The sequence below is a fragment of the Siphateles boraxobius genome, unplaced genomic scaffold (genome assembly GCF_051911475.1).
Source record: "Siphateles boraxobius isolate OS27281-9 unplaced genomic scaffold, OSU_SipBor_1 68, whole genome shotgun sequence".
Lineage (NCBI taxonomy): Eukaryota > Metazoa > Chordata > Actinopteri > Cypriniformes > Leuciscidae > Siphateles > Siphateles boraxobius.
Genome location: NW_027509195.1, coordinates 13640021 through 13778250, shown reverse-complemented (window position 1 = coordinate 13778250; position 138230 = coordinate 13640021). Strand labels below are relative to the sequence as shown.

At 37.2% G+C, this 138230-nt stretch overlaps 8 protein-coding genes and 1 non-coding gene across 22 annotated transcripts; 6 read left to right on the top strand and 3 right to left on the bottom strand.

Moving 5' to 3' along the window:
- The first annotated feature begins 7144 nt into the window (after positions 1-7144).
- On the top strand, positions 7145-7226 carry trnas-aga (transfer RNA serine (anticodon AGA)). Its single transcript has one exon. It is a non-coding gene; the product is annotated as a tRNA-Ser (tRNA).
- Positions 7227-7305: 79 nt separating this feature from the next.
- On the top strand, positions 7306-11115 carry cfap418 (cilia and flagella associated protein 418). Its single transcript, XM_077215000.1, has 6 exons — positions 7306-7572; positions 7864-7963; positions 8086-8144; positions 8278-8343; positions 8570-8665; positions 10261-11115. The coding sequence occupies exons 1-6, from the start codon at positions 7433-7435 to the stop codon at positions 10418-10420; spliced, it is 621 nt and encodes a 206-aa protein (XP_077071115.1). The 5' UTR covers positions 7306-7432; the 3' UTR covers positions 10421-11115.
- LOC143723026 (uncharacterized) lies at positions 10518-24096 on the bottom strand. Of its 5 annotated transcripts, none has more exons than XM_077214993.1 (20): positions 23902-24096; positions 22080-22148; positions 19571-19861; positions 19165-19470; positions 17552-17614; positions 17320-17457; positions 16781-16897; positions 15810-15953; positions 14033-14119; positions 13874-13930; positions 13697-13783; positions 13431-13517; positions 13240-13326; positions 13053-13142; positions 12870-12938; positions 12330-12446; positions 12165-12245; positions 11234-11347; positions 10933-11091; positions 10518-10843 (listed from the first exon to the last, which is right to left on the bottom strand). In XM_077214993.1, the coding sequence occupies exons 1-19, from the start codon at positions 23951-23953 to the stop codon at positions 10970-10972; spliced, it is 2178 nt and encodes a 725-aa protein (XP_077071108.1). In that variant the 5' UTR covers positions 23954-24096; the 3' UTR covers positions 10518-10843; positions 10933-10969. The 5 variants fall into 5 exon arrangements, with proteins under 5 accessions (XP_077071108.1, XP_077071107.1, XP_077071110.1 ...); XM_077214992.1 differs by having other exon boundaries at positions 12870-12941; positions 13240-13323; XM_077214995.1 differs by having other exon boundaries at positions 13240-13323.
- Positions 24097-50673: 26577 nt separating this feature from the next.
- Positions 50674-78841, bottom strand: plekhf2 (pleckstrin homology domain containing, family F (with FYVE domain) member 2). The gene is made up of 2 exons (XM_077214988.1): positions 78616-78841; positions 50674-53675 (listed from the first exon to the last, which is right to left on the bottom strand). Exon 2 carries the CDS (start codon positions 53662-53664, stop codon positions 52927-52929), a length of 738 nt encoding a protein of 245 aa, XP_077071103.1. The 5' UTR covers positions 53665-53675; positions 78616-78841; the 3' UTR covers positions 50674-52926.
- Positions 78842-78905: 64 nt separating this feature from the next.
- LOC143722704 (RYamide receptor) lies at positions 78906-83140 on the top strand. Of its 2 annotated transcripts, none has more exons than XM_077214203.1 (2): positions 78906-79160; positions 81291-83140. In XM_077214203.1, exon 2 carries the CDS (start codon positions 81409-81411, stop codon positions 82453-82455), a length of 1047 nt encoding a protein of 348 aa, XP_077070318.1. In that variant the 5' UTR covers positions 78906-79160; positions 81291-81408; the 3' UTR covers positions 82456-83140. The 2 variants fall into 2 exon arrangements, with proteins under 2 accessions (XP_077070318.1, XP_077070317.1); XM_077214202.1 differs by lacking the exon at positions 78906-79160 and adding an exon at positions 80591-80797.
- A 4930-nt stretch (positions 83141-88070) lies between these two features.
- Positions 88071-100024, bottom strand: ndufaf6 (NADH:ubiquinone oxidoreductase complex assembly factor 6). 4 transcript variants are annotated; one of them, XM_077214949.1, is made up of 9 exons: positions 99777-100022; positions 98717-98816; positions 98409-98531; positions 97728-97784; positions 97436-97538; positions 95679-95812; positions 92741-92842; positions 91674-91730; positions 88071-88283 (listed from the first exon to the last, which is right to left on the bottom strand). In XM_077214949.1, exons 1-9 carry the CDS (start codon positions 99992-99994, stop codon positions 88155-88157), a joined length of 1023 nt encoding a protein of 340 aa, XP_077071064.1. In that variant the 5' UTR covers positions 99995-100022; the 3' UTR covers positions 88071-88154. The 4 variants fall into 4 exon arrangements, with proteins under 4 accessions (XP_077071064.1, XP_077071067.1, XP_077071065.1 ...); XM_077214952.1 differs by having other exon boundaries at positions 98713-98816; positions 99777-99989; XM_077214950.1 differs by lacking the exon at positions 88071-88283 and adding an exon at positions 91202-91246 and having other exon boundaries at positions 99777-100023.
- Positions 100025-100228: 204 nt separating this feature from the next.
- nagpa (N-acetylglucosamine-1-phosphodiester alpha-N-acetylglucosaminidase) lies at positions 100229-124065 on the top strand. 2 transcript variants are annotated; one of them, XM_077214946.1, is made up of 11 exons: positions 100229-100427; positions 102351-102833; positions 104373-104512; positions 104715-104823; positions 105876-106004; positions 106091-106290; positions 107313-107360; positions 107576-107704; positions 108513-108644; positions 110189-110270; positions 111314-112985. In XM_077214946.1, exons 1-11 carry the CDS (start codon positions 100342-100344, stop codon positions 111543-111545), a joined length of 1770 nt encoding a protein of 589 aa, XP_077071061.1. In that variant the 5' UTR covers positions 100229-100341; the 3' UTR covers positions 111546-112985. The 2 variants fall into 2 exon arrangements, with proteins under 2 accessions (XP_077071061.1, XP_077071062.1); XM_077214947.1 differs by lacking the exon at positions 111314-112985 and adding an exon at positions 123948-124065 and having other exon boundaries at positions 100251-100427.
- Positions 124066-124125: 60 nt separating this feature from the next.
- On the top strand, positions 124126-129094 carry tp53inp1 (tumor protein p53 inducible nuclear protein 1). The gene is made up of 3 exons (XM_077214948.1): positions 124126-124270; positions 126484-126835; positions 126913-129094. The coding sequence occupies exons 1-3, from the start codon at positions 124147-124149 to the stop codon at positions 127163-127165; spliced, it is 729 nt and encodes a 242-aa protein (XP_077071063.1). The 5' UTR covers positions 124126-124146; the 3' UTR covers positions 127166-129094.
- Positions 129095-129944: 850 nt separating this feature from the next.
- On the top strand, positions 129945-136987 carry ccne2 (cyclin E2). Of its 5 annotated transcripts, none has more exons than XM_077214943.1 (11): positions 129945-130231; positions 131867-131899; positions 132001-132076; positions 132177-132230; positions 132828-132976; positions 133305-133440; positions 133532-133678; positions 133805-134035; positions 135445-135556; positions 135642-135799; positions 135883-136987. In XM_077214943.1, the coding sequence occupies exons 2-11, from the start codon at positions 131886-131888 to the stop codon at positions 135985-135987; spliced, it is 1182 nt and encodes a 393-aa protein (XP_077071058.1). In that variant the 5' UTR covers positions 129945-130231; positions 131867-131885; the 3' UTR covers positions 135988-136987. The 5 variants fall into 5 exon arrangements, with proteins under 5 accessions (XP_077071058.1, XP_077071055.1, XP_077071060.1 ...); XM_077214940.1 differs by lacking the exon at positions 129945-130231 and adding an exon at positions 130507-130931 and having other exon boundaries at positions 131859-131899; XM_077214945.1 differs by lacking the exon at positions 129945-130231 and adding an exon at positions 130846-130931 and having other exon boundaries at positions 131859-131899; positions 132180-132230.
- The last annotated feature ends 1243 nt before the right edge of the window (positions 136988-138230 follow it).

Below are 138230 nucleotides of genomic sequence, written 5' to 3'. Positions count from 1 at the left end.
TCTAACACTGCACGTTTTCTCAGTCTCCCTAATTAAACACACCTGATTCAACTCATCAGCTCATTAACCCATGTGATTATGAGCTGATGAGTTGAATCAGGTGTGTTTGATTAGGGAGACAGAGAAAACGTGCAGTGTTGGTGGGTCGCCAGGACAGGTTTGGAAACCACTGCTTTAATAGGTAGGTTGACAATCTCTGCGCAATAATGCTGAAGAAAATCTTACCTTCGACGTTTAATAGTGAAATAGGACGAAACTGACTGATGCTTGTAGCATCTTTTTCTTTAGGTATAAAGACTCCAGCTAGTGATGGCAAAATGAGGCTTCCTGAACCACTGAGACCTCGCAGCCCATTGCTTCACCCAAAGGTTCATTACTCGAAGCTTCATTCAGCATTGCTCACTAGTGACACCTAGCGACTGTGCAAAGAAGTAGCAGACAAATTAATTAATTCTGGACCAATGACCTGAGCAGACTTATGATGTCCGTATAAAGCCACTACCCACCCCGTTCTGTTTATTTATTTATTTATTTATTTTCTTCTCACTGTTAATGTCTGTAACCTTTCATTTGCAATAATAAAAAGACCTGAGCAGACATTTGTCCATTGCCTGGGTATAAAATAAAAGATGTAGCCTATCTTTCTCTGTCAGAATTTACTTGTGCAGAGACAACTGTCACACACACAGTTAATTAATTATTCATAAATTGTTTGGATAGTGAACAACAAAAGTGACACTGTGTTGTGTGCAGTCAGAGCCGATCCGCCCTATACGCTCACTACGCAAGCTGCGTAGGGCCCCGCAAATTACTCAAGGCCCCGCCTCCCCCTCGTGCCATGGCGCGTCAATTAATGTTTACAACATCCATGACAAAATTAAGTGAAACTATTCTTCTGGTCACGAAAAGAGGGGGGAAAAAACATGAGAGTGAATTGCGGGGAAAACAATCAGGTAAACTTGTGTTCTCTCCTCTCCAAGTTTGATGTCAGCAAAGTTAAGTTTATGTGCATTTCTACTGTGTTTTTTCGGTCTTGCTAACCTAACTGGGCAGGCAGTCAGTGCATCTCTTGCATCACTTTGTGCCTGACAAAAGTGAGAGTAAAATACAATTATTTATGACGTTTGTTTTTGATGAACGACAAAGTGCAACGGTGTTTGTTTACTGCAGCTCGGAAAAGATAACCGCGTCGCGTGTGTTATCATGCGTTCATATGCGCGCGCACGAAATGAAACGCGCATTTTTCAAGCAGAAATATATGTGGAGACCACGACCAGACATACTGTACAATATATGGGGGTGAATGATGGCACTCCTCATCAAAGTACACATTATACAGTATACTTTTAAAACAAGACACTGATTATCTAGTCTAAGTCAATGTGTAGTTAAAAACTCTAAACAACTGCACTAATTATACAAGATGGAAAGCAATGTATTGACAATTTGACTACTGATTTATTGGCTATATTGAATTTTAAATGTTGAATAGCTAGCTGGACATACTGGTCAATATGGATGGACATCCCTCAGTAAATATTAATCATAAATCAAAAATTGCTTCAACATGCATAATAAAAAAAACCTTTAACACGCTATGGCAAGCCATTTTAGATTTTATTCATTTACAGTTCATGCATTTTTGATATCAATAATTTTTTTTTTACTATTTGCAATGTGAATTCTTGATTATTTTTACTATAGGGCCCCTTAGTTACATTTTTATTAACCAATGTCTATTTTTGATATCAGGAATTACATGTTCACTTGTACAAAAGTTAATTTTTTATATCAATGATGTCATCACTCACAGGGATTATTGATATCTGCATCACTAGTTCACTAGTTAAATATTACAAGAGCCAAGTCATAGTATTAATAGTATTTTATATTTGAAAATGAATAAAAGGAAATTGGGAGCCAGTTTGAATGGGTCTGATGCAGCTTATAAAATGAGTTATCTATAATTTGCAGGTGCTATGCTTAAATTTGTCAGTAGAGGAGATGCTGGATCATCAGCCAATATTCTATAGAAATACTCTATTCAATAAATATTGTTTGTTTGAACCTCATTCTGTTATATATTTTTGTACTTATTCTTTGACTGTTTTGTTTAAAGGAGGGAGGATTGTATTGGGAGCACTGAAGTGTCAGGTGTGACTGTGTGTAATGGCAATCGGTTTACATAGCTTTTGCCAAGTAAGACATGGTCCTGGATCAACATATTTTGTTGATCCTGGATCAACATTCCTGTCCCAAAATGTAGTCCTTACCCAATCCCTACCCTTAAACCTAACCCTACCCATAACTTTTCCCTAAAATCAGAGGGTAATGATCAGTGAATAACACTGATGTTTAAGGACTTCACCCTGATTCTAAGCCTAAACTTGACATAAACTGTAAACTTGTGCCTCAAATCTGATTGGTTGATTGGAAAGTTGATCCAGGATCAACAAAGATGTTGATCCAGGAACATGTGGTACTTGGTGAAATCACGTTCACCCACGGGGTCAGGTAGAGGGCCCCCTTAGCAGAATTTTGCTTAGGGCCCCAGGGAGGTCAGGATCGGCACTGTGTGCAGTGCTTATGGTGGAGGGAGTGTAATAAAGTAAACTGCAAAAGAATAGTCTGGGGTGGAAAAAAGTTAAGAATTGTTTCTGGTGTGTTTTGTGCAGTGAACTTTTACTAGATTTAGTGCAGTGTTGTGCTTATGGGACTAGGGATTTAGAGGAGCAAACTGCAACACTGCAGTTTGGGGTGGGTAAAGGAAGGATTACAATAGATTTTTATTGAGAAACAGAATTTTTTTAAGTGTGTTGGGGTTTAGACGATTCCTCTTCTTGGACAAAACCTCTCCAGCCTTGGAAAATATCCTTTCACAAGGAACAGATGCAGAGGAACATAAAAATGCCAGTGCCAGTTGGTATAAATGAGGATACTGATGCTTCTTTTGAGCCCAGACAGGGGAGGATTTCTTCTTTCTAGCTGGCTCCATTACCAGGAAAAAGGAAGAGACGCAAAAAGCAAACAAATCCAAACGGGCGATCCAAAACAAAAAGCAGTCCAGATCCAAAAATCCAAATAATCTTATCTCATAATATAAAAAGACTATAATATAGCTATAATTAAAAATAATAATATACGTATTCTAACCTGATATAATGTAATAATATACAGCCCTAACATATGACTCAATAACGACAATAACAATGAGAGTTCTTTGACTCTCTGACACTATTACTGCTTCTACTACTCCTAACAACACCCACAAGGTGGCGCGAGTTTCGAATCCCCTTTATCCGTAGCGACACTCTGACCGAACCGATGACGTATCCACACAAACCGAGGCCTCGTTTGCCATTGGTCACGTGATTTTCACGATAACAACACAAGCCTCCGACGCCTCGGTTCAAATGTCACATCACTAACTCCACCTGCTCGGCGCCATGCTCTAGGTACAACCTGCTTTTCCCATGCCACTTTTATCAATTTCCACAGAATTCGTAGAACTCCTGAAGCACTCTTGTACACTCTGTACGGAACTCCATTAGATCCTGGAGATGATGAAGCCCTTGCCTTTCTCACAACCTGCTCTATCTCTTTCCACTTAGGTGCACAGACCTCCATTCGGTATTCTGGTGGATTGATAGGTGGGATATCTGACAGAATTGACATAGGCTCATGCCTTTTTGCATCTGTATGCATTTCCTCCAAATATCTCTCTAGCTCAAACCTAGATGCTTTTAAAGTGCCATTCTTCTCACTGGTGAATAACTTCTTTACGAATTTGAATGGGTCTTTATAGAAATTAGCCCTCGCACGCTCCTTCTTTTTGTAGCATTTCCGTAGGCGCTGAGCTCTGCGTAATGTTGCAAGCTTAGCTTTTATGGCCCTTTGTAAGAGATTGAGTCCCTCCTTCTGACTTTGTTCGGCTTTTTTCCATTGCTTCCTCAGCTGTCTCCTTTCTCTAACTAACCCTTCAATTTCTGCTGCCGTCTAGATACAGCAGGAGTAGATTGTACATTTTCCTTCCTTTTTTCCACACCAAACCTCTCACTTCCACATGCGTAAATGATGTCCCCAAATTTATCCAGCTTCTTTTCAACTGTACCAGTTAATCCTTCCAATGCAAAGCATAGATCTGTGTTTACCGTGTCCCATGCAGTTTTCTCACAAGCTCTTGGCCATCTAGGCATATGCCCGTTGAGATATATATTAATTGTGGATGTAAGATATATATATATGAATGCATCTGTATTTATGTAGGCCTATATGTATTACACAAACACACATTTTGACAAAAATGCATGTATACACACATAACCCTAACCCGTTTAAATAAATGAATTGTGTGTGTGTATGTTTGTGTGTGTGTGTGTGTGTGTGTGTGTGTGTGTATATATATATATATATATATATATATATATATAAACTATTATTATTATTAATAGTATTATATATTATATACATCAGGTTATCGTAAGTTAGCTAACGTTAGTGTCACGCAAGCTATAGCTGCAATTAACCTATTATCTTCCAATAAACATTAAAGTGTGGTTTATGTCAGCTGAATGTGCGATCATTATCTTTTCAGAGAAGATAAGGTATTTTAGCACAATTCACCCAGCGGTATTCAGGAAAAAATATATCCGAATTCTCCACATGAAACTATGGTCTTCCGACCTTTTACCATTACATCGTGTCGACTTGTTTTGATTACTATGTGCCAGGGAGAGAGAGCAAGATAGCGCTTAGGAGACGGTGAAGCCTTTATACATTCGCCTGGCTCCGCAGAGAGAGAGAGTGCGCGCGCGCGCGCGACCGAGACGCTCTCTCTGCTCGTTCTTCTGATGCGCCGTCACACTCGCAGCAGATCGTCTACATTAACGTTACTCATCTATCAAATAAGACTATGGCGGGACAAAAATTCGCTTTGGAGCAGGAGCATCGATAAGAGGACTCGTTAACGTTAAGGCGATTCAATATCGATGGTTCATAAAACTTAGAACCGGTTCTCGAGTGGAACCGGTTTTCAATTCCTATCCCTATAAGTTACATTGTATAACGTTAGCTAATATTAACAAAATCTCTTTGTGTGAGGAGTAATTTTATTTGGTACGAGGCAGATTGCTAACGTTAGCTAGCCAGCTTTGCTAACATCACTTACACATAGCTTACCTTTCTTTGTGCTTCCTTTCTAAGTGACGATAAAAGTTTGACGTAGTCCCAGTGGCGTCATGCCCATTCAAAGTGAGGGGGCACGTGCCCCCTCAGATTTTTCCTCCCTGATAATTTTTTTGTCACAACTTTATTCCTATTATGCTCCATAATTACCAGAGCCTATAACGACTGAAATGTATTCTTCTGGATGTGTAATAAATCGATCAGCATCAGCCCGCCCCTTTTTCCTAATATGCTATCTGTGTATATCACATCTAGAGCGCTACGCGCGCAGTGCTCTATTATCTTTGCTGTGTATGTGCAAGCAACTCGCACGTTGAGCTGGCAATGTTTTACAGATGGTCTTGAAGTGGTAAGTGGGCAAAGCAACAAATCGGCATTGAATTAGTTATCGGATGATATTAAAAGGTAGTGGGATTATTTGTGGTTGACCTGGAAATTTTAACTTGATCAAAAAGTTATGGATTTGATATTAGCTGGGAATTCAGAGCATTAACTTAAGTTGTGTCAGTGTAGCGCTATCGATAGCTAGTCTAACCGTAAACTAGTTGTCTAACGTTACTGCCTGCCATAAAATTTGTACTCTTTACAAGTTCCTTATTTAAAATATAATAATGAGCAGTGTAACTACAGTATTTCAATGATTATACTAAAGTAATGTTACATATTACATTGGATTTGATTACTTTTTTACATTTCTGTCAAATATTAACCATTTTCAAATAAACGGGGTAGTGTTAACCTTATTCAGCACTGAAATCTGTCAAACTTCTTTCAAAGTCCTTCATCACATATTAATATTAAAATAACTTAATCTCAGACTACCACAAAGTCAGACTTCAGCACCTTTATGTACCTTTAATGTAAGATCGTTCTTAGGTCACATACCAATTTAAAATCACAACATAAAAACTGCAATGGTACTGTTTTTAAAATCATGTGTAGTAGGCCTGCAGTAAGTGTACAGTAGGTGTGTGTGTAAACATGCTTTAATGAAGTAGACTTCAAAAGCTTTTGAATTTGAGCTTACAGTTCTTTCATCAACCTGTCTTTTACATAAACTTACAAAATAGATACTTTAACTTAGTCCTCAAATAGAGGAGGGTTGCTGCTAGCTCCGTTAAGGTATTTATGTCCCTCCCAAACTGCATTAAAATGGTATGTTTAGCAGCCAGAATTTAAAAATGTTCAGGGGGAGAAACCCCCTGACCCCTCCTAACATGATCCATATCACCCGTCAGAAAACAATTGCAACGTCTCAGATTGTGCCCCCCCAGAATTTTGGCTTGCATGACGCCCCTGCGTAGTCCCCACCGTCTCTGAAAGCGAAGCACTGCAGAATTTACAAGAAGCTGTATGCCTTCTTCTGGGTGTTGTTTTGCATATATAGTCTTTATGATTTTTGTAGCCGAATTTTATTACTGAAGATTTTACAGACATCTTCTCCCGCTCCCAGACAACCACAGATCACTTTTTTGGGAGTGCGAGTGAAAGGGGGCGGGGATAGGTGACAGGCAGCAGTAACAAAAATACATAATTAGCATTGACCAATGAGTCACGTTATTGCTTGGATTTGAATCAGTACGTTTTACATACAATAAAAGCAAGGATGTTAACAAAAAAAAAAATAGTCAATATACTGGCAAATTAGTGATATTTTCACAGTCATGGTCTTGTCTGGTCTTAAAAAAAAATCCGGAGTCCTCAATGTCCGAGACCAAATGCGGTCGAGACCAAGACCGGTCTCGAGTACTACAACACTAACTGACACTGACATGACACCTGACTGACACCGAGTCACGGAACATGTAACTTGTGACACCTCCAGTGACTGACAGATTAATCGAGCACCTATACTGACTTAAATGTGACACAAAACCCTAAATAAATACCTTAATGTTGTGTTAATACCGCCTTTCCTCTGATTTGTAGTCACCAACCGCATACATACTACGTAATATGAGTTGTCGTGGCCGAGTGGTTAAGGCGATGGACTAGAAATCCATTGGGGTCTCCCCGCGCAGGTTCGAATCCTGCCGACAACGATACATTTTCCGTTCTACAACTTTTACACCAAACCAGCAAGTCGGAAGCGTCATGTCCTCATGGAGAACACGTGAATGGAATGTTTACTGGACAGTAAAGCTGATGTTGTGGAAAATATAACCAGTGAACCCTTTCTGAGCGGGTAACTAATAAATGATCCACACGTTTCTATGGTAACAAACGTGGCGTTCTCCACCGAGTAATCATGGCGGATGATTTGGACGATTTACTTGATGAAGTCGAATCAGAGTTTTGTTGTAGCACCTCGGCGTCCAAACAGTCAGGTTATGTTTCAAAACAAACGGACCAAAAGTGTGTGAATCCCAAGGACAAGAAACAGTCAAGGTGGTAAGCTAGCGGGATTAGCAGCCGAGCTAACGTAGCTAAGATTAATCCAAATAAAGTAAAACTAAAACCTTTATGAACATATAGCCATACACTTTTAATACGTTGTAGATGTGCGATATTTTATGTTAGCAATCGGACTAAAATGCTAAAATAATGTTTGCTAGGAGGCTAACAAAACAACGTCTGATCCATGCATTCTTGCCATTGATTGTCTTAAACATCTCAACAAAACCATATTCTTCCAAGTCAGATTTGTAACAGTTTGATTTTTATTTCCACGGTTTCCAGAAAACAAGGCGGTAAAAGAGCTGAACACGAGAATGATGATATTGACGCTATGCTGCAGGAAATTCTGGATGATGATTATCAACCCATCAGCACACATGACGTAAGTTAACAAAGCAATACTTTTAATTAGTCAAATAACACTGGATAGCATTGATATAGCTAGTTGTTGTTGTTGAGAGTGCACATTCATCATCTGAAAACAATCTCTTATGATCTGAACAGGAATCCATGTCAGGAAAGACATCCACAAGTGATTCCTTTTCTCAGACTGTGTCCAAGAAGTAAGTTTTTGGTTTCACATGCATGTAGAAGTTATACAGGAGAAATTGAGTATTTTAAATGCGAAACATACCTAGATTCAAGATGTAAGATGTGTTGTCAATGATGAACTCTTGTCACTTTTCCCTCAAACAGATGTTGCCCTGTGTTTCTTGGTGGAAGCTCTATACTACATGGTATTGGAACCAGCCTTACTCAAAGGTGGAAATTACATCAGAATCCATCTTGCCTGGACTTGAGGGCCCCATGCATATTTTAATGATATTTTAATGCACACATTAATAACAACAACCAGTATCACAATGCATATAGGCATTTTCCCCATTGAGAAAGCACTTCTGACCAAGTATTTCAGTCATGACAGATTTAGTTAGATGTGCAAATGTATTCTGACTGTAGTCTGTAACAAGGACTCTTGTTTTTGAAGGGCCTGCAACCGATTAAGATGCACCTCTTGTGACTTCAGCGTACTCATGTTTGACGATCACGATTGGGACTCTTCCTGCAACTATTTATTTTTCAGGTAAGATATCTGCAAAAATGTCAGGAGGGAACATAATTTCATCAGGAGGGGGCAGCATTGATTCATGTATCCCACTGCAGCAGATGAGGCATTCTTAGAGTGCCTCCCTTAGCCCTCGTTTTTGCACAGCATCAGCTTACCAGTTAATTATGCCTTTGTTGAAGTCATCATGTCACCCTTTTGCAGATAAGCTTCATGAAATGTTTGGACGGTCTGATAAAGAAATGCGTTTTAACAATGCAACACACCACCTTTTTTGTGCAAACCCTGTTTTCCGCCGGACACGTCATTTCCTTATTATCTTCAGCACAGTGTCTTGCAGCATCTCACTCAACTTTAGCATCAAACAGACAGTGAATCATTTACACCATGTCTTTTATGTAGTTATCTTCCATTTTTAGGCCACGATGCACTTTGCTGCGTGCTCAGACACAGTCGAGCTCTAAGGACCTTTGTGTTTTAATGATCTACTTTTTCGAGATGTTCAAGCTTGTATCTTTAATTAGGAGAGCATGTGGATGGAATTTGTCAATGAATCTTTAAAAACTTTAACTTCAGGCATCCCATTTTAAACAGGTAAAATAGGAGCTCATCAAGAGACCACTTTTTCAGGATCGTTGCTCTATTTTACAGTTTCCATTGCTTACATTACATGCTGTAGTTTAAAATAAAAGATAGAATAGGTTTAAAATAACCCTTTATACTTCTGAAGTATAGGCTACCAGACCATATCAGGAGTTTTTAACCACTTAAATAGTGGTTAATATCTGAGGATATTTAAATAGCTTGGAAAATTTACTTTAGCTTGGAACCTTATGTTTATAATTGTCATAATACGAATGGTTCTTGGGGTGTGGCTACTTGTAGTCATCACAGACACGGAGGCTTTCGTATGCTATTGAACATCGTCTTTAATGAACTATATGGAAAGAGACCGCATCACTCGTGCATGAACTTGTTTATCTGCGGGGAACCCCAGATGGAGCCAGTGTGGGAACATGGCTGGCCTTGCACAGGAAAAGACTTTCAGCTTCGGTTACAGAAGTGAAGCTAAAATTCGCTGCATTTAAACTTTCAAAGATTAAACAGGCCACGAACACGTCAAAAAAGAACATGGTCCATTGTTTTTGGTTTGGCTTTATTAATTCTCGCTGTTGTGCATTTTAACAGTGCAATATTTTTGAGATCTATTAGCAACATTTTAACTGGCGGAAATGAATATGCTTCATTTTTGTAATTCAGCTAGTGCCACTAGTGTCGCAGAAAAGCTTCCATTTTTTGTGCAATAAATAATAATAAAAACGTTTTGTTTTTTTTTTTGTTTTTTTTTTTATATTGCTTTTATTTTTCATTATGTTACTGGAGTGAAATGAGACCAGGACAAAAAGTCTGGGGTAACCATTCGACTTACTCGGGTCTTGGGTAGACCCACATACAAGATATTAGTTCTTAAAAGTCTGATAAAAGTTCCAAAGATAAGCCGAAGCAGTGAGACAATTGTGTAACTGAGCGCTCTTGGTTGAAATTGGAGATTTGGGAACTACAGACATATAATCAAATCCTCACAAAGCTTCTGCTCATTTCCCTTTCTTTAGGAACAACATGCCGGACTATAACAAACTAAAAGCCAAACTGAGGAGGAGAAAGGGTGTGCGTGCGTATGCCTGCCAGTGTAGCTGGCACTCTGCCCTGTCCCTCACAGACCTGAGGGAGCAACATCAGCTGAAGTGGGTATGCGGCAAACACAAAGCATGAACTTGAGTCCGCAACAGAAATCTCATCAGTGTCCCCCAGCAAGTGTTGTGTCCCCCTCCTCACAAAAGGGAATGCTGGCCATTTTCAAAAAAAAAAATGTATTTTGTGTGATGTAATTGTGAGTCTCTTTGTCTATACTACATTCTCCCTTAGAATGATGAAGCTCAGTGGATGGTTTATATTATAGACTTTTATATTATAAAGGAGGTAATGTGTTCAAATATTGTATATACACATGCTAATGACATTTTCACAATTAACAAATATTAGGATGCTTGATCATTGTTTAGAATTTTTATTATAATATAGGTGAATGATTTTGATTTATTTTTCTGTTCTTCCGGTATAAGAAGAAACACTCAGGTATTGCAAGGGCCCATTTGCGTTACATTCCACGTTTTTCAGGGATGTGTTGTCAATCATCTATCCAAAATATTAAATGCAAAACATTGTCCACAGAATAAAGAGAATAAAAATAATGTGTGCTTGTATACATTTTTTTTATACCTTACCTGCTGAGAAAAATCTCTAGCCGTTATCATGCTGATTTCACCAGGTTGCAATGTCATCGTAGTCACTACCGGAAGATGCAGCAGAATTGTCCTCCGTCTCTTTTATAGATGGTACATTCACGTACGATGCCTCTGATGTTGTACTACTATTATCTGTTTCTAAAATAAATGTTAAAAAAGTCAGTGCCAGTGTTTTTTTTTTTTACCTTCAAATTGATCCTGCTGTTCAAAAGAGTGTGATTTCAGAAAGGAAGCTCTCTGTGCAAAGAAACATCATCACATGTTTAAGTACAAGAGGTACCTTGACTGAGGTTTCTAGTTGCATGCTGTTCGTCGTAACCGTCAGTACTTTCTGTAGTCTGTGCAATGTAGGGATTCTGAAAAGACATCTCAGGAAGTGATGGGCTTTCCTCACCTTCCAAAACAAGAGAGACCAATTGTAGACACTATTTGTATCTATCAAGCTGTTTAAAAGGTGCGACTATCGTTATGCAGATAAGTCAAATATACAGTGGTTGTATACAAACCAAATTTTAGATTTAAAAGATTTTTTTAAATTTATTGAAGTTGGGGGTCAGTTTTTACATGTTTTTGAAAGTCTCTTATGTTTGATGAAAAATACAGAAGACAGTAATAAAATATAAAAATGTATTACAATTTAAAATGACTGTTTTCTATTTGAATATATCTTAAAATATAATTTATTCCTGTGATAGCAAATTACTCCAGTCTTCAGTGTCACATGATCCTTCAGAAGTCATTCTAATATGATGATTTGCTGCTCAAGGAACTTTTCTTATTATCAATGTTGAAAACAGTTGTGCTGCTTAATATTTTTGTGGAAACGGTGATACGTTTTTCTCAGGATTCTTTGATGAATAAAAATAACAGCATTTAATTGAAATAGAAATCTTTTGCAATATTAGTCTTTTTTTGATCAATTTAATGTGTCCTTGCTGATTAAAAGTATACATTTATTTTCAAAAAAGAAAAAAAGTATTGTGGTGTAATTTAAACTGGGAAATAAGGTTTTTAGGATATTTAGAATTGTATTTAAAACAAATTGCACTATTTCTAGGTCAAATAGAATTTCTCTCAACTTTTCTTTTAAAGTATTTTGCTGATAATACAATTATAATGAAGATATTTATATTAAAAAATACAAATTAAAAACCAAAGGTTTTTTCACTTGTGGTCTTAGATGTCTATTTATTGTGATGGTTCATTCATACCATAACGGAGACAGGCGTTTTCATCAATCTCTGTGTTCTGATAGCACTCTTCTGATGAAGTACTGTCTGAATCATTCTCATCTGCCAAGCAGAGAAGAATTCACACGCTTCCTTATCAAAATACACTGTTGTCAATATTGTTGCATTGTTAAAACAAAAAGGTACCTTGACTGTGGGCACGAGGAACATGACAGCCGCTGTAACCAGCAGTGTTTCCTGTCATCTGAGTGCTGTGAGGTGTCGGTAGTGACTTCTCAAGAAGTGATGGGCTTTCCTCATCTTCTGCAGAAGACAGATGCCTGAGGTTTAGCTGACGGAATGAATCCTCAGAATGCTCATTGACAAAACCCATCAAACTTCAATTTAAAGGAATAGTTCTTATCAGAATGAAAATTCTGTCATCATTTACTCACCCTCAGATTGTTTCAAACCTTTATGAATTTATTTCTTTGCTGAACACAAAAGAAAAAATTTGGAAGAATGTCAGTAACCAAACAGTTGATGTACCCCATTGACTTCCATTTTCCTACTATGGAAGTCATGGGGTCTTTCAACTGTCTGGTTACAAGCATTCTTCAAAATATCTTTCTTTGTGTTCAGCAGAAGAAAGAAATTCATACAGGTTCGGAACAAATTGAGGGTGAGAAAATTATGATTTTCATTTTTGGCTGAACTACCCCTTTAAATGGCTTTATATGAGCCTACCACAGTGGAGATTCTCTGTGTTTTGATAGCACTCGAATGAAGATGTACTGTCTGAATCATTCACATCTACTGCTGAAGAGAAGAGAATTCATGAATCTGATATGTATTTCCCTACTACAAGATACTGTTTACCCTTAAAGGCGAGAGAAATATTTAAAATCAGAGTGATAATCAGAGCTTTACCTTGACTGTCAGTGTCTGCTAATAACACAGCGTCACCATAAGACAGGGGTCTAAACTGTGAATTTTCATGCATCGATGCCGCTTCCTCGCCTTAATGAAACATAAAATATTAGTAAATACACCTACACATGTTCCCTCTGGATTAAATGACTCAAATTAACCCAACGTATGATTTATTTTTGCATACGTGACTTGAAATTGCTGTCTGTGTCGGGCTCTGTGTTTTGATAGAACTCTCCAGATGATGTACTGCTTGAATCATTCACATCTACTGCTAGAGACAAAACAGGGTTCATAAATTTGAAATTTATTTCCCTACTAAAAATGCAACTTCTCATTGGGAATATATTTGAAATCGGAGGTTTCAATCAGCTTTACCGTTACTCTCAGTTCGTTGTGAGTTATGGTCACCATAAGACAGTCGTGTCAATGGTGACTTTTCATGAAGTGATGGTGTTTTCGCATCTTCATAAAGGAAAAACGTTTGATTGTTAGTATTTTATGAATATTTACAGTGATAAAAATAATCATACTATATTATTAATATTATGATGCATAAATCTAGACATGTTCTCTCTGGAATAATCAAATGAAGGTGCATCAAAATATCAAATGAACCCGAAAGATGATTTATTTGTGCATACGTGACTTGGGAATGTTGTCCTTGTCGGTCTCTGTGTTTTGATAGAACTCTCCAGAAGATGTACTGCTTGAATCATTCACATCTACTGCTGTGTATAGAGCAACAAAAAAAAATTATACTTTTCTGATTTATTTCTTACTAAAAGTTGTATAAATACGGTCACGATAGATCAGTGTACCTTGACTGTGGGTGTCAGGGACACCAAAAAACTGTGGTGTCAGTGGGGGTTTATCACCTTCAAAACAAAGAAACAATAAAATATAGGTAGATAAAATATAGGTAATTTTTGGTAAGAGTAAAATATTCCATGAATCCGATGGAATATTCCAATTCATACCTGACTTGAAGGGGTCCATGTTGATTTCCACGTTGTGTGCATATCTTTCTCCACAGCATGTACTGTCTACATCATTCATATCTCCCGCTAGTGAAGAAGAATTCATACATATCAAATGTGGTTCTTCACAAGTCACTGCTTATCCTTTAATGCAGAGACTTTGACTTAAACAAGAATATGTGATATGTCCACAATGCTAAAACAGAAAAACTAGTGAACTATTTTGAAATGCTAAACTGGAACCTACCCATGTCGGCTAAAGTATTTCCTGTTTCATCTCTTTATATAAGTGGAAAGGAAGGACCATCACATCCTGACATGAGTGTTATGAAAGATCTCAGACAAGATCAAATGCCAGTGTTGCACTGAATTGAATATTATTTTGAATATTGAATTGTTTATGTGTGAAAAATAAAAACAAAAGCATATTTCTGATACCATAAAGCAGGGGTCCTCAAATAGCGGACCGCGCTCCGGTTCCGGACAATGGCTTGTTTCAACCAGCCCGAGACATGATGACAAGGGTAACACAATATTATCGTTTCTACAGTTTAAAGTGAGCAGTTTAAACGTCAAAACAATGGAACAGTGCACAACACAAGCGCTCATGGTAATGATCTTTCGGTGCTATATTTAATATTTTTATCTAAAGCCAAACACGCTTCATTCAAGTCATTCCGTTCGCGATGCTTCTCTCTCCCGATACAGAAGCACCAGATAAGAGCAGCAAAAGAAACAGTTATTCAAACAACAGCAAAAACACAGTGAACAGCTAAATTGATTGATACTTCTGCTTAAATGCAGCAAATTCAATTATTTTTATCGGTCATACATAATGTAAATGAATTTTGACCATTTTTGATGTTTTTTCATCTATACATTTAACATTATTAATCAGCATGTTAAGGGCATTTAATTAAAAACAATGTTATAATTAGGGAAATTGTTTGTAGATGGCAAGGAAAGACAACTAAAACTTTGAAATAACTTTGTTTTCTGCTCAAGTTAAGAGCGTTTTGATTATCATGTACATTGTTGGTTTGTTTGTTTTTAGTAGATAAAATATAAAAATTGTCCAGACTTCAAGAGGAAACTCCTGAACCCTATACAGTATATTTTCTGTCAAATGGCCTTCTGCCATACATCTAAATTTAAAAATAATAATACCCTGATAAAACAGCGGATCATACATTTTAATATTCATATCCAAATGGGCTCAGCTGATGAGTTTTTTTGTGAGGATTTCTCAGACTCCACTGCTTTGGCTCTGAGGGCCCAAGATACTCATCTTTGATGACTATTTAGGAATTTTTTTTTTTTTTTTAACAAAGTAGGCCTACTGCTGGCCAGATGGAAATTTAGAACTAATCCAAAAAAAGTATTACCTCTTCTGGGAAAGAAATATACAGTCCGGAACATGGGAGTTTTAATTGAAAAACCATGCATTATAGAAAGTCTGTTGATGGCACTTTTGTACATCTGCTCTCATAACAAAACAAACTTTGACTTGTTTCATAAGGGAGATGTCAGAAGCTGGAGCGCTCAGTATTGCACTGATAGTGGTTTAGTTTAATGTGAACTAAAGTACAGAGGGGAAAAAAACATTTCTCCACTGACTCGCGCAGACTTTTTTTTAATGTAAAAATGGCTTATGCCAGTAGTATCTGTCGACTGATTCTCTGTCACGACTTTTCTCGATGTGTGTCATTTTAAATAAGGACTGATTATATATTTGTGGTCATTTGCAGTAGAAGTGTTGTCTGCTAAAGCAGCATACTTGGTAAGTTGTTTAGATGCAGTCCTTGCGGTCTAATGCTGTGATGTTCATAGTCTGAATCAGAGTCAGAGTTGTGAGTGGGTTGATTTAATCTCTTGCTGAATTTACGGCCATAGTTTGAGCTCATTCTCGGGCCAAGGCTTTCTGAGGAATGAAAAACAGAAAGTGCACATTTACGTCAAATTTAAAGTTTGACCATTACAGAAATTACAAAACATGTCATGTTTATGCCAATTTACAATCTCATTTTATATATATATATTAATTATTACAGATCCAATGCATAAACACTGAATCACTTGTTTACAGAAATAATGTGGTTTAACCCATATTTTGTGAAATAAATTAGAAAAATCACAAAATATGGGTTAAGGGCTGGGTATTGATGACAAATTTCACGCTTCAATTTCGATGAACAAACTTGAGATTTAATTCAATTCCGATTTCGATTTAATTTGATTTTGATTAATTTACATCATGTACAGAATATGGCAAATTTTCTCAAGGGAAAAAATCTCTCAAATGCTGTAAACTAATCAAAGAACCCTGTCAGTTGGTACATTACTATACTATTAAAGGTTAAAATGAACTGATTTATATACAAACATTTAAATTAACGGTTTTATTGGCATCTTTCCATGGTTGAAACACTGATTGAGCTCGAGACATGAAACAGATTTGTACTGTGTTTTTCAACATACCTTCTGATGTTGATTTCGTGCTATAATTAGCAGTAAAACGGAATAGATGATCAATTCACGAGTTCTCTGTGCTTCTCTTGAATGGATAAAAAAGCGATCTGTCATGCCACATTAAAGAGCGCCAAATCGGTATTTATTGATTGAATTTCGTAATAAAATTCTACATGAGAATCGATAAAAATCGACAGATCGATATGAAGGAAACTAAATACTAAAAAAAGAAATAATCAGTTATGAGGATGTAGAAATAAAATATATTGCAATACAAACCATACTGCTGCCCCCCGGCAGCCGGGACAATTTGTGCGTTATAGTCTGCTATCTGTATATTGGACTGGTCCTCCAGGCTTGTGTGGGAATTACTGTGATGTTGATGAATCACACAAGCTGTTGGCAAAGAGGGTGAAAAAGAATGGCTTAAACTTCCCCATGCAGCACTAAGCCTCTGCCTTAAGCTTTTGTATTGCTGTAGTAACTAATGTAAAAAAAAATAGTTCTTTCATATTCTATGAAAAAGCATTTCCTGATATTTGAATAGAATGCACTAAATGCGCACAGAAATTGGCCAAGAAGTGAGTTCCTTTGAAGTTTATAACAATAAAATATTCTTATAAAGTATTCATAAAAGTGTTGTACTACCACTCAGAGATGTTCTTGGAGTTAGAAAATCTATTTCATTTAGTTCTAAGAAAAGTGTTTGTTATTTCTTTACGAATACCACTTTGATATTTTGTCATCTAAAGCAACAAATTATTTTAGATTTTGTAATTAGTGCTTTTGAATATAAAAAGTGATTATACTGTACTTGCCCTTTGCTCTTTTGAAATGCACAAAGAGAGCAGCATTTATAATTATAAACATAAGTAAAACAATAGATAAGATGATGCAGCCAATCGCTGCTGCTGAAACTCCACTGCTGCGCTTTGTTACTGCCATTGCAGTTGACACTAAAATAAACAGAGAAGGTTTTATTGACAGAAATCATGCAGACCTTTTTTTCATTCATTTTCTCTTTTGAAAAAGAAGAAACTGAAGCATCACCTGCCACTAGTGTTGTTAACTCCAGCTCGGTTGTGCTGCCTGTGGGTGTGATCTCAACACTTTCTGTAGGAAAGATATTTAATACACTGGATACATCAAAGGAATACAAGGCTTGTCACTCTGGATTTCACAACAAAACACTAACAAGCTGACATAGATGATCAATTCACGAGTTCTCTGTGCTTCTCTTGAATGGATAAAAAAGTGATCTGTCATGCCACATTATGTGGCAAAAGCTTATATATGTGCGCTTTGACAGTTCAGAAATACTTTCGTAAGCTTGCCCTACTTTTAACCTATTTTCAGACCAACTGACGTGGAAATTATGTCCATCCACCCCAAAAAGTTAAATCTGACCTACAACTGAGACTAAGAGCTGAAACAAATTATGTTAATGTTCCACCTCAAGAGGTCACATACTACAACCACAAATACACACAGGAAATGTAGCATTTGGCTCAAAAAGTTAGTTCCTGAATCCCAATTCACATACTATCCATCCTAAATAGTATTCGAAATTAGAATTAGTGTGTCCCAAATCGTAGTATGTTAAAATGAGTATTCCAAAGATACCCGGATGGTCTACTTTTTCCTGTTAGAATTCAAAGTGCAGATCCATGCACACTCTAATGGCTCATATTGCCCACAACCCATTGTGCATTAGACGAGGATTCGATTAGAACTACAAACACAAATAAAAAGTGTTAAAAACTTCAAATGTGGCGAATGTGCAAATCCGGCGGTTGATTGACAAGGCAGTTTAAACGGTGACAGGATGCACGTAACTAAGCAACAGAGCTGTCCGTTAAATTAATTATGACTAAGTAGTATGTCCAAAAGCTTGCCTACTATTCTGCTACACACTCAAAAGTATGTAGCCTACTTTTTCCTTCACAAAAACGGTTTACTATAAGGGCATAGTATAAGTAGGGGAATTGGGAAGCAGTGAATATCTACATATCAAATGTCAACATGAAAATGAAATTTATATACAAACATTTAAATTGGCGGTTTTATTGGCATCTTTCCATGGTTGAAACACTGATTGAGCTCGAGACATGAAACAGATTTGTACTGTATTTTTCAACATACCTTGCCTACTATTCTGATACACACTCAAAAGGATGTACTTTTTCCTTCACAACAACGGTATACTATTAGGGCATAGTATAAGTAGGGGAATTGGGAAGCAGTGAATGTCTACACATCAAATGTCGCCATGAAAATTAAATTGCACCTTTTTACTTCCCTAATGCACGATTCATGGCTGAATGTTATTCCAAATAAAATGTCTTTGTAATCTTCAATCTAAATATAATAACTTGCTTTCCTTTCAGTTGACATCATTCAGGCCTTGTGGACTGCTTGGATACTGTTAAACAATTGCCAAATGCCTATTTAATACTGTTTAAACAAATTACCATTCTGCTATGTCCACGTTTTACCATCTAATCAATTCCCACCCAATATATTTTCTAATTGAAAATCCTGTTTAATTCCGAAATATGCCAAATTGCGGAAGTAAAATGGGTTGCAAACTTGAATTCACCTTGAAAAGAGTGGTGTTTTATGTTATTAAGCACTTGCCCATTAAGTGTACATGTGTATAGTACCTGAACACACAATGCCAGCGTCTTCCTTATGTCCACAGTAGTTGTAAGTGTTGTTGATGGGGCCACACTCCCATAAGTTGCTCTCTGTGCCGTTGCATTTCATTTTGCTGATGTGGATGGCTCCGCTGCCGGCCCCAAAAAAGGCCTTTCTTATTGAACTGCCACATCTCAGCTGGGCACATACTACTTGTCCACTTTTGATGTCAAAATCATCATTACACACCGTTCCCCATTGCCCAGAATGCACCAGCTCCACCCGTCCAGCACAGCCATCACGTCCTCCGATCAATTTGACAGCCTGGTGCTCTGGAGGATAGAGGATAGGCCAAACAAATCCCAATTAAAGCATTGAGACAAAAATAGAGCACTTATCAAAACATTTCTGAGAAGATCTCAGATGACTCACCGCAAATTACTTCAGTTGCATTTGTGCAGTCGCCTTCTGCGGCTGTAGTGCAGTTGTACAGTTTGGAGTCTTTCAAGATGCAGTCTGCAAGACAAGTGCCATTGTGCACCGTCGCAGTCGTGCCAATCTCAAAAACGTGGCCACAACCAAAAAGTTCACAGATTTGGAGAGCAAACTTTTTATTTTCCTCAGCATCCAGAAGTTTGAGGGTCACATGGACTGTAGTGTTCTGGTGAAGAGCCCTGAGCACACCAGAGCAGCCCATGGACAGACTTAGTGTGGAGAGCTCAACTAGTTCAGAAGGGGAAAAGGGACATAACTGATTGACTAAATTCATTCACATTCTTCATCTTCACAGCATGCTGGGTTGAGTCAGAAACTTTCCCATCCTGGCACTGATCTTGTCTGAGTGTTAATTGTGTTCTCAGTGTGTATTTCTAGCACTAGACTTTTATTTAGATCCAAACAGCAAAGTGAATATGTAAACCGTGGGGCATTGTTTTATGTTGCAAAACGTTGTAGCAATACACTGCAACACAGCCACATCCCGTGAGTCACTTCCTGTGGAAATGTCATACTGTAGCATGGAGGACACTGGGGAAAGAACTTTTTTTTAAGAAAGTTTATGACATTGCCTCCACAGTGTGGTTTGAGCATATGAAGTTCTCCTGATTTATGACTACAGGATGCAGATTGTGTCTGTGTATATTGGTTGTGGAATTATGATTCATTCTGAAGGCCTTTCTTTAGGGTGACTTTTAAATGGGGTCAGAGGTCACTGGTCTAATGTTCCACTGTTGGTGGTGAAATTCACTACCGTACAAAGGTTTGGGGTCAGTACGTTTTTTTCTTTTATTCAGAAAAACATTTTAAATTGATCAAAAGTGACAGTTAAGTCATTTACGTTGTTGCAAAAAACTTCTATTTCAAATGAATGCCGTTCTTTCTATTCATCCAAGAATTCTGAAAAAAAATTGTATCAAGATTTCCACAAGCTGATTTCAACATGGTTATTAATACGAATGCTTCAGGAGCACCAAATCACCATGTAAGAATGATTGAAGGATCATGTGAAACTGAAGACTGGAGTTATTTGCCATCACAAAAATAAATTAAATTTTTAAATATATTGAAGTTGAAAACATTCTTTTAAATTGTAATAATATTTTACAGCATTACATTTATTTTTTTTCCTGTGTTTTTGATCAAATAAATGCAGCCTTGGTCAGCATAGAAGATGGATTTCAACTAAACAAAACAAAATCTTACAGACCCACTTTTGGTAGTGTAGCAGTTGATGCAGAATCACAGCCATCTCACACTTTCCACAAATTGGGTAAAAAATAGGTTCTGACACTCAAAAAAGTGTTTTATTTCCTGTTAATTTTCTCCAGTGTTTTTAACTTTTACAACCCTGTTAACAAGTTGTGGTGTGAAAAATAGTTGTGAGTGGAATAATACTGTATAAAGTAATACTGATGTAATGAGGTCAAATAGTTGTGAGTGGAATAATACTGTATAAAGTAATACTGATGTAATGAGGTCATGGCTTTGAACACGGCTCAACCAATCGGAATCAAGGACAGAAACTATCCGTTTTATAATACTAATTAAACATTAAATAACCATCAAAATGTGTAAAATAAATAATAAAAAATATCACTTAATAGGGACTTGCTAGTTTGGATGCAAATTAATAAAGTAAATAAAATAACACTTTCAAGAAGATAATTTATATTTTAATAAAATATAATTTTTCACAATAATTTGAATAACAGGGTTGATGAATACCATAAAGCAATATTTTTACAAATTGTGAAAATGGAATGAGATTATTTACTCGTTTTCCCATAATGCCGTAGAAAGGATCAGAACTGTTCAAGATTATTATGTAAAATTACATTTTGGATAGTTAAAATGAATCAGTAATTATATAATTTTAACAGATTGTCAATAGAATATCAATTCAACAATAGATTCTTAAAATTACGACATTATTATGTTTAATTGTTGGATACAGACTCGAGAGACAAGGGTCTTCCAATTAAGTGCAAGGACTTTTCTGACTCCAGCTTTTCTTTACCTTCTTCATGTCTAATGGCTGTGTGATTGTGTAGGGCATGTACTTGCACATATTAAACAGTGCTTAATGATTTTAAAATTAATTCTACTGTGCAAAAAAAAAAAATGAAGCGGCTGTCTCCGGGGTGGTAGATTGCTCTCACAGTTTTGTGCAATCTTGCTGATCTCTTTTCACTGTTCTGTTTGATGATAGCAGGTTGGTCTCAGCAGGCCTACCCCAAACACTGTTCTCATGCATATTGTTCATAAACATCTTGATGAACTGTTGATTCCTCTGTGGCCCACTTTTAAATAAGTGAGCTTTTTTTTTTTTTGATCATCGTGAGATTGCTGCTAACTGCACCCGCTGATAACACTGATCTAGACATGATATTTTCAAAGGAAAGGCACAAGTTTTCTTAAGAGTAGAAGAAATCATTCAACTTACTCTGTTTGTCTGATTGATCAGCGTGCGTTGCCACACTCTTGGAAGGAATGTCATCTGTGCCACTGAGCCCTGAAGATGACAAGATGAACCTCATGAGTTTTGCTGAGAACATATTGCTTGAAGCCAAAGGGCAAAAACTGTCAATTAAGTGTAAAAGTAGAACAGAGCGCTCAAATCTAACGTCTTCCAATCTGCTGTAATTCTCCACAGTCTACAAAGACAATATTCATCAAAGACAACAGCAATGAGACACTGTTGAACAAGACGCATTAAAAGAGCTCAACATAAAAACAACAAAATTTATGTTCTGCAAAATTTCGGTCATGTTTGTGTTGGGTTACAAAGTTGTCTACAAAGCTCGCATTTAAAGATTTTGTCATGTTGGGGGGAAAAAATATAGGCCTACAACGTCCTGTGGTGTGAAGTAAACGTAGATATTTGACAGTTTTACACAATATGAATGAGACTGTAAGATGAAATATGTTCAAACTAACTAATAATAAAGTTAAGTGTAGTGATTTACAACTATAGGACTAATTCAAATGGCTGTTGATCAGGTATTTCAACACCGCTTGGTTTTATTTCAACACCTTAGTTTCTCCATCTGTCTCACATAAACGGCAGAAACTTAGAGCTGATGCTCGTCTTGGTCATTATACTCAAAAAAGTCACAGAATAAAACTGATTTTTAAAAAAACGCATTTGTGACACTTTAAATGTTCTCAAGGAATCTAAAAATACATTTTATTGCAAAAATAGTAATGATGCCTATGTCCGCTCTTTGCACTTAATTTAGGAAGAAAAAATTATTTTCACATAATCAAATATATGTAATACGTTCAGGTTTATAGTTAATAATTGAATATGCTTTAGGGCACTATATTTGTAGTATTACAAAATGAGAGAATTAATTATTAAATAAAAATTTAACAAATAAAAAGAATAACTTGTGAGCATGTTTTAAGACATATACTGAGATTATTTGCAAACTTTTTCTCAGATTAACAGTTATTTAATATTGACCAATTGTATTCATCAAAACACAAATTCTATTTGTATTATTATACACCATTTCTGTCCGGATCCCATCTGTGCTGTGCATACTTCACAGCAAAACACTGAAGAAAAATAGAACATGCGTCTCATTCTACTATTGAAACAGTTATATATAAATGTAAGGCATTGTAAAATGTCTACATGCCATGTTAAAAACATCTGCAACTTGTTTGATACAAAAACTAAAACCGGCTAAGGAAAATTCAGCGATATGATTTGTTTTTTATTTTTAGCCATCTTATGCATTTGACTTACAAATGAAATGAAGTCATCTTTCTTCATTCAATCTCCTGTGAAGTTTCCAGCTTATTTATTCACCAATGTGTCACAGTACACTGAAGTGCATAAACGAATCTCTGGTTGCACTTTGTGCAAACTGCTCTTTGGAAAAGCGTCGTAATGAGCCGAGGCATCGATGTACTTTCTTTTGTAACTTTAAAAAAAAAAAAGCCTTCAGATTGCATTGTGCTGCATTAGTTAAACTGAGCTTTGTTTTAACCACAAGCATGTCTTACAAAAAGTCTTTTGATGAAAGTGCACATTTGATTTTCCATCTATGATAGTGATTGTCTCTCAAGAGCTATTTAGATGGATTGTGCAACAGTCTTTGAAAATTGTACAACCTCTCTACTCAAGTATCATCAACTTAATATACTTTTTAAATGAAATATTAGAATATGTTAGAATATAATATCGCAGTTGAACACAAGCTCTTTAGATGAAAGACCCAGTCTGCCTACACAACCATACATCAGAACTATTTTACCTTGAGAAAAGGACAAAGCCTGGAGAACAACACACAGCAGCAGAGTCGGCATCTCACAGTCAGTCAGCCTAACAGCCAAAGATTTGTGTTCGTCCCGTAACTCTCCGTTACTCTGACTGATGAACGTGACCCTGCACCTTCAGCCTTTGGTGTTTGTGCAGTTGCTGCATGTGGTTTCCACTACGGGGCGAATTCGAGCATCATGCCTCACACATGCACTCACTACCACAAACACACACCCTATTTTGCTACCGTCACAGGTCAAGTGCTCATGTTTGCGGTGTTAAACCTATAAACTTTCGCTTCATATTTCACTGCTTTAAAATAGGTTTCCGTGGATAATGGAGTTGTTTCAATTCTAGCATTAGTTTTGTAACAAAGCTTTTTCCCCTTTCTTTTCCCTCCAGTTCATTAAAGACTTGTATTGAGTTTCTTTGTGTATTTAAACAAAAGGCTCAAGATAGGAAGAATCGATTAAGCGCTCATCATGAAGACTCATGCAATTAATGAACTGAAGGGACAATGAATAGCTGTATGTTGAATAGTCTGTTATTATTGTGAAGCCTAAATTGCAAACAGTGTTTGCGTCTAAGACTTCAAAGCAGACCCACCTACACTTGTGCCCATTGTCCCGACTTCTAGCAAGATGTCCATTACCTTATCCTATTGGATTTCTACTGCATTACAGAGAAACTGGTGGTCATGGGCCAAAAATGTTTAGTTTTTTTCTGATATGAGAGCAATGAAAATAGCTAAAAGCAAATAATAAAATTCACTGAACAAAATAAACAAGCTTTTAGAATGCAGGAAAAAAGGTTTTCCATTTCTTTTCTTGTTGACATCAAAGGCCATGTGTCCAATCAAATGTTTTTTTGATGTAAATTCATCTGACATTTGGTCCAAGCCAGCCAAATTAGGCAGATGTCAATACGGACAGGTTGCATGACATACCTTCATCTTTAAAAAGCAGGGATGAAATTGCGCAAGGTAAAAAGAAAATGTGACCTAGACTGCCCTAGTGAAAGAAAACTATAACAAAATGTATTTAAAATATATTTATTTCATACTAAGTATACTACAAATCCAGGATGTACTACAATTTTGAATGTGTTTGTAGCATACTTAGTATAAAATAAATGTATTTCAAATACATTTTGGTAGGGTGCATTAAATACAGGTTTACTTGCAGTAAAAATAACCATGTCTGTGCCAACCACAATTTGTGGTGAATTAAGTTTCAATCATGTAGAAGCCAAAAAATTTAGTTGAAACAAAAGTACTGTTGTGTTTGGGTCATTACTTGTCTTTCCAACTTAACGTTTTTACTTTTCCAATGTAAAAGCATTTTCACAGTTATATTGGGAATATTATTAGACATATTGACTTTCGAAAATCATATTTTCGGCAATAGCCACCTCCCTCCTCAGAATCATTGCTAAGCTACAGAACATGCTATCTGTTTCTGATGCAGAAAAGCTAGCTCATGATTTCATTTTTAGGACCTCTAAACTGGATTACTGTAATGCATTACTAGCTTGTTGTCCTGCATACTCAATAAACAAGCAACAGTTAGTCCAAAATACAAGAGTTCTTACCAGGTCAAGAAAATATGATCATACCGTATAACACCAAATGTATCACCTCTACACTAGTTACCTATTAAGTTCTGTATCGATTACAAAGTATTGCAACTGACCTATTAGGCCCTAAATGGTTTAGCTCCAGTGTATTTAACTAATCTTCTATCGCCCCATAATCCAACATGCTCTTTAATGACACAAAACTTGAGAAAATGAGAAAATACCTAAATGCTTTTGGTAGTGCCTAAGTCCACTAATTGAGGGGAAGAGTTTTCGCATTTGGTTTCTAAACTGTGGAATAGCCTTCCTGATAATGTTCGGGGCTCAGACTCACTCTGCCATCTAGATTACAGATGCACCTCTTTAGCCAAGTATTCACATAATGCATCACATAACCTTTTACTCCAATTATATCAGATCAAACACACACGATTATATTTTGCTTGAAATTTTATGAACAGCAGCTATGCTAATTATTCTCCATCTGCTTTTCTGTGTCTACCTCAGGATGCAGTTTTGTGATTTGAAACGATATGTATTGTGAAAAGCGCTATGAAATTGAATGTGAATTTAATATAATTTCTGGCGGCTAAACCAGAAAACTGTAGCAAATTTTCTATATAATATGAAAATAAAGAATAACTACCTTTCTTTCATGCAGACTTTTAAGTGTGGTGATCTAACCAGATTTTTGGGGATTACTCAAACTGAAATTATTGGGAACTTTTGGGGATTACTCAAACTGAGACTCACAGAAACGTTGCAGATCTAATGCAGCTTTGAGTGTTTCTACCCACAGAATGAACTGAGCATTATGGGATGGTGTGGGACCTGGGAGATGCGTTTCTCAAAAGCATTATGAGCATAGAGACCATTGGTGGCAATGATTGTACGATTAGGCTTTTGCTATTTTTGGGAAATACAGCCCTGGGCTGGTTACTGTAAAGTAGCACGTTTGATCCCACAAAAGATGCACCTCTAAGGATTGAACCTTAACATGGGCAACTTGATGTGAAGTCATGAAAACGAATCTCATTCAAGAAGGAACCCGGGGCCAATCACATGGACTCTTTTCACTTGGGACAATAAGTAACCCCGAAAAACCAACCCCCTAGCATAACAACAGCAGACTGACAATGACACCATGTCATTGTGGCAGCAACTTTTGGATGGTCAAGCACAACTTTTTTTTTTTCTTGATAAAATATAAAAGTTCTAGAATCAAAATAATCCTTTTGTAATACTTTTCGAAAATACTTTTCAATACTCATCTGAATTGAAACAGCAAACATTCAGAGTAAGAGTAAAAAAAATGACATAACATTATTTATAATAAGTTTATTTGATTCACAGCTGCTACATATAGTGTTTTGACTTCGATAGTACCAACCTTTCGTGAACTTGTGAATTTCGCCAGCCGTCTTCTCTGCACCAAATTGGCCAAGCTTCCAGGGATGATCTCGTTTTCATGGAGACAGAAGCGGTGTGCACGGAGGGGAGGGGCGTGTGTGTGTGTGTGTGTGTGTGTGTGTGTGTGTGTGTGTGTGTGTGTGTGTGTGTGTGTGTGTGTGTGTGTGTGTGTGTGTGTGTGTGTGTGTGTGTGTGTGTGTGTGTGTGTGTGTGTGTGTGTGTGTGTGTGTGTGTGAGACAGAGAGAGACAGAGAGAGAGAGAGAGAGAGAGAGAGAGAGAGAGAGAGCAGGGAAAGGAAATGCAGCTGAACGAATACGCTGAGTGTTTTATATAGCGTTAAATGAATAACGAAACGCAATATGTGGCGGCCGGTGTTGATTCAGTGACACAGTACACAGTCCTAAAAGCAAAGCTGTTCAAGGACATCACTTAAGTCACTGTCCTCTCTGTCTTTGTGCAAATGGTACAGCAGGTTTTCCCCTTGCCAGGTTGTGCTTTCAGATTTAAAAGGAAAATTTAATCTGTTATCGCGTCAAATGTTACCACTTTTAGTCCCCAAGGAGTAGGCCTAGTTGTGTAAAGTCTGAACAAAAAGAACCAAAAATATTTTCTTCAAACTAACCTTTAGGCAATTTTCTATTATCAAGCTAACTAGTTACCTCACATTTTTATATAGCTAATGTAGGCTAATATATACATTACCGTTCAAAGGTTTGCGGCCTGTACATTTTTTCATTCTTTTGAAAATAAGTCTTTTAGGCTTACCAAGGCTGCATAAATGTAATCAAAAATAAAGTAATAACAGAAATATTGTGAAATCTTATTAATATTAATGTAAAACAACCATTTTCTTTATATATATATATATATATATATATATATATATATATATATATATATATATTATTATTATTATTATTATTATTATTATTATTATTTACATTTTTTCATGTGATGGCAAAGCTGAAAATCTGGTGATTTTTATTATTATTGAAGTTGAAAACAGTTTTGATGCCTAATATTTTTGTGCAAATCATGATACACTTTCTTCAGGATTCTTTGATGATTCTAAAGAACAGCATTTATTTGAAACTGAAATATTTTAGACTGAAATATTTTTAAAAAACACGGATTTAAAACAAGATGGCATGTTGTTCCCTTTGTAACATGGATGTATGTTTACCATTAAATAGGCTATTTATATAATTTAATTTGCAAGGCAAATTACTTTTTACTATGAGATGGGCTATCATTTTGATTTTATATACATATATTACAAAGTAATATTTTAATATATCTCTCATCCTGTTCTTTGTGTCTAGCCATCTCTCAAAGAATTTATGCTCACCATATACAGTGCTGGTCAGAATTATTTGCCCCCCTTATTTGCCCAATAGGTCACATTATGAAATACATGTTTTTCTCCAAAACACATTGGGAACAATTATTTGCCCCCTTTTATTAAATACTTTTTGCAACCTCCTTTTTCCAAGATAACAGCTCTGAGTCTTCTCCTTATAATGCCTGATGAGTTTGGAGAACAACTGACAAGAGATCAGAGACCATTCCTACAGAATCTCTCCAGATCCTTCAGATTCACAGATCCATGTTGGCGCTTCTTCTCTTCAGTTCAGCCCACTCATTTTCTATAAGGTTCAGCTCAGGGACTGGGATTGCCATTGCAGGTTTTGTGCTCAGTGATAGTGATGGGCATTCCGGCTCTTTTCGTGAGCCGGCTCGTTTGACTCAGCTTACTGAAAAGGGGCTCCTCTTTTGGCTCACAAACGGCTCTTTAAAAAAAATAATGTTTTGACTATGATAGGTGTGAAAACAATTCTAATTAAATTATTAAATGAAATCACTCACAATGTCTCACAATTTCCCTAAAAAATGCATTGATTTGTTATGAAAAAAAGATTACTATTAAACATTTGCATTTAAATTACAACTTTTTAATGTATAGAAACAACATTCAAAACAAATACAATCTGAATCTGAACAACATAATAGAACCCATATTAAAGAAAAATAAATAACTGAAAGGATTAAACTGGTCCCTCTTTTTTTCTCTTCTTTATTGGCATGTTATAACCAGCATTAATTATCTCACTAGTTATTTTGTGTGTGTGTGTGTGTGTGTGTGTGTGTGTGTGTGTGTGTGTGTGTGTGTGTGTGTGTGTGTGTGTGTGTGTGTGTGTGTGTGTGTGTGTGTGTGTGTGTGTGTGTGTGTGTGTGTGTGTGTGTGTGTGTGTGATGGCTCGGCCCCTCCCTCATGCTGTATAATTGGTTGACACCTTGTGTATGATTGACAGTAACAGAATGTGAGGCTGATCAGACAGTCGTTTTATGGCTCGTTTCCACTGAGCGGTACGGTACGGTACAGTTCGGTACGGTACGCAATTATTTGCGTTTCCACTGTCAAAAGTTGTGAATGGTACCAAAAAGCCGAACCGTACCGTACCACTTTTTGGGTACCCTTCCGTTGGGGTACCTAGCACAGTGGAACGGTACTAAAGGGTGGAGCTAGACTCACTGCAGAACGCTGATTGGTTGACAGAGTATCGTCACTTGCGCGAGCTACAAGGGGAATGACAACAAAAGCAGCGCCATTTTTTTAATATACAGTTGGAATATAATAGTATGGTTATTCTTTCACGAAATGTAGTTTTAAGAGTTTTTCAGACGAGAATGTAGTTGTTTAAAGCTCAAATCTGTGGTTTATTTATAATGTTTTCTGATAATTTGATCCATTCCAGGCGATCACCGGGCGCTCGGCGCTCATGTTCCCCGCCTGCAACAGCCTTTCCTCGGCTAGTCGTTCTGACGTTTGCCGCTGACTCTGTAGTGGTAATTCGTCTTGTGTATATCTAACGGGTGATCTTTGGTCTCGTGAATCGATAATTCGTTCCCTGGCCAATCGTTTTGCTGAGGGTTAAGTGAAGTTTCATATATTTAGGCTATTTAACTTTTCCGTTGTAACGTTAATGTTAGACCAGCGCTGAATTTGTATATTTGACTGAATTTTTTGCTTTATCTCTTATTGTATAGCTTCTTGTAACGTTACCTTTTACTTATACTTTTATAATGGCTATTATTGCTAAAACTGAAATTTAACTGGGTTGAGTTTTGTCATTTTTTATTTTATTACACGATTATCACTGTAATGTTGTTTATTGCAACATTTGTACAAATGCAAATATTGCCAGGAATATGTTTAATATTTTTTAAATTTAAACGAAAAGATGCAGGGTTGTGTTTTATATTTCGTTTTGTTATAAATAGGCTAATGTTAAACATGCAGTAAATAATATAATCAGGTCTATACATTGCCTGAACCACATTTGTGTGCCTATAATGTTTAAAATGTATTTAAATGAAAACGAAAAGGGACAGAGTGGTGTTTTATAATATATTTCGTTTTATTGTTGCCTAAAATGTACATGCAGAGCGAGCTGAGTGACGCTTTCAAGAACGCGCTGTTCCATTTGGAGAATTACCGGACTCGCGTCCTCGGGAGTCATTCTGCTGAGAACTTTGCGTACTTGTTATTGAGAAATGCCTAATGTCGGCGCTTGTCTTCTTGTGACAAACATGCCGAGAAGCAAGGACAAGATCTGCTGTATGCCATCCATTAGTGTTTACTTTGTCGCTTTCTTCTTCGCGCGAAAATGACGTTGATCGCTTCTTTCCTGCAAACACCACGCCTATCAAGTAGGGTACTGTTGGCGGTGGAAACGCTAGCCGGATCATGGTTTACTGACCCGACCCGACCCGAACCGTACTGTACCGTACCGTACTGCTCAGTGGAAACGAGCCATAAGCCTACAGTAAATAGCAGTTATATGGCAGTTGCTTCAATGCATTTAGGGGTGTGGTCCTGGTCAAGACAATCTCATGAACTACAAACTGAATGTCAGAATAGGAAAGAAAGGTGATTTAAGCAATTTTGAGCGTGGCATGGTTGTTGGTGCCAGACGGGCCGTTCTGAATATTTCACAATCTGTTCAGTTACTGGGATTTTCACGCACAACCATTTCTAGGGTTTACAAAGAATGGTGTGAAAAGGGTAAAACATCCAGTATGCGTCAGTCCTGTGGGCGAAAATGCCTTGTTGATGCTAGAGGTCAGAGGAGAATGGGCCGACTGATTCAAGCTGATAGAAGAGCAACTTTGACTGAAATAACCACTCGTTACAACCCGAGGTGTGCAGCAAAGCATTTGTGAAGCCACAACACGCACAACCTTGAGGCGGATGGGCTACAACAGCAGAAGACCCCACCGGGTACCACTCATCTCCACTACAAATAGGAAAAAGAGGCTACAATTTGCAAGAGCTCACCAAAATTGGACAGTTGAAGACTGGAAAAATGTTGCCTGGTCTGATGAGTCTCGATTTCTGTTGAGACATTCAGATGGTAGAGTCAGAATTTGGCGTAAACAGAATGAGAACATGGATCCATCATGCCTTGTTACCACTGTGCAGGCTGGTGGTGTAATGGTGTGGGGGATGTTTTCTTGGCACACTTTAGGCCCCTTAGTGCCAATTGGGCATTGTTTAAATGCCACGGCCTACCTGAGCATTGTTTCTGACCATGTCCATCCCTTTATGGCCACCATGTACCCATCCTCTGATGGCTACTTCCAGCAGGATAATGCACCATGTCACAAAGCTCAAATCATTTCAGATTAGTTTCTTGAACATGCCAATGAGTTCACTGTACTAAAATGGCCCCCACAGTCACCAGATCTCAACCCAATAGAGCATCTTTGGGATGTGGTGGAACGGGAGCTTCGTGCCCTGGATGTGCATCCCACAAATCTCCATCAACTGCGAGATGCTATCCTATCAATATGGGCCAACATTTCTAAAGAATGCTTTCAGAACCTTGTTGAATCAATGCAGCGTAGAATTAAGGTAGTTCTGAAGGCGAAAGGGGGTCAAACACAGTATTAGTATGGTGTTCCTAATAATCCTTTAGGTGAGTGTAATATTTCTAGCACATGCTGTCAGATTTAGATTTTTTATCTGTTGGTATTTGATCAAATCCATGATGCCATGTATCTGAACAAGATGTCCAGGACCTCTGGCAGAAAATTAGGCCCACAGCATTAAATATACAGCAGAGTATTTAATTTTACACATGGGGTACTTTTTTATCCCTGTGTCTGCACTAAACCCATAAGTGTTTGCTGCCCAAAAAACAATTATTTTTGTTTCATCTGACATAGAACCCGTTCCGTTTGAAGTTACAGTAGTGTCAGTTACTTTTCAAACGTTCTAAAAAATAAATAGCTTTTTTAAATAGTAATGCCCTCCAATGCCATTTTACTGCAGTTGTAGCTACCCATTTAGAGCCACAAGATGGCATCATTGAGCTATTCTAACTTGCTTTGGCCTGAAATGAGTTATAAGAAAGATATAGGCCAAAAAGTAGATCGGTATGTTGCCATGGCCAACGTTCAGATATCCAGTTAAATGCTTAAAGGGTAAGTTCGGTGTTTTACAATTAAAGCCCTGTTTTAAGATCCTTTCTGATGAAATCGAACGGTTAGGATTAAAATTTGGACACATCCTGCTGTCCCGTGAATTTTAGGTATCTTTGGTAGCCCACCTCTACAATGGTTTCATAGGTGCATATGAAAGAATCATTCATAAAACGCATTAAACTTTAGTTTACAAAGACGTGAAACTCACCGAGTGGTCTGGGGTGTTCATGATATGCTCACGCAAAAATTGCTGCAAAAGATGCTTTCCAACAGGTTTTATCGTAGTTTTTGTCCTGACTTAAGTCAATGGAGTTGGACAAAAACTACGATAAAACTTAATCTTAACCTTTCGATTTCATCAGAAACGATCTTAAAACAGGGCTTTAATTGTAAAACACCAAACTTACCCTTTAAAGGGACATTGTGTAGGAATTTCTCCCAGCTAGCGATAAAATTGTATTTTGCATTCAAACAATTTGTGCTCTCCAGCGCCTCGCTTTTTCAAATGCGTGTTGCATCTACGGTAACCATTATGTACCAAAAAGCTATGAAAAACAATGCAAGAACAATCATATGCTCTATTAAAATATATTCTTATCGAATTTCTAGATTAGATAAAAAGTATACTTACAAACCTTGTTTTTAGCGCCTTCTCAACTTTATTCAATAGCTGCTATTCATCAAATAGCCTGTTTAACTTTTAACTATAAATGTTCTACTGTCTATATAATAAAGTACACAACCAAGCAATGAAAAAAAGCATGTCATTAAGACTGTATTGACTTAAAGCCCAATTTATACTTCTGCGTCGAACTTACGCCGTAGCTACGCCGTAGGCTGTGTGTAGCGCGCGTACCCTTCCGCGTACCCTGACATGCACCTCTCCAAAAATGTAACAACGCGTCAATTCTACGCGGACGCAAGCGCTGTGATTGGTCTGCTCAAACCGCTCCCCCGGGTTTCACATGCTCCCTGTGCGTGCGTCAACCCGCACAACGACGCAGAAGTATAAATTAAAACTAAAGCGTAGTCTACGGCGTAGAGGCTCCGGCATAGGTCCGACGCAGAAGTATAAATCAGCCTTAAAGCCCAATTTATACTTCTGCGTCGAACTTACGCCGTAGCTACGTCGTAGGCTACGTGTAGCGCGCGTACCCTTCGGCATACCCTGACATGCACCTCTCCAAAAATGTAAAACTGTATGTTCACACCGCCGCCGACTTGAGCGACAAAGAAGCTCTGGCCGCCCTGCCAAGGACTATTATTATTTGCATTTGCATTATTATTTGCATTAATGCAATTGATCAAATCGGTGTTACCATCAGCAAATGAATTGCATTCCCGCTTGAAACGAGCATTCGTAAATATTTCAAATAAAAGTTGCGCTCATTCTCAAACGTGTATCACTGGATCATGGATAATCGCGAAGTTGTTGTGATTGGTGCTGCTGTATTGTATTTGCGGAGAAGACGTCGGACTCTGAGATTTTGGGTTCATGACACCATCCAGGACCGTTATCTATGCAAACAACGTGATATGGTGATATCATAAATGATAGGAAACCCAGCAACGGTGATGATTAGCTTCTCCTCCATTTTCTCGGAACTAATGTTTTGGTAGGAACGAAAGTTTACATGGTATGTTTCTCTGGAATCAGCCAGCGTGAAGGACGTCTATATTCCGATTGGTTGCTGGCTTTTGCCGCTGCTTGCTGCTGAACCGCGTCATAGCTCATTACCATAAATTTGAGCTACTTTCAACTTTCTGATTGACGCTCAAAACGCACAAAACCCGACGCCGATGGATTTGACGCTCCTTGCACCTGAGAGAAGCCAGCTTCCATAGAGTGCCGAAGTTATGACGTCACTTTGTAGGCCAAAATGCGGAAAAGAGTTAGCATTTTAGCACTCCCGGTTCCCTCGCCCTAAAGTCTATGGGTTTTTTTAATGGGTTTTTGCTAAATCGCCTGAAATAAGGTGTGTGGTTAAGAAAGCCTCTAAATATTTTCAGGGAAACACACCAGTTATAACCTGCTTGTGGTTTTTGAAATTTTATTGTGTCTGCTTGTGGTTTTTTAAACTTTATATAGGCTTCAAAATGTATACATTTTGGATTAACTTGTAAAGATTATCTTGATAGACAAAACATGTAAGGGTCACAACGCTTTGTTGAACACAGATCTTATTTTTTGCGATTTTCCAAAAGTCTATGGGGAAAATGCATAGCTTTTCGATTGAGGGAACCCATGCGCCGCTAACTTCCGAGTTGTCCTACAAAGTGACGTCATAACTTCGGCACTCTATTGAAAATGAATGACTTCCGGTAGCTTTGGAAGCTCAAGTCGGCAGCGGAGTGAACGTACAGTCACTGATCTGCTCCTCCGTTTCTGCTGCTTTCAGTTATGATGCTGGCTCTGAACGAAAACGCGACATTAAGAGGACACACTTAACGACTGTAAGGCCGATTATGAATGTAATTTGATACTTACGACTGATCACGCCAAGTCAGAAACAGTTGCCTTCTGTCGGTTTTCACAGTCGGTGTTAGAAATCTGCTCCAGTCGTTGGAAACAGTCTGTAAGTGTGTTCAGTTCAGTCTTAGAATGTTTCAGCTAGTCATTAAGTGTGTCCCAGGCATAACAAAAACACATCTTTAATAATTCAGTTAGATAAAATGAAAACATCTTGCTCTACAGATGAAGCCAACTGCAAACATGTTTAGAGAATATCAGGGATGACAGGCCTCTTCTGGATCTCATTTTCCAAGAGACATCTTCAATATATCCACTCATTGGAGGTCATGCCACTTCTATAGAGCTTACTCAAAGCAGAGCCATGACAGGCATGAAAGCAAGGCTGTGATGGAAAGACTTACAGTGTTTTCAATGGAATCTGCTGTATAAAGCTGTATAAAACTCCTAGATCACATTTGATTATCCACAGCTCATATTGTCGGGAATTTTTTGTCGGAAATATCTTGGAAAGATATTTTTGCAGTGTTTCGGCAGCAGATTTTATGTCTATTCCTCACAGCCTCGCTTTCATTCCCATTAAAAATCAAAGATGCCACTGCTGTGAATAAGGTCCATTTGCATTGTTGAATTCATAAAAGACATAAAAGAACACAGAAACCTGAACACTCAGTGTGGCTACCAAAGAACAAATTACTGTCAGGACATGAAACCGATTTATTTTCACAGTGAATGAGCTGAAATTACAGTTTACTTTCATCAACAAATTGAGGATCAGATGTGAATGGCTGACAGGCAAGGGATTTGACCAAGACATGAATCTCTTGTATAAAAGGACGATAAAAATCAAATACAATATCTGGGAACGTCCCTCTATAAATGATTCTCATAAAACAAACATATTCACATGCTGAACATCACACCAAGAAAAGCTAAAAAAAATTGTGTGTGGCCTATTATTCTAAAGAGTTGGTTTGGTTTTAATGAAATCCTGCAGTTCAGAAAAAACTTTCTTTCCATCAAACTATGTGAAGACCAATGGCTGTGATTGTATTTTTTTTTTTTTATTCAATACACCTACAGCTCAGGTCATCCAGGTGACATTTCATTTTTAAGCATTGACTATTATTTTTACTCAGACCCCCTCACAGAACAAGCAAATTCATAATAATCCATAAAGCCTATATTATTATGCTATTATTCAGTGAGGAGTTCTCTGACATCTAATGCTGGGTTCAGTCACATCTCTTTTCACAGGCAACCGCTATAGTCTTGCAACTACTTATTTCCTGAGATCCGAGTGAGTCAGGAAACACACCTTGACCCTTATTATTACTAGATTTGATATTTTGGTTATATATGTGTATATGTATATATGTGTATGTATATGTTGGTTATGTTGCTGTTTCAAGCTAGATTTTTGTGTATGCAAGTGTCTGTGTGATACAGACAACTGTTCAAAAGCTAGTAACAGATAAGATCTAAATAAAGATAAGATCTAAAAGTAAAATGTCTATTGGAAAAAAGGATATGAACTGACACCCTATTATTATACAAATTTAGCTAAAATAACTAAAAGCTTGTTTCTTAAAACAAAACAAAAACTGAAAAGACCTTCTGAGCATCGTCACGGTCAAAGTAATAAATCTTCTGTATTTTAAATATGATCTGTGTTTACTGTGCTATAGGAGTAATATTGAGTCAGATCAAATGGTGAAATATATTAATCAACGAAACTCTAAAAACTGTATAATTAGCCACGGTCCTGTGGGATATATTTTTGTGTCATTTAAACTGTCCATTCTGTCACTTGTTTGGTCCTGGTTCTCCTATGAAGGCATGACAACAAGCAAACTGTCCAAGTAAATTGGCCTCCACAGACTTTATTTTCATGGTGATGTTTGTCCTTTCATGGACTGTCCACGGCTAATGCAAATGCTTTATTCTTAATTATTATGACAATTGGCATATTGGTCACAGTAATTAAAACAGGAAACAGTTTGAACATAAAAGGCTCTTGAGATTCCTCAAGCATTCCTCCAACCCTCAGATCACAACGAGCAGACTACCACAAAGCATTCATTAAAAATTAAAAATGAATAATTCAATAAATTATTCATACTCTTATAGGGAGACCCTGGCCATTATTTGAAGGATGAAACATCAAACCTTTTTTTCCCCATTTCACTGAACAATGTCTAGAGCTAGCAAGTTTTTCTGATTTTGGCAACACATTGTTTACTGACTATTAGCAAACCCCATGAAACCAGGCTGTGCAATGCTTCTGCTCAATGTAAAATAAATAAGCATCATATAAAGCTATAAGTCACAGAGCTGTCCCTTCAATGAAAATATATAAAGTCCCACATCATCATCCTGACAAGGTATATAAGTTACTCTATACCACCAAAATAAACAGCCATAAGTAGGCTACACTAGGTAGAAAGGCAAGAAATGAACAGTTTGAGCTTGCACAGAAACAAGTGTTTACTGGCAGTAATTCTTACAATAATTGGCTGACAAGCTCCATTTTGTGTTTTTACCTATCAGAAATGGTGCCAATGGGGCTCGCTTGTGAGGTCTGATATGTCAACTATTTACAGACACTGATATCAATCAATACCTGTCAACACTCCCGTTTTTCCCGGGTTTCTCCCGTTTTTTAGCCCTATCTCCCCGACCCCTCCCAGTTTGTTATTTTTCCTGGGAAACTCCCGTAATTTGCATGGCCCAAACTCCTTCATGAACAATTGGACCAATATGTTTGTCTAATGTTGACCAGTTTACCGATTGTATTAAATGCATATTGGTCTGCAAATCCACAGACCATTTACAATTTCAACCCGTTTGTTACCTAAACCTGGCAACCTATACCCCAGTCGCGCAGTCGCGGAAAGTTTAACCCGAAATCGAGCCAATAGATGATGGCAGGTGACGTTTTGGGGTGGTGACTATTGAGATTGGGCAACATAATTTCTATCCCTTATTACAAGTTATCATATCCTAAACTGGATATTTGACCGCATCACATGCTTACTAACATCTATTTACAAATAAAAACATAAAGAAATATTAATAAATGAAGTTATGTTTTCATTTATGGGTATTGCAACGTAAATAATACACTTAACACGTGCAGTACACTCAGGGGCGAAAATTCCATCAAAATGTTGGGGGGGACAATAAACATAACAATTCACAAGAGCAATTTTTGAAGGGGACACCAATAACACAGGCAAAATTCTACTTGCAAGGATACGTGTACACCGAGGAAAGCCTTACTACTATTATTAGTATAGCACGGAGACCGTTCCATTATCCTTCTTCTCAAAGTTTCTTTCTGGTTTAATGAAAAAGCTGACTAAATTGACCAAAAAAAATCTTCAAAACCATAATTGTTTTTGTAAATAAGTTGTTTTGTGTAAACAACTTATTTACAAAAAATGTATGGTTTAGAAGAATTTTTAGCCGGATTTTCGCCTGGAAGGCTCTATAGAAATCTGGCACCCTATTGAACGAAGTTAAACTGAGAGCGTGCGTTCACACACACAGACACCAGAATGAACGCGATCACAGTAACGTTCATCAGGCAGTAATACAGCACGTTCAGTTCACGTTCGCCAAAATATGAACGAGTTCATGAACTATCGTTCAATGAACGCGTTTAGGCACAACACTAATTAAATTATATAAGCCGACTAAATCACAGTGAAAACCTTAAAATCTAAATTCGCACCCGGACCTACAAGACTAACGATACATCACGTAACGTTAGTGTATGCGTACACTCTATGGGTGTGGGTGAGTGTGTGGGGATATACTGTATTAAACACCCTAGGTAAACTTTAAACGTTATAATCGCTAACATAGCAGACTACATCAGTGACAAAAGTAAATTACACAATCATATTTGTTTTTTTACATGATTTATTAATGACTCAGCATCATCTATATTAAAGAGAAAATAATCACTTCATCCGATGTTTAAAGTGAATAAAATAACATTGACTTGCTGGAGTTACACAACTACTCAAAAACATAGTTCATCTCTCCCGCCACCGGAATGTGTGTGTGTCTGTGCTCGGTGGTGAGGTAAAAGGGGCGGAGGAAGTGGACCAAAGCACTGTGAGGCAAGGGAGGAGGGACTCAAAAATCGAGATTGATTGAATGAATCGATAAATAATTATATCTCTGAACTAACATAAATTATATGTTAACTATTTCTGTAAAATATATTTATAGCACAAATAGTAAGAATACTACACTAGAATAATATTACACTATTCCGAAATTCAGTCTACAAACACAAACCTGTTAGTTCCGGTTCTGTGACTCCTTCTGCAGGTTACGCCAGTAGGTGGTGACAAGTGACCGTCTTTATGATTAGCCTACAGCGAACACGAAGTTTGTTAACACTTGTATTCACAACATATCAAAAAAGCCACTGTCACTGTCTTTGAGGTTGTTGCGTTGCATCATGGTTTTGCAAAAAAGAACAAAAAAAATTATCCAACTTGGCCTGCAATTTAGAAGGCCAATTTAACAAGAGAATTTAATTCACCATGCTCAACAGCATTAGGAATGACTCTCAAAAAGGTAATATCATAACATCGGAACTGACATAAGGCACAGAAATTAAAAATAAAAACTGGATGACCTGTCAAATGCATAGAAATTACACTTTTGACTTCTTTGTGTTTTTATGTAATCCATTCAAAGTCATGGTTTGAGAAAAAGCTTTCTTAAATATTGGAAGCAATAATTACAACCAAACTAGAAAGAAGCACAACAGACTCGTTTCACAATAATTTAATTAACTTCCTTTTCTGATTTTGTTGCAAATGTGTTCAATTTAGGCTGTAATTAATGTTTTATTCCCCCTGGTGTCTCAAGGAGATGAAGATGAATTGTAATTGTGTGCTGTTTTTTCGAGGGCACTTTTCTAAGTCCCACTTCCAGATTTCAAACTAATGCTATTTACCTGTTCAGTAAATCCTTTATGTACGACACAGTTCCCCTGGCAACTCTGTATCGTCACAGCCGGTTGAAATAAAACACACTGTACTTAAGAAAGCAGGAACAAAATATCCAGGTGAAAGTGCAACGAAAACTGACAATGAACTGAATGAAACAAAGCTTAAATATACAGACCAAACCAATCAACAAAATGGATAACAAGTGTGAAGATTAATCAAACAATGAAAAATCATCATAGTAACAGATGAAAACCAAGGAAACTGAACTAAAACATGTGCCAGTACTCTAACCACCACGATTTCAACCTTCGGGAGTACAGGCACTTTGTTTCTGTGTTTCTTTTGGATTTTGATGGGGTTTGCACATGTTTTAGTTCAGTTTCCTTGGCAACATGAGAGGAAGAAATCTAATTAATAGAAATTCTGTTCTTTTGAACTTTCTAGTAATCAAAGAATCCTTAAGAAAATGTATCACAAGTTTCCACAAAAATATTTAGCAGCACAACTGCTTTCAACATTTATAACAATCAGAAATGTTTCTTGAGAGCCAAATCAGCATTTTAGAATGATTTCTGTAATGATGTTGTCATATGATGCTGAAAATTCAGTGCCATCACATGAATAAATGACAAATATAAAACATTGTAAAATGAAATATTTTACAATGTATTGTTGTATTTGCTGTATTTTTATTGATCAAATAAATGCAGCCTTGGTGAGCATAAGACATTGAAAATCTTCCCAACCACAAACTTCTGCACAGCAAAGAAAGGTGACTTAATAATTTGCACTTTTTAAATCTAAAAAACAATATCAATACTTAAATTGATATATAAAATATAAAAAATATATAAAAAAATATTTATTAGCAAAGTTTCGGTCTAATGACCATCAGGCATTGAGATTTTTGACTTTCTTTGGTCGTCTATTACCTGCAGGTGTGCAATGGTAATTGTTAATGGACTTTTTAAATAAAAAATTATGCAAAATTGTTTTTGGACAAGGGAGCTGAAATAAGCAGAACAGTCTTCCGTGTCAGCTTCTGTACTTAGCCTTCTTCAAGTCTCTGCAACAGGTCTCAAAATGAACAGGTTCTGTTGTTCTGATGCAGACTCTCCCAGTGTTTCAGAGCATTGATCAGATGCTCTATTATCTTCTTGGACAGGCTCACATCCTAGCAGTGGCGGAGCCAGGATTTTTTGATAGGGGTGGCCAGGCAAGGGCCAGCAAACAGTCTGGGGTGGCATATAAATCTTAATAACATAAAAATTAGTTTAAATAATGTATTGGACTGTTTTAGTGCCTTCCTACACAAGTGAATACAGTTCATTTGTACTTAATTGTAATTGAGATGGTAGTGAATTAGGAATTATGGAATACTGAGTGAATTTTATCTTTTTTATTATTATGAGCTACCACCAGGCATATTAATAAAGAGTACACACACTATAGCTAAAGTTCAACTTGCTCAGTTAGCTTGGTTCTGGTTCTCAAAACCCCCAACATTGTTGCACCTTCATGGATGAGACATGCAGATAACTACTGTAGTTCGAAGATTATTTAACCTTCATTGAATTTTATATAATCAATTAACTCTTCAACTTTCTATATTAGTTGTCAAAATAAAGAATCTAAACCGTTCTATCATACCTAAATTAAAAAGGGGGGAAAACATCTCTTTTGAATCCCTATGTGCAAGAATGTGAACAAGGCGGAAGTAAACAGCACATAAATACCAGAATGTAAAATTAGTTATTTTATGGATTTAAAAATGATAAATTTTTGTTTTTCCTTAACAAATTAACGCAAAATTACCGCCTATCTTCTAGTAGCCTACAAATGCACGGTGCTCACATTTATTTGAACATTAAAAAAAATCACATAGCCTATCAGTTTGTGCCTTAAATTGTGATTTCACATGGCAGAATATTTTAGTCGAGACATATTTGACCCATATAACAAATACATGCATGCATGCAGTTTTGACACAGATTTTATCGCCTTTTTGATTATTTCATGAGTTAGCTAATTGACGACAGAATTACTCCTACAGCACGCCACATTGCGCGTGATGTGCAAGTACAGTAGGCTACAAAGGCTCTCAGGACAGGAAAGTTAGTTTTACTGAGATTTGTTGACCTTACAAGTACATCTCATCTTATTGCAGATAGCCTAACGTTAATGATTCAGGACAACGACTGGAGATATGCAACTCACTCAAAACGGTCTCACAACCCACCCGTTGAGGAACATCGAATCTATATTTACTATGCTCCGATCACTGCTGAAGCTCATCCGGTACCCGTACATTTCCGCACTCGTTTGACTTAATTGCGCCTGGTGCTGAGGTGAAGTTGGAGTGCGCGTCTGAATAGTCTCACGTTTTTTGTGGTCTTAAAGCGACGGTTCTGTGTTTTAAAAACAAAATTCTTGTAAAAATAAGAGCGAGACAGAAACAGCAGTTGTGAGAGGGGTGGCCAAGCTTAGCCAAGGGTGGCCATGGCCACCCCTGGCCACCCCCGGCCACCCCCTGGCTCGCCACTGGATCCTAGTGATTTTCCTCTCCTTCAATTGCAAAGAGATTTGGAAAACAAATGCATGTGGTATAGAGCTGAACACTGTCCAAAGACATGTTAAATAACCAAAGAAGGTTTAACATTCAGCATAGCTTCATCTTAATGACAACCAGCAAACAGATAAAACACACTAACTTACGCATGGCTGATTATGATAATAACCTCATGCTCTGTACAGAAAAAAATATGGGGTATTCGACACAGATTTCATTAGGTTCATTATAAGAGCAGTTTAGCTTTTATGGTGTCTGAACAATGAAGCAGAACATCACAGGCAGCAAAGTGCAGCTGAATAAGAGGAGAAAAGCATCCATCCATTAGCGACGTTTATTATAAACCTTGAGACTAGAGGTTTAAAGAGAGCAGAAGTGAAAAGTAAGTAAAGAAGCAGAATGAAAACCTCAGAATTCTGTTTATCATCCGAGGCTTCAAAGTGATGTTAGACAACAGACTGGGACACAGATTATGAAGGACAAATAGTAAATATTTTCTCTCAAATGGCCAGGCTGTTCGCTGCACTCCGGCATCTGCTGAAAGCTTTTGCACGTTCCGTGAGAGTTTATTTGTAAAGTTGCTGAAGAAAGAACACCTCTATATAAGAGCATGATTGTGTGTAAAGGTAAATGTGCAGTGCACTTGTAATGAAATTTCAAATTTCAGAGCATGCAGTTTATGGGTATTTTCGTACAGCTTTCAGGTAACCAAACAAGAGCTAAGAGTGGGAAATTGGTACTTCTTCGAGGTTTCAGTGGCTAATTCTGAGGGGATAAAGATCTTACTTCCGTAAGAAAAGATTCCCAGATACACAGAGATGTAACCCGCTTTAGCAATGGGCCCTTTATGGCTTTTTTTATTAGAATATCACAAGAAATGCCTTTAAGAGTAAAATGCAGTTTTCATATCAATCTGATGTGATATCGATACAATGTCTTGATCAGATTTGAGGGACAAGTTTACAGTTTGTCAAGCTTAGGCTTACAACAAGAGTTGGGTGCTTCTACATCAGTGTTATTCATTTATCATTTCCCTTTGATTTTAGGGATTATGAGTAGGGTTTAGGATTAAATCTTCAGAGAGGATCGTTGACCCAGGAACGCATGTTGACCACATCTAACTCGGCGATGGATGGATGGGTGGATGGATGGATGGATGGGTGGATGGATGGATGGATGGATGGACGGACATGTGCCCGATGATGTAAAATATGTAGCCTATGATCTATTTTTTTTTCTTTTGGATGCTAATGTTTATGTTAAATGTTAAACATGGCAAAGTTGTTGTTTATAAACTGTAAGAAGTTTTCTAAAGATAAAAAAATCTAAAAATTCCAAACATTCCAATATGATTTTAAAGTATAGCTATTAAGTTTGATAACACTAGATAAATTGTAACAGGGAAAGAGTTTTTTTACTTGAAGATACCAACTGAACTGTTTGTGCAAGTGTACAGTATGTAAACATGAATATCCCCAGTTGCTCTTGTAGCCTATAGAGGATGTGTGTTAATGTTGTAACCCACTAATTAAGTGTTATCTCACAGCTTTTAGACAGAGCGCGAGATTATTCCACCCACACCCTGACATCGCTCGAGCTGGTGTGAAGTACATCCTTTGCACTCTTTCAGAAACGCGCACAATTATACCAGTCACGCACTCATCTTCTGCCTGCCACATAACAGCACATTCCTGACCTACTAATTACTGTACAAGTCTATTCTTCAAGTTAGTCTACTTCTATTAGTTCTTAACGTTAACATGGATCTGGTGAACTGACAAGTGCTGCGAAACCTTTTGTCAACATCTCATTCAGTCAGTTTGATTTGGACTCTTAGAGGGGATTCTTCATTTAAACCTGTCTAAGGCAGACATTGTCTTTACAAAATAAATTACCAAGCATTGTGCCAGTTTGAACAGTACGACATGACAAACCGACAGGATGAGTAATGTTAAGATCTGGGAAGTTTTTTTTTTTAAACCACACACGTGTCCTTCAAATTCAAGGACCACACAATAAATGCTTTATTCGGTTATTGGTTCAAAGTATAGAGAGGTATAAATCAGAGAGGAAAGGAAATAGGTGCATGAATGTGAAGCCAAAGACGGGAAGCGTAACGCATGAGAATCACGCCAATACAACACTTCGATATCTGTAAATACCTTTTCTCTTACACAAGACGTTTTGCCTTTGATAAGATGGCATTCATCAAGCCGCAGCTGTGGAGCTTTTTTCCCCATCGATTCCTTCTGCAGAATCTAAATAAAGCCACACACCATGGCTCTGCCACGCCGTGACAGTCAATCACATTTCCTTGAGGAAAAGCAATTTCCGAACCATTATCCACAGGTTTCAGTGGATTCCACTTTACATGAAAGTTAATTGCTATAAAATTGTGTTTGTTCATTCAAAATATCGCAATTTGGTTTTGGGAAACAAAATAACTTGAGTGATTACTGTGGTGGATGGTGAATGAGAGAACATGGTAGGCTATATTAAGATGATTGTTTTGTGTACTGCATTGAATATGGACATTGTTTATAACATAAGTGGTTGAAATAGAATTCAAATACTTCAAAATTAAGTATGTTTATTTACTTATTTATTTACTATTTATTTAATTTTTAAGGTTTTTTATATTAATAAAGTAAAATGGAATACTACTTTGAAATAACAAAACACTATATCACAGTAGAATAGACTGTAAACTTAGCTATCATCTCAGTATAAATCATCCAGTCCACCCTAGCAACCACCTAGAAATGCCATAGCAACCTGCCACAACACAGTATATCCTATATCAACGGTGAATGTGATTTCACCAAGTACAACATGTTCTTGGATCAACATCTTTGTTGATCTTTGAACAACATTCCAATCAGCCAATCAAATTTGAGGGACAAGTTTACGGTTTAAATGTCAAGTTCAGGCTTACAACCAGGGTTAGGAGTTATTCACCTATCATTTACCTCTGATTTATGGGATAACTTATGGGTAGGGTTATGTTTAGGGGTAGGGATAGGGTTGGTTATGACTCAGTCTTTAGACAGGAATGTTGTTCCAGGATCAACAAAATATATCACTTGTCAAAATCACAAATCAGCATGTTTTTTTTCTTCAGAAAATGTAAAAATCTGTTCAACATTTCTAGAGAAGAGAAATAATTTGACATTTTCACATCCAATTAACATTATCTGCAAGAAAATGTTCAATTACATTAAGTCAAGGATATTTCCTGTGCTGACTGGTGACCCTCAATATAACGAAATAGTAAAGCTAAAAATGTAAATGGTTGTTTCAATGCCGTGTATTGTTATTTTCTTTGGAACACAAAAGTAGACATTTTGGAAAAATCATTACACCGCTTTTGCCATATAATGGTTCACAGCACTGTCAAGCTCCAAAAAGGACCAAAAAACTATTATAAAAGCACAATCAAAGCTGGAAAATGAAGCCTTTTGTGCAGTGTGGTTGGGGGTCGCGTGTTACACAAAGCAAAGTAATATCAGAAAGCGCAGCCAGCTCTTAATTGTCCGGTCACAGAGCAGACTATTGCATAGTAATGATGGGTGTTAAGGAACGGAGAAAGATCTTCCTCCTACTCTCATGCATTATGCTATCAGACATAAAGGGCAAAAGTACATCCAGCATTTTTAAAAGATGAACACAGAGAGATGAAAGCCTCATATCCTGCAGCTTCTGATCATTATGGTTAAAGGAACAGTAAATGATGATATTGACTTTGGGTTATTTCACCCAATGAAAATTCCGTCATTAATTACTCACCCTCATGTCATTCCAGACCTGTAAGACTTTTGTTCATTTTCGGAACACAAATGAAGAACTTTTTGATCAAATCTGAGAGCTTTCTGTCCCTCCATTGACAGCTACGCAACTGACACTTTGACACTTCAAGAAGTTCATAAAGAGATGGTAAAAATAATCCATATGAATTGAGCAGTTTAGTCCAAATTTTCTGAAGAGACCCGATCGCTTTATATGATGAACCGATTTAATTTAATCTTGTATTCACATATTCATCAACTGACACATTAGGTGTTGTAAACGAAAGCTCAAGCATGTTCGCTTGACGTGTGAAAGCCAATAAGGTTCATTCTTGTGTTACGCAGCATGTTTGAGCTTCTGTTTATGTTCGCTGTATATGTGAATAAAAGCCGAAATTAAATCTGTTCATCATATAAAATGATCGAGTCTCAATTCATATGGATTTGTTTTACCATCTCTTTATGAACTTTTTGAAGCGTCAAATTGATATTTGCGTAGCTGTCAATAGAGGGACAGAAAGCTCTCGGATTTCATTAAAAAGATCTTCATTTGTGTTCCGAAGATGAACAAAAGTCTTATGGGTTTGAACCGACATGAGGGTAAGTAAATAATGACAGAGTTTTCATTTTTGGGTGAACTAACTCTTTAAAATGCACCATCTGAACTGGGCAGTCACTACCAAGTCACACATTCAAGAAAATATGGAAGTAGGTAAACTAAAATAAGTAATTTTTCTGTCATAAGCATAAAACCTGCATCACAACAACATATCCATGAGCAAGATTTGTAAGTTATTTCTGTGACAGTCTTTACTTACTACTTTTAGACGTGCAGAAATTCTGATTACATGCAGAGCCTTTACAATATTTTTCTGAGCAATTGCTGGTATACTGCCACAACATCATTAGACTATTATTGTAGTTTATTACGTTACATGTTTGTCATACAATCTTTTTCTTTATTTTTTAGAATAAAGCTAAAAAAAATTTTTTGGACAAAGTCAAAGTTTGTTCCAAAAAAAAAGTACACAACTTTTTGATGCCAGCAGGGGTCGCACTTTAGCTATTATTATGACGCACTCTGTAAAACTGTCATGGTGAATCTCTTACATTCTGTTAGTTTCTTCCTTCCATCCAACACCTACAAAGAGACAGAACTCAACCTCTTTGAAATGTATCTGATACCGGAAGCGCATTATGTCAAACTTAATAACTGATGTTTGATAATGCAGGTGAATAAAAAAAAAAAAATCCAGTTCAAGAATTAAATTCGAACTTTGACTTGCAACACCATTATACACTGGATGATTTTTTTTTTTTGCAATAACTTAATTTGTAAATCAACATATTTTTAATCAATGCATTCAATCCTTAAAGTGAGTTTATAAAAAAAACACCATTCATGTCAATTAAAATCGGTATCACCTTCTGCGGTTAACTATTTTTTATTATAATATTTTTTGTTTTCTTGAATTGATTTTACAGTAAACTATTCGTTTAAATGTATAGTTGCATCATGCATGTATGATTTTCATTCTTCTATAAATCATACCGTTTTGGTTACCATTGACTTACTAAATTGTATGGATTAAAAAAATACATTTTATTTTATGGCGATCTATTCCTTTAAGCTAGTCTCGATGTAGAGAACGTTTCAAAAATGAGTTAAATTAATTTTACTTAACACGCCAACTTATTTTATTCACAAAAACTAAGCACTTGTTTTCCTTTTGTTCGCTTTATCCCTTCAAAATCGCACTTTCTCTGAGACTAAGGCAGAACATTTGAATCACCATGACTGAAAGGCAAAGGGCAAATAATTTATGAGAGAAAACCATGTGACTGCAGAGTGCAGACAGGATTCCCAGTCTACACCATAAACTAGCCTACACTCATGATAAACACACAGAACGGTTAAAGATATAGTTCACCTAAAAATGAAAATTATGTATAATTTACATCATCTGAAACATGAACACGAAAGACTATATTTTAAAGAATGTCAGTAACCAAACAGTTGATGGACTCCATTGACTTCCATAGTATTTTCCCCCATACTATGAAAGTCAATGGGGCCTTAACTGTTTGGTTACCCATATTCTTCAAAATATCTTCTTTTGTGTTTAGCAGAAGAAAGAAATTTATACAGGTTTGGAACAACTTGAGGGTGAGAAAATAATGAATTTTTCATTTTTGGGTGAACTGTCCCTTTAAGGGGGAGTGAATGATGACAGTTTTCATTTTTGGGTGAACTAACCCTTTAATAATCTTAATAATGCTTTAATTGAAATGCATGCAACACCAGCCGGGTGTGCATATCTTGTTTCTAAAGTCTTAAACTGTGCTTGCCCACGTGTATAATATGGAAAACTTTAGTATTAGCACAGGAGACTTGAGATTACTTGGGTCAGTTGGTCATTGATTTCTTTCCAAAAGTAGCCTACAAAGGTCATAATAGCATGTAGAATCCTTGAACTTGTTTTAACTCTAGCTTTCCACACACTGATAACGGTTTGAATTATGAAGATTTTTCTTGTCGCAACATACACGTGATATGTAATCGCTTATATCAGCAGCATAATCCCCATGCGTAGAGCAGAAGGGTTCAACATCTGCAGCTGAGAAGAAACAAACAGTCCCAATATCACACCAAAATGATCTGCAGTGAAACCTGTTATAAGTAGGCTAGCTATAGAAACGCCCGAATTTTCTTTATGGTCTGGCGGTCAGGGTTAATTAAAATGTCCCACAAATCTCACGGCAGTTCTAAGATTAAGTGCATCTCCATATCCTCTATTAAAAATCCAGATGGTCAATTCGATGAAGGCATTGAGTGGTAAATGACCGAATATTTGTTGACAGTTATGTCACAGCACTCTTGATTTAACAACCAATATTTCCTTGCTTGTCAATCAGCTGCATGAAAATGTGTGATTTTTGCATTTCAGGCTTCAGTGGTTTGTTACAAGAGAGTGCCATTAACACAGTCACAGTCCTTAGCCTTACAGCTGATTAATCTAAATAAACAGCTAGATTTTAGGAACCAGTTCTGCATATAGGCCAAAAGTTGACGAACAAAACATGATCAAACATAAAACAAGAAACCGTGACAAATAAGGAATTAAAACACATCAACCCCAGTGACAAGTAATGTTGTAATCCCTTTATACCATATTACCTCGTGACATCACGTGGCACGGATTACCATAATGGATCCCCATTAATGCCACAAATAGACTGTACAGACCGATTAGGCAATTCATCGCCAGCAAAAATGCGATTTTTTTTTTTTTTTTTTTTGCATATCCAGATTTTATGCAGATGGATTTTTGAAAGTCTGACCAAAAAAAAAGATTTTGAAGACTTTTTCAAATCTGATTCAAACCACATATGCAGTTGGTTAGAAATGCGATTCCAATCAATTTTTAAAGTGTCTCAGCCTGGACGCTAGGGGTGCTCAAATCGGATTTCAAACTGTCTTTGCGTCACACAACTATAACTTGCATGCAGCAATGCCGAAAGTATTCAGTATTGTATGCAAATTGTGTGTCCAAAAATGTCAGCATTTTCCTGTGTAATGGAGAAGTTCTGAGATGATGCACCGGCACTTTTCCTGCATCCGTTTTGAAAGCCTCGTCACGAACGCATACGTCGCCATGCAGATAGGCGGTTGGCTATGTCTGGACCTGGACACAAATCATGTTTGATCACTTGCAATTAATAGTGTGGTCTGTCTGCCTGAAAAGATCAGATTTGAGAAAAAAATCTGATTTTCCTGCAGTCTGAACATAGGAGTTGTTTGGTTATGATCCTAGGAAGTAGCCTTTAACTTCTGGTGACATGCAAGCCTTATTCAGACTGTCAGGCCAAATCTGATTTTTGTGCATATCCGATTGAAATCCGATCATATTTATCAAGTGTGAACAGCAAAAATAAAGCTACATTCATATGCAGTGGTTTGAGGTCTGATTCAAATCACATTTCTGGAAATCCGTTGAAGTCTGACCGCTCTGATCGGATTTTTCGTAGCTTCACTTCACGTCAGACGATGTTTGTAGAAAAAGTGCTGAACACATTTGTAGAAGCAAGGTTGTGTTGTTGCAAAGTGCGAGTTGAGCAGAACATTACAATATAGCTACACCTGGTCTACACACCTCTTTGAGATTTGAGACCAAATAAAGCCGCGCATTCCAGCTTCCTAAATTTCTGCCACTGCTTCATAAGACATAAATAATCCAAGCGCCAAGGTTCTGTTGTTAGAGGACGTCTGTATTGCAAATTTTGTTGCTGTTGTGTTTTTTTACTTTATCGGCATACACACCAAATCAATGTGATTGTCAAAGGAACCAATGCAGATATTCAGTAAAATGAAAGAGAGCCACGGGACACACGATTCGGATCTGAACCGTTGACAGCCCAGTGTGAATGTAGTCTCATTCGTTCTAGAACAGTTACTTGGATTTGGCCAGCATTACATAAAACAAGGCACAAGAGTTTAAGCAATGCATATATTTCCTCAAAATTAGTATCCATTAATGATGATATGACGGATTACATTCAGTTTTAAGCCCTTTCAGAATTTTAGATAATTAAAAATGGCAAAAATTTACAAAACAGTAAATCCCAAACATCCGTTCAACTGAGAACTATAAATTACATGTTCAAGAAATTGCAAAATAAAATGAAAGTAAATGCCAAACCTGTTTATACTCTACTCTGATGTTTTGCTCTAATCATCTTTAAAATCTTTATCTCTAAAGATCTTGTATATGCAGGCCATATGTTAAGATGTGTAATCCCGCCCACATCCTCCTCAGGCCCCGCCCCTCTCTTGTGGTTTACAGAAAGAGTAAAGTGCTGGTAGCTGATCCAGAGGTGTTCAGGAAATGCACACATAAACCACACGGAAATACTATGAAGAAGAAAAAAAAGCTGCAAACCCAAGAGTAAATATATATAAAAAAAACTGTACAAAGTTTACAACATCAAAACAATCATCTCAGGATATTACAACATATAAGTAGAATTAAAACAGAAACCATCTCAGGTTAAAACAATTAATTAAATCCAACAATTTGCCATATATAGCTATCCTGGAGTCTACTTTTATATTCCAAAAGCAAGATTAGATGATCCTAAATCAATCACTGTAAACCTATTTCTAAATCTCACACACAAATGTGTAAAAGACACACAAATGTGTAAAAGCAAAAAAAAAAAAAAAAAAGATAAAAAAACTTCTCTCAAGTGTATCTCGTTGCATATAAACTAGACGGTCTGAGCGTACTCTTTAGCCAGAGTTAGGTTCCCTTTGCAGTTTTGTTATTCTGACATACAAAAATATTTCACCTTCACAGGTGATCAAGTATTCAGCACTGAGAAAGTCAAGAAGTTCAGCTAATTCTCCCACAAGCTTGACTTGTGTAAGAGAAAAAATAACTGTAAACCTGGCAGATCGTTCATGAAATATACTACTGCATTTCTTTAAGAGTCCAACACCACTATACGACCGTAGAAATCACCACTTTGGAAAGATGTTAGTGCAGTTTTTATTGTGTTGAACAGCCATTCAAAAAAAAACAAAAGGTGGCTGTCACTTCCTCATAATGCTTTCGATTCCCGTTCAGAATCTGTAGGATTGACCATCATGGCCTGACATGTGACCTTGCTAACATAAAGACCCCAATTAGAGAGGGCTTGGATAGCGCGTCCTCCGCCTTAGTGAAGTACGATGCCTGCAAGCTGCATGTTAGCGTGTATATTTCTATAGAGTTGAAGTCAGGGCTGGAGAGAGACACCAGCGTAGTTCAGGACACGTGGAGTACAGATGCAAGATACTGGAATCGTGGGTCTAAAAGCTATTTGGACTGAGATAATGATTTGGACTGTACTCAACTGAAACTGATGGTCTAGTTTTGATCATAACTACAGTCATATGGTCATTGAATGGTACCCTGTGTGCCTCTAAACAGGATATGTCATGTGGTGAGGTATCAAAAGGTGGCAGGTGTCTGAAAGTAAAAAAAAAATTGACCCAAGTCAAACTGTAGTCTAAATATTCTACATATCTCGCTTCCAGGATCTACTTCCTGAGGATAAATAAGGCACAGACGACCTTGTCAGATGCTGAATTTCGCAATAGACTTCCTACACTGCAGCATTATATACACATTTACAAGCTTAGTCGCATCTATCTGATTTGTCATTTGCAATTACTAGAAACTGACTAAAGTGAGAAACAGAAGACTTTCACCACAATACACACTTTCATGGTTTGTTAGTGGTTAGATGTTCAAAGCATTAAATGCAACTCCTTGTTAAAAACCTAGTTATAATGCACTACATAGTTTCACCTGAGGGAATGTATGCCTACTAAGAGCCCGCAATCACATTACCCAACATTCTCTGTTCCAGGGGATAGCAGCATAGTAGCAGAGAGAATAAAGTAGAAAAAAAGTAGAAACAAGTTCAAATAAAGTTGATGAAAGAGCACCATATCCAAGAAATACATGTAGATAAAAAAAGGTGAGAGTGAAATGAATGTGAAAGTACAGCGAGCAGGCAAGTAGTGTTCATGAATACGCAGGAACATTTCCCATCAAACCTTTTGTTCATATGTGCGGGGCCTTTAAATGTTTTGGGTAAGTGTTATTTGCACAGGAACCTTTGCAAACCCTGAATGAAAATTAGCGAGACTAAAATATCAAGATATGATCTGTAAATTGTCAGTATTCCTAAAAGTGACCCTTAGTCACTGCTGTCGTCTTCATCGTCGTCGTCCGACATGTTGTTGCTGGAAAACTCAGAACCATGCCGGCTGTCCAAGTGCGAGGGAAGGGTGGCGCCCGTGGAGAGCTGCTTGTAACAGAACTCGCACACACGCACTGGTTTGGACGACTGACTGGGTAGCAGGAACTTCTTCTCTGAACAGGGGCCGCACACGACGAAGCCGCACTTCCGGCAGTGGTGACGGCGGGTGACCGGGTTGAACTTCATCTTCTGGCAGCGCATGCACACGGTCGCTTCCGAGTCGGGCACCCAGACCGCTGCATGCTCGCCGGTGGGAGATTTCCCGCTTTTTTCCAGCAGGTCCGAAACACACTTGCTGATGTGGCTCATCCACTCGGACTTCTCTGTTGCCGTTGCAGCATAGACGGCGAAGGATTTGGTGGGTGTTTTAATGAGCCAGCCATTGCGTAGTTCGCCCTCATCCTCCACAGTGTCTATGGTGACGCTCTCCAGAGGGATGATGTGCTGCTTATTGTATTTCTTCTTCAGGATGACGATGTTGCCGTACACCAGGATGTCATTGAAGAGGAAGAACTGCCGGGCTTTGGGCTTTTTGCGGCACAGCTTTGTGAGAACACCCTCCCCGATGAGCACTCGACCTGGGATGGCCAGCGGTTGACCTGCAGTGCCAAAGCATGCTTCCACAAACCCAATGCGCTTAGAGTTGGCCTCACTGTTTGCCAAGCGGTCCACCATCTTTCAGACACCTGGGAAAGAAAAATAGAAAAATAAAAAAGTTATAATAGGAGCAGGAACAGAAAGTGATTATAAAAATAGCTGCAAGCAGCCATTACAGGGGCCAAGCGCAAGCAGCGGCAACAGATGCCATCATGGGTGGGAGTGGTAGACCAACTGCAGCAAGGAGCAATTAAAGACATTTTACGAGAATATTGGCAAAATGGCTGAAAAATCATATACATTTACTAAAAATATGATTTAATGGTTTATCACTTTCGACAAATAGGTGGCGCAGTTACGAAATAGATGTGATATGGTCAGAGTGAGGTGAAAATGACACATACACAGTTTAGTGTCAGAATGTGAAGGCATTGCAGAGATAAAGTCTGAATAATCATTTTGGCAGCATGCCTCAAATTTGATGCTGTGGTATACAAAAACGGTTTCGTCTATCAACATGAAATCCACAACTTTTATTCAGCACGGTCTGGAGGTGATACGATTCGAATTTGGTGAAAATCGGACAAACGGCCTTGGAGGAGTTTGAACAAGTAGGCACTTAATGAAAATCAAGATGGCGGACAGGAAGTTCGTCCAAATACGTCAAACTTGGCATCTATGTTCATGGCATGACCCAAGGAATCTATTAAGACCAGTGTCATTTCAATAGGCATATTTATTCAAAAGTTATTAGCATTTTTGGAAATTTAATTATAACTTTTGACCAACAGGTGGCGCTGTCTCGAAATCTTTTGAGTACCTTCAGGGGATGGTACTGGTGGCAAATTTCATAATGTTTCATAATGTTACAGCAATGCATTTGTTAAGTATAGCATTTTATATCACAAAACTGTATTGAAGTCTATGGGAATTTCATGTTTTGTTCTATTATAGCACCACCAAGAGGCAAAATCCCACAATTTTTTTCATGTGTCCTGAGAATGAGCCCATACATGTGTGTGCCAAATTTGGTAAATACCTCTCAATTCGCTTCGAAGTTATAGACATTTATATGAAAAAACACGTAAAAATGACTGACACATGACTTTGATTGAATTTTACTACCACTTACTATCAATATTTTGGCATTTGGGCATTATCATGTAGCCAGCGACCTATGCTTCCAAACTTCTGACGGTGATTTCATCTCGATCGGACTAACTTCTGACGGTGGTTTCATCTCGATCGGACTAACGGTTTCGAAGATATCGGCAAATGTTTTTTAAGCGCTTAATCACAACGCTACACAAACCGTAAGGCAAAACCTAGCATGTTTGGTATCTGTGGACTCGGAACTTAAGGAGATGAATCCTGTAAAAATCTGTCAACCACAGCCAGAGTTATAAGCATTTGAAAAATAGATTGTACCACTAAGTGGCGTTGTTTCAAAACTTCTCAGGCTCCTTCAGGGCGTCGTACTGATGACCCATACCGAGTTTCGTAACAATTCATTCATGCGTTCAGAAAATAGAGCATTTTAGCACATAATTCAAAATGGCCGACAGCCAAAATGGCCGAACTGGGAAAATTGGATATCAGTCAAATCGACATGACGCCCTGAATCTAACGCGACTGCTTTTATGATTTTTGGACAAATCTATCAGACGTTATAAGTAAAAATAGCCATTTTCTACATCTCCTGACCAGTAGGGGGCACTGCGCCGAAACGCAGCATGTAGCCTCAGGTCATGCTTGTGATGACATGTACCAAGTTTGGTCTTAATACGATAAAGCGTTGCGGAGATACAGCCTTATGTCTGTTTTTGCAAACTCTAGGTAAACTTTGTTTGTGCGTTTATCGAAAACGGCTTGACGAATCAACTTGAATTCCATAATTTTTGGTCCCCACTGCCTGAAGATGATCTGGTGCAATTTTGGTGAAAATCGGACAAATCGTCTAGGACGAGATCGAAAAAGTAGGCTTTTTGAACAATTCAAAATAGTGGCTATATTTTTATGACGGAAAATGACGTCATAGGGTGCAATCGAATCGCCATGAGCTCCGGAATCAGACGAAAAAATAATTTTGTTGATGGGCCTTACGGTTCAAAAGTTATTAGCATAATAAAAGTGAAATCTTGGACAGGTGGTGGCGCTAGAGAAAATGAGTTAGAGACACCAACATTGGTGTATTTAATGTTGGGAAGGTCCTCTATCAGAATGTCAAACCAAAACAACTTTACCGCAAACGGTTATATGGGCTACCATAGACACCCAGTCGGAAGAAGAAGAAACGGAAGAATAAGAACCGGAACAGATACAATAGGTGCCTCCGCACCTTCGGTGCTTGGCCCCTAATGACTCTTATCATGACAATATCAGCACACATAAGAGAATATCAGTTAAGGCAAGAACACCTCTGGTTTATCAAATCTTAACCAATGCTTTGTGGCTTTTAAATAATTCCCTGAAACTTCTCACTTTTGAGATTAATCCAATCAACGGCTACTTGTATAAATGCAAATGTTTTTTTATATACACACAGAGGTCCAAAACGCTGACACCACTAGTTAAAATGTCAATATTCCTTTTCTTTATTAAGTGTTTCCAAAAAATCATCAGCATATTTTAACATAGTCGGGCTGCCAAGTGCTCTGAGAGATTCCCTATGCTGTTTAATGCAGTTGTTACAGATAGGAATATTTCATTAAAATATATGAAAATATGAAATAAAATCAATTATTATCGATAATGAAAATAATCGGCAACTCATTTGATTGTCAATTAATCACATCTGCACGCTGTGCTCTGAAACTATCAGCCAGTCACATCAGTTAACAGTAGTGAATATCCCATTTCTATGGACAAAATGGATATGGAAAATATTGGAGGACACAGAGTGAGCTGCTGCGAGGAAGGTATATGATCCAAGTTGTCGCTTTATATTTATAAGCGCTTCAAACAATAGCATGTTATTAAATGTTGTCCGACGCTTCGATTACAAGTTCGAGAAGATGTATGATGTGTTGCTTTTTCAAATGCACGTTGTAAGTGACTAAAACTCCCAGTACTTTTAGAGACAGAGCAGCATTTACTACTGATCACAGAGCCGCTCTTCACTAACACGCTGTGCATACATTTAAAAAAACAAAAAATTCATTAGAAATTCTGGAAACATTCAAGTTTTTCTGAGAATTATCAGGCTATAAATTAATTGTAAACTTTTAATTGTCAAACATCTATATCTATTTATTTGAGGAAATATAATTAAGTTTAAATTAAGAGAGAATTCTTTGAAATATTTAGGGGTTCATATACCCGTATAAAATATCAACACAGTCTAATTGTTTGAATCTTTTGTTTTCTGAGTCACGTCAGATTGCTTTCGATCGGCTGTGGAACAACTCCCATGATTCCACATTCATTCAAGCCATCATCAAGACACGCCTTTGTTATCGTTTTAAATAAGTGACCTCTAGCAGTGAAACTTACATACTGTGCCTTTAATAGACCTCCAATACAAGCTATAATGGCAGATGATCAATTGACCAAAATATGCATATGGGAATTTAATTAATTGACAAGTAACTTATTAAAGATCTGGCAAGAGCTATCAAAAATAATTTTTAATGTATAATAATTTTCAGATTTTAATCGAAAAATGATCTACAGATTAATCGATTATCAAAAAAATGGTAGTTGCAGATAGGGATGTGCTTTTTTTGTCAATTTTTCATTTCGAGTACTGATCTAAAAAAAACGAGTGCTAAGGGGCAGGGCTTGTGTGGGGGGCGGGGCATGTATGAAAGTATGACAAGAAAAATAACTGCTAGATTATCAATAATGCATCAATGTTTTTGAAAAAGAAACTACTAAAAGGAATAGCTGTATGAGGTGAAGCTGAAGAGAACCACCAGATACTCTGTTTCATCAGATATAACGTAACATTACAACTTGTATTTGCACAAGAGGACCCAAATGCAAGTTTGCCAGTCTGGCCTGCATGCTGCTATAACCAATCAGAAAAAATGTAATATATTTTTTAAAGTCACAGCGATCATCATTTTCTTGATCGATCGTCGCTGTCACGTCCGAGTAGCCTACTCGTGCACATCCCCAGTTGTAGCCTTAGTCTCTTACATCATCACAAGAACGACAAGTCTGTTCAAAGGAGATGTTCCTGCAGAACAATACATCATTGAGGATTTTTTTTTTCTTATTGTTGGAATAGCATTCAATCTGCAGATTTTTTGATGGAGAGAATGGGTCAATGTGTATTTCTGACAAGCTTTTACAATAAATATAAAATTAATTTCAACAGATTATAAAAAATAGTTGTTATTTGCAGCTCAAATAGTAATCCTCGGATAACACAAACTGCATCTTTTTGATCACTACATTATTACAGAGTATCTTTTAACAGTACAAGAGAGAAACAGAGCTACATGAGCTATTCAAGGTAGGTCAACAACAGGATCTGATCATTCTCACATTACATCCTGTCTGTTCGCCTCTTCAGTCCCACTGTGCTGGTCTAAGAAATTAACTACACCAGTTTTTAAAAAAACAACAACATGATGTGCCAGCAAATGACAAACACCTCATAAAGCTACTGATTTATTTAATAAGCAGGTGCTAAAATCTAGTCAGTGTGTAATACTGTAGTGTCACCATTGTTTATTCACCCGCCTTTGGACGTAAACAAATTACATAATACAAAGCTTCTTCAGATGGCAGAGCAGATCATGACAATCGTACACTGGTTTAGTGTCATGCAAAAACGGTCAATCACATCTTTGGTTTTACATCATTTCCTACTGTCTGGGTTTCCAAGATACAGGGTGTTTCAAAATGGATTTGAGGTCTGTATGAGGGTCATTGTAAAGCTTAGTGAGCTCATAAATCACATGAGTTTCATTAAATCAGTTATACGCTGGGGGATTAAGAGACCAGAAAATAGAACTGGGCGTATTTCCATTATGCCATGGATAAGGTAAACCCCAGTTCTGGTTCTGTTATGACTATCATATTGAAATCTGATGATATGGCACAAAAAAATGAGCCTCAACCAAGAGAGGAACACCATGACATTTAATACATCCTACACGTTGACCTCAACGTTGAAAAACCAAGCTTGCCCATGTACAACTTCACACTTCATGCACAAACCACATATTAATCTAATGCAATCTTCTCCCTGAGCAGGAAACATCACCACACAACTAACCTTCCCCAACTAGAGTTTCTACAAGTGAAAGACCAACTAAATGCTTTTTCTGGCTTGGTTAATGACCAGCTCTTGACTTGCCCTGTTTTGGTGAATTTTAAGAAAATAAGTGTTTAAAAGGATAATCCATTCAAAAATGAAAATTACACGCCATTATTTGCTCACCCCCATGTTTAAAACCTGTATTACTTATTTTAGTAAAACCTGTATTTTGCGGTACACAAACGATGACACACATGATTTTGCGATTTTTGTGTCAATACAATGAATACATACAATGAATGTTAAGGAGGTCAATACAACTTTGGACCCCAGTGACTTTAAACGCAAGGACAAAAATTACTAAAATATTCTACAAAATAGAAGAAAGTCATACAGATTTGGGACAACATGAAGTGAGAAAATTATGACAGCGTGAACTATCCCTTTAATGTTAGCTAATTACACCATATTAGACAATATCTCACCCAATATCGTCCCAAAATGACGTGGCAGTAGAACAGAATGCTTTTCTCTCAAGACACTTTTAAAGGTTAGACTATTTTTAACATAAGTGTCTTAAAAATTGTGGGATGCTCAAATAACTGCACAAGACATGATGCAACAGCCAAAGACGATTAACTTAAAAGATGCAACTTCTCCAAGACGGTTTTATTGCAACTCCCAAATTGATTAGTCAGTTGTAGAACAACTAACCAAGCATTAACCATTTGTGCTGTTTACTTCCACATCCACAGGGCACACAATGGTTGTCCAACAAACAGTTGACTTATGGGTTAGCGATATTAAACCAGAAAGTAAAAGACAAAAATGTGTCACCATCTTTAACATGGACACTCAGCATGAATTTTGAAGTAACGTGACAGGCAGTAGAGAAGCTCTGTGTGCCTGAAACTTAGTGAAAGGACACCGCTGCCTCCTACACAACAGCACTTTCCTGACTCACTTCCTCTTCTCTAATGAAAATGAAAACTACTGCTAAGTTACTCCACACATGCTTTGGGCAATACTACATGTTAAGAATAGCCAAACATATTGCATGCAGCTACAACTATTTTAATTTCCACAGCAGCAACCAGTGATACTTAGGCATTATGATTTACACGTGTCTGCAAATTATCACACTAGCCAATCAAAAGTCAGTAAATATTGTACAACAATGCCATAGACAAATACATAACATTCTAGACATAATTAGAGACCACATACCATAATGACAAAAAAAAAAAAAACCTGCATCACAGAAAAATGAAGGCCTTGTAGACAAAACATAACACTAAAATGCCTTTTCTCTTTCACTTGTGTAAGTGTCAATGTTTTTAAAAGTTTAGTAATTTACCTCATGTTGTTCCAAACATGTATGACTTTCTTTCTTCTACAAAGGAACAAAGATGTTTTTGGTCTATACACTACACACAACATTGAACTCCACTGACTTTCATGGTATGGACAAAATTTATCTTTTGTGTTCCACAGAGAAAAAAAAAAAACGTGTCATGTGCTGCAACACCCACTCTTTTCAGAGGCTTCCCTAAACCAGCGTCTGGTTTAAAACCAAGAAGCACAAAGCATCTTATTAGCTGCCTCATAAAGGTTTGCTCTCGTGTTGCTGAGTGACATAAAGGTCAATGATTATCACTTAGCAACTCTTAGCAATGGCACATTAAGCAGTTAAAGCTTCTTTTAGGCATTTGCGAGCGACACCCTCTTGCCAGCAAATAAGAATATCAAGCTCTTGATCTACATATACAAAGAAATAACAAATCAGGAATGAGAATTGCTGTGTAAAGCCTAATTTTACCTGAAATCAGCCTCAGAAAAACTGCAACAGAAATGCATACTGCACAAAAAAATAAATTGCCACGTTCCTATGTGAAATCCTCAGATGAACACCATACAAGATGTTTAAGACACTACGCTCCAAGTATGATTTATTTATTTTATATCTAATACTCTTTTTAACATCAAGTTAAAAAAAAACACCTGGGTTACATGTCAGTCAGAATGTCTCCTGTTTGAGTGGGCAGTTCTTGGCCAGAACAAGCTATACTATTAAATTTGAATGTATTGCTACAAACACTGGCACTTTTTGCAAAGATCAATTAATACAAACATGCTTGAAAGTGCATATTAAGGCCTCGATATACTCACAGCAAAATTCGATCACTTGGACCAATGATAGATCGAAGGCGTTTACCTGCCAGATTGCACTTTTCTGGAAAGTGTGCTTTGGCAAGCTGCTTCGAACTCCCAAAACAAACTCCAAACAAACTTTGTTTTGGCCTGATTTTGTTCAGAAAGACATCACAGCAATTAGTTCTTCGATTTCACTTTAAGTATATCGGATAATTTAATCACTGTAGCCTCTCAAAGCACAAAAGAGAAACAGACATATTTACAGTCTGCTTCATTAGACTGCTCAAATGCTTATTTCTATTGCTGAAATATATGAGTCTGGCGATTAAGTCCCTGACTGAATTTGCTTAGATGTCCTGCTGGCAATGACTAAGTGAATCTGATCTGGAAGAGAAGCCTGGAAGGCTTACTCTGGACATGCAGGCCATGTAGAGAGATGTCATCCTAATTCTGCCAGCCTTCATGACAAAGGCTGATGGACAGGTGCCTGTCTCCATAATTAGACTCGCTGCTATGACTCACTAAAGCATTAGCCACAGCATCTTTTTCACTCAGGTCGCAAACCCTGCAAAAAAGCTCATTTGTCATTCACCAGGCAGGAACCAAACAGAATGTTTATCAAGCTATGTCCAATCAAATATTTGCAATATATAAAAAAGTAAAAATTATGTTTACTGACCCTTTTCATCAATTTAATGTGTCCTTGCTGATTTTTATTTGTTATAGTCATGCTAGTTATAATCATTGTAACACAAATATAGTGTTTATCATGTGTTTTTTCTTCATTTCACACAGTCGCCTTGCAGTACATCAGCTGCTATGTGGAAAAGCGCATCTTGGCACTTTCGGGCATTTGTATGTCAGATCAGAGACAGCTGCAGGTGGGAGAGGAGCAGCAGGTGCGGACCAGACCTCTTTCTTTCTCTGCAGAACGCTAATTTTGCAGGTCTAACAGCCAGCACCTGGCCCTACAGAAGCCTGAGCTGTCAATCACACCAATCAACAGGAAAAACAAAGCACAAATGGTCGCTAATAGGCATTAACTGCTTTCTTGACGCAGATTTATGTGATTATGAGTGCTGTGAGACAGTACTCTCACCTTAGTGGCATATCACAATGGTGTGTGCTGTGGATGAAATGACACATATTAGCAGGTATGTATCAGGAAGGTGACATAGGGCGGGAATGTGACGATGAAAGAGGTGGTAAAAGAAGATTAAATTCTAACAGCTTGGACAGCTGAAAGCTCAGACTACACCAATTAATTAATGACGTGCTTAGTTTCCATGTTTATCCAAGCACGTCTGGTGCATGCTAACAGCAATAAAATGATTCAGGGAAAAAAAACACTAATAGTCTTGCATTGTAAATATAGATGCACTGATGTTTATAAGATGATTGCTGATTAAACCATCAGCATATTATTGGCCATACTAATGTTACATGATGAAAGTGTTTTTGTACATTACAAAACGTGAATTTGTAACTTTGTAATTTGTACATTACAAAGTGAAAATGCTGGATGATGCAACATGTCAATGAAAACATTTTTTATGTTTGATTTACAGCTATGCAGTGTGGGATTTTCATCCAGTGATATTTCACTTTAAGTGGGGCAACCAAGCACAACGAAATAGAAACCAAGTGATCGAAAATGTCGAATGCTTTATCGAATCACACCTGGTTAGATCACGGTTATGACTGGTATGGACAGAATTTTTTACAGATAAATAATAAAAGCCTAAAAACTATACAAACTTCAAAACCTACACAAACAAAAACTGCATATCAAGCACTTCATAAAGCTGGAATTTATGAAAGGGCTGCTATTTGGAAACGATATGCCTCGAAGGCCAGTGCACATCCACTAAAAGAAGCACAAACCCTAAAACCTTGAGAAATATTAGTAAAATGTTCCAATTAGTCTTATTTACAAAACTATAGGGCTGCAACAAACGATTATTTTAATAATTGATTAATCTGTCGATTATTTTTTCGATTAAGCGATGAATCGGATTTTAAAAAAGCATTAATTTCCAACCCTTTATTCAAAAAGTGCAAAAAATACAGTGTAAAAAAATGGACTAACACAAAAAACATACACATGTATGCTTTACATCTGCCAAATATATAGGATTTTTAAAAATAAAGTGCACAAAAATATGCTTATTTTGTTTAAAGGGACCTGAGCTGTCAGAACAATAAATAATTTATTAAAAGAGAAAAATACAAATCAGAAAACTTAACTTGACACTAGGGGTGGGGGATAATGACAAAAATGAATATCTCGATATTTTTTTTCAATATCTCGATAACGATATTCAGACGATATTTTTGCAATCCTTCAAAGAAATGTGTGCAAACTGGCAAAGAAGGTCCAGATGGTCTTTTGACTTGCTGCATTTGACCCATTATTGTATAGAATTACTAGTACATAAAGATATGAGACATTATTGATTTAAACATGAATCAAGTTACTGTACTAAATATTTATTGTAATACATAAAATTTTTTGTGCAGTGCTTTTTCAGTACAATATATGTACGTAATAATTAACTTTGTGCTTTGCAAACAGTACTCTATTAGTAATAGACTAACAACAATGTGACAAACGTTACCTCTTTTTAAAAAAAAAGTTGTGTTTTGCAAAATGTAAACATTAAAACCAAACCATCTCCAGGCTAAAGAAGCTGACCCACGTCTCGCTGTTAGCTCTTCTGTCACTGGTTCTGAGGATGACTGTTTATTTTTCGCTTTCTTTGCTCATTTTTGTGTTGTTGCGCTCAAAGCTAGATAACAAGTGATTGATGAGTAACATACGCACGGCACACTGTAATGACGTAAGACGTCAGGGGCACTGAGGCATTATGGGCAGTTCCCCGTATTAATAAAAATGTTTTAGTTTGTACTAAAAAAAAAGTTTTTTTTAGAAGTTAAAAGAAGGCCTGTTCGGAGACATTTGGAGTGGGCCAGACATGATTTTGACCACTTAATTAAGTTTTGTTTTGTAGAAAGCCATTCTTTAAAGTGAATTTCGTTTTGTAAAAATTGTATCTTAATTTCAATCAATGTTTCATCAACCAATTGGCTGGATTTAATAAATAATAAGCGAAATATAGCAGACAATATAATAGCACACGGAGGCGCCCGCGCGTGAACTGGAACGCGTCTCATAAATGAACCGAAACTCAGCGTATAAATGACTTGCCTCACAGACCTGAGAACGTAAAGAAAGCTTGAAATGCTTTAAAAAAAACATTCAAATCGATAAGAAATGGGGTAGCCTACTCTCTGCTTATGTAGGCTAATCCGTATGAAGTATGCATTTCTCTCTATAGGCGCGTTCACTACATGCGAAGATGGCGTCAACATCGCCAACTGTATCTTTGCAGCCAGAAAACAATTCACAATTATTATTAATAAACAATTCAAATGTATCATGCTGCTTAAACATTACTTTTGCCTGTTCTATGTGGCAAGTTTTATGCATGCGCTTGATATGCAATATTACGATAACGCTCATTATGGTTTAGTATTTTCTCCAATATATATTTAAGTAATTAAATTAATATAAATATGCGATTAGACTAATGGCTTAAATGAACTACTAGCCTATTAGTCAACAAGAAAAAAACTAAATAAACCCTATTTGGAAGGTTATAGTGTGCGTTATACGTTTTCTCTTAAACTTCCTTAAGCTCTTTTCATGTTTGGGGGGGGCAGATTGTACAAATTATGAAATATTCGATAGCCCAATTTTGCATATCGTCCAGACAACAATTTGGATATTATCGTCTAAACGATATATCGCCCACCTCTACTGCTCGCTCGCGGAGTTCGCTTCCCTTTTGTCCAGTCCGGCGCCTCATAGATCTGCTCCGCTCCATGCTCAACTCAACTTTTTTTTATTTATACTCACACATCTCTGCGAATTTTTGACTGGCGTGATAATCGCACAACACAACGAATCGATAATGAAATTTGTTGCCAACTATTTTAATCGATTATTATCGATTTTATCGATTCGTTGTTGCAGCCCTACAAAACAATACTATTTCCAAAATAAAAATGGGTTTACATTTGAAAAGCCAAAATCCCTCAACTCACTATGTCAGCAGCCAGCTGTTAGTAACAAATTTGTTATCATATGGACCAGTGTAATTCAAATGTAGGGCCGCTGTCCGGATTGGACTATGGCTTGGTTTCATCCGCAGGACATAATTGCATTTCTACGGATTAAAGTGAGCAGCGCGTCAAAACAACGGAGTGGTTCACGCCACAAGCACTCGGGGGTTGTTTATGGTAATGATCTTCCGGAGCTATACCTATAATTATTTTTATCTAGAGCCAAAAGTGCTTCATTCAAGCCATTTCCACTCTATGTGCATTTGTTTCGCTCTCTCCCTTGCTAAAAACGTAAAGCGCCACTTTTAGAGCTGCAGATGACGTGGTTCTTTTAACAACAGTAGCAGAAACACGGTGAGCAGCAAAATAGATATGGTCTAAGTCTAACAGGAGAAATAGGTTCCCATACCCGTTTGGCATTTTTTTGTAACCTGTTTTTTTTGGGACCCTAATGGTGTCTAGTTAAGAATTTTTTATGTTGTTGAGGTTCGTTTGGTGCCCATCTTGAAGTGATGTCAGCGCTAGGGGCGAAAAATGCAGATTTTCATTTCATTCAAATGTCACTGACATGATACAACCACTCTTTATTGGTGAAAAATAGGCAAATAACATTTTAGGCTCATAACGATGTAACATTTGCTATTTAGTTTTTTCAACAGTTTCCTGCATTAGTCCAGTTTGTCAAGACCCATGAATGAGGCATCAAATTGTGCGGATTATTGAGGAGAGGAAAGATCTTATATCTTTTATAAGCGATCGGATGAACGATGTTCGGATGAACGATGTTCACATTATCGATTTCTTCATTTTAATCGATACCGATATGGATTATTAAATCTCAAGATCGATCTTTTAGTCTGTGCTGTTTTCTGTTGATGCGTGAACAAAACTTCTATTAATATTTTGTAGCACATCTGCCATCAATAAATCACAATATGCTTTGTGCTTTGTTACTTTTGATAAGAAACAAAGTTTCAACTTTCAAATGATGTCGATTTTATCATAAAATTTAAAGAATAAATCTAATTTTAGCACTATTTAATATGGCATGACAAGTGCATCCTGAATTATCGCTTTCGTCCCAGAATTTTCATTTCCGTGCATCACTAATGATCATATAAAACCAGTTCCCAAGACCAGCTCATATCCACCTTATTCCTAACTATCTTACTGCGTTTTGAATTATGGGTGGCACTTCCGGTTTGGGGAACTTCCACTCAAAAAGACTGAAACGAATCATTTCAAATCATATGGTTGCCCTACAAATAAAGCTATCAGTGACTCAATGAGCTATCAGTTTTCTTTCATGTTTTATTTAAGAATAATGTGAGAATAACGTACCACTTGGTATTTTAACGTGACATGTTATAACAAGAATACCTATGGCAAGAGCTCTTTTCAGTCACTGCATTATTTCCCTCCGCTGTAATAGTATGAAAAGGGTCAACATATACTGCACATTTGAGGTCTGTTCTTCCGATCTAATTTATGATATATGTCATTAATAATTCACGAATGCAGAAGAATCTCTATATTTTTCAGTCCAAATCCTCACGTCTCTTTCCAGGTCTGTTTTCACAGGTATACAATTTATTATCTGTCAAAATTACTGATATCACTTTGAAATAGTATCACGCAATGCTGAAGTAAATATTTTTATTTTTATTAAGCGAACGTATGTTACATAATACAGATTACCACAGTGATATTTAACAGTTCGATTTTGCTGTGGAAAGATTTGCGCTTTTGGGGTTTCTTCGTGGTCTGTTGAAAGTACCTTGTTGATGCTTTTACACTTTTAAATGTACTTTTAATGTTCAATGGTTGAAGGGTGAGTAGAATAATGTAATGTCATTGTACACAGTTTAAAAATATACATATTATTATTGCGTCCATAGAGCTCGTCTTTCACTGGTTGTTTACAGCTTACCGGAAGTTACACCCATAGTTCACGCAAAGCGTCATGGGGCGTAGGAATAATGTGGATATTGCAAATACTATTTAGCCATGATACAGGATGACTTAAAAAAATTAAGACCCACTGTCTGTCCTCTTGATGTCATGCCTGCTGACTTTTTATAGCAAGTTGTAACTGTTGGTGCAGATGTTAAAGGCCCTAAATTCAGACACATCAGTCTTAGCAAATTTTAGGCCTCTCTAACCTACCTTTTAAGGCCAAAATTTTGGAGAAAGTGGTGTTATTTCAATTAAAGGCCTTTCTAAGTACAAAAACCATATTTATGAAACTTTTCAATCTAGTTTCAGAAATTACATAGTACTGAATCTGCTCTACTAAAAGTCTCAAATGACATCCTATTGGCTACAGATGCAGGAAATGCTGTTGCTTTGGTCTTACTATCTCAGCTCTGCCTTTGATATGGTAGACCATGATACACTCATCTCTTGTTTAAAAAATTGCATTGGCCTCAGATGTATCACTCTTGAATGGTTCTGGGTGACTTAAGTGACCATAAGATTTCTGTTCGTATTGGACAACATACATCCTCCACTGCTCCTTTGACTTGTGGTGTCCCTTGTGGTGACTTGTGGTGTCCCTCAGTGTTCCATTCATGATATATTTGCAGCCCCTGTGTTCAATCTTTTGTAAATATGGGATTTTTCTTATTTTTTATATGCTGATGATACTCAGTTTTATCTCCCTTTACAACCTAATGATAAACAAGCAATGAGAGCTCTGATTGATTGTATTCAGGAACTTAAATGGTTAACAAATCATTTCTTGACATTAAATGAAGTAAAAACAAATGCCTAGTGATGCTTTTAATGCCAGTATTTATGACCTTGGTTACCTAACCCAATGGGTCACCCCATGTGCAAAAAAATTAGGCTTTCAATTTGATTTTGGTCTTAAGTTTGATAAGCAGATACATGTGGTAGTTACGTCGTGTTTTTTCCATCTTCGTCGCCTAGCTAAAGTCAAATCGTTTTTATCTTTAAAAATGTTTGAAAAAGTAATCCATGCATTCATCACTTCCCACTTAAGACTATTGCAATTCGCTCTATTATGGGATTAATCGGTCATATGGAGCGATTACAAATGGTCCAAAATGCAGCAGCCAGGCTTCTGACTTGCTCACGTAAGTTTCAGCACATCACCCCTATCTTGATCTCCTTGCAATGGTTGCCCGTAAAATTTAGAGTGGAATTCAAAATATTACCATGGTTTTTAAATCATTACATAATCTTGCACCAGTCTATCTTGCTGAGTTGGTGCATTCACACAAATCTTCGCAACCACTCAGATCGGGACATTTAAGAATGCTGTCCATCCCTAGGTCTAGATTGAAACACCGTGGTGATCGAGCTTTTTCTATTGCTGTCCAACACTCTGGAACAAGCTCCCTGTAGCCATCCGAACAGCACAGTCTCTTTTTTTCCTTTTTTGAATCTATGCTTAGATCCTATTTCCTTAAAGGGTTAGTTCACCCAAAAATGAAAATTATGTCATTAATGACTCACCCTCATTTCGTTCCAAGCCCGTAAGACCTCCGTTCATCTTCGTAACACAGTTTAAGATAACACAGTTTAAGAACACAGTTTTCATAAATTTAATTATTAGTATTATTACTTTGAACCAAACTTTTATTTTGGCACTGAAAACACCACAAGGATCATGTGTGCTTGAGTATGTGCAATGCACGAAACTGTGCCACTCATTCCCACAGAGATGTGCAGAACATGCAGACTTTATATTTAAATAGCAGTCTTTTGCAGTTTATTATTCAGACACTACTCTCTCTATATTAGGGGTGGGAATCTCGAGGCACCTCACGATTCGATTCGAATACGATTCAGAGGCCTGCGATTCGATTCTAAAGTGATTATCGATTATCTGAATCTTTTTGTGTGTGTGTGTGTGTGTGTGTGTGTGTGTGTGTGTGTGTGTGTGTGTGTGTGTGTGTGTGTGTGTGTGTGTGTGTGAATATAAATACTTTGCTTTAAAAGTACAAAGTAATGACCCATAAAGAATTAACGTACAATATATTTTATTAAAATTGGAAAGAACCAACAGGAAAATAAATGTGTGCTTGAACTAGCAGCATGAGCATACTTGTAGGAAATTAATAATATAACAACAACAGGTGTTCTGACGATTCATGCTACCCATCGAGATGTGCTACTTACTGGTTATGCGCATGTACAGACTAATTTTTCTTCTGCTTACCACGCCCATAAATCTATGCATCCTTGCTGTGGAGACTTGTAGGAAACTTTGACAGGTCAAAGATGAATATTTGATGATAATTTTTACTTTTCACACCCGATTTAAAAATAAAAACAGTACATTATACTGTACTCTTAACTTCGAATTTTATTATAATTTTATTTCATATATTAATATCATTTTTACTTGTTATATCAAATGTGATAATTGCTAGTTCATTTAAAATATCAAAATATGCCCCCCATACACTTACCCTGATTAAAATGAAATAACGATGTCATAATATTGTGAGATTTACACTATTATGGAAACAATAGAGAATGAATCAACATTATCTGTGATCGATTCGCGTTTGGGCAGCATTTTTCGACAAGGCAGCAGAAATCGTCTGAACACCGATACAGCCCAGAGCCATAGAGAGAAACGGCTCTGGTACAGCCGAGTGTTTTTCCTCCTCTGGGTGGAAACGTGTCATATGGCTTCTCATATTTGTCGTGTTGCCGAAATATTTTAGTTTTATTCTACAAAGCTTACAACTAGTGTGGCTCTTGTCCAGCTCCTTTCCCCCTTCAACTTCATAGAAGCCAAAATATTTCCACACGTCAGCTTTTAACGAGGAGGGTGTTTGGATTTCGCGCTCAGCCATCGCGTCTCTGTTATGTGCACACGCCACAGACAGACGGTCTTGGCACTGCACACTTCCGCGCTTCAGAGATCCGTCTTTTGCGTTCTGTAAATATTACGTCATTATAAATAGGCTACATATCAAAAAAAAAAAAATTTTTTTTTTTTTGAAAATCGATTTTTGACATTTGTGAATCGATTCAGAATCGTCCACGTCCGCATTGCGATGCATCTAAGAATCGATTTTTCCCCCACCCCTACTCTATATCATGATTTAATTAATTGTACAGCCCTTTTTTTGGTTTATTCGTCATAATTTAGCCAAATTCTGTGACATTTTGCATTACATTTCTTTTATGACTGGATTTCACAATTCTGTCTGCAAAATCATATGTCTCTACATGTGCTCTTAAATGTAGTTTATAAGCATTATATTCAACCAGAAGTCGGCGCTGCAGACAAAAAATAACGTAATGGCTTGTGTGCCTGTACTTCTGGATTCATCTATAACACTATAACTCAACAAACCTGTCAAAAGCACCTGTAATCAGCAGTTTGGTGCAGTAAATGCCTGACCCTAAAGCAGCCAATAAACCATTCTGGGCAAATTAAACAAAGTTAAATGATGCCAACATAGTACCTTTCAGTTAAGTTAAGATATTAAGGAAGTACAGCAGAACTGTTCAGAGGCTACAATACAGAATATTTTTATCTGTTAAAACCTTAACTACTTCAGATCTTTTGGTTTCCCCATCAGCTCAAGACACAAACAAGATCTTCAAAGTTAACTATTTCTGAGCTACGCAACCTTGAGCCCACAAAATTAGATTAAGCCTGTTCAAATATACAGACATTCAGCATTCACACACAAAGTCTAACCATACATCCTGTCACATAAACATACCTAAATAACACACAAGTAAAACATGAGATAAGATCATAAGATTGGGGACTCTGACTTAACAGATAAAGAAAGCAGCAATTAGTAAAAAATAGACATTTAAAAGTACTTTGCATTCTGCAGTATAGGTAAAAAAAAACCAATGCATGGTTCTCTTGCTTTATTCCTGCTAACTAGGGTTGTCACTGTACCAAAGTTTTAGTAGTAGTCGGTACCAATACCAGTAAAATTTGCGGTTCTCTGTACCAATTTCAGTACCGGAGCAAAAACTGTTGAAATCAACAGATATGATTGTGAATGGCTACAATGCTCAACACTTGTACATAAAAATAAATAAATAAATAAAAATGCTGTAATGTAAATAAAAACCTGTTTGCGTAGAGCGCCTATCAGTGGGTACCAAATATACGGAATACACAAAAATTCGCGGGACGAATACGTGTAGCGTCACACCCCTAGTGAATATTTAATCAAATGTCAAGGAAGAAAAATTTGTTTTGTGACATAAGGTAAAGTGAGGTCAACTTCAACAATGGGCCAGGGCTGTGCAGGGCTGCGGGGAGGGCAGCGTTCAGTACGTCATGAGACTATCGCAATACGTACCGTGGGTGGTGTATCACAGTTTTTCGGTTGGAATATCGTTACACCCCCTAGCTAGTACGGCTGTCACTTTTGCGATTTTTGAGAAAAAAGTGTTAATTGAATCGTTTGTAAAATCGATTTTCCATGTCTAAAGACGTTTTCATTTTCAACGCCAAATATAGGCAAATCCATGGACAACAAACAGGCATTAAGACGAACGTAAAGAGGGTGCACGCACAAGTCAGCAATATTTCTGATGATTTATTGGCGTGAAGTTTCATGCACAATGACAAACAGGAGTGCAACATTCTCGAAAAACAATAAGCAGAGTGGACTGCCATAACACAGTGTTTCCCACCCAAAGAATAATTTGTGGCGGTGCGCCACAGAATCAACACCGACCGCCACATATTGCGTTTCGTTATTCTTTTTTTTTAACACTTTAAAACACGCAGCGTATTCATTCAGCTGCATTTCGGTTCCCTGCTCTCCTTCTATCTCTCTGTCACTCATGCATCTCTCTCACGCGCACACACACACGTCTGGTTTACTATCTTTGTGGGGACTCTCCTTAGACTTAATGGTTTTTATACTGTACAAACTGTATATTCTATCCCCTTACACTAACCCTACCCCTAAACCTGCCCGTCACACACAACTGTCTGCATTTTTACATTTCCAAAAAAGCAGGTCCCCATTGGCAAACAAGCTTATAAATCATACAGAATTTGCTTTTTTGGAAATGTAAAAATGCACAAGTCCCAATGAGTCTGTGTGCATTCAGGTTGAGGTCCCCACCGGGATAGGAAAACATGAACACACACACACACAAACAAACACAGCCCCTCCCCTCCATGCACACCACGCATGTCTCAAGCGTCTCGATCGCCCTTCGGTGACTGGTCCTAGTATAGGTCATAAACCCCACCTCCCCATGTTATTCAACAGGACGTGAGACCAGCTAATAGGGCTGGGCGATAAATCGATTTTATCGATTAACTCGAATGTGTAGTTTACGCCGATTTTTTTGAATGAAAATCGGTCTTCTCTTTAACAACCGCCGACGCTCCCCTCTGGGTTCCCGTAGTTCCGACCGGGCTCAGCGCTTGCCATGATAGAGATACACAAACAACATGGCAAATGAACAAGACCGCAGCAGCAGAAGCACACCCGCCGAAAACATTTACAAGCTGAAACTGCAGTGCCGCCAACTCTCACGAGTTCACTGTGAGACGCAATTCTGTCACTTTTTACACGCTCTCACGACACACATCCATTTTCTCATGCAGAGAAAAATCGCGAAGCAAAGAGGACACTGACACCGACAGACAAGACAGAGCAGGTTACTATTGATATGAAACAGATTCTCAGCTCTCAGATTCTGTCAATTTTATTACCAAATTCAAACAATAAACACCGTTTTGGCGCTTATAAATGTGACGTGAGAGAACGCAGCAGATCTCAGTTCAAGCGGCACGTGAACGGATCATCTGTTACTCTTTACTACCAACTTACCGAGATGTAATAAAATCGATCGATCAATGTTTTTCAACCGCGGAAAGATGTCCATAAAACAGCTGGAGAACAACATATGCCACGTAACGCTACATTTACCTCAGGAATCCCTTTTAATGACCCATAGCACGCATGTGGACTTAAAATAATTGCTATAGAGAGGAGTATTTTGCTAAATATGATAACTATATTACACATTCATTGTATTTTTTTACCTATATCATTAAAATAGTATAACGTTGTTATTATAAAAGACGCATTATATATAATTTGAGTTAGTTTTAACCTTTAATAATACATTAATAACCTTTAATAATACATTGTTTACATGGTTAATTAACTTAATAAAATTGTTTAGTTACCAAATAATTTGACAATCACAACACACTTATTGTGATGCAAGTTTTTAGTTTTTTTACACATCCCCAATTCCAATCCACCCATTTTATTTTGTTACATTTTCACTGTTTTCAAAGACAGGGCCTGTCCTCTTGTCTTTTTGGCTTGTTGTTTCTGATTGTAATTAAATCCAGATCAAATCCCATAAGGGAATATTAAAACAAAATAAAGTTAAAACTTGTTTTGAACAATTTCTTTGTCATCTGCAGATTGATTTTAAGTAGGGAGAGAAAAAAAATCGATTTCAATCGTAAATCGGATTTTTTGTGAAAAAATCGGGGATTTTTTTTTAGGCCATATCGCCCAGCCCTACCAGCTAAACAATTAAATTACACTTCACATATCTTTTTTCCAGAGATACTTTCTGTCATTTACTGTAGTTTTTATCACGCTGATGTAATTTCAAGTGTTTGTTTTTAAAATAAGTTTTTTTTTGTTAGTTATTTGATGCTATAAAAACAGTGCTGTGACGTCATGATTGCGATTGATTCAGCCAGAGTGAGGGTGGTGCCTTGATTTCGCGACTTTACTTCCTGCTCACTACTGCACAGGTCTGGTCCCGAGATCGCTACTGCGCAGACTCAAGTACCAAGATGTCAGCGCCATATTGGGACACTGGCGGCTTCACTTCTCGCCAATGGAAGAGAGCGACTGGGCGAGGTCCATCTTTTTTTACAGTCTATGGTATGTCTCCATGAAAAAGAGATCATCCCTGGAAGCCTGGAAGCTTGGCCTATTTGGTGCAGAGAAGACGGCTGGCGAAATTCACAAGTTCACGAAAGGTTGGTAGGGCATCTCGTAAACACCTTTACACAATCACACATTAAAAAGTGCTATAAAAAATATTTTATATTCTTAATACAATGTTGTCAGAGTGTTAATGTCCTGACCCGACCCTTAGCAAACACCCGATTGCGCCTTCTTTAGAATGTTAACTAGTCGCAAGTATGCAGTAAAATGCAATTGGGTTGTCAAGGTCAAAACACTACATGTAGCAGCTGTGAATCAAATAAACTTATTATAAATAATGTTATTTCATTTTTTAACTCTTATGCTGCGTTCACACCGGACGCAAATTGAGCGTCAAATTCGCGCCTGCCGCGTCTAGTTATACGCGTGTACACTTTGAATCCATTCGCGCGTCAAGAGCGAAATTGACGCGCGTAAAAAACAAAAGTTTGAAGCGAAATTTACGCGCGTCAGAGGCGAAATCTTTTGGCAGCCATCTTTTTACTAGATGGCTAATGTTGATCGAGCATTCATCGAGAGAGTCACCGCTCTGTATTTGCTCTGGAGAGCAGAACAGCGGCGTAGGGATCATCGTCGCCGTATTTGGGTCCACCAGACCTTTCGGAGGTGAACCCAGTTTGGCGAATTTCATCATATGCTCCTGGAGCTGCGCCTGGATGACGGCCGCTTTCAGCGGTACTTCCGCCTGTCCCGCGCGTGACAACAGTTTGATGACTGTTGTCACGCATCGGAGCGAGGATCACCCTCGCCCTCACACACCTAATCTGTCATTTATTTTTGTTTTGATGATAAATGGAGCCAGCCTAGGCTACTACAAAAGTGATTAAACTGTCCTGTGATTTTTTTCCCTCACACAACACTGTCCAGACACGAACTATGTTTTTGCACTAAAGTACTAGGCTATGTTGGTTCTCTTTACATTAGAATAATAATAATAATGTTTCATATAATCTAGATTAGATATGGAATAAATACCATACAAAATTAATGTTTCATATATTAAAATCAAGTTTTTATGTGATAACATATTTACTTCACCACGTGACAGCAGCAAGCTGGCTCCTGATTGGTTAACGCGGCGTGAATTGACGCAGAAGTTCAGATTTTTCAACTCGGGCAGCAGACGCGAATTCGCATCAAACGCGTGAATGCACAAAATGCACCATTCGCGCGTAACGCGCCAGACGCTCAATACGCGCCATTCGCACGAACTTGACGCGCGAATGAGGCGTATTCGCGTCTACCGCGCCGCGCTCCACGCCTCATTCCCGCCGCAGGAATTTTTTACGCGCGTAACGCGTCTTTGCATTGACTTAACATTGAAATCACTCGCGCCTGACACGCTATTCGCGTCCGGTGTGAACGCAGCATTACACTGAATGCTTGCTGCTTCAAACCAGATGAGTATTGAAAAAAAATTTCCGCGACTGAAAAAGGCACGTGTTGAGGATGAGTATCAGCCTGAACCGGAGGTATCAGTCTGAAACAGAGCTGAACAGTCCGACCAGTGTAGATGTGTAGATTTTTGGTTAGTGGTCGACCGATATGGGTTTTTTGATGGCCGATGCCGATATCTTAGAGAGCAGGGTGGCCGATGGCCGATATCTATTTATATTTATATTTATATATATATATATATACACACTCACACACACTTTAGATTTATATAAATCAATATTTAAAATAAACATGATTAGGCCCTATACTAGATGGCAACTTCTTGAATCTGCAATCCTATTACAGAATTTTTCACAAATAAAATTTGCTAAAAATTTTTAGCTTTCGCAACACCTACAGCACTTTCGGAATTATTTATTTTCTTTTTCTGCTTGTTTGTGAGTTTTGTTACATCTATATTTTTTATTTGTTTAAAATTATTAGTGTACATATTGGTTTAAAATCAATTCCCAATGTTCGTTTTCAAAACTTTTGTTGGTTGGTCTTATTTTCGAACGTAAAGTGACAGCCCTACTACCTAGTACCCTCAACCTTTTTTTTTAACCAACTGGTACAGGTACATTTGACAACCTGCTAACAATGTAAACCATCATACAGCATCATAAAATCGCTCAGCACAGTCTAGGTACATAAAATCAGTGACTTTACACTAAATTCATGTTCACATGTCCGTTAGCTGGAAAATATCCCTGCAAATGAAACCTGTTGTTCCAGACTTAAGGAATATAAGCATGTGTTGCTTAGTGTAATAACCCCAACAACTTGCTTGGTAATAAGCCACAGATTACCTCTCACAAAACATGTTCAGGCTACAGGAGGGTAAAGTTCTCAGAACTTCTCACACATCCTTTTGCGGCTTATACAAGGTTTATTGGAGTGTTTTGGAATCTTGCCCAACATGCACTGTCTGCATTTGAATAAGCTGTGTTCAGGAATGAGGTCAATCACTATTTCCAGGGACTTGGTTACATTGAAGACCTAAGCCAATTTCCTACTAATCACCACTAGATCTGTTCTATGAATGGATTAAGCACTTTTCGAGTCAAGAAACTGTTAAAGTTGTTTTGATGGAGGGATGGGACTGTCAATCTTTAGGCACCTTGTGATTCAATTCAATTCCAAATTCTTTAATGGCTGATAAATAGGCCTAGATGTTGATACCAACAATAAGGTGGGGATTAATTATCACTTACTGAAGCTCAGGTATAAAACAATATGACATTCCAAAAACAGGTTATTGTGCAACCAAACAACCAACCAACCTATAACAAAAAAAAATATGAAGATTAACATTGGTCTTTTTAGACTGTGCTCATGACGATTCACAAACAGAAAAGAAAATATGTATTCTTTAAATTATATTACAATATGAATACAATAAATGCACCCTCTTCATGCCATTTTCCCAATGTTGCACACCACATGGAAGTTGTATCTGTAATGTTTTGTCTCACCTATGCGTTTAAATTAAAACCAAATTGTTTTTGATGGATTTGTTCATAATTGTTAAAAGAAGAATGGTAATGCAGTAGTGATGTTGTGCAGAGTAGAGCCTTGAATTTAGGCTCCAAGTGCTGTTTTTACAACCATGTAATCTCTACGAAAATCTACCTTAAACTGTGTGTGCACTGCTGTCCAGACAGTAGGGAATCAAACAGGTCATTGACAGACGTTTGAGCATGCAAACATTTAAACCTTGTATGAATTCCTGCTAACTGGTAGATTCAAGAATATTAGGCCATGTTTACCCTTAGTTAAGACAACGTAATGGGGCAATCTTTCCTTTAGCATACAACAAAACAAAAATCACTTAAGTAGCTTTTGCTTCATTACACTAAACAACTTTTCAATTTGACCTTTCTGTCGGTCTTGCTGACACTGCCATATGCCTGTACCCATTATTATTACAGACATGACGAAGTTCGCAGCACCATTTCAATAACCTCTACTTTGACAACTAAGACAGACTTGCATACGCACAAGCTGTTCCTTGGAAGTACAAAATCATATTATTATTTGTTGTAAGATTCATTTAGAGCATTATGAATGGTTGATTCATCCTCTTCTTCAGAATACATAGCTTTTAAATTTACAGTTTTTGCTGAAGAAAAAACGTATGTGTATTTAGATAGATAGAGAGAGAGAGAGAGAGAGAGAGAGAGAGAGAGAGAGAGAGAGAGAGAGAGAGAGAGAGAGAACTATCCATACTCTCAAAAATAACCAACTCCAGTGGACTTAAAAAAAAAAAAGCAGGTGTGAATCAAACAGCCATACGAATGCAGAAGCGAAACTTTCACTACAGAATATATTACACATTTATAAGAATGCTCAGTGTGTGGTCATAAGAAAATCATGTACAAGTATTCTTATTGTGAAGCAAAAAAAGAAGCAAAATCAGTCCAGGACTGCTTCCTTAATTCGTGGTTTTACAGCAACTAAGTAAAAGTTTCATACTGCCTCTACAGCTAAACATCACTACATGACTGCTATCATGCTGTTTAAGCCAGGAACGGAGTTGGGTGGTTTTCAATAGTTTCGATGACTCACCGATCACTAGCTGTCACACTGGCTAGGTTAATAGTAAAACTCCTGATTTATCGGGCATCGTCAGATCAAACCCCTAAAGGTTTAAACCAGATTGAATGAAGGTACTTTGTCATATAGCTCTATTTTAAACTTATTTTTACTTACTGTAACGTTAACATACTTGTTTTGACACACTGACAGCTCAACCAGAAGACTAGCAACTCTCACAGAGTTTAGTATTGACTGACTATATAATGAGCTATAAATTAGAGGAACATATTCAAACAGTCACCAATGGTGTTTTGGTCCATTTAGTTTTACATTTCGTCGTTGACAAAGTTTTCCCACACGTTAGCATGCTACAAGCTAACAAGGCGCATGGATTGTCCCATTCCGCACGAATAGTTCCTTGACCTCGTCCAAAGTCTTTCAAACTTACCTGACTGAAACACATTTCACCAACATTACTGCAGCCGAAATAATAAAAAGTAAGCATGGTAAACAAGCAGTAGTTCAACAACTACAACTTGCTCTGACAGGCGCGAATGGAAACTAGACTATTCGCGAGCGCTTCGTAAGTTTAGGCACGCACGCACTTACCTCAAATCAACTGATCAACGGCTGTAGACGCAAATCCACAATCTCTGGTAAGTTTTCCAACGACAAAAATATTTTGATTCCAAATTGAAAAAGCGTTAGGTGGAAGTTCTTCTGCCACCTTCCCAGGCAGCCAAAGTCGGAAAGACGGAAACTGCCGTTTCAATATGGCTGAGGGCAGGAGCAGGGAATGTAAACGTCACTAGAGTGACTCCGGGTCGGCTAGGGGTGGTGTGGGAGAAGGGGCAGGGACTAATCTGGATAAATACTATTCGAGTGTTCCTGTAGTTCCTTTCACTTTTCTTTCTCGCTGTAAACATTCATAGCCTATGTTTCTTAGGAATAAACCGCAAATTTATAAGTGCCTCATGTGGTGTGTGTGGTAGCCTAATCAATAACCAAGCTGAGTAGCAGGCTAAAAGTAGTCCCAACTGATAAAAATTATTAATTAATAATATGTAGTTTTACAACTGGGCTATTGGCTTATGATGACAATAAATTTTTTTTATTTATTTAGGTTTGCCACAAACACACATGGTCTTTATCAGGTAAGTTTGTCATATAGGCCTATGCCTATTCAAGACAACAAACACAACAAGAAGTTTTTTTATTTCCATCATCAAAATATGGTAATGCCATATTTTGCAGTGTTTTGCAAACTATTCTATTGTCTTCAGGCCTTTTTTCCCCCTAAAGGATATGCTAATAGCAACAAGACCCACCTTTATTCACTTACATATTAAGAAAGACCTGCAAATATGTGAACATTAACTTTTTTCTCATTGCATTTTTTTTCTTTCAAAAAGACTGAAAAGCATATATGTAGGCTATATTTTATTGTTGTGCATAAGTGTGGACTAAGTACTTTAGTCTAGTAAACACAAAAAGTGGCAGCAAGCATTTCTCTGTTTTCATAGTAGCCTACCAAAGAATCCCAAGAATGTTGTCCTGTGTTGTGTCAGGGAAGTGGCTGCTGGTGATTCAGCACATCTAGGCCTATATTAAGGCCATTCACTGTATTTCTTGTTTCTGCAGAGAATAGCATTGTCATCTATACGTGATACCCGTACCTCGCTGAAATTGTAACTGCTTTGCTGATTATAATGCTGACAGCAGTTTGGACGTCATGGAGCAGCCTGACTGTTGAGGACATTGCACAGCTCCGTTTGTTTTAAAGATTTTTACTTTTCATATTTATTGTTGTCAGTTAGGTTGCAGATTATGGTGTGATCTGAAGAAATGTTTAACTTTATTTTATAAATTAATACAATTATCTTATGAATATCATAATTATATCATATTAATTAATATTGATGATATATTAAATATATAGGCCTATGTATATATTAATACATTAACATATTTTATACATTCATATTAATTAAACATATTTAATGCAGTAGGCTATTTTATATCGCTTCACTGTTTGGTCCGAAATGAATTCGTTGAATGTATTTTTAACCATAAGAATTAAAAAACAAATAAAAAATATAAACTATATTTAAAAGATCAGATGGCATATTTAGTTCTTAATTTTATAGGTTCTCATAGGGTTCTCCTTTGATACAACTTTAATATTGAAATGCAATTTGCAGTGAAACTCTCTGCTGCCCCCAGGTGCCTGTCTGTTTGCACACAAAGGTATACACCCCTGTCTTATTAGGATGCAGACAATTCCATAATAAACCTTTATTTATGTTTTATCATGTAGCTTAGGTGTCACTTTGTTGATTGCATTTAGCTGCAATTGAATTATGTTCTTCCACACTCCGTCAGTGACAGTTTATTTTTGTTTTAGCATGCTAATAACTGAGTCATTGGTTGATTACTCGTGATGATTGATAATTTTAAAGCTTCTCTAATGCCGCATAGTAGGCTAATTGTGGGAAAAGTAAACATAGCCATTGGGGAATCCAGTGACTGCAGCAGTGCGTGTCAGACTGGCATTACTGCACGCGATCAACGCTGTTCGTGCACACGCGGAATGTAAAGAGCAGTCAGAGAAAGGGGATTGCAGAGGACATTTGCCCATTTATCAAAATGCAAAACTAGGGCTAAGTTCTCGGGTGGTTGCTTATAGCCTAATTTGTGGGGGGGAAAAGTCTTGACAGAATTTTCCAGACTACTACAGAATATTTTCTCAAATGTGCTGAAAGACGACGAGAAGTTGGATTTTCGTTTTAAGGTATGTTCACATCAGCTGTACCTCATATGCACTACTCGCATATCTAGCCTATATTAATTGCTCTCGCAAATGGTCTTGACTCTTTAACTCTAATCGTGTTTATAGGCTATAGTGTTTTTTTCCCAGTGTAAATTTTGTGAGCGTCTTTGGCTCATTTCGACAAATGGGTAGCTCTTCCATTTTAAAAATCTGGTTTTAACGTAATTTTATTTTACACATTCTATCAGGCAAATATTTAAATTATTTGGGCTAGTTACAATAGGGTTGATGCTTCTGATCCATAACTTCAACCAAACGTTAAATGTCGCCTACACTAAAATCCAAAACCAACATAGAGAGAACACTATTTGACTTTCATTCACAATGTCCATTATTACTACACCAAGAGGACCTTATAAATACACAATTTTTGTGGAATAAATATCCCCTTCATGAAAAGTGTGGCCATTTATTCATAACGTTATATTCATCCTTATATTATTGCTCTTGGCAGGAGTGAATTTATCAATTTGGACACAGCACCATGCGCAGGTTGCCGTGCCTTGCCTCCGAGCCAAGAGGAGAAATACCACCGTGCTACTGACAGGAATTTTACGCGCAGCTGAATAAGGATGCCAGAGCTCGCAAACTGCAGTGTGTGTACCAATAAGATACTCATGGTGGTCTTCATGATATCACTGATACTTGCCATTCTCTTCGGAAACCTCTTGACATTAGCAGTGATCGTTGGAACTAAACACTTCCACACTCCACAGGGTTACTTAAAAGCCTCACTGGCAGTGGCAGACTTGGCTGTGGGAATTTTTGTGGTACCCGTTTCGGTTTACGCTGAAATATCCCTCATGATCTACAATTCAATGCCAGAGTGGACAGCGCGCAATTCCCAAACCACACCTTTCCACCCGTGCAGTTTCATCGGACCTGTGTTTGCGGGATGCACTTTAGTCTCCATTACAACCATTTTTCTCCTTACCATTGAAAGGAGCATTGCCGTTTTGAAGCCACTGCACAAAGAATCTGTCATAACTAAAAAAAGAACAAGCATACTAATAGTTTTTTCCTGGATGGGCAGTTTTTTCCTGGCAATATCTCCAATGGTTTTCAGCAATGCAATCGCGCTGGAATACAATCCTTGCAGCCGCATGTGCAATTACGCGCTGGGAAGCGCAGAATTCCCATCCCAGGCTTGGAAGATTCTCTTGCTCTTCCCTGCTTTTGACTTTACGCTGCTCGGAGGTACTGTTGTCATCAATATCATATCGCTCACCACAATCCGCCAGCATTCAAAAAGAAGGAAACATCTCGCTGAGACAGAGAGTCAAAGCGCAACCAAACCAACCTTCTCCGACATCAAGGCTGCCAAGACTATAGGCACTCTGACGTTGGCTTTCACTGCTTCTTTCACTCCCATCGCTGTGTTTGTAGTTGGAAATGTGTTGGGAAACGAATGGTGCACTTTTTCCTTTTTTGCCTTTTGGATTTTGACCACGAACAGTTGCTGGAATGTTATTATATATGGTGTGAGAGACCAGAAGTTTAGAAGTCGTGCGTATCAGCTGCTAGTATCCGCACATTTGAACACTGCGCCCAAAAAAACTGTGAATGAAAACACTGTAAATGGGGGCAAACTCAGTGACGAAATAGTCAAACAAACCTAATTACTTAATGATCATAGCCCAATTTACATGGAGCTTCTGTATTTTTTAACAGGCCCCTTAAGCTAGTTTCTGGGCATTAGGCAACAAGCTGGTTATTAGCTGGCAAAGCTATAATGTTCCACATACTAGCTTATAAAAATAGCTCATAGCTGGTTTGTTGCTGGTCCAAGATCCAACTTAAACCAGCTAGTAACAGCTGCCACCTAACCTGTCAGCTTTTTTCAATCTCCATGGATCAACTTGAGGTTAAGTGTCTTTCTTGAAGACACCATGTGGATATGGATCATTCTTTGTAATCAAAATGTTTTAATTATCAGCCTAAATCTCCAAACATTAGGCCACAGGTGAATATTAATGCCTTCATAACCACCTGTTGAGTGGCATCTGCTGCTATCCTCGTGTCACCTCTTTTGTTGAGTGTGAGATTTATTCAAACTGTTGCATGACTTTTCATTGTCACAAGATTTCACCATGCATTTGAATTTAATCATGAAAGTCCCAAATATCTGCATTGAGGTCTTTATACATAGGCTACTTGTAAAATGGATGTTTCTGTAGGATATTGATTTGCTTTTTTTATTTTTTTTTATTGATACTGATAAGATATTCAGTCAAGATATTGTGTGGCTTCAATAAAATGTCCATATAAAATACACTCAACAAAAACTGGTACTTATGTAAAGGATCAATGTAAACACTGGGGAGCTAAAGTACAAATTATTATAAGGTTAATTGGCGTATGTAATAAAAAAAAAATAGTGATAGAAGGGAGTGCCATACAAGACAGATGCATTTCTCATCAGTGTATTCATATGCATAGTTTGTTTCTCTTAACACAAATGGGCCAACACATACTGTATACCAAACTATGGTTGATGTTCAGAGATTGATTTATTATTTATTCAGACTATTATTCTTTTGCAGTTTTGTACTATATTCAATAAAGCATTCTTCATTAAAGGTCTGTTTTAACTATCCAATCCCAATCACCCAATCAATTTTGGTGATTTTTAAAGTATTTCTTTGACCATGACAAATTTCTTAAATTTGCAAAACATCTAATCCTCTAATAGACTAATTAACTCTACTACATTATATATATTTTAACAAAATGACAGCAATATACTGAACAGCTCAATCTCAGTGCTTCACACATGCCTTAAAGGCTCAAATGGACAACTTACCCGTCAAAATCTTTCATCTCTCTTCGTGCAAATACACTCACACAGATGTGATGCATCTGAAGATCCTGTGTAGAATATAGGCAAATGTTAATCTTAAGCCAGAATTTTACTAAACTGTCTTTAATCTTGTTTTGGAGATTACTGTCTGGTGAAGCTCCAATCATTCGTCCCCTCCTAGATGTGACAAGCCTGGAGGGTCCAGTTTTGAACCCAGGGTTGTCCAATTCCCATAAGACCTTGGGAGGTGGGCAGATGGCCTGGCTTTTGCTTTTTTTTTCAATGTCATTTCAGTTGAGCAATAGCAAGATTGTTATTTATCACAACAAAATATGGCAGCTGCCTTACTCATACGGACTCTGGTAAACAATGTGTTTCTTTTTTTTTCACTACACATTTTGTAATAGAGGGGGAGGCTCTGGAGAGCATGCCAATCACATGTATGTGCAGAAAACCAGTTCATATGTGTGTGTATGTTCACCTCACTTTGAGCTCATATATATAAAACACACTCACGCTATAGTCTTCATGTAATAGGTTCAATGGAGATCTATACCAGGGTTCTTGGCTCAATGCCAAAACGGTTCAATAGAGAGAAATTACTAAAACGATTGCATAATATTTTCATGTTTAATGGACTATTTCAATTTATTTTTAGTGATAAAGTATGTTTATGAACTGTTTAATTGATGAAATGTAACTAATTAAAACAAAAATGAATTAATTATAACTAAATCTGTAAAATGATCATGGGAACACCTATAATTATGAAGCAGCTGACAGAACCCTTTATGATTTTAAATAGAATCTTTTATTCTAAGAGTGTATGCTATAAATGTAATTGAATTTATTGCTGGTATTGTAATATATAGTTCACCTCATTTATCACTTAATTTATTTGAACAGAATTGGTGCAACGTTACATTTTAAGAAGTGTTTGAAAAGTGGTTTTCATTAATCCTGAGTTCCTGTTTGTCCATTTATGCTCTGCAAATCAAGACTATTTAAATTGACGTTTATGAGGTCATAATGAAGGATGCGTGTCTGGCATCCATAAAAAATATGACCCGGAATTGCCTCTGTAAAACTAGCACATCAGGAGGAAGGTCACATTACTCTAATTTGCCTTTGCTGGTGGTTGTTTGCTGCCAACACGTGAAAGTCATATACATGCAAGATGTATTGTTTTAATTTGTGACACAGTCACATACATTAAAATATAAAACCTCAGAAAACTCTTTGGGAGAAAACGTTATGCATATTTGCGTTCTTAAAATCCGGCAGCATTTTCCGGCAGATCTATTCCTGCTTGAAGAAAATCACCCTAAATATACCACTTCGGTGGAATCCATGCGAAAGTGTGAAATGACAGCCAAATGTCAGAACAGTTGAACAGAGACACAATACCCCTCATTACACATGGCAGAGATCCCAGGGATGCAATGCATTTGATGACTTCATATGCCAGTGATCCAACAGGATAATAGTGGCTGAAAGTTAAAAGACCTAAAGTGATGATATTCAATGCTAATTCATGCTGGTAATAATTGGTTCAGAGAGTTAATAATCTACTTTCACGAGTGAATACATAAGAAAGTTTGGGCTTTTGTGTGCTGCATAATTTATAAAATAATAAAGAATTTGACGTAAGAATGGATTCTTTTTAGAAAGCTTCCTACAAACTTTAAAATAATAATAATACATTTTATTTGTAACGCACTTTATATTTAAGCAAAATCACAAAGTGCTACAATTTAGAAACAACCAAAATAAAAAAAAAATCCAAAAAACCTGCATTTAAAATCTTCCACAGTGACTTTAGATTGTCAGGAGAGCACTCCACAGTCTGGGAGCGGCTGCACAGAATAATAATCAAATAGTTCACCCAAAATTGAATATTCTGTCATTATTTACAATTTCCTCATATACAGCCATCATATGATTTCAAGACTTATCATTCACGAGTCATTTGAACAATTAACCTTTTATGGTGCCTTTTTTGTCATTTTGTAATTTCCCATTCACTTTCATTATGTGGAAAAGAGTGGCCAGAATATTAAAACATTCTCCTTTTGTGTTGAAAAAAGATGATAAAAGTATTTCAACTTCTTTCATTTATTGGCAAACTGTTCTTTTAAAAGTTTTTAAAGGGATAGTTTAGCCCAAAGTGAATATACTGTTATTGTTTACTCACAAAATCTGTATGACTTTTTTACTTCTGTTGAACACAAAATAAGATATTTTTAATGTTTTGGTATATTTAATGAAAGTCAGAAAATCAAGACTGCAAAAATATGTGGGGAAAATACCATAGGTTTTTTTCACTGCTCTAAGATTATAAAGGTCTCGGAGGGTCATTGCGTCACTATTTAGATATTCTTTGTAGAAAGATAAAAGTATTGCTAAGAGGCTTTATATTACTACACAAACCCTTTGTCTACTGTGCTATGGTTCTATAGTATTTAGATTGCCAATAAGAACTTAGATGCTAATTATAATTGGTTCTTTTCATGCTGGTGCAGTTTTTCAGCACATAGAGGGATGTGGGATAACTGGAATTTTACCTAGTTATTTTGTTGTCAATGATCACACACACTTAATTTGAAGAGATCATACTGGCATTCATTAGCAAACCAGCTATAGATGGGTATTTAATGATTTTGACATGCTTTGTAATGACGAGTGTTTCATTTGTAGTCAATTAACTCCTAAGTTGATGAATAGTTGTTGTCACTTTATAAATAACAGGCATACCATTTACCATGGGTCATAAAATGAACAGCAATTCACCTCAATCTCAATATCTAAATGCGAATAAGAGGGCCGTGATGGGCTAGCAGAAGCTGTCACTTCCATTTTAGAGGTGCAGTGCAGCAAATAGAAACTGTTTTCAAAATGCATCAGCATCTCCACTGGCCAGAAAAAAAAAAGTTATCTACATCATTTAACTTTCTTAAAAGAACCTCTCCAAATTCTTCCTGATAGAGAATTAGATAGAAGAGAATGTCATTGACATTATAAATATAGAATGAGGCACACGAAATCAAGAAAATGTCATGTTGTGCGAAGGAGGGAAATGTGATGGTAGCCTAAACGTTGAAGACGGTGAAACATGCTATGGGTGAGATTTCTAAATTGGCAGGAAAAACAGAACTCCAGTCTTAAAAGAACATAACAGGAATCAGGATCAGAACATCTTAACTTACTTTTATTAATAAAAAGATTCAGTCTGACCCTGTCTATCTCAGTGAAGGAGGAAATTATTTGCAAGTTTTGTAATGCGTCTCCTTTCATTTCTGCACCTCTATTCAAAGAGGCAGAACTTAATCACTGACCCCAGCTGACTAGATCGGATTTGAGAACAGAAATGAGCTTTAAATGTGCTTATTATCTATGTGCAGAAGTAGACTAATGAGCTCCAGACAGTGTTTTACAGTGTGTGGAGATTCATTGTTTTGAATGCATGTGCTTTAAATCTAATCAATTAAAATCTATGGATAGGTGCTCATTAATAACTCACGCTGCATGCTATTAGAATGCATATTATTTACTTTCAAATTCTGTTTATAATCAAAAAGCCTTTCTGGTTTCCTTGTTCTTAATGAGATAATTTCAGTGGACTTGTCACATGGCAATGAAATTCTGAAATTAATCTCCACAGAAAACACAAATTTGTTTAAAAAAACATAAAATACTCTTTTGGAAAAGCAACTTAAATCCCAGCCCAAACTGGTCTTAGCTGGTCTTCGAACCTTGCCAAGCTGGTTTAGCTAGTCAGCCAGCTACTTTTCTTTATTTACAGTATGAGCATACATATTTGTCTACGAGTGTCACACACATTGAGTGAGTTAGGGAAAGCAAAGAGGACCTCACTCCAAGCTAAATATTCTCTGCAGTTCAAGAGCAGGCACAAACAGCCAGGAGTTGTTTTCTTGTCGATCAGATGATAGTTTTTGTGGCAGAGGGAGACTAAATAAACTCATGATTGTGCCACAAAAAATACACCACCTTGCATCACACTTGCACTATGAAACAGAATTGGTTGACCTTGCCTATCAGGAGGGGGCATGTGACACATTCCTCAGCTATAAATATGTAAAATTGTTGCCAATTTCTTTGTAAATGCCTTAAATAATTTAATTCATTATGAAACCCGTTCCATGAGTCATGCTGTGAACATATTTGCTTCAATGTCACCAGCGCTATTCAGATACTTTAACAAATTCGAAACAGTTTGACAGTAGTTTGTATTATCTCTCCAAATGTGTTTTGCTGTTTCTGAGTTCAAACTCATTTTTTAAATGAATGTAATTTACTTTTTTGGTTGTGGATATTTTCTGTGAAACTTTTTTAATTTTGTAATTATTCAGTAATCAAACCATTTCCTTCCATCTGGAGTATACCAGCATGAAAAAGGACATGAACACATAAAAATTGTCAACATACAGTAGCTAGATGATTTATTGCAAGTGCTTGGCTCGTTTGACAGGGACGAGAATCAGATGTTAATCAAACTTATCAATAGATCATCCTCCATGATCGTAAATACAGCTGAAGGGGCAGCATTGGATTCCTCTTCTGTAAACTGGGGTGAAACACGTCGAAATCTACTTTCCTCACTCTCTGCAGGTAATCCTCCAAAACAACCTGTGGCACAGGACACAAAGACACAACTCTTTAAACAATGAATTGAAAATATGTGGGGTTGAGATACAGCTGCAGGAAAAAATATGTGAACCCTTCAGCTTTATCTGAATTTCGGCATAAATTCATAAAACATTTGCTTATTAAAAAGTCACAACAATATACCAATCAATAACACAAAATAGATTTTCAGGTCTTAAGTGAACATACACTTCTACCGTATAAGTCTCGTATACTCACCAAGGCTGCATTTATTGAATCAAAAATTCTGTAAAACAGTATTAGTGAAATATATTTACAATTTAAAAGAACTGTATTCTATTTTAATACATTTTAAGCTGAATTTTCAGCATCATTACTCCAGGCTTCAGTGCCACATGATCCTTCAGAAAACATTCTAATATGCTGATTCGATGCTCAATGTTTATGTTGAAAACATATGTGCTGCCTAAAATTATATATATATATATATATATATATATATATATATATATATATATCATTATTTGATGAATGGGAAGCTAAAAAGAACAGCATTTATTTAATCTGATTCTTTGGAACATTCTAAATGTCTTTAATGTCACTTTTGATCAATTTAAAGCATCCTTGCTGAATAAAAGCATTTTATTTTATAAGAAAATCTTGTTTTGAACAATATAGTTTACCATGTAAAAATTCACAGTGGAAGATGGGAAAACATAGCCCTATCTGAATCCATAGGTTATTGCTAACCTGTCCTAAAAAATACTGTAATTTGCCATTCACAAGAACACTCAAGTTTTCACATACTTTTTCTTGCAACTGTACAACAAAAATACAAAATACATTCCTCAAATGTCAAACCTAACAGTACAGTCCTTTCATGAGCGCAGTTACATTTACATTTACATTTAGTCATTTAGCAGACCCTTTTATCCAAAGCGACTTACATTTGAGGATTAAACCAAGCGAGTCATCATGGAGAGGCAAAAACAACGCAAGAAGTGCTCAGAATACAAAGTTCAAACATTGCTCAGAGTAGCATAAACCAGACAAGCGAAGATTTTAAGAAAAAAAAAATTTTTCTTTTCTTTTTTTTTCTTTTTTCTATGTTAAGTGCTCACGGAAGAGATGAGTTTTCAGTTGTCTTTTGAATGCTGTCAGGAATTCTGCATTACGGACGAGGGTGGGTAGGTCATTCCACCAGCATGGAACCGTGAATGAGAATGTTCTGGACAGTGATTTTGTGCCTCGCTGTGAAGGCACCACGAGCCGTCGCTCCTTGGCCGATCGTAGGCTTCTGGTAGGGATGTAGACCCGTAGGAGCGAGTGAAAGTAGGAGGGAGCTGAGCCGGTGGACAATCTGTAAGCAAGTGTCAGCGCCTTGAACTTGATTCGAGCAGCGAGTGGTAGCCAATGCAGGGAGATGAACAGCGGAGTGACGTGGGCTCTTTTGGCCTCGTTGAAGACAAGACGAGCAGCAGCATTCTGGATCATTTGTAAGGGTTTAGTTGCACATGATGGAACACCAGCTAGAAGAGCATTGCAGTAATCAAGCCTAGAAATAACCAGGGCCTGGACAAGAAGTTGTGTTGCATGCTCAGTTAGGAAAGGCCTGATCGTCCTGATGTTGTGCATTGCAAACCTGCATGATCGAGCTGTCTTTGAAATGTGGTCTGTGAAGGTTAGCTGGTCATCAAAGATTACTCCAAGATTTCTGACTGACCTTGATGGGGTGATTGAGGATGAGTCTAGCTGGATAGTGAAGTTGTGCTGTAGAAACGGATTGGTAGGGAGGACGAGAAGCTCAGTCTTTGCCAGATTGAGCAGCAGGTGAAGTTCCTTCATCCATGCCGAGATGTCCGCCAGACAGCTAGAGATACGTGCAGCTACTGTGGGCTCGTCTGGTTGAAATGAGAGGTAGAGCTGGGTGTCATCAGCATAGCAGTGGTAAGAGAAACCATGTGCCTGTATGATGGGTCCCAGTGATGTGGTGTAAATGGAGAAGAGGAGCGGTCCAAGGACTGACCCCTGGGGAACCCCTGTGTTCAGTTGATGTGCTTTGGATATCTCGCCTCTCCATGCGACCCTGAATGACCTACCTGTGAGATAGGACTCAAACCAGTGGAGGGAAGTTCCAGTGATGCCCAGTGATGAGAGGGTGGACAGAAGGATCTGATGATTCACAGTGTCGAAGGCAGCAGACAGGTCTAGGAAAATGAGAACTGATGATTTGGAAGCAGCTTTAGCGATCCACAGGGCTTCTGTGACTGAAAGTAATTGCGGTCTCGGTCGAATGCCCTTTCTTGAAGCCAGATTGGTTAACATCCAGCTGGTTGTTCAGAGACAGGAAAGATGATACTTGGTTGAAAGCAACTCGTTCAAGTGTTTTTGCAATGAATGGTAGGAGAGAGACAGGTCTGTAATTCTCTAGAAGTGATGTGTTTAATGTTGGTTTTTTAAGCAGTGGGGTTACCCGAGCCTGCTTAAATGCTGTAGGAAAAATGCCAGTATGGAGGGATGAGTTGATGATGTGTGTGAGTGCTGGTAGAAGTGTGGGAGTGATGGCTTGAAGAAGGTGTGATGGGATGGGGTCTAGAGGGCAGGTGGTAGGATGACTGGAGAGGAGAAGTTTAGATACTTCTTCCTCGGTTAGTGGAGAGAAGGAGGAGAGAAGGTTATTGGCTGTGGGAGAGGTTGGCCTAGGTTCCTGTGTGTGTGGAGGAGAGAACTGACTGCTAATGGTTGTTGTTTTGTTAGTGAAGAAGTTAGCAAAATCATCAGCAGTTAGCGGGGAGGAGGGTGGTGGTGGAGGTGGACAGAGGAGAGAGTTGAGTGTCTTGAAAAGTGTTCGTGTATTAGAGGCGGTGTTGATCTTGTTGTGGAAATATGAAGATTTTGCGGCGTGAACATCAGCAGAAAAGGAAGAGAGCAGAGATTGGTAACACCAGCCAAAGCAAGTGGAGCGCGATGTGTCACTAGATGGCCTGTGGGGAATGGATGGCTTTTAAAGAATTCAAATGACAGTTAAACACAGGGATGTAGAGCAGAATATTATAGTGACAGAAAGTGATATAAAAATGCTTTACATGCCATTTAGTTCACACAAAAAAATCAGCTGGCTAAAACATGAATTGAGTCCCTATGCGTTGCCTTGTAATATGCTAAGAGTTATTCCCTCAGCTCTTCTGAGGCGGGCTTCCTTTAAGAGAAATTACTGTAAAAGAGTAAAAAAAAAAAAAAAATCAAGATGTGTAATCAGACCATGCTATTGTAGTGTCGCCTCCAGGGAGTAGGAGTCATGTGGGACTTCTTTGGAGGCAGAATGAGGATGAGCCATGAGCTTCTCTGTGTCACAACACATGAGAGAGACGTGGGGAGGGGAGAGAAACTGAAAGAGATGAAATTACTCACCGTTTGTAGGAAGGCAGGCATGGCTGCATGTGGAACGTTCTCGTTGAATGATCTAGCCTGTAAGACAGTGCAGTAATGAGATGACAAGATATCAAAGTTCTCGCAACTGTGCTGTATATTATATCACACAAACCCTTCAATTACTGGGCCAGTCTCATGGCAAATCAAATTGGGTCAAGCAATCCTGTCAATATAAAAAAGAAACATATTTTGCTCAAAGAGAATTGTAGCATTTTCTTGTGTTGTGAATTTATTTTCATGACAATTAAGCACAGTTCTCCAATAATTTTCAGTGGTAGTCTATACTATACTGGCTTAATTTTTTTTAAATCTGAATAAATGTATTATTTTGTAAGAATATTTTATAAAATTGTATAAAAAGACAGTATTTTACAGTACTTTCTAATTATATTCTCATTATTTTAATACAGTGAATTTCTTTACTGCTTTAAAGTAATGAAAATTAACATTCAGAATAATACGAACGACAAAAAAATACAACTAAAACATCTGAATGCCTTTCGATAATGCAAATTAATGGGGAGGGAAATGTGCTTACTTGTCATGAAAATTATCTCACATTGCAAAAAAATCTTGATTCAATAACAGGCTATTATTTACGCAAAATGCAATTAATTGGGGCAAAAGGCAATGTTTTCCTGGCTCACCCAAACAAATACATAAAAAATTAGATTAAAAGGTTCACATTCTAGTTTAGCCCTTGTTTGTTTGTGATATTTTAAATGTGGTCTTCACCAGTGAGTTTATTCGCCGCTAACCTTGAGTCATACCACCCGACCAGATATGCAAAGTGGGGTGAGTAACATCTGATGAAATCTCTGATTAGCATTTTCTCGGATATACCCTGAAAAGCTCTTTGGTTACACTGGACTTTTAATAATTTCAGTAATGAGGAGAGGGCAACAATCAAGGGTCATACGTGCTGCTGGTGGAGGAAGGGTGCTCTCCCTTGTGGACTTGAATGAAATTAGAATGCAAATGGGGAACATACACCAGTAAACATCTCCCATCTGACCACAGATATCAAATTGAAGGGCTTTGCATACGTGTTGGAGATGGACATGAGCTTGACTGGCGATGTCATAAACGACGTCCCTGACGTTCTGGTCCCTGCTGCCACGGATGAAATCCTCCTGAGACGCTCCATGCTGGGTGAGAAACAGTGAAAATGCATTATCAGTAAATCTCTGCTGATAGACAGAAAGAGGAGCTTGATGAGATCACAATCTTTTCCTTATCCCTCCATATTTCAGGCACCATCACAATAACATACCGGTCATATTTCCCCCAAAAAATCAAAGACAAAAAAGCACATAATAAGCACATTTCCCCCTTAAATTCTAATTATTGTAATAAAAACTCATTCATTAGTAATGAAAATCATTATGTTATCATTGTTATTATTATACATTTTTACTATTTTATTAGAACAATTAAATTTCAGTACAACAAAAAAATGACGTATGGTGTCAATTGTACTACTTTACAATTAAAATCATAGTCTTTTGGCATAATTTAAAAAAAATCGCATTAGACTATGCTACTGGAAATTAGAAAGGGGGAGGATGTGATAAATTCATGAAAGGTTGAAAATAATGTCAAAATACTGTCATGGTCTTAAATAAAGGTTTAATTTGACAAAATAACACACAAAAAAGTTCTCTTTTTTGGACTTTGGGGTGAAATACGACCCTGACATTTCTCGACAGTTTTCATGAGATTTATCTTTATTGATTTTCCAGCATTCAACAAACATTCTTAAACAGCAGAACAAATTAGTATGCTGGATTGAAAATGTGAAAAATCTGTATGCAGAAAGTAAGAGGTGGTATGTTTACAACTCAGAATCCCAAGACTTCTCCAAAAGAAATATTTGCTGAAATTACACTTATTTATTTTTGTGAAAATATTATTCAAAGGCTTAATATTATGCACTGCCTTAAATGTGATCTGAACAAACATGAGTAAATCAACGATAGCAAGGGATCAATAAACACATACTGCAAAAGCTTTCATTTAGAATTTAATTTAAAAGTCAATTGTTCCTCAAACAAAAGCTGTATGGCTAAATAAGGCATTGGCATGAATAACCATGTAGTGTAATTGTGTGTGTGTGTGTGTGTGTTCGGTACAAAAAATACCCTCAAGTACAGCTTGCATTCTTTTAAAAACACATTTTGCTCAGAGCCGCTTGCTCTGAGGAGGCAAGGGAGACAGTGCCTCCTCAAAAAAATTGGATAAGAAAATAATCCATAATACAAAAAAAAGAGGGCAAATATTACAAAATTTGACATTGAAAAGTGTATAAATCACTTGTTTTTCTAAAGTAACCCTGTTCAACAGTGACACCAGCAGGTAAAGTTACAGCAGGAGTCCGTGTCTCTCTTGCCTCCCCTGACTCTCTGAGCCCATTGAGTTGAGTTTTAACAGACCCCCTAAAGCGTGCGTTGGGATTGGTGGGGGCTAACTGAAAATGAATAGATGAAAGTCACGTGAGAGGAGCCAATGATTGGTTGGATATGTTGGTTTGTGAGATAAATCCCACCTATTGTTTTCCTGTAATGGCGTAGATGGGAAGACTATTTAAAAAGTAAGTAAACAACTCGCCAAAATCAAACTTGAAAGGGCCGGAAAACGTGATGACTGTGGGGATTTTAGTGAGCAATCAGCTTGGTGAAATTAAAAGTAGCTTACATTTTCGTGTCTAACCAGTGTTTACTGAGCTATGCTGACTGACGATTCGAAAATAAGTTGACTATTAAAAAGAACAGCTGAACATCAGTTCACGAATAAAATATTTAGTTTAAATTTTTACTGCCTTTAGCTATTATTTTGGAATAAATGTAAAATGCTTAAAACACTAACTTGATGAGATTTATAGCTGGTTTTAATAAATAGAAAAATAATTACATTGTTACCTCAAAAAAAAGTTTCTTTAACCGGAAAATGTGACAACAATAAATGTAGGTACCACTGCGCACCACTGATTTGGCAAATCTTGACAGGTTCCCTCAGCAAATATTTTCTAAACAACTGCAATGAATGTAGATATACCATCAAAGACTTGCCATTTCCTTTAATTCAACATTGTACTTGCAATGCATTATTAAGGATATTTGTTTTCACTGATTGAACATGTTGAATCTGCGTCTGTTGGGTCGTAGAATGTCTGAGAAGAGACATACTGTAATCTTGTGATTGTCCATGAATGTCAGCGTCTGTTGGTTCGGTACAAATTGGCCTTTAGTGAGCATTTGACAATCTCAGAAACCGAAAAACATCTTCACATAATTTATGGCGAAACAACAGTGACCTCCTCTGGTGAAAGTGTAATCATACCGCAAAACAATTACAGTAGTGGTCAAAAGTGATGTCCAAGGAAAATTGGCATCTTCATATTGCATAGTTGAGCTGGCTTTTTGTTTTTTCTATGCATTTTTTTTTTCCATAGCAAAATAAAACATGTAGCTGTAGATTACCCCTTTTTTTTACCAAATAATTTCCAGATAAAACCTTAACCGAGTTAAGTGTTTTGTTCTTCCCTCAAATTGAAAACACTTAAAAATATTAAATATTTTCCTCATATTTTGATGGTTTAATAGAACTAGTAGGTCATTAAAAACAAATCTCCAAACCAATTCTCTCCCAGACATAACTTTTGGCCACTACTGTACATAACACAATTTGATCTTTCTTAATACTCTAACTGAGATTAGTTCAGGATAAACGACAGAGGATCTTCTTTTCTTTTCTTACACTAAGGGAATAATCTTCTAAATCCCATTTCTAATGGTTTGTTCATGCTGCAATGGCGCCAGATGGCTGACACAAAGCCCATGGGATTGGGCTTTGCAGGCGAGAGGCCACTGGGAAGCTTCATCCACATATATGTCCCTAGTCCTTCACAATAGTAACTCTGATGTCAGAAAAGCTTGGAATTACAGCCAGCTACACACATCATAGGGTGACAGCAGATTTACCCACCAGCATGCAGATGTCCATGGGCAGGTAGACCTTGCGCCTGCTGCTGTTATAGGGGGTTGCCCGCAGGCAGGTCAAGATGCCCTTGGCTTTGCCAATGTGGCTTGCGGCGTGGTCTGCATGGACGTTTGTCACACCTACATAAACACATGCACAAAGCACACAACTTCATGAGACCAGGTTTGACTTTTGTGTCAAATAGTGAAAATCCAATTGTTTTACTACTCAAAAAATATCTCTCAGATTATCTTTTTAAAATAGGTCATATAATGACAAATCTAATATTCTAACTTAAAAAAGGATGACTAAACTTTCTGACTAAACTTCCTCAGTCTTATATTTTCAGCTTATGCAATCATATTTTCAGCTTGTAATGCAAGGCTGTTATTGAAGGAAGGGGCAATACATACCACACTACCCAGTAAAAGTTTGGGGTTAGTACGTTGTTGTTGTTTTTTTATGTTTTTTTTTTTAAAAGAACAAGGATGCATTTAATTGATCAAAAGTGACAGTAAAGACTTTTACATTCAAGTAAATGCTATTGTTTTGTTGGCACATTTATTTTTGTTTTGCCCTAATTTGTATGATTTCTGGTCTAACATTTGTTTAATTGTTTTCAAGCGCATACAGAATTAACATTCAACCTGACCACAATCTAGCTATTTTTGGCTATTCTGATGTAATGGATACGATCCCTCATACTCATCAGCATGCTCTAATGGTAGTAGGCCTGATAGCAGCCAAAAAAGTAATATTCCTCAATTGGAAAACTTCACAAGCCCTTTGTTTCCAGAGATGGTTAAATGAGATGCTTTATATTATCCTAATGGAACACTTACATTTTGGTGAGCTCTGCGCACAAAAAAGATTTGAAGCCACATGGGGACCTCTCTTGAGACTTTTGGAGGTTTAACAATTATATATTCTGTAAACCTCCCTTTCTATTTATTTATTTATATTTAAATTTTCTTCTCCTGTGCTGAATTAACTGATTTATAAAACAATTGTGAATATTGTCATTTATGTTTATATTTTCAATAATTATTTTGCATATATTTGATGACTGAGGCAATCTAGATGTTTTTTTGCTGTTTTTTTCTCTCCGATGTGTCAACGTGTCTGTTGTTGTCCTGACTGTTTTATGCTTTTGTGTTTGTTAATATAACTTCAAAACTTTAAATAAAATAGAAAAAAAATGCTATTGTTTTGAATCTTCTATACATCAAAGAATCCTAAACAAAAATGAATAGCACGACTGCTTTTTACATCAATAATAACTGGAAATGTTTCTTGAGCATTAAATCAGAATATTATAACGGTTTCTGAAGGATCACACTTTGGCACACTAGCTTTGCCATCACAGGAATAAATTATTAAAAATAAAAAAAAAAATATATATATATATATATATATATTAAAATATAAAACATTTATTTTAAATGAAAATAATATTTCATAATATAACTGTATTTTTTATTGGAACTATATTAGCAACCTACAGCACAAACAAACAAAACATAAGCCTTCATGCTTAATTTAATAATAATAATAATAATAATAATAATAATAGTTCCTTTCAAAATTAAAGCAATGAGTTCTGTTATTCTGAATGGTTTGAGGTGGCAATGGAAAAATGTAAAGAACAAAAGGTTACTTTTATTGCATCTTTTTCCTCTACAACAGTGAACTTTGACTGAGGCTGTCAGCTCCTAATATTCCACCTAACATCTCCTCCAGTGTTCCACTGAAAAGCTGCTCACCAAGTGTCTCAAGCAGCAAGTAAAGAAGCGAGGATTGAGTGTTTTCACCATAGGCCTCCAGATCCTGAAGGTTCCTGTACGCTCTGTCCTCCATGTCTTTCTCCTTTTCAAAACAGAATTTTTTTAATACAATTGCCAGAGGACAGACAGACTGCATAATGTGTCGACTCACTGAATGACAGAATTAGCCATGCATATCTCTCGGACAGCTGTCAGAGTTAAAATGAGTTATTTTAAGAGAATTTTCCAGTATTTTCTTTGCTCATTTATTAGGACAGGAATTACTACTTACTCTTTCAGATATGATTCTCAACATCCATCTCTTTGTTAATGTGTGCTTTCTTACTGCCTGAGAACACATAGTTATGGTATATCAGTGACTAATTTTTCTAAAAACATTGGGTTCACAAAAAAGTTGTATGAACAAACTTTTCAAAAATAATTATTTTGTGTTACACAGAAAAACTATGTCATAAAAGTGTGAAACGACATGAGGGTGAAATGTAATGTAATTTATAAATGCATAAAATGTCATTTCATCCCGTGTTAGCAAAGATGAATTTTCAGTCACATGATAATATAAACATCATAAATCACACTAATCATAAATCATACTAATATGCTGATTTTGTGCTCAGGGAACATTTCTTATTTTTATCAATGTTTAAAACAGTTTACTGCTAAATATTTTTGTGGAAACTATGATACACCTTTTTTTTCAGGATTCTTTGATGAATAGAAAGTTTAAAAGAACAGGATAAATTTGAAATAGATATATTTTGTAACATTATAAATGTCTTTATGGTCTCTTTTGATTAGTTTAATGTAGCCTTGCTGAAAAAAGTATTAATTACTTTAAAAAAATTGTAACGACCCCAAATTTTAAGCCATAGTAAATGACAACAGAATTGTAATTTATCTCTATCTCCATCCCTAGTCATTTAACTCTTTCATTTACATATGGAAGACCTACCCTCCACAGTTCTGCACCGATGGGCTGGGCTGGAGGGTCATCTCTGTAAATGTCTTCCACTGCACTCTTCCAGAACTGCATTCGCATTAAACCAATGGTTTTTTGAGAAACAGAGTCCTTAATCTAAAAGAGAAGCAGCAAATAGTATATGAGCATATTCAGGTGTATTTTACTACAAGCACTTTTATGTCAAGACTTTGTTTTTATACTATGATACACAGTTAGAAATGTAAATAAATTAAATTAGCATAATCTGATTTGAATAAATAAGATTGTACATTGTTGCACTTATTAGCTGGAATACCTGCCTGTGCCAGTTCTACATTGAATGCCCTCAATGCCAGTGTAGAGCGACGAACAGCCTCAGGAAGAAGCAATGAACATAAAAATCCATCATAGTCCCTCTTCCTATGGGTGACAGTTCAATGTTATACACTATTCACTTGGATCTGTTGTGTCATTTACCTACCATTTACAAAACTGAGTCAGCCTTAACAGAGACTGAAATTTCTTTTGGCGTAACAATTATCATTATCATAAGGATTTCCAAAATGAAGGATTTCTGAATGAAACGACTTCTTTAATGAGAAAAATGTAGGGCGGGACTTTTGTCCATGGGGAATTGATTTGATTGTTGTGGTTTGCTTTTGCTGTGATCTCATGTGAGTGACAGTTTGTCCCGACCTCGCGTCAGTTAACATCAGAGAAGAGAAGAGAAGAAAAGAGAAGAGGTTGCAAAGAGGGAGGGGAAGTTATTTTGATTGATAGTTAACAAGGGCACGCAAATAAACAAAAAAATGCAACAATAAATCATTTATAATAATAATGCAAAATTCCATACAAATTAGGAATTGTCCATTTTGATTTAATGGTGACTTTAAACATCCCGCGTAAAGCATATTTGCTAAGTTCTTAACCTTTAATACATGCTTGTTTAATTTTTTTTAAGTGTCTAAAAAGTGTTGGAACCATCTGATAAAAAGTACTGAAAATCCATGCATAATGCATACTAAAAAAGTCGACAAGTAAAAAAAATATGATTTTTTTTTGCTAAATAACTTTTTCATTTAATTTATTTAATTTCAGCCTTTTAATAAAAAGTTTTCTATTTCTTTTCAATATCTGGAAAGTTACACCATCAAGACATTTCTAACATTAATTTTAAAAGAAAAGTAAATTTTGTACATACTGCATTTTACTTTATGTTTGAGAAAAATAAAAAAAAATAACCTTAACTGTTACTGATTTATATTCATATAACTTACATGCACAGGAATACTACTCAGACGTATACATGTATTTCCGGCTACATAAAATGCTTTTAGGTAACATATTCAAAGTAAATCGATCTTTAAATTCACAACTTACCTTACAATATCAATACAATACTGCTCATTGTGCTGTCCTGTCGAATTTGTTAATGCTCTTGTGCATTTGATCTCTGTTGGCCTATGTCTAAATGTGGGATAGGGAATCTTTTTGTGCAGAGAGATTTTGGTGGTTAAAAGTCCATTCTTTATGTTTACACTGGATGCCATAATAAACCCCATGCGTCCAGTATCCTTGAGCTGTTGCGTGTGCGTCATATTACAACTCCCCTGTTCGCAAGAACTTCCGACAGTAGGTTCCGCTTCGATGTAAACAATCTGTTTTCATCCAAATCGAATTAAGCTATGTATGAGAGTTAACCATATTAACTTTATTGGGGAAACAAAATTATTGTTCATGTGAATGCAGTCAATAGGTATTAAACATTTTCGCACAGTTGTTTGTCTGCGTTTAGGGAGAATAAATGATTGACAGATAAGATCATTTGGCTTGATCATGTGATTTGCATCATATGACCAACTCAAATGAAAGTCCGTTCATCGAAGCAAGCAGTTAGAAACGGGATAGTAACTTATTTTATTTGTATGTGTTATACATATGTCTTATGGCAACACCGTCTGTGAATTTCGATCAGATTTCTTTGTTTCTAATATGTCTAGGTGTATGTTGGTGCCAGTGCAAAGACATCCGGTAAGGACGTGTAACATGTAACGTCAACTGTTAGTGCAGTTATGATCAAACTCTTGAAGTTGTATAATGTTTCCAAACGCCTGGTTTGGCTGGAGATTTAGAAACATTTTTGTAAGATGTTCTTCTTAATATATTTTGTTGTTTTAACTTATTTTGCATCTTATCTCTTGCAATAAGCCTTTTGATTCTAAAAGACTTTACCCTCTGTGGGAGATCCGGATCGTCATTTATAAATGGCGCTAAGAAATTTTTATTTAAAATACAACAATAATGTTCAAACAAATAGATAAAATAAAACTTTAGTAATATCATATTACATCCCCTTAAGCCACTAAAATTAAAATCGATCTACCTGTGCTTTACATTTTTGGCAACAAGAAAGTGAAGGAGACATTAGCACATGTTTTGTCACATGCTGTCAGTGTCAAGGTTTCTTAGTGAGTTCATTTTAGACTCGAAACTAAAAACATATCATTTTACACCCGAATACGCCTTCTCAAGTTTTTTGTAATTTTTAATGCACATTTTGCAAAAAAAATTACTCAAAGATAAAAAAATAAAATAATCATGCATAGCATACATACATGTATGTCTGTGTAGCTGGCACTATTGTTCAGTACTGGCATGCAGTATAATAGTCTTTTTTGCCTGCGTTTTAGGTTGATGTTAGTAAGTTTTATAGAAGACAGAAGAAAAGCTGTACTTTTCCAGAAAGTCTTGATGATCAGAAAATTAGGTCGTAGTAAGAAAAGAAGTTGAGGATCAAGGAGGATAGAAGCATAGTAGTAAGTAGCTAGTAGCAAAGAGATGAAGAATATAAGTCATAGATTGTTGTTGAAGTCAGGCATTTGGGTACATTATCCTATGCCAGTTTGGAAGATGTTATCCATACTACAACCAGAGGTCAGGAAGGATGCCTATTGTCCTCACTACACTGACAAGCAGGGATGCTGCAAAAATTTGTGTCAAGTATTAGACATTCACATGTGAGTTCCAGATGAAATATTAAACACAAGATGAAATGGAATGTTAAGGTTTTTAATGTTTTTTGAAACACTAAGACCTTTTCACTCAAAAAAATAATTTACAAAGTCAGTTTTAAGTGATGTCATCCTAAAGTTTTAAAGTTTTTATTTTAAAGGTACCTAATTAATCAGCATTCCTTGCTGTCTTTTTATTTTTAACTCTTTAGAGGCAAAGTATAACTGCACACTCGCTTCAGCATTTTATTTATTCTGAAGGAAATGTCGGAATAAGTAAAATGCTGCAGCGAGTGTGCCATTATACTTTTCCTCTATAAAGTTTTTTCTCTAGCTTACACATCGGAAAGGCATGCGTTTGCTCCAACACATTGTTAAAATAATTGTTTTTGAACTTTTTCCACAATATAGAAATTTAAGATAATTTTGCAGATCAGCAATTAGCCTAGTTATTTTTAAAGCATTATTGGTTGTTTCATTAAGCTTTGTGTACAAATACTTGCAGTACAATACTTTACTCCAACTGAATCTACAGATAATTTGCATCTTGCATTTGGATAGTGTAAGAGGATCCCAGCAACCACACACTGAACCCAGGCTTACATAAGGATTGCACGACTAAACATTTGCTGCTCCTTAATTGATTTAATTTTTTCCTCAGATAACATTGTCTTCGGTTCAGACTGAGAAAAATGCAAAATTGCAGGTTTCTTTAAAAGGGACATGTACGCATGAAAATGTGCTTGCGCTGCAAAATAATGAACAACATCCACATGCTACTTTGTACAACTTGGATGGGGATCTGTTCTCTCTGAATCAGTTATGACATCTCTCTGAATCATATCACACATATGCTCCAAGTTAACCTAACTAGCTTAAAAAACTCTATTTGCTCTTTATTCCTCTGATTTAATCATGTTCATTTTCCACATTTTCTTGACAGAGATTCTTTGAATGATGACCTCTTGTTACCCTACACCAAATCCCACGGGCCATCTCATTCTCACCGCCATGTGAGAGACTGTCAGCCCATCGCCCATGGCAACGTAACCCATGAAACCTGGGCAGCAAGCAAACACTCGAGCTCACCAGTGTTCAAGTCAAATATATTCATCTCCGACATCACTGATGACTCTGGCACTCACAGATGGGCGAATGGCCATATCACAGAGGTGCTTGACCCACTGAGATCCGTGTCCATTCTGGAACCAGGAGGCCCTGGAGGGTGCGAGCGGAATCACAGAGATCTGGTAGAGCTCACTGCCAAAACTAGAAAGTGCCTCATCGCCCAGAATGGAGGCTACTTTAACACTCACACCGGGCAGTGTTTAGGGAATGTTGTAAGTGATGGGAAGCTGGTGAGGAACAGTAGAGGAATTCAAAATGCTCAGTTTGGCATCAGAAAGGATGGGACACTAGTGTTTGGGTAAGGGCCTAGCTTGAGGTTTCATTCTTTGCAGTCTTTCTCCTGGCCCTCGTGATGTTTTGCATTACCACAGGGTTTGTTTTTGTGTGGAGACTCAAGAAACAATAGAAAATTGAGCTAGTCTCTCCTGGTTGGGTGCTGGTGTACTTTTGACCTGGCTATAGGCCTACTGAAGCTGTGCTTTTATATCTGTATTGCGCTCTTAAAGGGATAGTTCACCCCAAAATTTAAATTCTGTCAATATCTTCTCACCCTTAAAACATATGATTTAGCTGTCTTTTGTGGAACACAAAAGAAGATAATTATTTAGTAGAGTGTACTTAAGTGCACTTCCTCATTCTCAGTGAAATGTTAGTATATGTCTGTAAGCACAAAGTGGTTCCTCCACTCTAGGGTGATGTAGTTGCCTTCAGAGCTAACCTCAACCTAAATATGGGTGCAGAATTTGGGAGGAAGTCAGTCGTGGGAACACAGGGCGCTTAGAACATCTGTTTCCTAAAATAGAAACCTTACAAAAACATGGCAATATTGCATAATGCACCAGTGCTCTTAATAATAGCCAGTACTTTGGAACTCCATGTACCCGGGGTGTCTCGGCCATTCATTATGACGTTAAGAGCCTGGTGTTAGATAAGGTGTTTGCATATCCTATTTGGACATTCACCTGGATGAGCTTTAAGGAATTAAAACGGCATAACTGCTGTCAGTAAAGTTTATGTGTGGCTTTGCTGGCACTGATAATCCTTAGCAAATCAAATGTTTTTCTTTGCTTTTTGCTGATTACTCATTTTTCAGTAACTCATGCTTTTATACAAACTGAATTACAATACAGTTATTTTAGAGAAAGACCTTCTGGACATTGTCACAAAAATGTTGTGGCTTTTAGTCCATGTCTGTTAGCTTTGAGTGAAGTAGCATATAAACAAAGTTAAGCATTAACAGACACACAGTCTCTTCTGGCAAAACATACCAAAAAATATTTGTTTTTATATACAGTTTTTTATTTTATTTGTGAAGTAAAATGCTCATTCTCTCCCACTAAAGTAAAGTCTGGCTAGTAATAATATAGTAGTAAGTAGCTAGTAGCAAATCATTGTCCGTGTGCCTTGGGTTGTGCTAATATTTATACTTTATTGCCTTTCCAAACCATCAACCTTTTTTGGAAAGGAAGTAGCTGGATTTATTAGTTTTTGAATGTCGCTTCATTGCTTCCGTCCATAGTTCAGTCTGTCAAGTGTGGTTTTGTTGGGTTTTGATGTACTCTACAGTTACATTTATAATGCTACAAACAATTTCCATCTTAAATAAACACTGTTATTTTGAACTTTCTGTTCATCAAAAAAACCTAAAAATATATTCTTGGTGTTTTCTTGATCAAGAGCAGTATCCCTTGTGGAGTTTGAACCTACAGTACAGCATCTTAGTTATCAGCCCAAATCTTTAACCATCAGGCTGCACCACCTCAGCTTGATCTGTCTCATTTGTGCTTTCTCACTCACCCTCTTTCTTGCATTTTTTTTTTTTACTGTATATTTTTAGTTACCTGTCTGAGGATGATGTACTGGATCAGGTAAATCCCTTTGTGCAGTTGATCAGTGGGGTGGTGTGGCTGCTGAGAAACGGTGAGATCTACATCAATGAGAGCATTCAGGCAGAATGTGACAAAACACAGGAGACCGGTAAGATTTGACAAGATCCTGTCTGAAGTGTGACCATATAATAAACTTGTTTATCAGGCTTCCTAACATATTTTGACCCCAGAGTCTTTATCATAAAAAAAAGTGTATTTTCAACAGTATTTCAGACTTCAGGTACTTCTCACATTCATACTCGAATATTATAATATCAGATTTAATAAGTCATTAGTCTTTTATGTTGCAGGAAAATTTCGAGACTTTGTGGATGTGTTATCTGCCCGTACGGCGGTGGGTCACGATGCGGAGGGGAAACTCATCCTCTTCCACGTCGATGGTCAGACGAGTATTAGAGGGTGAGAATGGACTTTGAACCTGAGCTGATGTCAGGTGTTTATCACTGTAAACAGCGATCCCTTCCCTCTGTCTGTCTATGCTACCACAAAAACTAAACCAGAATGATTTATTGATCAGCAAAAGCAGCAGATATGAATCATTTTTCCAGTGAGGCCATATTCAAGACTTTATCTTTTTATTTTCTATTTTCGCTTTAGTGCACTTATGTTACTCAGGGTTACTTGCAGCAAAAACATGATAACATACTATGCAAAATTTTGTGGTCAATAAGATTTATTATTTTATGTTTTTTGGAAAGAATTTAATATTTCTAGTTAATAAGTGATGATGTTTGTAATGTTACAAAAGGTTTCTGTTTCAAATAAATGCTGTTCTTTTGAATGTTCTATTCATCAAAGAATCCTGAAAACGGTATCTTGGTTTCCACAAAAAATAGTAAGCTGGACAATTCTTAATAAGAATATAAGAAGAAAAAATATAATTAATAAGAAATGAGCACCAAAGCAGCATATTAGAACGATTTCTGAAAGGACCATGTGACACTGAAAACTGGAGTAATGGATGCTGAAAAATCAGTTTTGCCATCACAGGAATAAATTACATTTGATTAAATTAAATTTATATTGTAATCATTTATTACAATATTACTGTTTTTTGATCAATTTAATAAACCCTGTTTAAGCATAAGAGACTTCTTTCAGAAACTTTAAAAAATCGTACCGATCCCAAACTTTTGAATGGCAGTGTAGTCTTGTCTCTCTGATTTTGGGTCAATTGATTAAACTCACTTAAATTTGCACTTACATAAAATTAAACATACAAGATCTATAAATGACCATTATTATGGCTAATTTGCGTATCATTCGTATTCTCATAGTTGACATCATTTTTTGCAGCTTAGTTTTTATAAATTTCAGCTGAGTTTTAAAAAGTTTATTCAAACCACAGTGAGCCATTTAAATCAGAATGGAGAGCGCGCATTTGTACTGTATTACCAGGGGTTCACTTTCAGTTTGATTTATGTGTGTTTAATAAACTACTGTCTTTGCAGAATGAACCTCTGGCAAGTGGCAAGATTTCTGAAGGATCAGCATGTCATTAACGCTATTAATTTGGATGGAGGGGGCTCAGCCACTTACATCCTCAACGGATCCCTGGCCAATTACCCTTCAGACCACTGGTGTGTAAAAGCAACAGAAAAAATACACATGTACAAACAACAGTGTGGTGCATTTGTTAATTTGATCACAACATTTTCGCCTTCAGCAAACCTGCGGAGTGGCGCTGCCCAAGGGCGGTATCCACTGTGTTGTGTGTTCATGAGAGGCTGTGCCATCCGGAGGACTGCAGTGGCCACGGGCGCTGCGTGGAGGGCCAGTGCGTGTGCCAGCAGGGCTGGAGCGGGACAGGATGTGCCAAACTCACATGCCAGGCTGAATGCGGAGAGCACGGGATCTGCACTGAGAGTGAGTCGCTCTCACACTTCTTTAGATCACAAGAGGAAAATATAATAACACTTTACTTGAAGCCTATATATATATATACAAAATTATGCCTTGTAATTAGGGGGTGGGCGATATACTGGAATACACGATTTTGTATCAGGTAGAATTTAAAAATTTTAACCGGTAGAAATTTGTCAACCGGTAGAGATTTGGTCTATCGTCTCTATCACGTTTATAATCACGTGACGTTACTGTGCTATGCCGTCACAAAAGCTTATTGTTTGCATGTGTTTTTAGGTATTGCGGTTTAAAAACAAGTGATTTTAAACCGTTGAGGTGCAGTAAGCTGCGAAAGACAACTCATTTCACTATACGCATGCTGTTTCTCAGCGCTGTCTGAGAGGCGCGCGCACATGAAGCCACTATTTATAAAGTGCGTGAGAACTGAACTGAGTGCTTTTTGCAGTCTAATTGGGCTTGAATGGTTAAATACACATTCTTAAGTGTCAAAGTGACCATGTCTTTGGAGGTAAACACAGTCATTTATGTCTTAAGTGAATGTAAACAGTTGAGAAAGAAAGCGCACGAATAATTGGATCCATGCAGTCGCTCTTAAAGTGACAGCATCCAAATTTACCTGCTGTCGTTATTAATTTTAATCAAACAACAAAAAAGAGAAAATCTCTCTCTGCTCTTGACTGAATCACTTTTGTAACTTTAATAAGAATAAATGTATATTTAATTTACAGAGTGAAGACTATGACGTGTTTTTTATACATTTCATTACTTTATACAATTTATGTTGTATTTCTTATGCTTGAAGATTTTCAGGTAGGTCTATATATCGTTTGTGTCTTTGTTCTATTGTAGTTTATTTTCCTATATGCTTGTGATTAGTTTCTTTAATATCTGTAGATTTTGACAGATTGTTTATAGTTACTGAATGTTTTGTGACAAAGAAAATGCTCTTGCATTAAAGGTAGTATTCTTGGATAACCCCATTCTCTCTTTATTTCTCTCTTCTTATCCCTGTCTCTGAACAGATGGATGTGTGTGTGATGCAGGATGGATGAGTTTAAACTGTAGCCAAGGTAAAGGCAAAGTTAGCTTGGCTGTTACACATATTCAGATTTTTCAAACTATCAAATAAAGCTCTGACTGGCTGTTTACTGGGAGATCATTACTTAAAGTGTTCTATTGGTTGCAACATATTTGTTTCAGTCAGCAATTTGAATGATTCTAAACCAGTATGTTCATCTAAATGTACCTCATACTAACACAGTGAACAACATCTGTATCCTTGCAGTATGTGTGGCAGGTTTCTATGGTGATGGCTGCAATCAGACATGCACATGCACAAATGGAGGCTCATGTGATCCCGTCCACGGACGGTGCATCTGTCGTGCTGGTTTCCATGGAGATTCCTGCGAGCAAGGTATGCAGTCTTATCACAACCGGTTTTAGTATATAAACAATTGATCCACAGTTGATAAACATATTTAACATGCAACTGATTGTCCTGAGAGTCGGGTGAATGTGGCAAGAAAGTATTACGAAAATCAAGGAGATATATTTCCATATAAATGTTTAGGAGATGCCAAAGTTATTTTAGATAAAAGTGTTGATTGAATATAAATTACTTTTTCTACATTGATTTGACTGATTTGAAATGTTGTTCAGTAACTTAATCCCAGTGCACAAATGAGGTGATTTTGCCAAGAACAACAACATTCCTGTCTGAAAATGTAGTCCTACCCATAAACATAACACTACTCATAATTTAACCCTAATATCAGAGGGAAATGATAGGTGAATAACGCTGATGTAGAAGGTGCTAACCCTAGTTGTAAGCCTAAACTTGACAAAAAGTGTAAACTTTTTACTTTAAATCTGATTGGTTGATTGGAATGTTGTTCCAGGATCAACAAAGAGGTTGTACTGGGTTAAATCATGTTCCCCCAACTATTGATTCCAATAGTTTAACATGAGCATGTTGCTAATCTAACAATGCAATACTCATATAAGCATAAATAATATGTAGCTTATCCATGAAAGATTCATGCAGTGGTGCAGATTTTGGTCAAATATATCATATAAAACAGCTTTATATTGCTGAGTACTGTGAGAAACAGCTTACATTTTGAGCGTGCACATATAGTGCCTAAGCAGGCAACTCTCTTTTGGTGCAAATCTACTCTATGAATAGTTTTAACTTATTAACCATTCTCCATTTGTCATCCCAGAGTGCCCTCTTGGATTCTACGGACTGAACTGCAAGCAACCGTGCCAATGCCATGACATGTGCCCATGCAACTCTGTCACTGGAAGCTGCAATACCACATACCAGGGGGAAAGAAACTTCAGTCTACACAGAGGTGCGGTATAGCCCCATTAGCACTCACACGACATGTAAACAACACATTCCCCCTGTGACGTCTCTATAGATCAGTTTAATGCTCACACTTTCTCAGCACATAACCCTCTCTACTTATAGTTTGGCCATCAGCATTCCTCATTGCCCTTCTAAATGTGTGCGAATGCTAGTGTCTGTCCACACTCTGTACTACAGAACATGGCACGCCAGTTGTCTGAAATATGAGCCATCCATTGTTTCTGTGATTCACTGGAAATGTTTTCACTAGGGCTATTCATTTAACTCATCCATTTAATGCAATTAATTACAAAAAATAAGCTTAAAGGGATAGTTCACCCAAAAATTAAAATACTATCATAATTTACTCACCCTCAAGTTGTTCCAAATCTGTATGAATTTCTTTCTTCTGCTGAACTCAAAAGAAGATATTTTGAAACAGTTGACTTCCATAGAATGGAAAAAAAATGTTGGTTATCGACATTCTTCAAAATATCTACTTTCCCTTTCTCTTTCTCTGTCTGCTCATTCACCATAACATGATTGCAACCTCTCTACTCAAACTTGCACACACACACACATACTCAAACAGTCTCTGATAAACAAAGCAACTTGTTGTTTGTGGAGCGGGCGGGGGGATGTTGAGAAAAGAGACCTTGGAGAATCAAAGTCTACCCAACAGCCCCTTGTGTTAGTGATGACCTCTGCGACAGAGAATCTGTCAAGACCAGAACCTGTCAGCTCGTTCTATCTCAACTCTCTGACCTCTGTCATTTAATGTGAGAAGAAGATGCTTTCTCAAGCTTCCCTGCAGAGAAATAAAAAGCCCCGAACCCCCTGTGCTCTGCAGTTCAGGAACATCTTCACTTGACACCACGGGCTCATTACGATTAGAATCTCCCGTCTGCTGTGCACGTGAACGGCTTTGTGCTTAGCTCTCCCTGTCTTCAGGGTGACAGCCATCTCCATTATTCGCTCCATGTTAAAGATTTCATATCATGAGAAATCCAGATTGACCTTTCCTGGAGGTTTTGAAATAATGGAAACATATTATATCAAAGACTATATAATTTTCAAAATGTCAGCCCAAAAATAAAAATAAATTGTAACTTGGAACTGCAAAAACAACTCGTTATTTTTAACAAGGTCCCTGATCTTGCACAATGAAACACCAGGCTTTCCAAAAGCTGTTATTGAATAATGGGGCAACACAAGCTGTATTAGACCTGTAGACTGTAAGGAGTGCAGCAAAGAGCTGTCACTAATTTTTCACATGCAAATTCGATGAAATTTCGCTAATGTGACCACATCTTTACTTTAGAGGCACATTTAGATGTTCATAAAAAACAGTAATTTCATTGATAGTAATACACAAAGCACTGATTTACCAACAACAACAACAAAAACAGTTGTACTTGCACTTTTGTTTCCCACAGTTCCATCTGAAGTTAGGAAAGGGGGAAAGGCAAAATATGCCTTTAGAGGACAGCTGTTGTCCCAACAAATGGATTTGATTCAAAAATTTGTTTTTTCCCCACATACTTTCAGCTGGTCACTGTCTGGCTACCCAGATGTGGAAGGAATGGAGACAGGAGGAGGAATCTCATGCTCCAAGACGCTATTTATCTGAGTAAGTGCTCCAAACACACACGCACACACCCCATAACAACAGCCAGGATGTGTCCTTTCACTGCTTCTTGAGACAAAGGATAAACCATTTGGTCAACTTTTAATGACTAAGTATGTCAATACAGCCAGATACAAAAATGAGATGTACTGTCATGTCGAATATTTATCATAAATATGTAAGAATAGCGTTCCATTACAATAAACAAATATAATTAATATAACATATATATAAAAATGCAGCAGATATTTAGTTTTTCTGGTGTTTCTAAGTGATAATCATATTAAAAATGTGTCTAAAAATCCAGAAACATTTATTTATATTTTCTGTGATGGAGCTGAAATGATTGACTCAGAAAATAGAATATATTCGAAGACCACAACTCAATATTTTATATAGACTAAAATATATATTTAATATATTATTCAAGCATTTAAAATATAAATCATATATTTTAAAATGCATATTTATTGTGTTTTTTTTTATATATAGATTTTAATAGAATATGAAGGATTGAGTTGTTTTAAAGAAATAAATCAATTGCATGGTGCATTTGTTGAAAACATTTTAGTGATCATCTGATTCATTTTAGAGTGGAAATGTTTCTATTTTAAAAGCTAATGTCGGGTACAATTATATGAAATGCATTTCCCTTTGCCTTAAAGCCACAGTTTCCACAACATGGGGAAAAAATCTGTTATCTCAAATAACTTGTCATTATACCATTCCCTATCTGCGTGTTTGAGTAACTTGATTATTACCAAGGAAATTCACTCTGACAAATTCCAGGCCCGTGTTTAGCAGAACGGGCTTTCAGACAAGTCTGAACCAAGTGCCCGGACTGTACTAATAAACCGCTCTGTGGCAGCGGAGTGGCACAGATGAGTTTATTAGTCAGTTCAGCCTTTCACATGCAAGTAAGGGATTGTGCAGTGTTTCCATGGTTGCAGTCAAGTACTTTGCAGAGGCTGTGGGCAGCAGCGTGTGGAGTCAGAGGTCAAAGTGCAACTCCTCACCCTGAGAGTGTTTTGTTTATGTGTGTGCAGACAAAGCTGGCTCGTTCTCTGCGCAATCCTGGCAACGTCACTGCTGGCCAGCCTCGCCGGTAACCTTATCCAGACGTGCAGAAAATGCAAAGTGCGCAAAAAAAGGGCGGACTACTCCTACTTGCCGTTGGGAGAGATCAACGGGGCCACGGAGCGAGGAAGAGGGCAGGGGACAAAGTCTGGGAAAGTTCTCTTTCAGCAAGAAGACTCTGACTCGCAAGGCTCCTCATAATGTTTCAAAATGTATGTCTGCGGGTTCACGCAAGTGTTCCAACAGCAGAGGGCTGAGAGAAACTAGCTTGCTAGCCAGCACAAGCCCTCATTAGGGAAGGGTTCGTTCACGCTGTGAATTGGTGAGCTTTTGGAAGGGCCTCTCCGTCTTTGGATTTGGGCCAGCCAAATTGGCGATCATGGACAATGAGATGGGCGTCAGCATCTAAACTGCTGTCTGTGCGCCTCGGTGCGTTCATATTCGCCCCTGTTAAGTCTGTAGACGCAAGCCAACTTTGTTCACACATGTCAAGTGCCCTAATTGTGCAGTTTGACTGCCTTTAGCACATATTGTTGTTTGTTTGGGTTTTTTACTACAGTTTAGATGCTAGCGATGTAAGAACCAGTTTCTCATGTTTAATCCATGTGTAATATTTAATCAAAATCAATGAAGCCTTTCATTTTGGTAAAAAGAGCAATATCACAACAAAGCCTTTTTTTATTGACAGAATGGCCCAGTTGGTCCATCTGTTGCCATAGGAATAGACAAGTTTTGAACTATGAACACTTCTTGCAGAATCCTTCCTGCTGGAACTTGCCAAACTGCTATTTTGAAAGATCATTCAGGTCATTCAGTTTATTTTGATTCTACCGTCAGACCTTTTGTTTCTGTGAAAGCCTTGCCAGCCTTATCATGGGTGCTGTTTTGTTTGTTGTCACTTAAAACCAACCATAGAAACACATTAGGGGGGGGAAAAAATCAAGGCCTGGATCGTTTACACGCTCAAAAGCAGGAGAAGGACATTTCTTCTGTGCTTAGCACAAAGTTGCTCTTTTTCTCTGTTCTGAAACAGTAAATCCAGGCTTTGGATTCAACGTGTTTTGCCAGGTTCTATTTTAGCTCTGAGACATGATGCAAATATTATAGAAGAGGAACATTTACACGGGTTAGTAGTTCCTGTGCTGTTTCCTGTTTGCATTCAAATAGATTTAGGCTTGTCTTGTTTTAAGAATTTCACAAGCCAACATAGGTTTAATGAGATTCAAATTTCACTTGCCTCTGTCAAAACATTGCAGGTCATACACTCCAAAATCAAAAGAAATCAGTAATTATATTTTTACCTATAGAAAATTAAGGATATTTTGGACCATTAACATTTTTCAAAATGTGACATTATTTTAATCAATACTAGGCACATTTTCTCTGCCCAATTTTCATCAATGTAACATTTCTAAATTCTCCTGACTGACTCACACAAAAATTATGTATTTACTAAATTGTGTTTAACTAACTAAATTATTTATACATCTTGGTAGCACTTGTAGTTTAATTAATTTTGTGCTGATTTAAAGAAAAGTACAGTAAAAGTAAAACACCCGGAAATATGATAGGGAGAATTTTGGGAGGAAATGTGCTTAATAGTCTTCAAAAAATTGTTACAGTGCAAAAAGTAAAGAAAAATTAATGCAGGCAGCATATATATATATATATATATATATATATATATAATGGTCCTTCTAAAAAAATTAGCATATTGTGATAAAGTTCATTATTTTCCATAATGTAATGATAAAAATTTAACTTTCATATATTTTAGATTCATTGCACACCAACTGAAATATTTCAGGTCTTTTATTGTTTTAATACTGATGATTTTGGCATACAGCTCATGAAAACCCAAAATTCCTATCTCAAAAAATTAGCATATCATGAAAAGGGTCTCTAAACGAGCTATTAACATAATCATCTGAATCAACTAATTAACTCTAAACACCAGCAAAAGATTCCTGAGGCTTTTAAAAACTCCCAGCCTGTTTCATTACTCAAAACCGCAATCATGGATAAGACTCCCACCTGACTGCTGTCCAGAAGGCCATCATTGACACCCTCAAGCAAGAGGGTAAGACACAGAAAGAAATTTCTGAACAAATAGGCTGTTCCCAGAGTGCTGTATCAAGGCACCTCAGTGGGAAGTCTGTGGGAAGGAAAAAGTGTGGCAAAAAACGCTGCACAACGAGAAGAGGTGACCGGACCCTGAGGAAGATTGTGGAGAAGGACCGATTCCAGACCTTGGGGGACCTGCGGAAGCAGTGGACTGAGTCTGGAGTAGAAACATCCAGAGCCACCGTGCACAGGCGTGTGCAGGAAATGGGCTACAGGTGCCGCATTCCCCAGGTCAAGCCACCTTTGAACCAGAAACAGCGGCAGAAGCGTCTGACCAGGGGTACAGAGAAGCAGCACTGGACTGTTGCTCAGTGGTCCAAAGTACTTTTTTCGGATGAAAGCAAATTTTGCATGTCATTCGAAAATCAAGGTGCCAGAGTCTGGAGGAAGACTGGGGAGAAGGAAATGCCTGAAGTCCAGTGTCAAGTACCCACAGTCAGTGATGGTCTGGGGTGCAATGTCAGCTGCTGGTGTTGGTCCACTGTGTTTTATCAAGGGCAGGCTCAATGCAGCTAGCTATCAGGAGATTTTGGAGCACTTCATGCTTCCATCTGCTGAAAAGCTTTATGGAGATGAAGATTTCATTTTTCAGCACGACCTGGCACCTGCTCACAGTGCCAAAACCACTGGTAAATGGTTTACTGACCATGGTATTACTGTGCTCAATTGGCCTGCCAACTCTCCTGACCTGAACCCCATAGAGAATCTGTGGGATATTGTGAAGAGAAAGTTGAGAGACGCAAGACCCAACACTCTGGATGAGCTTAAGGCTGCAATCGAAGCATCCTGGGCCTCCATAACACCTCAGCAGTGCCACAGGCTGATTGCCTCCATGCCACGCCGCATTGAAGCAGTCATTTCTGCAAAAGGATTCCCGACCAAGTATTGAGTGCATAACTGAACATAATTATTTGAAGGTTGACTTTTTTTGTATTAAAAACACTTCTTTTATTGGTCGGAAAAAATATGCTAATTGTTTGAGTTAGGAATTTTGGGTTTTCATGAGCTGTATGCCAAAATCATCAGTATTAAAACAATAAAAGACCTGAAATATTTCAGTTGGTGTGCAATGAATCTAAAATATATGAAAGTTTAATTTTTATCATTACATTATGGAAAATAATGAACTTTATCACAATATGCTAATTTTTTGAGAACGACCTATATATATATATATATATATTGTTATTTTGAGGTGAACTGTTGGCCAGAAATTTATAGAGTTAAATATCTTTTAAATAGTGAAAGGCATTTGTCTGCAACGTGATAGATTTGACTGTTTATTAACTTCCACCTGGTTCATTTCCTGATTTGCATATGATCTTCACTGCGAACGACCTCTATGATGATCACCTAAGTGTAAAGCAGATTGGTACAAAGACTTCAATAGAGGTTTTTGATGTAGTTTTTATATACATCTAATCAAGCGAGCAGATTCCACACAGGTTAGAGAGGGTACCTGTTTGTCCCCGCCGGTTCGGTCATGATGCTAATCCAGTGTTTTAAGTGGCTGATTTTGTTATGTTGTGTGTCCTTTTGTTAACATTTACATTTACATTTAGTCATTTAGCAGACGCTTTTATCCAAAGCGACTTACATTTTAGGATTAAACCAAGCAAGTCATCATGGAGAGGCAAAAACAACGCAAGAAGTGCTCAGAATACAAAGTTCAAACATTGCTCAGAGTAGCATAAACCAGACAAGCGAAGATTTCAAGAAAAAGGTTTTTTTTGGTTTGTTTTTTTTGTTTTTTTTCCTATGTTAAGTGCTTACGGAAGAGATGAGTTTTCAGTTGTCAAACAATAGAAATTGCTATCAAAAGAACATGCATTATAAATATTGCTAGTACGTTGTTTTTTTCCTCCTATTTTTGTTGTTGAATTTGATGTAGCGATCATGTATTTGATCGTTATTCCACCATATTTTGTAATGAATCTCTCTAATTCAGATCATCTGGTTGCTGTCAGATTGGCTTGACATTGAGATTAGTTACAGCCTAACATATGTGCCTGACCTGTTTAGCAGGCAACATCCCTCTGGTCCTCATAAATAAAGGCCAGGATGATTACTTGTACCCCTGTTCATGCTCCTGGGTTCATTTTTAACCTTTCAAATTTGAATGAATGTAAAAAAAAAAATGAGTCCAAAATAATGTGAACTATCAGATTTTTCTGTACGAAATGGTAATTATTTTTATATTGTGTATGTGCTTGTGCACAAAAGGACTTGTTTTCTCCTGAGCGCCCTGACAAAACAGTCGTCATTTGTATCTTCCTTGCACCGGAGTCTGTTGATAAAATTTGGCTTTAATTGACTATTTCAGCTTATATAAAGATTGTTACTACAGTTTTATACTGTTCAGGCTGATAATCGAATGCACTGCTGTTTTATATGGTTTGAGATAGAATAGATAATGGATTTGTATTGTAAGTAAGGGACACATTGCTTTAAATGAAAGGTGTGTTCTTCCAGAGAAAAGTTAAAAGCCGGTTTATCCTTGGGTGTTTTCAACGGAAAAAGTGTTTCACAGATGTGTCACACAGAACAGTAGGCCCTACCACTGATATGATAGTTCATGAAGAGGCTTTTACTCAGAAGTTATCTGTGCTAGTTTGTCAGTAATATTTAACTGTCATTCCAATTCGCATTGTTTGCCACTTGATATTCCCCAAACCTCCTGGGCAATATGCGGGCAAAATTTGTTGTAACAGAAAAAAAACAATTTGTGACTAAAATAACACCTAGTCCATTGGTCCAAAATCAGATCATCTGTAACTAACAAAACGAATATATAAATAATAAAAGCCATTTGTGTTACATTACCAATAAATGATGTACATTACCACTAACATGATTTGTATTGATTGTCATTGTTTTTCATGATTGTCTGATTTTTTGTTTTGTTTTTGCCGCTACATGACTCAAAACCCATATGCTTGTCATATTTCGCATCTGGCAAGGTTAAAGATGGGGTCAAATTAATCAACCACTTACACTGAATTTTCGTCATCTAAACAGTTTTATATGGTATTTTTCTCAAACCCTAAAGAAAACGCAATCATAACAAAAGTATAAGAATAATACTGTACACCTTAAAGGATTAGTTCACTTTTTAAAAAACTTTTGCTGATAATTTATTCACCCCCATGTCATCCAAGATGTCCATGTCTTTCTTTCTTCAGTCGAACCATAGACAGTAAAAGAAAGAGTCGAACACGTTCATCAAAATGAACGGATCTTTTTTCGAGTCATTTTGTTCATTCAACGAACGAAACTACTCGAAAAAAGATTTGTTAATTTTGAACGAGTCTTTTTTCGAGTCATTTCGTTCATTCAACGAACGAAATGACTCGAAAAAAGATTTGTTAATTTTGATGAACGAGTTCGAACAGGAGAGTCACGAACGTGCATCACAGAACAGAGCAAGGCGAGCATTTGTGCTTATAAAACTTAAACTTTTCTATTTATTTTTGAAATGACCGATCGTTTCGCAAGATAAGACCCTTATGCATCGTCTGGTGTCGTTTAAAGCCATTTGATGCTGCACTGAAACTGTCATTTGGACCTTGGACCGTTTGGTACGCCATGAAGTCCATTATATGGAGAAAAATCCTAGAATGTTTTCATCAAAAACCTTAATTTCTTTTCGACTGAAGAAAGAAAGAGATGGACATCTTGGATGACATGGGGGTGAGTAAATTATCAGCAAAAGTTTTTTAAAAAGTGAACTAATCCTTTAAGGCATACCAGTTTAAAGGAGGTGTAATGATACATTGTTCATGTTTAATGATTATGTTTTGAAGTTGTTCAGGGCTTTTCAGAGTTCAACTTGACACATCATGCCATCACATGTTTTACATTAAGGTCTTAGGTATGCAGAGGGATATTTCCAGAGGCAAAGGATTCCTACTATATTTTAACTGCAGTTTCTTTACAGGCCTTAAAGTCAGCATGAAATAAAAATGTACTTTGTTAGTGCACATTACTAGTCTCCAGGTAAACAATTCATCGGTGCAAGTTGATTCACAAAAAAATATTGTCTTTGTAATCTTTGATTATAATCTGAAGGAAACCCCCTGATATGATTGTAAAGCGCTTTGGGTGCACAGTAGTATATAGTAAAGTGCTACATTAATGCTTTATTTACTCACTCACTCATTCATTCAATGTACTTCCCCTCTGAAATGGCTTTCCCTCTCTGATGATGTCAGTTTGAAGGCTTATTGGGTACAACATTTCCTCCAACTGTCAGTCTGCTGGGAGCTGAAAGGAACACCCACTTTTCCAGATCCAATCAATTCACAGGGGGAAAGAAACAAGCCACGCCCTCCATTTTTCTCATTCAATATTCAGTTTCACTCAGGAAAGTACGTCACAATACTGAAGTAAAATCGGTCGCGCTCGCAACTTCCGGTTCCCAGTGACTTTACCATTAATTCAGTCTTCAAAATTACAGACAGTCTTGCACAACCACAAAACCTACAGGTTTTGACTGACAGGATGTCACGGCTGGCGGCTCACTGACTTACTCATGCTTGTGCCTCCCACCTGTCTGTCCTCTTTACATTATGCAATCCTCTAGCCAGATGCACACTGTAAGCTTCTTTGCATCATCATCATCTGTTCTCATGATCTCCATCGACTCAAACAGTCAAATAAGGACCTTAGGCACTTTAAATGCTAAGTTTCCGTCTGCATGTGGTATGACTTTTCATTTTCATTGATTTATATTAGATATTAATGAGGATTGTAATGTGTTGCAATGTGATCACAGTTGTACAGATGGTATCAGACAGGTTTGCTTGCAAGTGAACTCTTATGGGGTTTACTCCAATGGGGTCAGAAGCTTGACATTTGGATGTGTTTTACGATTATATAAGAATTCCAGATGGTTTGTCATTTACTGTAACATTTCTAGTAAGTTATTTGTCACTTGGCATCAGAGTATATCTTAGAAATTTAGATACAGTTTCCCTGTATTTGGACACTTAAGTCGCACTTAAATTGTGTAAATTTCATTGATTGAGTTCAACTCAAGTTCACATGAGTAGATTCAACATTAATTTTATGGACATAAGTGTCCAAATACTGCTCTCCATTGCTGTTTTATTATTCTTATTTTAAATCTAACCAAATTCTTTTAAAGAAATGTTTTGATTGAAAAGTGTGTTACTGTGTTATATTCCATTTTTGAAGTCATTTATTAGATAATTTGATATTTAATGCATGATTATCACATTTCCTCAAAAAACAAAATTGGGAGCCACTGTAAGTTTATGCATTGTGGAGGTTTTTTTAGGTCTGCTTTGTTTAACACATGAAGTAAACCAGGTATTTTTTTCAGAGAGCATGTCTGTCTACTTAGTGCTTTCTGTGATTAAGCTCCTTGTCACACTCCCCCTTTGCCTTTATTTACATCAGAATTTTGTTTCTGTGGATTCTGTGACATATATGAGTTCAGTCATCTATGAACACTTGTATAATATCAAAGTAAGACACCTAAAAGGTTACCACTGAGATTATACATATAAGGACCAAAACTTTGATCCATTCTATCGCTCACGGTTTTGTTTTTATTGACTCCAATCCAAATATGTTTAACATGACTAAGGTTTATTGCACAACAAGTTTGGTACATGCCCTAAACATTAACAGAATTACATCAGAGTGTCAAATGGACTTCTGAACAGCATACACTAGAATAGATGCTGTTGTTTATATCAAGAATGCTGTGGAATTATCATGAACAATATGTTCTGTTTTAGCAGGGTTTGATAAGAATCAGTTAAGTCAACAAATCAGACACCTTAAGACTAGTTAGGGTGGGAATTCTGCATGGCTTTTGCTCAAATTTTATGATCTTGGTTTGTTTTTGTTTTTTACCCTTATGCTGTGTTGAAAACCCTGTATATACTAACACCTTTGGTGTTCCCAGTCAAAAATTACCAGCCTTTTAAAAAATGCTCGTAAATCATTCGTTATGCTATATTATCACTAAATATTGGTTTCAATTTTTTTGTTAACCTGTTTTCTTTCAATTAGGACAGGTTTATATTTATTTTTTTAACTGATTGATTGTAGGTCTCGTTGATCTGAGCTTGCAACTTTTTTTTGAGTGAAAAAGCATTATTTGTGGATAAATTTGTAAAAAAAAAAAAAATGAAAAAAATGTGTACTGTGTATAGTGTGGTTTAATGTTTAACCAGGAAGTTTGTTTAAAATGCTTTTATTTTGTACAAAATGGAACAAAGTCACACTGGAGGTGTTCACATTCAAAGATGACTGGCCTATACAAAAAAAAATTTGCTTATAAATCTCTTGTTATGCTCAGATCAACGAGGCCTAAGATCAATTAGTTCCAAAAATAAATACAAAACCTGTCCTAATTGAAGGAAAACAAGTTGACAAAAAGATTGAATCCAATATTTGGTGATAAGATAGCATAACAAGAGATTTATAAGCAATTTTTTTGTAGGCTGGTCATTTTTGACCGGAAACCAGGTAGAAAAAATGATCCCTAAAAAATGAAAAGTATAGTTATACCCTGTGTGAGCAGATTAAGTCAGTAAATTTTAGTCCAATGCGATAACATTAACTAATATTTTCGAGAAAAAGAAAAACCTCTCTGGCCCAATCACAACATATGGGTTAAATTATGTATTATTTATTATCAAATAATAATATTTATATGAGATTCTATACCTTATGTAAAAAAAATTTTTTTTTAAATGCTCAAAGAAATAAATAGCATGCATTTATCCACAAAGTTTTCTAAATAGTCAACAAATGTTTTAATAAGTTGAATGACAGAGTGTTCTGACAGCACCTTTATAGACAAGGCCTGTTGAGGTCAGGGTGGGTTGGTTGTAGCTTATCTGTATGGTTTAACCCAGAGTGAGCAGGTGTGGCCTTGTTTTGGAGGGGAAATAAAGGAAATGGAGGGGAAAACAAGATGACAGCACATGAGAACATTGATGCACTCTCACGTCATCCGACAGTGGGAAAATGGATGGATAGAAAATATTTATCCAGCAGAAAGATTGTCCCTCTTGTAGCCTATTCAAACAGCCAGGACCAGTGTTGATGTCTGAAAGAGTGAAAGTGGACTGATTTGAGAGGAAAGAAGAAAAAGCTTTGTCTGAGACAACTCCAAACCAGAAAAGAAAGAAATTTCCATCCTGATGAAAACATCATCCATCACATTTCGAGGGAAGACAGGACAAAGGGTACAAAGATTATTCTGAGCCACACTGATAAATATACTCTCTATGGTGTGGTATATACATAATTATATGTGTTTAATGCATCTGTTAGCTATATAGATTAGTGTAGCTATCTGTAAAAATAATGGATATATGAATGACGCAATAATATGTTTAGATTGCTTTATTTGATCTGATGACTCACCAGAGTGTAAGTCCTTTTGTTCAAACTAGTTGCTGAATCTTAGAACGGGCCTCTCTTGCCAATACATCCGAGTCGTGTTGAGGGGGGTGGAGTGCTTTGTTCCCTAAAAACTGGTGACCTACATCTTCAAAAGGAAGGATTTCAATGTTTTGTTTTACTTAACTTACTTTACTTAACTAAAAGAACATATAATTTACAATGTACCCCAAAATGACAGTTTTGCTTAAGCTTTTTAATTATTGAACGTTCTCTGGAATACTTGATTCTGGTTAGTCAATTGTGGTGTTCAGATATTTCTATAATGTGAAGCTGTTCTATTCTAATGAAAATCAAGTCTATATTTTACATCCATTTATTTATGTGGTTAGTAAATAAATGCATTTTAATGGTTCATGACTGACTGAACGTACATTATACTTTGCTGCTCTCTTTGCTGTTTGTTTAGTTTGATGAATATTGAGAAAGGTATTAACATAGTTTAAATTTCTTTGAGCAATCACACTCTGGTTAAACATAAACATCAGAGAAAAAATTCAAGTCATATCAGTTATGCTATGTGACTAGATTCTTGTTTATTATTTACATAATCATGTCCAGTCAAAAATGGTTTAAAAGTTAAGAACCACTGAACATTTTAATAATAAAAACAAATTCAAAGCATATTTTCAAAAACTGTACAACCCAACAATTAGTGGGTGACACTCCTTAACATGGAGTGCTCTGCCTGGTCTTGCCTTTCTTGGGATAGGTCACGTGCGTTGGTGACAGTCAGTCATAGTCAGGGGCACAATTTTATTGGCTGAGAGGGTTCTGACAAGCCCCGCCTGTGGGCCGTCTTCAGTGACGTAACGACCGATCAGCTGTTAATTTTCCACAACAATAACAAAGGGAGCAGTTGAGACCTCGGAGGAGAAAAGAAAGAGAACCGACTGCAAAACTCCGAACTAAAGGGTCTAGAAACTTTTAATTTCTTCCAGGAAGAATTGTATTTATATATTTTTATATATCGCACGACAAATATTCTACCTCATCTGTTTTTGTTCTTGAAGTAAACCCTCTTCCTGTTTACATTACTTTTTGCCGCAGGTGAGTTAAAACCTCTTTGTTGTTGATTGACAGACATTCTGTTTTAATTCGTTAAATAAAAGTTCCGGACTTAAATAATAGGCCACTACTAATGTTTCATAAATTTGGATCAATAGAGGTTGTAAAAAGAAGTGTAAATGTAAAAAAAAAAAAAAGTAGAAAAATTGCATTTAAATGTATCGACGCTCTCCACAACCTGTCAAGGCCTGCAGGCCATCTGAAATGTTAATTGTTTGTGTCTGTTGTTTCTGCAATGTGAGGATGTTTGGATTTTACGGATTCAGCTTTGTTCAGCAGAGCCAGTTGAAGCGTTTGGGTTCTCGTTCCGCCCAGTCGGTCGGTGTAGGGTTACACTCATCCCTCCCCCGGCCAGTCTCTGTGTGTTTGGGTCAATAAAACATCATAATATGACAAGCAAATGCTGCTTTCGTATATTTCTGCCTATTTCGATTTCAAAGTGCAAATTGCTTACCGAATGTATGTTTGCGTTGTTAACAGATTAATAGTTAAGGGGGTTTAGTGGTTTATGAGTGTATGTTACCTTAAGTATGAGGTGTTTTGTTCCCCTGTTCACCATATGTCAGCTCTGACGCTTTTTTTCTTTACTTCGACATTAAATGTTGTTCTACGATTTTATTTTCATTTATCTGTATATTTATTTATTTTTTGGCAATGTGGACCAGTAGTTTGAACAAAGCTGTGAATGAATTTTGAAATATGTGCAGTGTTCTACTCTGCATAGTGTTATGTAGGCCTAATTGTACGTTCAAGCTGCTTTAAAAAATGCTTAAACCAGTCTAAGATGTTTTGCTGGTTTTGACTTGTTTTAGAAGGGTTTTAGGCACTTTTCATCAGCTCTGGTGGGGAAACCAGCTGAGGAACTTGGCCAGGGTGGGAGGCCAGTCTTATATGCCGGTTTAAGATGGGTTTTTTTTTTAGAAGCGAGTGCAGTTCCAGTAGCCTATATTCTGATTTAATTGCATTGTTATTTTCAGCCCAAAGGGGGCCATTGTCATTTCATGGGCATAATCAGATTAATGTGCACCTTTTTTTTTTTCTCTCTCTTTTGACATGTACAATCAATTGCCTACAAACGACTTTCTTTTTTCTGTAGTAGGCTGTATAATCTGTACACATTAGGGCAGATTTGATGTCTTTTATTATAGTCTGTACATCACCTTTACATGGATGACTAGATTAAATGGGCAGCAAATTGAAACTTTTGCCTGAGTCTCTTAGCTTTGAGGTATATATAGATATATATTATATATAGAATGATCTCCTAAATAAAGGGGATACAAACCCAAGTTAAAAAAAATAATGGAGTTCCCAGTTATCTTTATACAATTAAATCTGACCTCTGGCTCTGCGCCATACAGTTTTCCTCTAGATTGCTGAGACAGAGCCATCCCGGTACTGCTTATCGCTGCTTGTCAGTCTATAATCCTCTTTTTGAGGTTCTGGGTGCTTATTATATGTATGTGACCCCATAATAGCCCCCACCCCCCCTAATCACTCAAACAAAGACTGCTGCCATGACTATATGAGCAGATGGAGGGGAGTATGAATTGGTTGTCTTGTTTCAATAGTGCTGTGGGGTGAAGATCAGCTTGTAGTCCTTCACTTCACAGATGTCTCTCTCTGTTGTCGCATGCAAAACAAGAATAAAAAGGGTACCCTCATGAGTCATAGTCCTGAACGAGGCTGGGTGTAACTGTGCAAAGATCATTTTTCATAGGCATTAGCCTTATGTGAAGAGGACAGGCAGTATCTGTGACAGCAGAGACACTTTAGACTGCTTTGTTTTGGCTGATCAGTTCTCAGGAATATCCGTCTGTCTTTTATAAGCGTGAACCTGTAATTTATTGCTAATCGCAACAGAACATGACATGCTCATCACCAGGAAATGTTGTATACTGGTCAGTTTGTGTTGTTTTAGTCTAAATTGTCATTAACAAAAATGTTGTCTTCTCGCTTGTCCTCCAGGGCCTGTTTTTGCACAATCAACAAAAGCAATGGCTGAACTTCATCAGGTGTTCCTCAGCTGAGAAGGAGTAACTAATGCACTTCAGCACCTTTATTAAGATCTCAGTGAGCGGCTCCCGCAGCTGATGACCAAAGAGCTTGGCCCTCACCCACTCCCAGCAGGACTGTCCTGCCTCACGCCTCTGTCCGGGACAAAAACATGTTTCAGAGGTTCACCAGCATCTTGTTTGGAGACTCCCTGGAGGAGGGCAGTGGATGTCCTGTGGATCCAGACTTCAACGAGAAGGAGGAGGACGATGAGTGGATTCTAGTCGATTATCTAGGTGAGAGATCTTTCTTGCATATTGTGCTTTTGATCAGCAAAGTGGAAAATGGACATTGTGCTCTTTTTAAATGCTGATAGGAACAGGCTTAGTTTGCATCAAGAAAATGAGGGTGATGAAGTCTCATTTTCGTTTAACACAATCAAAGTCAACATGAAAATAAAATTATTTATCATGGTATTTCAAATTTTTAAATCTTCTTTGAATCTTTAATCAAAATGTACTTGCTGTTCTTCTACATTTATTTTTACGTATGGCATCACAAGCCGAACAGTCCATGGGACAATGTTAAAATTGGCATGAAATGAAAACGCATGTTATAGATCTTATTGTAAATTATTAATTTTTAGTGGAATGCCCACATCGCAAAATCGAATCAACAACCGATGCATAGAACAGAAGTCCCCAAATTTCCGACATATAGAGTCAAGTCTCGCTCTACATTTTTCTCATAGAATATTCCGTTTTACTCTGAAATAAAAAGGTATTGCAAACTGCAATTTGGGACTGTTAAATGCATTCAACAGACTCCTGCATATTTCCCCTCGAAATCAGTGCAGACATGGCATGCAAACGTCCTCTTATGAATGATATGACCCTACCTCACCTCAGTTGATACTGATGACATGGTCAGCTGGAGCCATGTTACAGATTCTGTAAAACCTGGCACAGATGCAATGCCCTCATTAACATGATGCCTCTCATAAGCTGCCCAAATACAGGCCTTCTCATATTGTGTGTGTGTGTGAATATTTTAGGTGCAAGGCAATCTGGTTGGCCCAGTTTACCTCTGCTAGGACAGGAGGAGACATACATGTTTATGGGCAACAACGCTTTTAGCTTGTCAGACAAAAGTGTCTAGATGGGGTCTGCGGTAAAATTAGGACAGATTAAGTTACCGTTTATGCTCATAACGAGAGTAGGCCTTGAACACAGAATTATTACAAACATCAATCGTTGCCTGAAGGCTGAGTTAGACAGGAGATTTAAAAACATTTATCTCGTTTCATATCCATAGCTTGATGGAAATATCTTTATGTGAGAATTTTCCCATCATGGTGAGGGGATTAAAGGTTAACTGGCTTCTCGGGGACATTGAAGAGTGCCATAAGAAGGTTAAGAGCTTTCTAACTAGCTGAGTTGAGAAAAAGTTGATGTCATCTGGCAGGATGCTGCGAGTCTACAGATAAACAAGGTGTGGCTCTAAGCAAGGGAAGTTGTGTGTGTAACATCAGTGCTATGGGTGTGGGACTTTCTAGTGACTAGTTAGTCTTATTACATTTAGTGCAAATATATGAATTGTTATCACTGTTTTTCAAATCTGTCACATGAACTGCATGTGATGGCTGTCAAGTTTCTGCAGTGTTTGGTCAGTCGAAGTATGGGAGTGAAGGATTGTTCAATCACACTGCCCTCTAGAGGCCGCTGAAAGTGTAATGCTTCAAAGACTGCCCAAAAGCCAGCTGTTTACACCAGTTTTGGTTACCTGCCAGGAGCCACAAAGAGTACAAATAGAAATGAAGTGTGGGCAAAAATATTGACTCTCTTCTTTTCTGTCTATACACATGACTTGTTTTCCATAGAGCCAGTGACATGATGTTTTGGATATAAACCAGTGCTGAATTTTGGTTCCATTTTATTTACTTCACAAGTTTGATATACAAAAAAACAACTTTTTTTTCTAAAGAAAACCCACTGACAGCTATTTTTAGTCATTGCTAAGATGGTCTGTATGGTTGTTAAGATGGTGATAGGTGCTTGCTAGGTCATTCTAGGCAGTCTTTTTGTCATTTTGTGCGATATTCTCCTCCCTACATATGACTTTAAACATAATAGTACTCCTATAATTGCTTAAAAAATGAATAGCCCACCTCTCCTCAACAAGCCAAGTCATTCAAGGTTTCATTAAAATTTTATGGAATATTGCAGTGTTCGTTGTAAATAATTTATCCATGTACATTATTCGTTTTTTAAAATGACAATGATACAATACTCCAATTGATTCCCAATGGACAAAATCAATTCCTGCCCTTCATTTTTCTAATTCGAGAAGCTCAGATATACTACACAATAGGAAAGAAAAGATGATCACAACTTTTCAGTTTCATGCCGACTTTAATGTTGTGAACAGTGCGAATGGAGTTAAACACTGAAGTTTAATTCAAATAGTAATTTCACTGTAGTAACACCCTCTCTGTACATCCTCTCTGTAGCGAAAGCCTGCTCAAATGTGTGTGGAGATGACCTGGTGGATGTGTGCTCTGACAATGTCGCTCCCCTGGACTCTCCTGTGCGCTGCTCCTCCTGCTCCTCTCTGGATTCGGCAACAGACAACGACACAGAGGAAGGCAACTTCTTGCGTCTAGAGGCAACATGTGGGCTGGAAGAGAGCTGGTTCATCACCCCTCCGCCATGTTTCATGGCTGGAGGCAGAGCTCCGGTCCTGCTAGAGACCAGTCCTCTGGAGAACCTGCTGATCGAGCACCCCAGCATGTCCGTGTACGCCGTTCACAGCCCTCGTCAACGACCTGCCAAGGACGCCACCCGTGAGCCATCGATTTTAAGGTAAAGGGCAGATTCTGAGTTTTCTATTGTTATATAATATTATATTAGAATCTGACAGATTCTGTTTGGCTTTGTAGGTCTGAAGTTCAGCGTCGGCCGAGTCACCCTTCTGGCTGCTACGCAGCCGCTCTGGTCGCTGCTCACGCAGGGTTTTTGGAGCAGACCAAGAACGTCCGTCTGGCTCAGCGCATCCGTGATAAAGTGGAGCGCCAGCAGCTGTCCCGCAACGCCCTCCGCCGCCTCAACCTGCTGCGCGAAGGCGGAACCAGACAGGCCAAAGCCACTGGAGGCTACGTTCACCAGCCGGGGCAGAGGCAGTACAACTACTGAGACGGTCTCCACTGCACTCCCCCGCACGCCGCCCTCTCCGCACTGGGAGAATTCGCCAGAAGGAACGGAGTCCTTTAGAATCAATGCCATAGGTCACTTTACTTCACGGCAGGTTCCGATCGACCTGAATGTGTCTGCATCACAACACATGTTTCCTATATAAGCTCCATCTGTTATGTTCGGTCTTATGTTATATGTCATGAAGGTTGAATAACCAAGTGTTTTGTTAAAGTGAGCATGATGTTGTAGTGCTCCGTTTCAAACATGTATAGGCAGCTTGACGCTTTCTTTGCTTTTTTGAAGCCATACTTATTTCATTCACATCAGTGATGAAATCATCAGCAGCACTTTTATGGTTAGGAAGGAACCTGCCTGTGACTCTGTAGATCAGTGCTTTCTTCCTCTTTGTTTTTATCTTCTTTAAAAAAAATGGTAAAGTATACTGGGTTTATTATCACTAAAAGCCTTGTTTCCATAGTAGATTTAAAAATATATAAAATATATTTAAAAAACTTCCAAAATATTTTCAAAAGAAAAAAATATTGAATATATATTACATATCAGTATGAAGTTGATAAGAGTGTGTGTTATCGGCATAGATATGTATGTAAGCAGTTTTTTCCTATTTTTAGTGATTGATTTGATGTATGACTGTGTAGTGCTAATTCTCCAACAGGTGAGAAAACCAACAAAAAAAAAAAAAACGCATCAAGTGTTGAAATGTTATTTTTCATGTTTGCTCTATATCTGCAGTACATGTCTCAGGGTCATCACTGTTCACATTTGCTCTTTGCTAAGAATGCAGATTACTTGCAGATAGTAAACTGTCTCTGTACATACTAGAAAACCTCTTACTTTGTAAATGTCTATGTTACCATGTTTGTAATTGATGTAAATCTTTAACATAATGTGCATCTCACACTTTGAATGAAAGCAAAACGCTTGCTCCTCCAAGGACTGTGAAACAAACTCTTTCCCTTAATTGACTGTTAAAAACGTTGACGACGGAGTGAAACTGTTTTATCAATGTAGTGAGTTTTTGTGTAATATGCCTTTTTCATGTTTTATTTAGTTACACGTTGTATATTGCTGAGCGAAATATTTAAAGTAGCAATGAACTTACTCCTTATTCCTTTATCGCTCGAGACCTGGTGTTGTAAATTTCCTGTCACTCTGCCAAGGTAAATGTCTCCCCCTAAATGAATTAAACTGAATTCATTAACTCTGACATTCAGCCGAATGCATTTTATATGCATGAGCAACTCAAGGAAAACAACTACAGCTTCTCTTCTTTTCTTTTTCTTGCTACAGTCTGCATTGAGCAGTATATTGCATTTTCTGACATTTCTTCCTGTGGACGAAGGGAATGGAAGGGACGGAAGGTTCTCTTTATATTCCTCGAGTAATACTGGAGAGGCCCTCTTTCGAGTTTTGGTATATTCACAACAGGGATTTCATTTTGCCTTGAAATGCATTTGGGGATCATGTGCCTTCCAGTTGAACAGTATGACAATGCATCCATGAAGAACTTGAAATTTGTCCAAAGGGACACAAACAAATGTAATTTTACTACGCATAGAGGATTAACTTGTCTCTGTGAGCCACTTGCTCTGTCAACTTTTTACACGAAATGTAGCAAATGTTTTCTGTGTTTAATGTGTGAAGAATATTTTCTGTGGCATTGCTAAATTTTAGACTATGCTTTGGTTGATTTTTAGTTTACTGGAATAATACAGCACTTTGCCAAAAGTGTAGGGTTTTAGCATTGTTTATTTATCTTTTTCTTGAACTGAAATGTTTTGGATACATTTCATACACAAACTGTTTTGTATGGGTAGTATAATTTGCAAATAAATTGTTAATTTCATATGTCTTGAAACCTATTTGTCAGTATGTATACTCTCTTCTCAATAAATGTTTTAATACAAACTAATGTTTTCTTCCTTTTCTATTAGTAAAACGAAATGTTCAAATATAATGTATATGTATGATGCCGGCCTTATAGACTAGGCCTTATAGGCCTTATAGTTTGCATGTTCTGGCATCATATGTGCAAGTTATACTGTAACCTCCTCACCAACTTGTAATGAAAGCTTTCCACTCAGGAGCGTTTCACGAAATCATACCAAGCTGTAACTCAACCCAACTAATCTCTCAAGAATCCCAAGCCATGATTAGTGCAAGCTTATTATTCATTGTGCCAGTGTGGGTATTAACCTTAATAATGCAGATTTCTAACTGTACTCATTTAATTGTGCCCTCTTCGTTCTTCAACTGGATGGTTACATGCATCCCAATAAATATATATTTAAAATGCTAGGGTAAAATGGAAGTGTAGTGAGTTTCCTCTAGTGCCAAGTGACTTGTTGCTTGTACAGAAATCTGTATTCGTTATGCTGAAGCTAATATGGAGGCTTTTGCTAAATGATTAAGATCTGAAAAGATTAATTTTTATGTCCTGTGTATCAATCGTGGCTGCTTTAGTATTAATGATGCTTTTAAAATAAATTATTTATAAGGAAGTTAATTGGTGACAGTGGTAGTTAGGTAGGTTAGCTTTTTGTACTGGCTGAATTGTTTGGAAAGTCCTCTCAAGTGAATCCATCAGACATTCAGAATTTACAGTTTTGTAAATGTTCATGATACATAGAATATTGTGGATCTTTGCATTTGGGAGACATTCATGAAGTACATGAAGTCATTTATTTTAATATTGCACGCACTTTTCTTCACCCCGGATGTGACGTATTTTAAGATACACAAAAGGTTGAGCGGGATTACTGTTGAAGAATGCGCGCCGATTTCGCTTCCAAAATTTTATTTTGGGGATTTTGATCCCTCGAATGGTTGATGGAATGCAGTATTGCTTGTTCGCGTGTTTAAGTACGAAACTGTCGCGTTTATTTTATATTAACTTAACTGTCTTTTATTTTGTGTTTCTCTCGCCGGAAACCCTGCAGTATGTATAATAGTGTGTTCATGTCAATGTATGGTTGGATCAAAATAACAAAGTAACCAGGTAATAAGAGACATAGAAACGCTTTGTCAGAAAAAATGGTAACTTAAGTTATATCGTGACAGAATTAAAATTTCCTTGAAAACAACAGAAAAAAACCTTCTAGTTGATACGTTTACACCTATGATTGCGAAATGCATGTAATATTACGATAGGATTGACGCTAAAAAAAAATTTCAACTAGGTTTTCATTGCCTGTCAGAAGGGCTGATCTCTCTTCTCATGGGTTTGTTTACAAGAGCACGTTGTTTCTCGTGGAATAACGATGATTGGTCAGACCGAATCAAATCCCCGCCCACGAGAAGCTGTCAAACTAGGAAGCGTCTCCTTCGACTAAAAAAACTCTCATAATTTCAGATAAATGCAATGTTTAACATACAGACCCACTCGCATGTGATGCATTAGGTCCTCGGGCCCCGGATTCGTTTAACCGGGAAAGCAGGAAAGCGCGTTTTTTAACATATTTAAACCAAAGGTCGGCGCGGCCAAAAGCAAGTCTACAAACTACAAACATTCCCGTAGGTTTCTCAAAAATGATCAACATAATCATAAATAAATCTATGCGGATTTTTTTTAACAATACACATCACGCCAACTGATCATTTTTAGCTCGAAAACACAATGTCATATGTAGTTTTTTGGGTTGTTTTTAAAAGCTGAATAGATCGCCACGCATGCGCAGTAGCCGCGAACCGCTTGACTATATAATGCTTGGCGCCATTCATTCATTCATTCGCACTGAACTCTGCGGTAAGGACACTTACTTTAGTCTTCTTTCACATATAATATTTCTTACTTTAATCTTACTTCTTCAAAATCGTGTTACAATCATGGTTTAGCAAGAACCGTGCTGTTGTTTTATGTTACTGTTGCTTTAAAACGGATGTTTGAGCCTTTTAACCAGTCATCTATCTACGACTAGATGAAGATCCCTGCGGGACCCTAAAAAGCAGCTGTATTTAGCTTTATTATTTAGGAAAAAGGGAAGATTCATATTTTCAGAACTATTTCATAGCCAAATGTTTACTGTAATATCGAGCTCAGAGGGGGATGTTGCTGAAAGTTAGCCAGCTCTGCTAGGCGCCAGATTAGGTAGTATGTACGTGGACGTGTCTTTGTAAACTCCTTTCATAAATTAAGAAAATAATTGATATTGAGAAGAGTCGTATGGATTTTCTACAAACGAAGGTGTTCCCTGAACAGTATTCTCGGTTAAACTGTTGTTTAATGCGCTTTTAATAGCTCTCAGATGGGTTTTTGTGAGGGCAGCTGTAGTCTCCCGCTTCATGTAAATTGGCGGGGACCTTCCTTTCATACACCTAAAGAACTGGATCACGTATTTCTGGTTTCTGTAAAAACATCAAATTATAATACTACAGCTTGTGCAGACTTTGCACTTACTCTTAATGCCTTTTAGATTTTTTAACTGTTTTGCTTTTAGTTCGTGTGAATTATAGAAGTATGATAAGTTATACTATTTCTGGTCATGTACTTCGCTGTATTCAAATGGCTTAACGTTATTGTCAAAACTTTTTGTCAAAAGTATTTCTCTTAAACGCTTTATTAAATATATTTCAATAGTGCTTTATAGACGACATGTAGTTACGACGTTATTCTTCGTTTAATTGTGGTCAATTAACTTATTGTGAATTAACGTTGTATGTTTCTGGTTCACAGGAGAATAGCACACCATTTGTTTAGAAAATGTCAAGACGCAGGTAAGACCTTTTTGTTTGTCAGTATAAAATCAATATTTTATTTACGACAACCCTAAATAAACGACAATACTTATTTTTTTATTACTTCTGTATTTCAATAGTAGTCGCCACACATTACAAGAAAGAAATGAAAACGCACCTGAACAGAACAAACCGCAGAGGAAAAGAAAAGGCGAGGTGAGCGTTTTCTATTTATTTGGCATAATATGTTACTGAAAATTGTATTATCTTCTTTCCAATGTACGCACATATTTAAATATCAAACCCTTATTTTCAGCAGTGCAATAGAAGAATCCCGTCAGCAGCTAAGAAACAAAATTATGAAATTCAGGTGAGATGATTTTTATTATCATTAGTAAAATGTATATTTGTACATGCTTTGTATTATTCATCCTGAGTTAAAAGAGCCAAACTAATTGTGTTTGTTTTAAGGAATGTTAGTTTGTTAGCATATAGCCTATGTTAGTTTTGCATTAGCAGTCAGTTTATTATGCAGTAGTTCAGTCATGCGCAGAAATGGTCTCACTGGGATAATCAGCACTCCGTGACGTCACGCCCAGACCCTCCCTCGTTTATTCCCTTTATTCACCAGCCCGCGAAAAAAAATATTTAATTAACTGATTTTTTTTGGGGGGGGATTGTTTAGTATAGTTTTTGTTATCTTTAGTATTAACTGTGTGTTTTGAAGCTGCTGTATTAATAAAATCAGAAGCATGAAATGTTGCTATTTGATACCTGAAAGGATATTCCTGTGCAGCAATACAGAATATAAACTATATACTATGCACACTATAAGTGTTTTTATGAAAAGAAAAGTAATGGAAACACTATGCTTACTCTGTTCTTATTCATGCCTATTATGTAAGTGTATTTGGTTGAGCCTTATTCATATAACCCAAGTAGTAACGGCATATGTTTATTTTTCTAGAACCGTTGTTTTGAAGGTGATAATAATCCCAGTGTCTTAATCGAGACTCCTCAGAAGGAGACTCATCAGGAGACCGGTAACCTCTCTGGTTTTAAGCGCTTCAGATTCAAGAACCTCTTTGTGAAGCCCTCTCCACTGCCATGCCTCAGGTAGGACCTGATCACAGCGTCTCATGCTTTGAAAAGTGAAAGTAAATGTTTGTTTTTTTTATTACAAATAATGCGTAATGACATGAACACATGACGACATTACCTGTTTTTTTCTCCTTTGGAGAAACTAATCCAAAATCAGTAAAAACTATTTGGCTTGATTTGCTAATCACCACTTTAAACATTTCCCGAGTCATATATTGTTAGTTTATTACCAGCATTTTGCAATGCACTAGCAGGATAAATTTGTGATATCCAGAACGCGTTTTATTAAGTTGAATATCATTCAATGCTTTCTCTCTGGTTTAATTTACTGTTGTCCTGACAGTTGGGCCAGTTCAGATGATGTGTGGATAAAGATGCTGAACAAGGAGCTGAAGTATGTTCATGACAAGGGCTTCATCCAGCAACATCCAGCCCTGCAGCCCAAAATGAGGTCTATTCTACTGGACTGGCTCATAGAGGTATGTTTGTTTTCATCCACATTTGTGAAGCTTTTTTTTTCTGTTCTTGTAATCTAAGTGTTTAATATGATATTGAATTCTTTCTGTGAAGGTCAGCGAAGTTTATACTCTGCACCGAGAGACGTTTTACTTGGCTCAGGACATCTTTGATCGCTTCATGCTCACTCAGAAAGACACTGGCAAAGACCAACTGCAGCTCATTGGCATAACGTCACTCTTCATTGCCTCAAAGATAGAGGTACTTAAACTGTGGAGACTTTGTTTTGACAGTGTTAATACATTTTGTAGTCAATATTAAAGTCAACTGAAGAACATCACAGAACTCCACGGTTCCACTTTTCTCACAAATATCTCTGTTTGACAGGAGATTTACCCGCCAAAGCTGCAGGAGTTTGCTTATGTGACGGACGGGGCCTGTAATGAGGAGGAGATTCTTTCTAAAGAGCTTGTCATGTTGAAGGCGTTAAATTGGGACCTCTGTCCTGAGACTGTCATCTCATGGTTGAAGCTCTACTCTCAAGTGGACTCTTTGAAGGATGATGCCAGTTTCCTCATTCCTCAGTTCTCACAGGAAACCTACATCCAAATCGCACAGGTGAGACTTTAGCTCCTTTGAAGTAGGGCTGGGCGATATGGTCTAAAAAAAAATCCCCGATTTTTTCACAAAAAATCCGATTTACGATTTAAATCGATTTTTTTCTCTCCCTACTTAAAATCAATCTGCAGATGACAAAGAAATTGTTCAAAACAAGTTTTAACTTTATTTTGTTTTAATATTCCCTTCTGGGATTTGATCTCCATTAAAGTGCAATCAGAAACAAAAAGCCAAAAAGACAAGAGGACAGGCCCTGTCTTTGAAAGCAGTGAAAATGGAAAATAAAATAAAATGGGTGGATTGGGATTGTGTAAAAAAACAAAAAACTTGCATCACAAGTGTATTGTGATTGTCAAATTATTTGGTAACTAAACGTTATTTTATTAAGTTTACTGGTATGCTACTGTTTTTATTATTGCTTAACACAAATTTCACAATTTCAATTCAATTCTTGTGATTTGATTCTGATCTTGATTCAATATAAATTCCTTTGGATAAATAGGTACAGTAGATACGTTAATGTGTTAATTGTTCTCCCAAAAAAAAAAAAATCACCTAATGCTGTAAGCATACAGAGAGCCCTGTCAGCTGGTATTATTAAAGGTTAAAACCAACTCAAATTAAATATAATGCGTTTTTTATTTTATAATGCGTCTAACTAACATGCGTGCTATGGGTCATTAAAAGCCATCCTGAGGTAAATGTAACGTTACGTAACATATGTTGTTCTTCTCCAGCTGTTTTATGGACATCTTTCCGCGGTTGAAAAACACTGATCGATCGATTTTATTACATCTCGGTAAGTTTGTAGTAAAGAGTAATGTTCGGTTCACGTGCCGCTTGAACTGAGATCTGCTGCGTTCTTTCACGTCACATTTACAAGCGCCAAAACGGTGTTTATTGTTTGAATTTTGTAATAAAATTGACAGAATCTGAGAGCTGAGAATCTGTTTCATATCGATAGTAACCTGCTCTGTCTTGTCTGTCGGTGTCAGTGTCCTCTTTGCTTCGCGATTTTTATCTGCGTGAGAAAATGGATGCGTGTCGTGAGAGCGTGTAAAAAGTGACAGAATTGCGTCTCACAGTGAACTCGTGAGAGTTGGCGGGCCTGCAGATACAGCTTGTAAATGTTTTTGGCGGGTGTGCTTCTGCTGCTGCGGTCTTGCTCATTTGCCATGTTGTTTGTGTATCTCTAACATGGCAAGCGCTGAGCCCGGTCGGAACTACGGGAGCCCAGATGGGAGCGTCGGCGGTTGTTAAAGAGAAAACCGATTTTCATTTTAAAAAAAGGTGTAAACTACACATTCGAGTTAATCGATTTATTGCCCAGCCCTACTTTGAAGTGAGTATGTATATTGTTGTTTTGTTATATCTTGACGCCCCTTCTGACTCTTGAATCCTCTCTGCAGTTGTTGGATCTTTGCATTTTGGACATTAATTCTTTGGACTACCAGTATGGAGTCCTCGCTGCTGCTGCATTTTGTCACTTTACGTCTTTTGAAACGGTCCATAAAGTATCAGGTGAGCTTTTTGATCTTGGATGTGCTTTAAGGATGGAAGTTGTTGTCTGATCTGGGCTAAGTATTTCCTTTTTCTTTCCCACTAGGGCTCACATGGGACAGCATATCAAGCTGTGTGCGGTGGATGAACCCATTTGTGCGGACAGTATGTGAATGGCCCAGACCACAGCTGAAGGACTTCAAAAAGGTGGCGGCAGAAGATCGACACAACACACAGACCCACGTGGACTATCTGGCCATGCTGGTCAGTTCTCATTTTCATTGTCTCCTCAGTCAGGCTTATTTAAGATTTAACACATTTTAAAACAACCTTGTGTGTCTTTTCAGAGTGAAGCACATGATCGGCAGCAGGACAGCTTGGACCGGATGTCTCCGTTGGCTGTAGCGGGAATATTGACCCCTCCTAAAAGCACTGAGAAACCTGCTGTCTGACGGGTTCTGAGGAAAACATGGCGTAGCTAGTCTTCATTATTATCACAGCCCAGAGATGTGAGACCTTCTAGACCAACGCATCCAGAGACATACAGTCGTGTACTTTTTGGGTGGTCTATAGGAAACAAATCAAAGGCTGAGATGCCGTAGCTCACAAAACTTGAGATGTTATGTGTGAAAGTGAGCGAGAACCTACATTTGGTTACTCAAAGCAGTATTTGAAGCACTCAAAAGTGCCTTCCATCGAAAAATGGATTAAAATCCATTTTCTAAAGCTAGAAGTGAAACGTGAATGATCTCAGTCTCAAACTTACCCCGCTTACGAACTTCTGGCCACATTGCCAGTTTAGAGGTCTGCACAAATGCTGCTGCTTCATGGATCATATGTTACCTTTATGTTGTGTAAATACAATTTAATTTTATTGCGTGTGTGTATTTGTGCGCTTGTTATGAAATGTTCTGAATTTTGTCGTTAATGTGGTCTAATGTCAACCCAGTGGTGCTAAGTCTGCTTGTTAAACCGGACAACCCTGTAAGATGAGCAGAATCGGTTAGTGGTTTATTTTCTTTATTTCCCATGCTTTTATTCTCCTGTGATTGGAAGATATTCCTGTAAGACTTGACTGTTTTTACCCCTCAGAAGTGAGTTTAACCAAACTGAATTTAAGCAAACTGCGTATTTATTTCATATAGGTAGATTTGTATTATTTGAATTGCAAATTTTCTTTCCTCAATGCCAAAGGCATATTTAATAATTTGAGGTGCTCGCTATTTATGAATTACATGCCTTGTTTGCAGCATAGCCTGATTTAAATTTGACCTGGACTTGAGCCAATGATGTTAGCTACATTTGTTGGAATAAGAACAGTAGGAAAAGTACTATGAATTGTACATAAGATGTATATGTGTACAATAACAATGTCAATATTCTGTAATTTACAATGTGAAGTTATTAAAAAAAATGAAAGAAAAAAGCCATCTTCTTTGTGCTTAGACTAAGTGGTGGGTGAATTAAAAAAAAATTGCATTATTAAAAACCATTACTCCAGTCTTAAGTCACATGATCCTTCAGAAATCAATCTAATATGCTGATTTGCTGCTCAAGAAAGGTTTCTTGTTGAAAGCAGTTTAGTAATATAGGCTTAATATTTAGGTGGAAATCATTATTCATTTTGTTTTCAGGATTCTTTGATGAATGGGAAGTTCAAACAAGCAGCATTTATTTGAAATTACTATTTTACTGATCCTAGTCTATAAATATATAGCCTATATACACATAAAAAATAAAGAGCCAAACATATACCAGAAAGGGTTCATGGCCCTTCTATATACAGTATAAGCATTCATTTTATGCTTATGCCACATTTAACCAAACATTCAATTGAATTAGATAAAATATCTGAAAATAAATGAAAATTTGTAATTACTGTTTTTAAATGATTGCCATATGGTGTGATATTATATATTGCAGTGAATTAATACATTTTAGGTGGTCCTTAAGTGTCTAAATTTAAAGATAAATGTTTTACATATACTGAGAATTTAATATTTTTACCCACAGAAATGTAAAACATTTCTACCTGATCTAACATGAAGCCATTTTGTCACCTCTTCACTGGGGCATGTGAGTATCATGGCATGGGGGAGCTGATGTACCTTTTGGTGGAGTGACAAAGGAAGAGCACTAAGACAAACAAATTTGACTTGCAAACTGTCCTAATGAGGGCGTTGAGGTGCTGTTGTGACGTCTGAGTCCCCTAAAAAGCCACTGGAGTTGTTGCTGTTTTCACCTCCAGATTAACTTTAGAGGAAAGACGATAAAGACAAACTCCTGATATACAATGTGTGGATCATCTTTAACAGGAAACTGTTACAGTTCAAAGTTTTAGCAGGAGACGTTCAGTTTTATGATAAGGAGTTTTTCTTATTGTTAAAGTTGGATAAGGCATTGGTCTCTTGCTAAGTTGTTACATATTACACTCATTTGATAAATGTTATTGCAGTGGTCAGCTGGTCTCTATATAGAGGTGTTTGCCAGACATGTGGGACTTTCCTTACAATGCCTCTGTTGTGTGAGTTATTGTGTAGTTCTGGGGAACGACTGTCCCCTCCTTATTAAGCGTACTACCCCTGAACTCCCAACCCCCTGCAAGACCCTCTGAGACAAAGAACCCACTCCAAACACATGCTTTTACTTTTAATGATGGGTGTCCCACATACCACTGCATTATGGTGGCTTGGAG

What these genes read in the sequence shown, in the direction of transcription:
- cfap418 (XM_077215000.1), top strand. Translation starts at nt 7,433, where the DNA reads ATGGCGGATGATTTGGACGATTTACTTGATGAAGTCGAATCAGAGTTT. An exon ending in AAGGACAAGAAACAGTCAAG is followed by an intron (nt 7,573 to 7,863) that starts GTGGTAAGCTAG and finishes CACGGTTTCCAG; the next exon opens with AAAACAAGGCGGTAAAAGAG. An exon ending in TGCAACTATTTATTTTTCAG is followed by an intron (nt 8,666 to 10,260) that starts GTAAGATATCTG and finishes CCCTTTCTTTAG; the next exon opens with GAACAACATGCCGGACTATA.
- LOC143723026 (XM_077214991.1), bottom strand. Translation starts at nt 23,953, where the DNA reads ATGCCGACTCTGCTGCTGTGTGTTGTTCTCCAGGCTTTGTCCTTTTCT. An exon ending in CCCTGACACCCACAGTCAAG is followed by an intron (nt 13,784 to 13,873) that starts GTACACTGATCT and finishes CTCTATACACAG; the next exon opens with CAGTAGATGTGAATGATTCA. An exon ending in AACTAGAAACCTCAGTCAAG is followed by an intron (nt 11,092 to 11,233) that starts GTACCTCTTGTA and finishes CATTTATTTTAG; the next exon opens with AAACAGATAATAGTAGTACA.
- plekhf2 (XM_077214988.1), bottom strand. Translation starts at nt 53,664, where the DNA reads ATGGTGGACCGCTTGGCAAACAGTGAGGCCAACTCTAAGCGCATTGGG.
- LOC143722704 (XM_077214203.1), top strand. Translation starts at nt 81,409, where the DNA reads ATGCCAGAGCTCGCAAACTGCAGTGTGTGTACCAATAAGATACTCATG.
- ndufaf6 (XM_077214949.1), bottom strand. Translation starts at nt 99,994, where the DNA reads ATGACGCACACGCAACAGCTCAAGGATACTGGACGCATGGGGTTTATT. An exon ending in TATTGTATTGATATTGTAAG is followed by an intron (nt 98,817 to 99,776) that starts GTAAGTTGTGAA and finishes TGTCACCCATAG; the next exon opens with GAAGAGGGACTATGATGGAT. An exon ending in TCAATGTAGAACTGGCACAG is followed by an intron (nt 98,532 to 98,716) that starts GCAGGTATTCCA and finishes CTTCTCTTTTAG; the next exon opens with ATTAAGGACTCTGTTTCTCA.
- nagpa (XM_077214946.1), top strand. Translation starts at nt 100,342, where the DNA reads ATGGCAACACCGTCTGTGAATTTCGATCAGATTTCTTTGTTTCTAATA. An exon ending in TGGAGATTCCTGCGAGCAAG is followed by an intron (nt 107,705 to 108,512) that starts GTATGCAGTCTT and finishes TTGTCATCCCAG; the next exon opens with AGTGCCCTCTTGGATTCTAC. An exon ending in CCAAGACGCTATTTATCTGA is followed by an intron (nt 110,271 to 111,313) that starts GTAAGTGCTCCA and finishes ATGTGTGTGCAG; the next exon opens with ACAAAGCTGGCTCGTTCTCT.
- tp53inp1 (XM_077214948.1), top strand. Translation starts at nt 124,147, where the DNA reads ATGTTTCAGAGGTTCACCAGCATCTTGTTTGGAGACTCCCTGGAGGAG. An exon ending in GATTCTAGTCGATTATCTAG is followed by an intron (nt 124,271 to 126,483) that starts GTGAGAGATCTT and finishes TCCTCTCTGTAG; the next exon opens with CGAAAGCCTGCTCAAATGTG. An exon ending in CGTGAGCCATCGATTTTAAG is followed by an intron (nt 126,836 to 126,912) that starts GTAAAGGGCAGA and finishes TTGGCTTTGTAG; the next exon opens with GTCTGAAGTTCAGCGTCGGC.
- ccne2 (XM_077214943.1), top strand. An exon ending in AACAAAATTATGAAATTCAG is followed by an intron (nt 132,231 to 132,827) that starts GTGAGATGATTT and finishes TTATTTTTCTAG; the next exon opens with AACCGTTGTTTTGAAGGTGA. An exon ending in TCATTGCCTCAAAGATAGAG is followed by an intron (nt 133,679 to 133,804) that starts GTACTTAAACTG and finishes TCTGTTTGACAG; the next exon opens with GAGATTTACCCGCCAAAGCT.